Below are 134938 nucleotides of genomic sequence, written 5' to 3' on the forward strand. Positions count from 1 at the left end.
CAGAGCCCCATAGTCCACACCAGTGACATCTCTTAAATATCCTCCAAACTACCAGTCAAACTGTTGCAGTTTTTATCCATGGTTTATCTGTAAGCCAATATAACTCTTACGTAACGTGCTATAGGCAACTAGCAATACACACCCTAAACTGAGATTATAACTTATTAAATGTTGTCCAAAGAGCCGAAAACTAAACCATTGCTTATTTTTGTGCTTGACTGTGACCAAACGTTATAATAATGTAAAAATCGGCAAATTACTCCACCAGGTGACAATTGCCGCAAGGGCGGCGCCACGGTCGCCCTTTACACCGCTTGGCTAAAACCGAATTTGCGTTGTTCCTCGACTTATTTTAGTAAAAACAGCTAGGAACTGGCTGTTTTCGCATTTCTGTGCTAGAATTTTAGTTTGCCCGCCACGGGAGGGAAACCCCCGAGATTTGCTTCTTATGTATCTGGCGCGTGTCGGTTGGCAGCAATGTTGTTATTTCTCGAGCTGCCACCATTATTGTTAATACTTTCGTGAAAAAATGTTAGTTTGATTTTTAATTCCAGCAAATCGATGTAAATTTCTTTAAAAATGTAATATACTAAAGTCTGGATCGTTTTAACTATTAATTAAGTTGTTGGGTATAATTTGGCTGTAAATGTGATTAATTTTGAGGACGCCGGCGTTTGTTAAAGCTAGTGTAGAAGTGTGGTGTATTTAATTATTTGCGGATTGTTTAAATAGTAAACAACCGTGTTAGTTTAAGTTTCTTCCCCTTTGGTTTTTAAGTCGTTTTTAATCATGAACGTCAGTGTAAGTGCACGAGGGGGTGGCTAACTCTGTGGCTAATCTCTTGGTTGTAGGACATTTTTGAGGAGATTGTCCCGAAATGTAGCGAGGAGGCAGAGCCGCCAGCTGACCCGGAAATTGTTGATTCCACTCAGACTAATCCAAGTGATGATAACTCCAAAGAAACCCCAGACGATGCACCTACAAACCCAGAACTCTTTGACACCCTTATGGACACTTCTGATCAAACTCCGGTTGAGAAAGACGATAATAATGACAAATTGGACTCAACGTCAGCTCCGCTCAGTTGTCAAACTCCTGAAGATAATACTATACCTGAAGTCATTGAATCGGATAATTTAGATAGCTGTGATAAGTTGGAAGACGAAGCGAATAAAATCGGAGAAATGACAGCGGACGTGATCAAAGAAATTGAAAAAATTAACGAAAAAATGGATATCGATAACCCAGACGAAAGCACTGTTATTGAAGAAGAGAATAAAGACGCCAATACGAGTGAAGAGAGCGAGAAGACGTTTGAAGAAGAGGAGCCCAAAGACGACACAGTTCACGAGGAATCTCAAGACAAGCAAAGTGAAGACGAGGCTGACAAAACTGTAGAAAATGAGGAGCCGCGCGAAGAATACGAGTATGTGGGACTGGATGAGCAGCCAGTCCTTGACAAAAGCAACACTGAAGACAAAGGCACGGTATCACCCAAATCGTAGTTATGTTATCACATTGAACTCATTTCAGACAATGAAAACGCGGAAGGAAACACCGAAAATGAAGACGACGAGCAGAGAGACAACCCCTTATTCGTCAACATTGATAAAGAAGACAACGATAAAGAGACAAACAACAAGGATGAGTTGCTGGAGGAAGACCCCATCGCGTCCGATGGCTTCATTCCAGAAAATCAGGAAGGGGCCGATGAGGAGCTGTGCATAATCCCCGACACTGAACGAGTCATATCACAGGTAAATACTACCCCGTGTCAAAAATTGTCTCATTTGGGCAAAACAGGAGGAGAAAGAAGCAGCTTTCTCGATCCCGCCCTTAAGAGACATATCAGAAGCGAGCTCTTCTAACGAAGTTCCCGAGGATGGCGCCACTCCTGAGCCGCCGGCAGCATCCACCGACGCGTCTTCCTCCACCAATAAGTTTAAAATATCAAAGTGCAGCAATGAGGAGCTCCAGACTTGTCTTCAATGTGTTTTGGTAAGTGAAAAATAATAATGTCAGGCGGTAAACCAGTTTTGTAGAAACGCAAAGTCAAATACACCGTTACTAAAGACGACGACGTCCAGTATATTTGCCACGACACTTGCTTAGACAATTTCAAAGTAGACAACGCGAATAATTACGTGTTGACATGGGAGGGCGAGATCCGCGTGAAAGACTTGGCGACTAATCGAGAGCCTCCTAAGTTGTCCTTTGAGCGCAAGTGCGTCGTTTGTAAAAAGAAAACCGACGATGAGGAGAACAATTTGACTTGGGAAATCATGGATTTTTGTAACGAGTTTTGTCTATGTATGTCTGTGCCAGCGTTGTGTTTTGTGTTGACGGTGTTTTTCCGCAGCTAAGTACCAAAAGGAAATCGGGTCGAGTTGCGCGAGTTGTAACGCCGAAGTTCGGCCGAATTCTCTCGGGAAATATTGCGTTCGTTTCGGCAATGACATTAGGCAGTTTTGCTCAAGTCACTGCCTTGAGGAGTATAAAAAGGGCCTGAAGGTCTGCTCCTACTGCCAGCAAGACATGTCGACGGAAACGGACGGCTTTCTAGCCCCCGTGGGCGACAAAGGCCAGTTTAAAGATTTCTGTTCGCAAAAATGTATGGAAAAGTACGACATTATGACCAATAATAGGCCACCCACAGTCGACGAGGGCACCAAGTGTTCGGTCTGCAAAACTGACAATCCGATCACGATTGAATATGAGACTGATGGAGCGCCGAATTATTTTTGTAGCGATAGGTGTTTTGTCGCTTTCAGTTTCGTTAACAATATCGCGCCGGGGAAATGTTCCATGTGCCGCAGATACTTCCCTAATGAAATTCTAGAAAAAAATACCATGTTTTATGATAATGTTCAGTATAGTTTTTGCTCGAATAGCTGTCAGAATATTTACATAATAGCACATCGGAAAATAGTCCCCTGTGCGTGGTGCAAAGTCAAAAAATATAATTTTGATATGATTCGGAGGTACTTCAAGACAGGGCCTGTACTAAACATGTGCAGCATAAATTGTCTCAGCTTGTTCCAAGTGTCCGTAAACGCTGTACATTCGAAAAAGTAAGCGCATAGATATTTCGTTATCATTTTGTTTACGATGAAATTTTAGAACCCTTTGTAATTTTTGTAACAAGCGGCATCAACCGATGTATCACCTTACAATGTCGGATGCCACAATTCGAAATTTCTGTTCGTATTCGTGTGTCATGTCGTTCCAAAACAAGTTTAAAAAATCGCCCATTACCCTAAACACTGAGGATTTGTCGTACCCTGTGCCTGCTGGTGAGCCCAAAAAAAATCGAAAATTTTCCACCGAACTTGGTTCGTACTTACGTAAATAAAAAATATCAATGACTAATTTTTTGACAGCAAAACCAGTCTCACCGCCCTTACCGGTGATCAGTAGCGTACAGAGTTTGGCTGCGAGTTTGGCCACCAAAAATGGGAATTACACAGGCAACCGAGATAACAAAAGGGCAAAAACAAACTCGAACCAGCAACATATATTAAACTCAAATGTTGAGCCCCCCGTTAAAGTGAAACATCATATTATTATCAAATCATCGCCGACACCTGATCAGCGTAATGTTGCCACGATGTGCAAGTTGAGACAGCACCACAAAAGCACCAGCATTAAGCCGAACATGACGGACAAGGCAATGCAGACAGGTAACTGTTCCAAAAACTGTGCTTTTTCCCCAATTTTGTGATTCCAGACCAACGCGAGGCCGAAAAAGTCCTAATCCCTGTCCCAATCCCCGTGTATATACCATCCCCCCTCCCGATGTATTCAGTCCCCGCGCCTTACCCGCTCCCATTCCCGCTCCCCATCCCAGTCCCGATTTTCATCCCAACCACCCGGAACTCAGCAAAGGGCATCATGAAAGAAATCAAGAAAATCCAAGTCAAAATACCGACCGATCCATACGAGGCTGAACTTCTCATGATGGCCGAAATGGTCGCCGGTGACAAAAAGGAAGAAAACACCGACTCAGAAAGCGACGTTGACGAGGCCGGCCCTGGAGACGAGGGCACCTTCAGCCCCGAGCCGGTGGATGCTAGTAACACTTTCGGAGACGATATGCTACAAATGGCGCTCAAAATGGCCACCGAGCTTGAAGAGCCCGCGGTGGACCTGGAGGGGGCCCTCACGGCCAACACCATAACAGCCCCCCAAGGCAGCGAAACCACCACCGAGGAAACAGTCGACGATGCCCAACCCATCTTGCAAATTAACGAGAGACAGTCGTTCAGGGGGCGCAAACGGGGCGGCCGAGGCGGGAAGGGGGGCTCGGGCGCCAAACGTCGGAGGATGTCTCAGCCGGCCGAAATCCCGGTCATTCCCCCACAACCGGTGGCGCCCCCCGAGCCCGCCGAGAAACCCGACGCGCATCTGTGCCTCAAAGTGAGTATCAATTCATACGTCATAAAAAATTAAAAAATGAACAGTATAAAGAATTTAATACAAGGGTGAGGCGAATTCTAGCTTACTTATTCTGAGTCTTAGAATCTATCAAATTCACCCGAACCTACCAAGAGTGATGCTTGGGCCTTTGGAAAAATCATCTATACTACCCTGGAGGGAAACCTCATTTTCTCCTTCACATGTTTACTGCCCTTCGCTTCGCGTCGGGAATTAAACTTTCCCTTGATATAGAAATAGCTTAAGTTTTGTTTTGTGATGGGCGCTCCATGGGTTAATTTGTTGTTCTAGTACACGTTTGGGGTTAATGCGTGGAAGCAGTGGGTGACCACGAAAAACACCGAACTGGAGAAATCTACAAAGTACGCGAAACCTTTCAAAACGGAAATTTTGCAATTAACTGCTGATGAATTAAACTACTCGTTGTGTCTCTTCGTTAAGGAGGTGCGGAAGCCCAACGGGGCTGAATACGCCCCTGATACGATTTATTACTTGTGCTTAGGTAACCAGCGCTGGTGTCACTTCCCCGTAGTATAGTACTTTTCAGGGATTCAACAATACTTATTTGAGAATGGACGCATCGATAACATTTTTTGTGATCCTTATTACGAACAGTTCACTGATAGCTTGGACGAGGTGGCTCGAAAATTTTCAGTACTCTACAACGACTCGCACTACATCGTTACAAGAGTCGAGGAGGAGCACCTGTGGGAGAGTAAACAGCTAGGTGCCCATTCCCCGCATGTCTTACTGAGCACTTTGATGTTTTTCAACACGAAACATTTCAATCTCACTGTATGTCAAGCAAATTTGGCGATTCTTTCCTAATTCAGTGTTTCACAGAGTGTGCAAGAACACATGCAGTTGTCGTTTTCCCACATCATGAAACATTGGAAGAGGAATCCGAACCAACCAGGCGTGACTCGAGTCCCAGGTTCGCGTAATGTCCTTTTACGGTTTTATCCGCCCCAAACGGCAATACGTAAGTCCTTGTAGACGTGTTTATTAACCCGTAATTTTTTGTTCGTAGAAAACAACACGCGCAAGAAAAAGGTGTACGAGCAGCAGGAAAACGACGAGAATCCCTTGCGGTGCCCGGTCAAGTTGTACGAATTCTACTTGTCGAAATGGTGAGTTGTTTATTTTCCATGATTGTGCCATTATTTTTTCGCTTCCAGTCCCGAAAGTGTCAAAACTCGCAATGATGTGTTTTATTTGCAACCGGAAAGATCGTGTGTACCTGATAGTCCTGTTTGGTATTCAACTACGGCTCTGCCGCAAGAAGCGCTGGAGAAAATGCTGCACCGGGTTAAGATGGTCAAGGAGATTAATGTCGCACTTTTAACTAGTTAAGCAGTTCATATTAGTTTGGCTTATTAATTTGAAGGATCAATAAATGTAGATTAAAATGGAATAAAACTATTTTGTCTTTGTATTAAAAAGTCTGTTTATTTACCCGCTATAAAAACGATTGTGAATGAGCAAAACACAAATATTTAAACGGGGTCATCCTTGGTCTCGTTCTTGCCCTGTGTTTGTACTGAGTCGTAAATTATTTCATCTTTTTCGTTCGGAATGAGCGTTTCAATTTCCGTCTCCGACGGGCTGTTCGCTTTCCCGTCTGAATAAATCTGGAAAAAAATAGTTACGTCCCACTCCAAGTTTTCATTTAACAAAAAACAAAATATGAATCACGTAATAGAGGTAATCGATATTAATAATTTTAATTACCTTTCCGGCACTATTAGCCGCTTGCCGGTTCAAGTAATTGTTCGAAATTCTCATTTGACTAGAGCTTTTGTGGTGATTAACTTCAATAGCAGATTTGAGCAAATCAACTTTTGAGTTGCTGCTGCCTCTCGGCCCTTTATTAAACATTCCGCTGGAGTAGCTTCCCCTCCTTATGCTGTTACTCCTCGTCCTGATAATGGAGCCGGGTTCTCGATGTCTCCCCAAGGAAGACAACGACCCAATTTGGTTGTACTCAATCACAAGACTTAGTCTTTCAAAACTGACCATCGTGCTCTGGTCTTTAAATTTCGGTTCGCCGTCTTTTAGCTCAGGTTCTTCTTCTGAAAACTTGACTGTAAAGCTGCAAAAAATAAATAACCAACCTTCGTCATCCTTGTCAATATTTCGCAGCCATGAGAAGTGCAGTAGGGCATAGGCCAGGCCGGAAATGACGGCCACCAAGCCCATTAGGCGAAAGCCCTGCCGTATTCCAAACTTTGCAATCACGTGCCCCCCCACAAAACTGCCGCTGCCTCTACCTTCAAACACGCAATTATGACAAAATTAAGAAAAATGTGCGCACCTATGCTGAAATGCGCCATGCCTATAACGCCAATCAAAGTGGCAAGTAGGCCCTTCGGTGCCAAAATGGCACAATAGGTGGCTGCAGCCACCCACATCATGTGCACCGAGAGCGACTCCAGGGCCTCAAAGGGGAAGCACCACCAAGCGCTCCTTCAAAAAACAATCAGTTAATGAGCTTGCTAAATATAAACATACTCAATGAGCGAATAGCCGACAAGTCGGGCCGCGTGTGCGAAAAATGCCACGATAATGACAGTAATATGGCCCACTTTCTGGGTGATGTTATCAGCCCCGTACAAGAAGGGCATGCTGCTAATGGTCCCGACCGTCACAGTGATGCCCAACAGGTAATTCGGGGCCCCCAGGTCCTTCAAGTAGAAAAAGAGGTAACTCTCGATAAAGCCCCACAAGTTGCCCAAAATGTACAAAAATATGATGAAAACCACCACGTGCGGCATTTGGAAGATGTTTTTCAAGTCGCGGAAGATGTTATCGGCGGGTAGCTTCGTTCCCAGCGGCATCAAATACACAGCGAGTGCCGCCACGATGAGCAATACGTCGTAGGTGTAGAATGCCGCGGAATAATCGGTGTAACCCAACCGGCGGCTGTTCCAGTCGATAAGCGCGCCGGTTATCGGCGAGAACATTGCCATTCCCAGGCTTGAGAACAGCTTTTCCTTGCCGAAGTCGCCGCCGTATTTCTCAATCATGGTCAGGGCGATGGGGTCCATGATGGTCATCCCAGCCGTCTGCATGATGCTGGCCACGAAGCGCACCACGAAATAGATCCAGAAAATCCGATCGGTGCTCTTCTCGTACTCGGGGGGGCACACCTCCGGGCCCCCCGAGATGAAATGGCACTTTTGCAAGATGCAGTCGGTGGAGTAGTTGCGGAGACGCTGCTGGGTGCTCATGTCATTCGCCGAGGAGACGACGCCACCACACCTCAGATCGTTCTCCTCCAGCTCGGAGACGTTGACGCCCGATCGGCGCAAAAGCTTCTCGCGGAAGCGCTTCTTGAAGTCGATCACATTGTCGTCTTCTTCGGCCGACTCCAAATCAATGCCGCCCTGTTCGATGGGCTCGCCTAAATTCGGGTGCATGTCGAGGGTGAACAACTGGGTCGAGTTCTCCCGCAACGTATCGTTCTTCTTTTTCCTCAAATGAAAAAAGAGGTCGTCCGTATTGCCGGGGTCTACTATGCTCCCGTTGTTTAGCTTCAGGTGCGTTTTTTTGAGTAAGCAATGGTCGACGCACATGTCCAGCGCGACGTCCAGCTCCTCGTCCTCGGGACACTCCCGACTGGGGCAGGGGCTCCACCACACTTCCACGTAGCCCTTTTTGGGGTGCGTTATGATGTAACCCGAGGGGACCACCCCCGCTATCTCGTGGTGCGGGAGTAAGAGGAGACAGTGATGCAACGCAGCTGTTAGGACAAACGATATGATAACAACAGGTTTGTATTTCCCGAACTTGTCGACGAGAAATCCGGTAACCGGAGGAGCCACGAACGTTGTGAAAGGAAGGGCTAGGTAAATCATCGCGATTTCTTCCATCGTCAGGCCGATGCTTTGCATGTGGATTGTCAAATACGGGACCAAAGACGACGTTGCTGGAAAATTCTTATTATGATTACGTTGTTGCGGATTAAGTTTACCTCCGTAAAGGAAAAACAACGTCACTTTGAGCATAATCAGGTTTTTGTTTATCGACCATTTCTTTTTCTTCCTGGGTATGGGCGGTTTTTGGTCCATGGTTGTTGACGTATCTGTACCCATTGTCAAGACTGCACGCGCCAAAGAATACAATTACAACTGGCAGAATAAGTTTTTTATTGTTTAAATGTGAGATAATGTCAAGTACATTTGAATAAGTTTCGTACTATTTGTTCAATTCACCTGCATATCAAATAATTTATTAAATAAATGATAAAATCTTAATCGCGAAGTCCTACGTGGCGTGCAGCATTTTTAGAAGATTGTTTCTGCCTGATTAACTGCACCACATCCTCTTGAGCAATTATAGGCCAATCGCTACATTTTTGGCTAAACCCAGATGAATCACACCGTCACTAATTCATTAGTTTGATTAATCAATTTTCGGGATTTTAATTAATAAATACCACAGAACGAACGAAAATAACCGCGGTTGCGTAAGCTAAAATAAATATCAACTAATTTATGAGTTAACAAATAATACGTATTTTATTTAAACTCTTATTTATCTTTCACCTTGTTGGCTTTCCTATTTGGTGGCATATTTATTACTTTGGGTGTAAGGTGATTTGCGTTTATCTCGTGTCTGTAAACTCTAACTCTAATTTTAACTGCTTTATTTCGAAAGATTCGTTCATTTTTGAGATAATGGGACAGCCCCCCCGCACGCTGTGTAGTTTCCCTTTCGCAATTCTTGGAGCAATTGCCCATTTTTGACCGAAATGTTGAAGCAAGACTAGGGTTTTTGCTCGCCGATGAAATTCAAATTAAAAGGGATTTATTTGAAGAAAATAAAAAAAATCAACTGGGGGGAGATAAAATTTGAAATGCAGCGTTGGGGCGCTTGCGCGCGCGCTGTCACGCAGTTGGTCGCCGCTGGTGGCGCAATGTGCTATGTCTTCTTGTGTCTTGTCAGTTTTTCTGTCAGTAATGTAGTGATGGTGTTGGTGCTCAATTTTTGCGTCAAGTAGGACCGTTTGGGCACAAGGTTCGGGTTTTGTTTTGAGTTCAAATCGCGCCTGTTTTTGCCCGAATCTCTGCATCAACTTCCATTTTTGATTTCTGTCATTTCTTATGCGCCCGCTAGTAACCCCCTGAAGTAACAAATAACCATGTCCACCAAACATAAACACGAGAAGAAGACCAACGTAATCAACCGAACAACCAGCGAGACCCTCCGCCTTGGGGAAGTCCAGCCGGTGCCCAGCCTGCCCCAGGTCTCCCGCAAGAAGATCCAGAACTCGTCGAGCTCGTTCCAGATCACGGCGGTGACGAGGACCGATGGGGACGACTCGGCGGACGACCTGGACACGGACGACATCTCCAGAGTGACCGACAACGAGACCCCCAGCTTCTCCGAGGACTCCCGAGACACGGACGACCACCACTCGGAGCCGGCCGCCGTGGAGCCCATGCAGGTGGACTTCAAGCCCAAGCCGGCGCCGGCGGAGCCCATGCAAGTGGACGTCAAGCCCAAGCCGGCGACCGAAGAGCCGATGCAGGTGGACGTCAAGCCGAAACCGCCGGATGAGAGGTTCAAGATTGTCAAAGTGCCGAGCACTTTGCCCCTCTCCAGGGGCCGCTGGGTCTGCGTTGACTACTTCGACGAGGCCGCCGAAACGGGGCTCAAGCCCGAACACTCCTCCACATCACATCCAGGCGATGGTAGAGTGAGTTCGGGTTTTGACCGGTGGTTTAGTTCGTTTTTACAGCTTATTCATCCCATTTTGCGATGCAACCGAATTTAAACGTTGCTACGAAACCTGCCGGGACAATGAAGGGTTTTCCTCAGGGCTTTTCTTCTACTTTGGCCAGCAATGGTGCAGATACCGCCAGTTTCACCGACCAGGAAATGGCTCAAGCTCAACCTCAAGCTGCCAATCAACCATCCACTGGGCAAAAGGTAAGAATATTCGGAAATGCTCATTATTCAGGACTGTTCCTTCCTAGCGGTAGCAAACTGCGTGTCCATCACTAAAAATCGGTCTTTGTTTATATTTTAGCAGTAAACTATTTAGCAATATATTAAAAAGTTTCCTAGAAACACAATCAAATAAGTAGAGTTTATGTTAGATGTTTACAAAACAGGGTTTGTCGGCAACAATTGGCATTATAGTTTACACGTAGCATCTATTGACAGTATTCCTAGAATTAATCTAAGAATTCGCTTCGTCCTTTGCCTCAATTCTGTTGTCCAGTTCCATTTTTGTTTGCATAATCTTTTACCAAATAAAGTCGTCCTAGTTGGGTGCCAAAAATTAAGAGGAATAACGGAAAAAAATTCTTGAAACATGATTTTAGTTTAGGCACATCACGCTTGGTTCCATACTTGTTCTGTTTGTTTGTTTTTTGGTAATTGAAAAAAATAATTTTAGATGTATTGCAAATAAAATTCATATAGTAGGGCGGCTTTTCACGCAGGTGGCCCATAACTCATAACACTTACCTTCAAAGAGGTGAAAAAAAAATTATAGCCATTTGTCATAGTGGAAAATTTTATCCAACAAAAAAATTCATAACTCAAAAACTGAAAGTCGTAGAGCAATGCGGTTTGTTCTATTGGATTCAGCGGCTTTTTTTCTTTATTATACTAATTTTTCACGCAATTTAAAATTTTCATTTTTTTTGCTCAAATTTCCTGAGTAATACACACTTACCTTCAAAGAGATGAAAAAAAAATTTTTTTTTAAACTTACTCCAGTAAATTTTTATGGACTTCTACATGTCTTAACAACCCACAAAAGTTGTTAAAAGTCCACAAAAAGTCCATATGTTCAATTTTTTGATGTTTGATTTTTTCAATTTTCGTCGCAGTTTTTGTCGGTTTTGGGTACCCGGAACATTTCTCGAGCAATAGCTCCGGAACTATTAAAGGTAACCCCATGAAGTGTATTATCGTTGGAAAGCTCTTTAAATTATCTATTTTTTTCAAAAAAGATTATTGTTCTCCGACTAATAGTTCTCGAGCAAATTGCTGCTAAATGCAAAAATTGGTAAAATTTTAAAAAATTCATAACTAAAAAACTATTGGGAATTTGGCAATTTTCTCGATGCCAATCGATTCCCCGGATCATTTTGCATAGGTATGGATCAAAACAGTTCCACTTTTTACAATAGTTTAGCCGTAAATGAGAAAATAAAAAAAATTAAAAAAAAGTTAACACCCCCCCCTTAAAATCGGTCAATTTTTAAAGTGTCTCAAAATCAAATGAAACCTATTCTATCTTATAGATTTTGATGTGCTCTTTACGATCGAACAAACCGTTTTCTTCTAGCTCTTTTAGTTTGGCCGTAATCGGCGTTTGAAAATTGAAAAATTTTTTGCGAGATATCGCCTTGAGTCCCATGCCATTTTGTAGAGTTTTTTATTCCGGTTGTCCTCCATTTTTCCGTTTCTCGATAACTCTAATAGTTTCGCCGTAATTAGCGATTGAAAATTGAAAAAAAGTGAAAATGGAAACCTTTTTTTGCGTTTTTCTCGGAAACTGTAAGACTTAGAGCAACGAACAAAATACCATCTGATAGCGCTTAATTTTCTCTATTTTTTCGTTTGAACCCGGAGCCGCTCCGGGCAACGGTTCCGGCTACAGAGGCGATCAAAGTTTTTCACTAAAAAAATTCATAAAAAAAAAACTAAAAGTCGTAGAGCATTGCGGTTTGTTCGATTGAATTCTACGGCTCATTTTACATATTATATCGATTTTTCACAAGAATTAAAAATTTAAAAATTTTTGCCTAAATTTAGGGTAGCCATTTGTCATAGTGAAAAATTTTATTCAATAAAAAAATTCATAACTCGAAAACTAAAAGTCGTAGAGCAGTGCGGTTTGTTCTATTGGATTCAGCGGCTTTTTTTTCTTTATTATACTAATTTTTCACGCAATTTAAAATTTTCATTTTTTTTGCTCAAATTTCCTGAGTAATACACACTTACCTTCAAAGAGATGAAAAAAAAAATTTTTTTAAAACTTACTCCAGTAAATTTTTATGGACTTCTACATGTCTTAACAACCCACAAAAGTTGTTAAAAGTCCACAAAAAGTCCATATGTTCAATTTTTTGATGTTTGATTTTTTCAATTTTCGTCGCAGTTTTTGTCGGTTTTGGGTACCCGGAACATTTCTCGAGCAATAGCTCCGGAACTATTAGAGGTAACCCCATGAAGTGTATTATCGTTGGAAAGCTCTTTAAATTATCTATTTTTTTCAAAAAAGATTATTGTTCTCCGACTAATAGTTCTCGAGCAAATTGCTGCTAAATGCAAAAATTGGTAAAATTTTAAAAAATTCATAACTAAAAAACTATTGGGAATTTGGCAATTTTCTCGATGCCAATCGATTCCCCGGATCATTTTGCATAGGTATGGATCAAAACAGTTCCACTTTTTACAATAGTTTAGCCGTAAATGAGAAAATAAAAAAAATTAAAAAAAAGTTAACACCCCCCCCTTAAAATCGGTCAATTTTTAAAGTGTCTCAAAATCAAATGAAACCTATTCTATCTTATAGATTTTGATGTGCTCTTTACGATCGAACAAACCGTTTTCTTCTAGCTCTTTTAGTTTGGCCGTAATCGGCGTTTGAAAATTGAAAAATTTTTTGCGAGATATCGCCTTGAGTCCTATGCCATTTTGTAGAGTTTTTTATTCCGGTTGTCCTCCATTTTTCCGTTTCTCGATAACTCTAATAGTTTCGCCGTAATTAGCGATTGAAAATTGAAAAAAAGTGAAAATGGAAACCTTTTTTTGCGTTTTTCTCGGAAACTGTAAGACTTAGAGCAACGAACAAAATACCATCTGATAGCGCTTAATTTTCTCTATTTTTTCGATTAAACCCGGAGCCGCTCCGGGCAACGGTTCCGGCTACAGAGTCGATCAAAGTTTTTCACTAAAAAAATTCATAAAAAAAAAACTAAAAGTCGTAGAGCATTGCGGTTTGTTCGATTGAATTCTACGGCTCATTTTACATGTTATATCGATTTTTCACAAGAATTAAAAATTTAAAAATTTTTGCCTAAATTTAGGGTAGCCATTTGTCATAGTGAAAAATTTTATTCAATAAAAAAATTCATAACTCGAAAACTAAAAGTCGTAGAGCAGTGCGGTTTGTTCTATTGGATTCAGCGGCTTTTTTTCTTTATTATACTAATTTTTCACGCAATTTAAAATTTTCATTTTTTTTGCTCAAATTTCCTGAGTAATACACACTTACCTTCAAAGAGATGGAAAAAAAAATTTTTTTAAACTTACTCCAGTAAATTTTTATGGACTTCTACATGTCTTAACAACCCACAAAAGTTGTTAAAAGTCCACAAAAAGTCCATATGTTCAATTTTTTGATGTTTGATTTTTTCAATTTTCGTCGCAGTTTTTGTCGGTTTTGGGTACCCGGAACATTTCTCGAGCAATAGCTCCGGAACTATTAGAGGTAACCCCATGAAGTGTATTATCGTTGGAAAGCTCTTTAAATTATCTATTTTTTTCAAAAAAGATTATTGTTCTCCGACTAATAGTTCTCGAGCAAATTGCTGCTAAATGCAAAAATTGGTAAAATTTTAAAAAATTCATAACTAAAAAACTATTGGGAATTTGGCAATTTTCTCGATGCCAATCGATTCCCCGGATCATTTTGCATAGGTATGGATCAAAACAGTTCCACTTTTTACAATAGTTTAGCCGTAAATGAGAAAATAAAAAAAATTAAAAAAAAGTTAACACCCCCCCCTTAAAATCGGTCAATTTTTAAAGTGTCTCAAAATCAAATGAAACCTATTCTATCTTATAGATTTTGATGTGCTCTTTACGATCGAACAAACCGTTTTCTTCTAGCTCTTTTAGTTTGGCCGTAATCGGCGTTTGAAAATTGAAAAATTTTTTGCGAGATATCGCCTTGAGTCCTATGCCATTTTGTAGAGTTTTTTATTCCGGTTGTCCTCCATTTTTCCGTTTCTCGATAACTCTAATAGTTTCGCCGTAATTAGCGATTGAAAATTGAAAAAAAGTGAAAATGGAAACCTTTTTTTGCGTTTTTCTCGGAAACTGTAAGACTTAGAGCAACGAACAAAATACCATCTGATAGCGCTTAATTTTCTCTATTTTTTCGTTTGAACCCGGAGCCGCTCCGGGCAACGGTTCCGGCTACAGAGGCGATCAAAGTTTTTCACTAAAAAAAATTCATAAAAAAAAACTAAAAGTCGTAGAGCATTGCGGTTTGTTCGATTGAATTCTACGGCTCATTTTACATATTATATCGATTTTTCACAAGAATTAAAAATTTAAAAATTTTTGCCTAAATTTAGGGTAGCCATTTGTCATAGTGAAAAATTTTATTCAATAAAAAAATTCATAACTCGAAAACTAAAAGTCGTAGAGCAGTGCGGTTTGTTCTATTGGATTCAGCGGCTTTTTTTCTTTATTATACTAATTTTTCACGCAATTTAAAATTTTCATTTTTTTTGCTCAAATTTCCTGAGTAATACACACTTACCTTCAAAGAGATAGAAAAAAAAATTTTTTTAAACTTACTCCAGTAAATTTTTATGGACTTCTACATGTCTTAACAACCCACAAAAGTTGTTAAAAGTCCACAAAAAGTCCATATGTTCAATTTTTTGATGTTTGATTTTTTCAATTTTCGTCGCAGTTTTTGTCGGTTTTGGGTACCCGGAACATTTCTCGAGCAATAGCTCCGGAACTATTAGAGGTAACCCCATGAAGTGTATTATCGTTGGAAAGCTCTTTAAATTATCTATTTTTTTCAAAAAAGATTATTGTTCTCCGACTAATAGTTCTCGAGCAAATTGCTGCTAAATGCAAAAATTGGTAAAATTTTAAAAAATTCATAACTAAAAAACTATTGGGAATTTGGCAATTTTCTCGATGCCAATCGATTCCCCGGATCATTTTGCATAGGTATGGATCAAAACAGTTCCACTTTTTACAATAGTTTAGCCGTAAATGAGAAAATAAAAAAAATTAAAAAAAAGTTAACACCCCCCCCTTAAAATCGGTCAATTTTTAAAGTGTCTCAAAATCAAATGAAACCTATTCTATCTTATAGATTTTGATGTGCTCTTTACGATCGAACAAACCGTTTTCTTCTAGCTCTTTTAGTTTGGCCGTAATCGGCGTTTGAAAATTGAAAAATTTTTTGCGAGATATCGCCTTGAGTCCTATGCCATTTTGTAGAGTTTTTTATTCCGGTTGTCCTCCATTTTTCCGTTTCTCGATAACTCTAATAGTTTCGCCGTAATTAGCGATTGAAAATTGAAAAAAAGTGAAAATGGAAACCTTTTTTTGCGTTTTTCTCGGAAACTGTAAGACTTAGAGCAACGAACAAAATACCATCTGATAGCGCTTAATTTTCTCTATTTTTTCGTTTGAACCCGGAGCCGCTCCGGGCAACGGTTCCGGCTACAGAGGCGATCAAAGTTTTTCACTAAAAAAATTCATAAAAAAAAACTAAAAGTCGTAGAGCATTGCGGTTTGTTCGATTGAATTCTACGGCTCATTTTACATGTTATATCGATTTTTCACAAGAATTAAAAATTTAAAAATTTTTGCCTAAATTTAGGGTAGCCATTTGTCATAGTGAAAAATTTTATTCAATAAAAAAATTCATAACTCGAAAACTAAAAGTCGTAGAGCAGTGCGGTTTGTTCTATTGGATTCAGCGGCTTTTTTTCTTTATTATACTAATTTTTCACGCAATTTAAAATTTTCATTTTTTTTGCTCAAATTTCCTGAGTAATACACACTTACCTTCAAAGAGATGGAAAAAAAAATTTTTTTAAACTTACTCCAGTAAATTTTTATGGACTTCTACATGTCTTAACAACCCACAAAAGTTGTTAAAAGTCCACAAAAAGTCCATATGTTCAATTTTTTGATGTTTGATTTTTTCAATTTTCGTCGCAGTTTTTGTCGGTTTTGGGTACCCGGAACATTTCTCGAGCAATAGCTCCGGAACTATTAGAGGTAACCCCATGAAGTGTATTATCGTTGGAAAGCTCTTTAAATTATCTATTTTTTTCAAAAAAGATTATTGTTCTCCGACTAATAGTTCTCGAGCAAATTGCTGCTAAATGCAAAAATTGGTAAAATTTTAAAAAATTCATAACTAAAAAACTATTGGGAATTTGGCAATTTTCTCGATGCCAATCGATTCCCCGGATCATTTTGCATAGGTATGGATCAAAACAGTTCCACTTTTTACAATAGTTTAGCCGTAAATGAGAAAATAAAAAAAATTAAAAAAAAGTTAACACCCCCCCCTTAAAATCGGTCAATTTTTAAAGTGTCTCAAAATCAAATGAAACCTATTCTATCTTATAGATTTTGATGTGCTCTTTACGATCGAACAAACCGTTTTCTTCTAGCTCTTTTAGTTTGGCCGTAATCGGCGTTTGAAAATTGAAAAATTTTTTGCGAGATATCGCCTTGAGTCCTATGCCATTTTGTAGAGTTTTTTATTCCGGTTGTCCTCCATTTTTCCGTTTCTCGATAACTCTAATAGTTTCGCCGTAATTAGCGATTGAAAATTGAAAAAAAGTGAAAATGGAAACCTTTTTTTGCGTTTTTCTCGGAAACTGTAAGACTTAGAGCAACGAACAAAATACCATCTGATAGCGCTTAATTTTCTCTATTTTTTCGTTTGAACCCGGAGCCGCTCCGGGCAACGGTTCCGGCTACAGAGGCGATCAAAGTTTTTCACTAAAAAAATTCATAAAAAAAAAACTAAAAGTCGTAGAGCATTGCGGTTTGTTCGATTGAATTCTACGGCTCATTTTACATATTATATCGATTTTTCACAAGAATTAAAAATTTAAAAATTTTTGCCTAAATTTAGGGTAGCCATTTGTCATAGTGAAAAATTTTATTCAATAAAAAAATTCATAACTCGAAAACTAAAAGTCGTAGAGCAGTGCGGTTTGTTCTATTGGATTCAGCGGCTTTTTTTCTTTATTATACTAATTTTTCACGCAATTTAAAATTTTCATTTTTTTTGCTCAAATTTCCTGAGTAATACACACTTACCTTCAAAGAGATGAAAAAAAAATTTTTTTTTAAACTTACTCCAGTAAATTTTTATGGACTTCTACATGTCTTAACAACCCACAAAAGTTGTTAAAAGTCCACAAAAAGTCCATATGTTCAATTTTTTGATGTTTGATTTTTTCAATTTTCGTCGCAGTTTTTGTCGGTTTTGGGTACCCGGAACATTTCTCGAGCAATAGCTCCGGAACTATTAGAGGTAACCCCATGAAGTGTATTATCGTTGGAAAGCTCTTTAAATTATCTATTTTTTTCAAAAAAGATTATTGTTCTCCGACTAATAGTTCTCGAGCAAATTGCTGCTAAATGCAAAAATTGGTAAAATTTTAAAAAATTCATAACTAAAAAACTATTGGGAATTTGGCAATTTTCTCGATGCCAATCGATTCCCCGGATCATTTTGCATAGGTATGGATCAAAGCAGTTCCACTTTTTACAATAGTTTAGCCGTAAATGAGAAAATAAAAAAAATTTAAAAAAAGTTAACACTTAAAATCGGTCAATTTTTAAAGTGTCTCAAAATCAAATGAAACCTATTCTATCTTATAGATTTTGATGTGCTCTTTACGATCGAACAAACCGTTTTCTTCTAGCTCTTTTAGTTTGGCCGTAATCGGCGTTTGAAAATTGAAAAATTTTTTGCGAGATATCGCCTTGAGTCCTATGCCATTTTGTAGAGTTTTTTATTCCGGTTGTCCTCCATTTTTCCGTTTCTCGATAACTCTAATAGTTTCGCCGTAATTAGCGATTGAAAATTGAAAAAAAGTGAAAATGGAAACCTTTTTTTGCGTTTTTCTCGGAAACTGTAAGACTTAGAGCAACGAACAAAATACCATCTGATAGCGCTTAATTTTCTCTATTTTTTCGATTAAACCCGGAGCCGCTCCGGGCAACGGTTCCGGCTACAGAGTCGATCAAAGTTTTTCACTAAAAAAATTCATAAAAAAAAAACTAAAAGTCGTAGAGCATTGCGGTTTGTTCGATTGAATTCTACGGCTCATTTTACATGTTATATCGATTTTTCACAAGAATTAAAAATTTAAAAATTTTTGCCTAAATTTAGGGTAGCCATTTGTCATAGTGAAAAATTTTATTCAATAAAAAAATTCATAACTCGAAAACTAAAAGTCGTAGAGCAGTGCGGTTTGTTCTATTGGATTCAGCGGCTTTTTTTCTTTATTATACTAATTTTTCACGCAATTTAAAATTTTCATTTTTTTTGCTCAAATTTCCTGAGTAATACACACTTACCTTCAAAGAGATGGAAAAAAAAATTTTTTTAAACTTACTCCAGTAAATTTTTATGGACTTCTACATGTCTTAACAACCCACAAAAGTTGTTAAAAGTCCACAAAAAGTCCATATGTTCAATTTTTTGATGTTTGATTTTTTCAATTTTCGTCGCAGTTTTTGTCGGTTTTGGGTACCCGGAACATTTCTCGAGCAATAGCTCCGGAACTATTAGAGGTAACCCCATGAAGTGTATTATCGTTGGAAAGCTCTTTAAATTATCTATTTTTTTCAAAAAAGATTATTGTTCTCCGACTAATAGTTCTCGAGCAAATTGCTGCTAAATGCAAAAATTGGTAAAATTTTAAAAAATTCATAACTAAAAAACTATTGGGAATTTGGCAATTTTCTCGATGCCAATCGATTCCCCGGATCATTTTGCATAGGTATGGATCAAAACAGTTCCACTTTTTACAATAGTTTAGCCGTAAATGAGAAAATAAAAAAAATTAAAAAAAAGTTAACACCCCCCCCTTAAAATCGGTCAATTTTTAAAGTGTCTCAAAATCAAATGAAACCTATTCTATCTTATAGATTTTGATGTGCTCTTTACGATCGAACAAACCGTTTTCTTCTAGCTCTTTTAGTTTGGCCGTAATCGGCGTTTGAAAATTGAAAAATTTTTTGCGAGATATCGCCTTGAGTCCTATGCCATTTTGTAGAGTTTTTTATTCCGGTTGTCCTCCATTTTTCCGTTTCTCGATAACTCTAATAGTTTCGCCGTAATTAGCGATTGAAAATTGAAAAAAAGTGAAAATGGAAACCTTTTTTTGCGTTTTTCTCGGAAACTGTAAGACTTAGAGCAACGAACAAAATACCATCTGATAGCGCTTAATTTTCTCTATTTTTTCGTTTGAACCCGGAGCCGCTCCGGGCAACGGTTCCGGCTACAGAGGCGATCAAAGTTTTTCACTAAAAAAATTCATAAAAAAAAACTAAAAGTCGTAGAGCATTGCGGTTTGTTCGATTGAATTCTACGGCTCATTTTACATATTATATCGATTTTTCACAAGAATTAAAAATTTAAAAATTTTTGCCTAAATTTAGGGTAGCCATTTGTCATAGTGAAAAATTTTATTCAATAAAAAAATTCATAACTCGAAAACTAAAAGTCGTAGAGCAGTGCGGTTTGTTCTATTGGATTCAGCGGCTTTTTTTCTTTATTATACTAATTTTTCACGCAATTTAAAATTTTCATTTTTTTTGCTCAAATTTCCTGAGTAATACACACTTACCTTCAAAGAGATGGAAAAAAAAATTTTTTTAAACTTACTCCAGTAAATTTTTATGGACTTCTACATGTCTTAACAACCCACAAAAGTTGTTAAAAGTCCACAAAAAGTCCATATGTTCAATTTTTTGATGTTTGATTTTTTCAATTTTCGTCGCAGTTTTTGTCGGTTTTGGGTACCCGGAACATTTCTCGAGCAATAGCTCCGGAACTATTAGAGGTAACCCCATGAAGTGTATTATCGTTGGAAAGCTCTTTAAATTATCTATTTTTTTCAAAAAAGATTATTGTTCTCCGACTAATAGTTCTCGAGCAAATTGCTGCTAAATGCAAAAATTGGTAAAATTTTAAAAAATTCATAACTAAAAAACTATTGGGAATTTGGCAATTTTCTCGATGCCAATCGATTCCCCGGATCATTTTGCATAGGTATGGATCAAAACAGTTCCACTTTTTACAATAGTTTAGCCGTAAATGAGAAAATAAAAAAAATTTAAAAAAAGTTAACACCCCCCCCTTAAAATCGGTCAATTTTTAAAGTGTCTCAAAATCAAATGAAACCTATTCTATCTTATAGATTTTGATGTGCTCTTTACGATCGAACAAACCGTTTTCTTCTAGCTCTTTTAGTTTGGCCGTAATCGGCGTTTGAAAATTGAAAAATTTTTTGCGAGATATCGCCTTGAGTCCTATGCCATTTTGTAGAGTTTTTTATTCCGGTTGTCCTCCATTTTTCCGTTTCTCGATAACTCTAATAGTTTCGCCGTAATTAGCGATTGAAAATTGAAAAAAAGTGAAAATGGAAACCTTTTTTTGCGTTTTTCTCGGAAACTGTAAGACTTAGAGCAACGAACAAAATACCATCTGATAGCGCTTAATTTTCTCTATTTTTTCGTTTGAACCCGGAGCCGCTCCGGGCAACGGTTCCGGCTACAGAGGCGATCAAAGTTTTTCACTAAAAAAATTCATAAAAAAAAAACTAAAAGTCGTAGAGCATTGCGGTTTGTTCGATTGAATTCTACGGCTCATTTTACATATTATATCGATTTTTCACAAGAATTAAAAATTTAAAAATTTTTGCCTAAATTTAGGGTAGCCATTTGTCATAGTGAAAAATTTTATTCAATAAAAAAATTCATAACTCGAAAACTAAAAGTCGTAGAGCAGTGCGGTTTGTTCTATTGGATTCAGCGGCTTTTTTTCTTTATTATACTAATTTTTCACGCAATTTAAAATTTTCATTTTTTTTGCTCAAATTTCCTGAGTAATACACACTTACCTTCAAAGAGATGAAAAAAAAATTTTTTTTTAAACTTACTCCAGTAAATTTTTATGGACTTCTACATGTCTTAACAACCCACAAAAGTTGTTAAAAGTCCACAAAAAGTCCATATGTTCAATTTTTTGATGTTTGATTTTTTCAATTTTCGTCGCAGTTTTTGTCGGTTTTGGGTACCCGGAACATTTCTCGAGCAATAGCTCCGGAACTATTAGAGGTAACCCCATGAAGTGTATTATCGTTGGAAAGCTCTTTAAATTATCTATTTTTTTCAAAAAAGATTATTGTTCTCCGACTAATAGTTCTCGAGCAAATTGCTGCTAAATGCAAAAATTGGTAAAATTTTAAAAAATTCATAACTAAAAAACTATTGGGAATTTGGCAATTTTCTCGATGCCAATCGATTCCCCGGATCATTTTGCATAGGTATGGATCAAAGCAGTTCCACTTTTTACAATAGTTTAGCCGTAAATGAGAAAATAAAAAAAATTTAAAAAAAGTTAACACTTAAAATCGGTCAATTTTTAAAGTGTCTCAAAATCAAATGAAACCTATTCTATCTTATAGATTTTGATGTGCTCTTTACGATCGAACAAACCGTTTTCTTCTAGCTCTTTTAGTTTGGCCGTAATCGGCGTTTGAAAATTGAAAAATTTTTTGCGAGATATCGCCTTGAGTCCTATGCCATTTTGTAGAGTTTTTTATTCCGGTTGTCCTCCATTTTTCCGTTTTTCGATAACTCTAATAGTTTCGCCGTAATTAGCGATTGAAAATTGAAAAAAAGTGAAAATGGAAACCTTTTTTTGCGTTTTTCTCGGAAACTGTAAGACTTAGAGCAACGAACGAAAAACCATCTGATAGCGCTTAATTTTCTCTATTTTTTCGACCAAACCCGGAGCCGCTCCGGGCAACGGTTCCGGCTACAGAGGCGATCAAAGTTTTTCACTAAAAAAATTCATAAAAAAAAAACTAAAAGTCGTAGAGCATTGCGGTTTGTTCGATTGAATTCTACGGCTCATTTTACATATTATATCGATTTTTCACAAGAATTAAAAATTTAAAATATTTTGCCTAAATTTAGGGTAGCCATTTGTCATAGTGGAAAATTTTATCCAACAAAAAAATTCATAACTCAAAAACTAAAAGTCGTAGAGCAATGCGGTTTGTTCCATTGAATTCAGCGGAACATTTTCTGTATTTCACGAACTTTTCATGAGATTTAAAAAAAAATTTTTTTTGCTAAAATTTCCTGAGTAATGAGCATAACCTAGGCCTGGGAAAATTATTATCAGTTCTCAAAGGATGTTATTCATTTGCAAGACGATATTTAATAACACGAAGAAATCTTACACGAGATTTCATCAGTTTGCCGATAACAGACGCGATGTATTTTAAAATTCCGTATTATGAAGCAATTTCGGTTTTTATATTTCCCTTTGTAGCGAAAATGTCAATGTAAATATTGTTGAACTTGAAAGTTTTTCGGGCGAAAAACAGCGATTAAACAAACGTTCCGCAAAAAATTATCAGGTGTTGACTTGACAAATGCCATTCATTAATTTTCAACGCGAGATTCATTAATATCTATTTATTCGTGCCAAAAACTACGATGTTACTGTTCATAAAATTGTATTTAAAAATTTGTAATTTATGTAATAAAAATAAATAATTATGAAAAGACATTTTAAGAAAAAATAATTTTATTATTAGGCGGATTATTATTGTTTCTCAAACTGTGAAGCGCACCAAGAAAATAAAAATAAGTATTTAATTTTTGTTTTTAATTTTTTAATGATCTAATGATCTTAGAAAGGAGATCTTAATTGTTACGTTGAAGTAAAATATAATTTTCGCCGATGTTTCGGAAGTTTTTATTTTCTTAATCATGGCTAAACAATTTGTGTGCTAGGTGATGTTTGTTTATTTTTCGATGTATTGGTTTTATCTGGTAATATGCACAGTGCAAGTAAAAATAAGAACATTCTTTCCAGAAACTCAAACAACTCTTTTGGTTAAAATAATTTATTATATTTCATTTTGTACCGAAAATATCAATGAAAACGATTTGTAAATAGCGTTGAACTTGAAAGTTTTTGGTCGAAAAACACCGATTAAACAAACGTTCCGCAAAAAATTATCAGGTGTTGACACTATTTACTTGACAAATGCCATTCATTAATTTTCAATGCGATTCATTTAATACCAAAAACTACGATGTTACTGTTCGTAAAATTGTATTAAAAACATTTAATTAGTGATTAACGTAATAAAAATAATTATGTAAAAAAATTTTAAGAAAAAATAATTTTATTATTAGGCGGGATTATTATGGGGATACGTAGAGCACCTCTTAAATTGTGAGGCGCAACAAATAAGTGTTTAATTTTTGTTATTAATTTTTTAATGATCTTAGAAAGGAAATTTTAATTGTTGTTACGTTGAAGTAAAATATAATTTTCGCCGATGTTCCGAAAGTTTTTATTTTTTTAATCATGGCTAAACAATTTTCGTGCTGTTTATTTTTCAATGTATTGGTTTCACCTCATAATATGCACAGTGTAAATAACAATAAGATAATCCTTCCGGAAACTCAAACAACTTTTTCGGTTAAATTAAATTTATTATATTTCCTTTTGTAGTAAGTAAGTAAATATGCCTTTATCTTCATTCTTTTTATCAGATTCGAATGCACGGGAAGGGATAGAATTTGTTTCATGTTAACATAATTAAATTTGTTTAGCTTCTGAGCAGTTTATTAATAAATTTAAAATATTTTTCATTTTGTAAATAATGTTTTTGCAGTGATTAAACTAATTCTTCAAAAAATTATCAAACCTTGACGTGACGATGCCCATTCATTAATACTTGTTTTAATGCAAAATAAATTATTGCTAATTAATTTAATAATCACATTTTTGGGAGTTGCAAAAATGCATATTATTTAAAAAAAAAATGTAAGTTCAAATTGCATGAAAAAAAAAACTAATTTTCGGGGCTTTGCAAGAATATATTTATATGTATAATTAAAAAAAAATCCGTGTCATTTAAAAATAAAATAAAACTTCATCTTTTGGTCATTTTATTTTTTATTAAAAATGGTACGTAATTTTTTGATACGATTTATTAGGGGTTTTGTTTTTTTAAGTATTTTTTAAATTATTTTGCCATCGAAAAGTGAACTTGGCTTAATTAGGTATTGATACTTCCCCTCGAAAGAATGGTCATAAAATATTTGTTTTGGTCCAAATTACATAGAAATAATTCGAATATCACAGTCAGAACTGTATTTTATTGTGTGATTTAATATTTCTTTATGTAACGTTATCCAACGCGAAAATCGCATTTTTTGACCGAAAGCTTTTTCTAATGCAGAGGTCCTTTTTCCAGGGCGATATTCTGTCCGATATTAAAGTTGCCTTAACGTCTGCGCCAGCTACCAACTCGAGGTATGTAGAAATTTTGGTTTTGCATGTAGTACTTTGCATGTTGATCATTAATTCCCCGATTGTTAGAAATCGACGGTAGTTTACACGTTATTCCGTATAGTTACATGGTCTTGGTTTATTTCAGGTTACATGCTGAGCCTATGGCTGAAGCATAATATGGTGGAGGCGTTTATTTTTGCCTGGTTTTTTTTTGAGTTTCAAAAATTATTTTTTTTGCATAATTTTCTGTTCAAAGAGTTACCTTTCTGTTACGTTTTTTTAGTTTTAAGTTTTTTTAGTCGACTTATAAGACTGTTTCGATATTTTGTTTTTGCTTGTATGCATGCATTTATTATAAAAGCCGACTTTTTCAAGTCGATTTGTGATTCACGTATGTGATAACCTTTGTAACCTGTATAAGTATTACAAGACCAAGCCAGGATAATGTAACTTGAGATTTTTTGACAAGTATGCTCTCTGTAACCTGGCCGCGTCTGGTGGTTGTAAGACTTATGTATTTTGATAGATTATAAATCGTTTTTGTACTGTTTTGAGTTCAAATAAATTTTTTACCGCTTGTTTTTGATTAATTGGTTGCGAGTCTGCCGTTTAATAAGGTGTTGGTTGATACACGGCAAAAACGCGCACGTTTTAATTGTGGTTGATAATAAAGGCCTTAAGAAAGTCAGAACGCCGGCGTCGAAAGTGAATCGATATCATTGTAAAGTAGACGCAGTACCGCAACATGCATTTTTCTGGTTAGTCTAATGACGGAACCTCACGAACTGGAGAGCCCTTTAAAGGGCTCCGATGAAGAACTCCCGTTGATTCTTCCAAATCACGATTTTAACGAAGCGACTGTTTTTGCCGTTTATTGTTTTATTAAAAAATTCGTCGGGTAAGTGGAGTTTAGGTTTTGCGGTTGCTGTTAGTTAACTGGGCATGGAATACTTTATAAGATTGTTGGCTCATTGGGGTCTAAATGGTGTCTCCTTATTTAGGTCAGCTCCCAATAACAACAACATTGATAGGAAGATCGAAGAAGCTTTGGTGAGTGAATTTCGTTATTTTGCAGCAAACACTTGACATAACTGTTGTGTAACGCGTAGTTTTTGTCGATTTGAATTGGAGATGTGTTACAGTTATGTAAAGTGTTTGCCGGGTGCGAAAAATACTGATTTAATTGTTCCAAGGACGCCGTGAAGACACATTTGATGCTGGCGGTGCATAAGGAGGTCGATTTTTTGAAGACTCGGGTTAGTACACTGGAGGGGCGCGTCAACGAGCTAGAAATTGAAAATTCGATTTTAAGAGTTAACTACCTATTGTTTAAGTCTTAAAGGAGGTATTTTGCGTTTGCATGATCTCATTTTCAATTGTTATTCCTGTTTAAAGGATACATTTTACTGTTAATTTGTACCTCGACAATACTTGGATTTCATGTATAGGTGAATCATCGATGTTCAGTGCGATCGTTTGATGTTTTTAGGAGTGATCGCATTGAAATGTTTCAGAATTTTTATCGTACTTTGTATTTTTTTATCCATCTTCCTGGCATCGGCTAGGAGTTCACTGCTTGAGACAAATCAACATTTCCTTGCACATCATTATTTACCGTTCATGCTGTGCCAGTAAGATGGACTCGAACTTCTGTCCAAAAGTGAAACAAGGAATGAATTTAAAAGGGGTGATATGGAATGTGATGTTATGTTAGATTTTTTAACGTAGATGGGTATGACAATACCGGTGGACTGGTTTTTGTGTAACTGCATGAAATGGTTTCTAACTTGATAAAAGGGGTGTGCGTATATAAAGCTTTATGGTAGAGTATACCAATAATGGCTGTGCTAGGAATTTAGAATACTCTCAAGAGTAAGTCAAACCTACTTTATTTCGGAAATTTTCTATTTTAACAGTATTACAACCCTCAACATTTTATGTATCCACCGTGAAAGCACCATTTAGGCGCTAATGGCTCTTTCACTACAATTTTTCCTAACAGGGACACCTCTCATTTGACATATTAGTGAGATTTTTTGTTATTTTTCATATTGATTTTATTTTATTCGTTATGTACGTTAACGCAGATGCTCGGTCATCTTTTGTGCCATATTCTTTCATCAGCAATCGAAAAGAATGACCATTTTTTATTTGTGTTCTCTTTAATAAATACTTTAAAATGTACTGGCTTTTTCTTTTCTGTCCCGACCCTCCCCAAATAAAAAGCGAGGCTTTTACTAGAAAGCTGTTTATTTCAAAGGCAAAGACATAATTTAATGTTAAATAAAACTCGTTACTGAATAAAACACTCGTCTATAAAATCGCTGATATAAATCCACAACCGATACTTAGATATTGCTTTTATGATAATAGCGGTAGATAAGGGAAGTACGAATTTACAAATTTATGTATAAAATTGCTTAAAAGTGAAAAATTAACTATAATCTAAGTTGGTAAGGTAATTTAGCCTTTGTTTTCCACAATTATTGTAGAGAGGCCTTTTCCTGGTACAACGGTGGTCTTGTATTGTTCAGGAATTGGATATTCAGTCTGGAAAAAAATAATTAAAAAAAATGGAACTAAACGACAAACGTAATTACATAATCGCCGTTTCCTTTCGGGACAAGAACGTTCATTTCTGACGACTTGGAGCTGACGATTTCGACATCTAACGACTCGGGACTCAAGTACATTTGGCAACCATCTGTCTTATCTATTGATATTGTTGGAACCTTCCCAAGTACCTAGAAATTCGCGTTAGGTCACTCCCACTTTCGCCCCCAAAACACAAACCTGCATTTGGACCGACTGACAGTTGATAAATTCCATCGCCGAGACAAGACTATCAAAAACAATGGAAGTCTTCTTACAGGAATCTAGCGTGATCGAATTCAGTTTCCCTTTAACCACGACCGTTGAATCCGTACATTTGAACAAATAAACAACGTTGTTCATCTCGACGTTCTCCACAACCAGGTTATGGTTGCCCTTTTGGTACTCAATCAGCCACTTTTTGCCATCTCTCGCGAAACTCGGGGGCTTGTCCACGACAGGCGCCGGGGCCCCTTGTGCCCCCCTCGCCGGGGTCTTGAAAGGCGCCGGTCCCTCGCGCAGGGTCGGGTTCTTGTGGGTCTGCATATCCGCCGTCACCTTCTTCAAACCTGCAAAAAATCGTAGAAAAATTTCGAGAACAACGCTATCGTACTTCTGGTGATATTCTCCCCTTGGTTGATTTGAGCAAAGAGCGCCGACCGGTCAGCGTCGCCGCCCGCGACTTCGGCGGCGGCGAAGTCCAGCACCGGCGGCGGAGGCGGGCATCCCGGGGGCGGCGGCGGCGGCGCGGCCGAGCCCTTCCCGGCCCAGACCAAGCCCGTGGTGTGTTGCTGCTTGACGAAGGCTTGCAGGTCCACCAAGGTCTGGATCCAGGCTTTGACCCAGTCCACGTGCCTCTTGTCCTTCTCCTTCCAGTCCTTCAGGACTCGGTTCGTGTAGAACTGGCCGGCGTCGTTCATTTCCTTGACGTAGGGCGCGGGGGCGGGGCTCACTGTGACCCATCCGAGGGCCGGTATGCTCTCGCTGATGGCGGAGAGGTGGTTGAAAAACTGCGAAGTGCGGTGCTTCTCGCGGAAGTCCTGTATTGCACTGATTTGATCACTGGTGGGCTTGAGGAGGCTGATGATTTCGTTCTGACTCGGCTGTTTGCTCTGACTAGCAAGAACTAAGTATTGCAACTGCATTTGAAAGGCGTTGTGGACGAGTTGGCTGTGCTGGCCAACGTCGCCCCCGATTTGTTGCGAGATCTGGAGGTATTGTGTCAGTGGTCCCTGAATGATGTCGCTGAAGCCTTGGACACTCATGTTTGGTTCTTCTGGTGAACTGATTTTCTTAAGATTACTGCAAACGCCGGCTTTGGTCAAGAACTCGCCACTTCCGGCAATACTCACAGCAATTGTTCTATTGGAAGGCAGACTTTTTCTAGACGAGTCGTTACAGTTTCTAATCTAAATATGAGGTCTTCCAAGTCGGATCGGAGGCAATTATCGTCGGATCCTGGAAGTGAAGTCAGCTCAAATTATACTTTTATGTAATTTGATGATTCATTTGTTGACTAACACTAATACACCCAAAATACAGAGCCCTGCTTTATCCGCAACTTATCTCGCTGATAAAGCAATCGACCTCTTCAAATTAATTAAACCACCTTGAAATTACACGTCTTACACACAACGAGATAATTGCTACTTAATTATACAACACGCTAAAACGGTTGAAATTTTTTCCATAAATACATAAATTTACAAGACCTACTCACAATCGAAAAACACGTCGCTTCAATTTCGTCTATTATGCGAAACTGAAAATATTTCGGAAAGATGAGCAAACGGGTATTTTTGGAATGCGTTGGCAAATGTTTTCGACCACACACTCAGCGAGGTTTAGATTTCCAATCAAAAATAATTTTGCACAAACAGAGGAAACAAATCGTTATCAAAATATTTGGGTTTCCCCACTCACACAACCACTAAATCGCGAAAAATATCGATTCCAAACAAAGGGAAAAAAGGACCAGGAAATATATAAAGCCAGATTAATATTTTTCACACCAAACCCAGACTAGCATTTTTTTGACGTAGAACTTGACCTGATTTAAACAAATTGTTTTGTTCTCTTTAATATTACTCAAGTCAGTTTTGACAAGCTGAATTAAATGCCTTTACGAGTGACGTCAAGAACTGGAGCAAAGAGTTGCCATTTCCTTGTGACAGAATGTTATAAAGTCGCGAAGTTCCCTTCACTGTTTACAGTGAATCAAGTCGAATAATTTCACAATTAATTCGCTTGGATGAAGGGTTTATCATCGACACCGGCACAAAGGTGTAGCGGAACTAGCGAGTGAATAAGTTGGAATTAATGCCGTGGATTTAATCGTCCTGGCAATGAACTTTGCCGGAATTTGATTTTAGTGGTGTCAACGCGTAGTCATATATCATGCGGGTGACAGTCGAAGATGTATTGGAGTTTTTTGTGGGATTTGTCTCACCTCCGGCAACAACGGGCCCGAAAGGGTCGAATTTGACCTTATGCTCGGCCGCATGTTGTGTGAGATCTATAATTTCGGAGAAGAGCCGATGCCGTCTGAGGGCAAGCTCGTCCTTGCCCACGGGGGTCGCGGGAGGCGTAGCCGGCGCTTCCGAATCAACAGTTTCGCCCTCCGACGACTCCCTGAACCACCTGGGGAGCGGCGTGTGCCCTTTGCACGTCCCTAGATTCTCGGCCAGCTTGGCCGTCGGCCCTACACCCTCACAGAACACCTCATCGTCGTTGTCCGAGCCCGGCTCGGGCCTGCTCTCCGAGCTGTTCGAGTTTGGTTTGATTTCGTTGCTTATCACGTTATCGAGAATCGGGAGTTCGTTCGCGGCTTTGGCTTTCTCACTCTTATCAGCATCGGTGGGCATTTGATCGGTGCTCGATTTACTCCTACACCAGCAACACTTCGAGAACATTGGTGGAGGATCTGTTACATCGCGATTGTGCGTTATCACTCATACTGTACGGTTTGCATCACACGCGAGATCAACATCCTGATCCTGGAGGGGATCTGGAGGAAACAGGGGTTACTCCTTTCTAGGACACGACAGTTCCTGCGCCTTACTAACCGCGCCCTGGCCGACCAACGCAAAACGAATGCCACACTTTTACTTCAAAATTCCCAATTTTCAAAAACTACACCACGCATCCTCGCATCGATCCGGCACAAGATGCACCCCACGCGAACGCCAAAGGGGAAAAATCATGCATTCATCATTCCATTACTTCTAAGCTCGCACTTCGCAAAACTAAAATAATTCCACTAATCAATTCCGCATAGCGCCAACAAACGACAGATGGCATTACAGGATTAAACCGCTCGTTTACTACATTTTAATTATTAAACGAAACTGCGTAAAGTAAACAGCTCGCTTTACCTCACCCTGCACATTAATTCCGAACCACTGAGCAAATATAAAGATATGCAAAACAAAGCACTATTGACCGGTAGTGGACGAAAGGGTCAACTGCTGATGCGAAAAATACAACTCAATCGTTCGATTTTCGTTTTTTGTTTTTAAAACACATTCAACATTGAATTTTAATATCAAATATTCGTCAAGTGGTGCCTATCGACATCAGGCGCTTTTTAGCTTAGATCCCTGGTTTGTATGTCAATGCAAAATGTCAGTAAGGCAGCACAGGTGTTAGCACCTAAAGTTCAAAACTAAAATGTGTGCCTACTGCAGCGCATGCCTTCCTGGAGCCCCAGCACAAATTTACTTTGGAAAATAGACAGAATTGCAATCAACTTTTGTAAGGAATTTCATTAGTGTTGTTTGCAGTGTTGCAAATCCGCAAATATCGAGTCAATTGTTTCGATCTAGAATCTTCCCTCGAGACTGTAGACTTAATCGTTCAAATATTGGCTCGTGGTCTTAGTTTACTGTCGAATTAATTTACTTGGAAAATTGGTTTCGTAAAGATTCAGTTACTCAAGCGAGGATCTGAATGAGTCTGAGCGTTGCGGAAAGTTTTCAAATATATTTTACTTTGTTTATCACGGTTTCAACGCCCACTGAATTTTGGCACACGATTATACAAAACTGCACTGCTCTAAATCCGTGTCAATTATCTGTTTTGCCCCAATTTTAAACATTCTCGGTGATTTAATCCCGGGCTTAGCGCAATGTGCGAATTTGCAATCAATGCGATTTGATGATTAAATCTGAAAGTCAGTCAACTGTTCTAATTTATCTAAAAAAGGTAATGCGCGAATTTATTGCTTTCTTGTGCAATAAATCTCCAGCGATCATTGAAACCAAATTTTAATAAAAATAGTGTCAGGGACTGAATTCGGATGAATCAGTGTTTACGTGATGTCAGGCTTTAGCAAAACAGTTGAACATCTTGACATTTAACCGCAATTGTTGCAGAAAATGTGCAAAATTCCAAAAGTTCAAGTGCAACTAACGTTTCCATTTCCATGATTTGACGATCTGTTAGTTAATCAGATCGGGAAAACTGCAAAAGCCGGCTTAATTTAATAACCAAAACAATGGAATAGCCGGTGGTAACAAACGGTGAGGTTAGTAGACTGCAAGGACTCACCTTTGATCGCTTCTGGGGGGTTTGCCGATAGAAAAACTACAATTTGATTGAACTGTATTGGAACCTTAACCAAAACTTTGCAGCTGACAAACTCTGGGCGGCTGCCACTGATATTACCTCGCGACCATTCAGTAACCTCTCCAATTGTCCATAAATCGCACACATCAGATTTATCTATCTCTCTCCACCTCTAACAAGAGGTATGTCCCATCCTTCTCGCTTTATCGCGAGTGTATCCGAAAAAACGACGATGAGTCATCGTGAGTCACTTTGCTGCCGCATGGGGGCACCACACGCCGGGCAAACGTAAACTTTAAGTTTTTTTAAAATAGGGTGAAAATAATACACGACCGTACGTTTTGTATGGTTTATTACAAAATAATGTGTAGGTCTCTAAGAGAAATTATAAAAATATTATCAGACTGCTGTATCAAATAAGTCGCCTATAAAATTTGGAAAGTACAAACATGCAGTGATTTCGATGCTTCTTGCTATGTAAACTGTTAATAAAATACATTTCGTAGTGCCGATCGAAGGCATTCCACTAAAGCTACTCCTACCGTAACAATAAAATAATACAACTCACAGCCAAGATACGTGACAGGTCCTTGTGCTTTTGATAATGACGTGTAACATGTGAACATTGAATTTGTACTATGAAGCATTTGATATCTTAACTGTGCTATTCCATTTTAAGTAGATTAGGATAATTCTCCGATTGGGGCGTTTTCAAGCCACAAGTCGTGAAGGAAAGTGTAGAGCGCGTCACTGACCGCAACCTGGAACAGATAGTGAAGCCTCTGCAGCCCAACCAAGCAACAAACCTTGAAAGGAGTAGGATTAAGGTTTCTCTTAATGTCGGGTCTTAAGGTCCTTAGAGATGCCTGCACTCTTTCTTTTATTTGCTGAAGATTGGGTAAAGGCTGACAAATGGCGCCGTTTTTCCAGTGAAGAGTTAGAAGTTTTTCGACGTGTGATGGTATAACGTATGCCCGTTTGGACTCGATGAACGGATGGCGGCATAAGACTTTTTCGTTGATGGCTGGGGGCGGTTCCGTTGATCTTTGTAGCAGATCAACGAGGGCATGCCCACTTTCGCTGTATAGGCGATAGGCGTCTTTGCGTCCAGGCATTGTGACTTTCCCGACGTCCTGGCTAAGTTTTATTCTGGGTTGGCCGTTCAGCTCGACCAGCTTGTAGACACAGCCCAGGGCTGGTTGTCTCTGACAAGTCACTAGATGGGTGCCTATCCCGAAACAATTGATTTTGTGCCCTTGCTCGTTCAGACTCAGGATTGTCTCCTCGTTGATGTCGTTGGAAGCCATTATCATCAAGTCCTCAAACCAGGGAATGTTAAACTTGTCACTAATCTCGCAGAAAAACTGGCGAGCGACATTCGATAGATAAGCCAAGTCCCCACTATCTAAACGGATACCCACAGCCCGATATCCCAAATCGTTTAGAGCTAGCGCTACTGAGCAAAAGTTGAGAAGGCCACTCCTAGAAGAAAGGGAAAGAAGGGTCATTGGCAAGACACGAAGGGTTTGTTATCTACGCCATCATGCATCTATATTGAGTTACCTTCAAATGATACGTGAAGACGTACGAGTGATATTATCGACCGATTACGGTGTTAGAAAGCTAAGAGTGCACCTTTAGTGCGAGTGAGTACATACCCCGCATACCCAGCACAGGTTTCATATTTTTGCTGGTTCAATTTTGGCCCCTTAGCAACACATTCAACCGTCATAGTTATAGTTTATGGTTAATACAAGCATGTAATGTTACTGTTTGTGGTCCATGGCGTATGACGCGTCGATTTGTTGCTGGGAGCGGCTGAAATGACTAGCCCCTTGGTGGCATGCACCCAAAATCGGTCCAAGTGGTTACCTGTACTCGTTATGCGATTGGGTGTTGGGCAGAGTGACAGACCACACGGAGGTGGTATTCATGTGAGAGGGATACCTCTTAACGTCATACGTGTCAACTAAGGCCATAAATCCGTCAGGGAAGGCAATAGCGAACGAAATAAGGGCGGCCAGTTCGCCGTCGCTCGCTTCGGAAGCCACAACCTTGAAGATCGGAACCAGCTTGGTCCTCCAGGAGAGGGCCAGCTGGAGGAGGTCCCGCGGCTCGGCGCCGTCTTTGGGCTCCAGCATGGTGTTCCGCAAGTCGGTGAAGCCGTTAAAAGACGTGATGTAGGCATGGGCGTGGGTTCCCTTCACCGGGATGTTGAACAGTTTCCCGGCTAATACGTTGCTGGTGCCGTCGAAGCCCCCTGGAACCAGGGCCGTATTAACCGAAGGCTAACTATTGAAAAGGATTAAAAATATAGCCTGGAACACAAGGTCGCCCAAATGAATCGGACACAATTCGTGTGTATCGCACATTAAATGGTGCCAGGCAATTCAGATGGCACGGAGGGTTAATAAGTTGCCAGATATCCTGTTAAAGTTGACGGTTATCTGCAATTCGGTATTGATTTTGGCTAGCTCTATTAGTTCACACCGCCTGGTACCAACAACATAAAGTAATTCCTGATACTTATTTATACCTAATAAATCGTACCTATGTAAGAATATTTTGACGCTGAAAGCCCACCATCGGGGCCCTGCGCCCGGCGCAGTCCAAACTCGAACAACTTCATGTTTCCTGCCGCCATCCGGTACCTAGCAGCATTTGTCGCCATCAGACTAAAAAAAATGCATCGATTTCGAAATTGATCGAGGGGAAAAAACTCTTCAAATATAGATTACCTTGCATAATTAACCAAAGTCAGCAGTGTCGTTTCAAGCAATTGCACTATGATTAAAGGACCTTCAACTCGCATAAGTGGCACTCTGCAAGCCTTACATGTTAAAAACTCGTTTGCATCATTTTCACTTGTTACCTAGGAAATGCGACTGATCCTTCCGCAATAGCATACAAAGTGACATCCTTCGCGGACACCGAACTCAAGAACTCGTAAAACTCTTCTTCAATATTCGGCGGAAGAGTCTGTTTCAAATACTCAATATCTAAAATGATCATAACAGACACGCCACACATTGCGAAACGACATACCGCTGATCGAGTAGTGAAACTTTTCCAAAAATTTCAAACATTCCTCCAAACCCGCGAAAATCGTGAACTCCCCTTGAAAAGGGTTTTTGCGGAAGAACAAGTCAAACACGGCGTAATCCTTTGTCTTCCCCGACTTCCAGTATGCATAAGCCATTGTTATCTGATAAAGGTCTAATAAAAGAAATAAAAAACATGTCACGTTGCACCGATAAATCGGGGAATTACTCATTTATCCAGTCATTACGACAGAAATTAAAACGAATTTGTAAAGTTATAATAAAACTGTTGTCGCGTCTGGCGACTAATTTTGTAAATTTTCCTTATTATGCTTATTTTAACGCGTTATCTGAAATTAAATTAAAATATCCTTGAAAAAATGTGTAAACAATAAGCCGTCCCAGTTTTGCTGTCGCAATGACACGACGAAAAAATTTCAAAAAAAGACTATGCCGCCAAAAAATTTAACAATTTTGGCGCGCTCTCCCGTCGCACCTTTTCCACAATTAAAAAAGCGCGACTTGGTGCAAGGTTGAAAGTTGAATGTTGTTTACAATAAATACGCGTAAAATTGTTCAAGTGTTAATTTAAATTTGTAATTACCTGTAAGTAGCGGCTGTACGATTCCATTTTGCCCTAACCTTCTTTCTGTCATTTTGGATGGTTGTTGCTTGTCAGCCATTTCGTGAAAGAACCCTCGCACACTTCCGAATGATTTTTGAAATTCGCATCTGTACAAGTTGAGTTCGTGTGCGCTACTAAAATTGTAAACCGCTCAAATCTTACACTCGTCGATCAAATATTATTTAGTTTTAGTGTACAAGCGTGTTGAGTAGCAATATTGATCAATGCGGAGGTCAATGCAAGGGCATCATAGCATTAAACTCCTGTAGATTGGCGTTTTACTACAAAAATTATCATTTGCAATGCGAAAACTAATTTAAATTGTACACAAATCGGACTTGTTTTGCACCGACTGACTTGCCACTGCTATCTTTTGTTAGCTCGATGGACACTCAGCTCTTATCTTATCTAGCTTTATTTTTACGCCAATTTGGGAAAACTTAATTAGAGCTTTAAACTAGGCGCAAAACGCGCCTTTTATTTCCATTTTTTCCGCCAATGACCAGACACTCTCCCTCCCTCCAGTGGTCATTACAAGTGTTACCATTTGTTCCTTAGATGTGTCCAAATGATAAACGCTGATGACACCCAGTGAGTCGCTCATGTCCATAAATAACTGATTTACCGTTAATTTTTAGTTGCGGTTTAAAGATATCATAATTATGTTTTGACCACAAGTACAATAAAAATAATTGTTCCGGATGAGCGTTAAATTGATACGCAAATAACATACCTCGAATATTCCATCAAGTAAACAAAATATAAATAAAGTGTTTACATCAACACAAAGAGACGCTTTTCTCCATTGGCTTGCCATAATTTGGCGATTTTTGACCTTGTCGGGAAATTAATTTTCTGATAAGTTTTCTATTGGTGGGCGATGTTACAGGTCGAGTGGAGTAAAAGTGCAAATCATTTTAAAATCCTTTATTCAACAACTTTATTTACACGTTTATCTAATATTAATATAATACTGTAGTATCAGCCATTGGTTACTATAACTAAAATTGTTCCTTGTCACTTTATTTTGTCAGTACTGTGACTCCCAAAAGAAATAATTATTGCTCTAAATAATGACATTAATTTTCTACCATACACCTTGAGACATCCATATTTTGTCTAGATATAATTTTCAGTAAAAATCAAAAATCGTATACAAAATTCATCACAGTTGATCTACTATAATACGAAACGTAAAAACGTACCAAGTGGGGTTATATCCAAAATAATACTATTTTCCGTGATACTTATACCTAGACCTACACAAAATTGTAAAAGGCTTTAGAGTCGTCCCACTTCCATACGGTCACCCCCGGTCAGGTCAGGTCACCAGGGAGCGTCCATATAGAGTGGGACACTTTTGCAACCAAAACTAAACTCGAAATGAGTCGACACGAAAGTAGAGCTCTATAATTTTGAATATGACACCCGGTTATCTATACACACATATATAATTACACCAGAACATAGAACATAACCTCACTTGTTGACCTCATCAGGCGGACATGTTGGTTCTAAAGAAAATCAACCGAAATTATCGCATAATTTTCGCTGCCCGTTCCCTATCCCGCTCAACCTCAATCGGATGCATCCGTTTCCGGTGCGAGAAGCAGTTGCCAGAACTAGCGAAAGCCTTGGGACAGTAGGGACATTGATACGGCCTAGCACCAGTATGTTGGTTTATATGAAACTACAAAACATTTGCCAAATCATTCCCACCCAACGACCCTTACCTTCAAATCCTGGTTCCTTTTGAACGTCTTGTCGCACAAGGGGCATTTGTGGGGCCTGAGGTCGCTGTGAGTGATAGAATGGGCCCTTAAAGTGCTATTTGTGGGGTACACCCGGCCGCATACCCCGCAGGGGTACTGAATCCCGCCGTGGTACTCCTTGTGTCGGTACAAGTTGCACTGGGTCTTGAATCTGAACCAAGAGAGTGGAAGTCAATCACGCATTGCTACTTACATTCGTCCGCAAATATCGCAGCCGTATTTCCCCTTGGGTCTGTGCGTCTCGAGGTGAACCTTGAGGTTGCCTTTGGTCGAAATCTCCTTGCCGCAGATGGGGCACGAGAAGCGCGACATGGCGAACTCCTCCATGTTGTCCTCGTCGTCGTTGTTTGTGGAAGCATCGTTTTCTTCAGTCTCTTTTTCTTCGGTTTCCAGCCAGTTGTCGTGGCTGTTGAGGATACGTTTGATGGGCGGGGAGTGGTTCCAGGTGTGGTTCTGGAGGGCTAGCTCCGACGTGAAACTCCTCGGACACGAGGGGCAAAGATATGGTTTACGATATTTGTCACAGTTTTCGCTCTCTGAGAGGTTCTCTCTCTGGACGTGGCTTTCGCCGTCTGAGACTTCCTCGCTCTGGTTGTCTTCCTCGTCGTCTTCGGTCTCGAGGGAGCACTGGAGGATGATCATGGGGTCCACGCGGACCTCCATCTCGGTTATTTCTGATTCTGGCTGGGTTTCTTTCTCTTTGATCCCCTGGAATTTGGCATAAAAAGGGCCGTTCTTTAACCAAATGACTTACTTTAGTGAGATAGGTATGGAGGAGTGACTTGTTTTCTAAATTTTTTTGCTCGTGGTTGTTATTGGTGGTTGTGCAGACGAATTTGGTCATTTTGTCTTGGTTTCTAAGTGCCATCGTGGCGAATCTGTGAAAGCCGTCGAGCTTCTTGTAGCAGTCTTCGCAAATCATTTTTGGTAGTTTGTCCTCAACTGATATCTGTAAAACGGTTCGGTGGTGTTTGTCAGAGTGTGCGGTGACTTACCGTGAGTGCTAGATATCTTCTAATTTTAGCATGGAGAAACAGCCTTCTAGCCTCTTCCCCGAAGAGGAAAATCCCGGTATTAAATTCAGAAGAACAAATCCGACACCATTTTGAAAGTACATTTGTTTCCATTTTGACACATTGGATAAGATTCGCGAGAAAAATGCCACCCGATCAATTAAATATTTCTTGCACGTAAGATCGGCAATACATAGCGTCTCGTAAAAAAGTACTGTGCTTAAACAGGGCTCATTGCGCACACACTCTAAAGGTACAATTCATACAATTCCTGTTGCGTGCTTTTTAAAAAACCTAATGCATGCATCCCGCCCAAGCCAGTGGTAAAAAACGGCTTTACATCACTCAAAACCGTCCAGAATCGTCACTTACAGCCATCGACCGGTATTTCTGATCCCTTGGTCACCATTTCAGAGGCGTTTGGTGCGCGGAAAACGCACACATTTCGCTAAAATTTCGTCTTTCTGATTGACATACGTCAAAATACACGTGCGGGATGTTCCCGCCATCTCGCAATAAGAGTCGGCGAGAGTCGACCGCCCCCATCGGCGCTCACAAATACTGCTTAAAATCAATACCAGCTACCCCAATTGTAATGACGCAAGTGCTTTCTAATTATTCTTTTTCGTTTTTTTAATCAATAGATGCATAAACTAGCGCGGAAAGAATCCGGACAATTAATCGAGCAATTAAACATGCGTGAGCCGCGTACTCATGTCCACGTCTAAATTTAGCCGCAGTCACGCTAATAATATTTTCATTCATTTTGTCCATTATCGGTTATTCACATTTAATGAAAATTTCGATCGGCTCAAGACAATGACCTTTCTTGTTAACATGTAAAACACTCGAGACACGAATTTATATGCACACGACATAACTTACTCCATGTTATTGCTTTTATATCAGGTCGTTACAAATCTACACCTGGGCTTGGACAAATCCGCTTTTCATTGCCAATTCCTCCAACAAATTTATTTCGACTCTGGCGTGCGATAACAATCGATAAAAAAAATTCCATGTAAACAAGAGCGTTTTTTGGCTAATTTTGACCTTATTTCCTCACTGTCGCGTGACGGATTTGAAATTCTTGACCCTGCACTTGGTGTCGTAAAACGGATCCAAACAGGAGGAAGAGTTGAATTTTTGACTTTTGACATCGCGTGTCGAAACGCGTAAATTATGTAATTGTATTTCGTCAAAATATCCCATGTGGTTATTTAATTATTTCTAAAACCAGGCAAATCCGACACCTTTTCGTCATTTTTTTGGTTATTTTTGACAAAATTTATATAATAATAATAATAATAATAATAATAATAATAATAATAATAATAATAATAATAATAATAATAATAATTTTAGAGAAGACGACTCCATGAAATAAAAACTTTGAAATATTTTAAGGATCAGTGTTTTTTTAAGGGAGTAACAGCTTTTTACTCTAAGGAAGGCGAGCAGTAGCCAGTTGAGATAAATTAAATTTACAAAAAATATATTCGGAATATTTTTTGCGTTTTATCCATCTGTAGGTCCTTTCAAAAGTTGTTTTGTTCAATTCGGTCAATCTGACTCGGAAAAATTAACTTTGTTTTAGATTTCATTAATTAATGCAACAAATGCTGCTTTGTTATCTATTTTGTACGTTTTAGCTCTTCTAAAATATAAATTCCCAATTTAGAGAAATTTATTTAATAAGCAATCAGTTTGGGCGACTGGAAATCCCTCCCATCATTGGCGTCAATTTTGCTTTATAAAATGGTGCAACTACTCAATAAAAACCGGTAATCTTAGGCCGCAAAAAAGGGTCAACCAATACAATTGTAGAAAAGACAGATAGGTAATGTGAGTTCTGTCTCAACTAAACAAATCGGAATTAAGGTGGGCGGGACTGAAGACCGGTTGGCAAAACCCAAAAAAAATTGTAAAGAAAACAGGGTAGGATAGAGACGAGAGACTTTAACAACAAAGGGATTCTAAAGCAATTAGTTGTCTTCAAATCGGTTTCTAGTAAAGTCACGATAGTTAGGACCTTAACATTTTTTTTGTTTTCTCTAAATACCTACGAGTGTTTTTATAATACTTCCAAATTTTATTTTTTTCTCAAATGTCATCCCGAGTCGCAATTTTCCTGGTTTTTGCTAAAAACAATGCTTGTAGAAGGAATCTTCGACTTTAAAAAAATTATGCCCCGACGGTCACTAGTTAGGACCTTGACGTTTTTTTTTCTCAAAAAATAAAAAAAATCTCAAATGTCATTGCGTGTCGCGATTTTGCTGATTTTTGCTGAAAACAAAGCTTATAGAAGGAGTCTTCGACTGTAAAAAATAATGCACCGACAGTCACTAGTTAGGACCTTGACGATTTTTTTTTGTTTTCTCAAAAAATAAAAAAATTTTTTGAAATGTCATCGTGTGTCGAGATTTTGCTGATTTTTGCAGAAGACAAAGCTTATCGAAAGAGTCTACGACTATAAAAAAATAATGCACCGACGGTCAATAGTTAGGACCTTAACTAATTTTTTTGTTCTCTCAAAAAATCGAAAAAAAAATTTTTCTCAATTGTCATCCCGTGTCGCGATTTTCCTGATCTTTGCTGAAAACAAAGCTTATCGAAAGAGTCTTCGACTGTAAAAAAATAATGCACCGACGGATACTAGTTATGATCTTAACAATTTTTTTTGTTCTCTCAAAAAAATATTTTTTTTCTCAAGTTAGAGTTATCTCGTGTAGCGATTTACGTAATTTTTTGCTGAAAACAAAGCTTGTAGAAGGAGTTTTCGACTGTAAAAAATAATGCACCGACAGTCACTAGTTAGGACCTTAACGAATTTTTTTGTTCTCTCAAAAAATTAAAAAAAATTTTGTTTTCAAGTGTCATCAAGTGTAGCCATTTTTCTGATTTTTGCTGAAAACAAAGCTTATAGAAAGAGTCTTCGACTGTAAAAAATAATGCCCGGCAGTCACTAGTTAGGACCTTAAAAAATTTTTTTGTTCTCTCAAAAATCTTCAAAATACAAATTTTTTTTTTTAGTGTTATCCCGTGTAGCAATTTTCCTGATTTTTGCTGAAAACAAAGCTTGGCAAAGGAGCCTTTGTCTGTAAAAAATATTAAACCGGCGGTCACTAGTTAGGACCTTAACGAATTTTTTTGTTCTCTACAAAAATCAAAAAAATAATTTTCTCAAATGTCATCCCCTGTAGAGATTTTCCTGATTTTTGCTGAAAACAAAGCTTATAGAAGGAGTCTTCGACTGTAAAAAAATAATGCCCGGCAGTCACTAGTTAGGACCTTAAAAAATTTTTTTGTTCTCTCAAAAATCTTCAAAATACAAATTTTATTTTTTTTAGTGTTATCCCGTGTAGCAATTTTTCTGATTTTTGCTGAAAACAAAGCTTGGCAAAGGAGCCTTTGTCTGTAAAAAATATTAAACCGGCGGTCACTAATTAGGGCTTTTGCAATTTTTTTATTTTTTCAACATATGTTCAAGACCAACCAATAAAAAAATTAAAAAAATTCTGAAGAAGGAAGAAGTCGCTCTTAAACTCAGTAACCTAAATTTTCGGCTAATGAGTGGATTCCGTCAAGCGAAGCTCAATAAAACCACAATTTTATAAAAAAGTTTTATTAAAATACAAGTATCACAAACCCAATGCACATAAAATTACTTCAGTTCTTTAAGATATGGCTCAACTCGCTTGGAGATTTGTACAGGATTTCGCTTTGGTCGACCTGTAACCACACCCTGAGCCCACCTCCCGAAAATCCCGCCATATACTTACAAAGATTTCGCTTTGTTCCTTCGGCAGACGTGCAAGGCAATCGGCCCGTTCTTGACACTTTTGAACAAAAGAACAGCATCCGCGTGCGAAATATCATGGCAGACTTGTCCATTAACGGCCAAAATTTCGTCACCTCGAACGCGAGATAAGTTTTTTCAACGTGCCAACAAAACAACTTACCTGCTTTCAACCTCCCGTCCTCTGCCGCCTGTCCATTGGCCAGGATCGTCTTCACGAAAATCCCCAACGCACCTTTGGGGGAATCCCTACCGCCCACGATAGTGAATCCTAGGGACTTCCTCCCGGGCCCTTTTTCAAGTATCACCGTGTGGAAGGTGCAAATCGTCGAGCGGGGCCGTCGAGGGAGGGTACAGAAGTTCGTTTCGGTTTGAGGACTAGAAGGGAATGGCGATTCCGTGTTTTTCGTGGTCGAGGCCACAGCTCGACGGAGGACTTTGTTGTAGCTGCCATGGCTGGAGCTGTTCTTTTGGAAGTAGTGGTGGCGTTTGTAGAGCGGGCTTGGGGTCGAGTCCACGAAACTCTCCTTCATGGCCTTGCGGCAGACCAGGAGGTCCACCTGCAGGTTGGAGGTGCACAGCGATTGCTTCGCTTCCGACATGTTCAAGGCGGAGATGTCGCGCCCGTTGATGCTGATCACCTCATCGCCCGGCATAAGGCTGGACTGTCTGGACAAACAAAAACACAGCTTAAAAAATGTTTTGTTAATCATTCCCACGCCAAGAAAATCCAACAAGAAGTAGAAAACATTTACAATCTTATTTTACATCGTTAGACAAAATAATACAGTTATAACAATAATAAAGTTTTTAAGGTAAAAAACTCTTATCAATATTTTTAAACCGAATTGCCCATACTCACAAATAAAATAATAATAATAATAATAATAATAATAATAATAACACGTTATTTGCAAGCTGTTGTTCTCTACTCTTCCACTCAAACCTCACGAAAAAGAGAAAAATGTATCAAATGAATAAAAGAGAAAATATAAAAAACAAATAAACATAATAAAAATGTACAAAATAAACCTTTTCCAGGCATGAGACATGACGATCATTTTTAATACGTCTTGCTTTTAAGGAAATCTGATAGATCGTTCAGGTATATTAAGAAAAGAAGAGGCCCCAAGATCGAGCCTTGTGGGACTCCTCTTATTATTACAATTGAATTTGAGTAACAAAATTTGACTTTTTTCACTATAAGTTAAGCAAACACGTTGCGTCTAGAGATCGACACAATATCGAGATATACTTACCCCATTTTTTTTTAAATTAATTGATTATATTTTTAATTTTCGCCGTATTTTTGAATTCGAAAGTTCTTAAATATTTGATTTTTAAAAGTTTTAGAAAGTTTTTAATAGTCTCAATTCATATTTTAATAAATTTACGATGCGTAATGGTAGATAAAGTCCGAGTAATACACAATATAAAAAATGTCTTTGAAAAAAGTCAGCGAAAACGTAATAATGTAGAAATAAGTGTAAAAGTGGCTACGTTTTTGAAAAGCAAAAACATCTTAAATAAACACTATGCGATTTTTTAATACAGTCAACCTCCCTTAATGGACAGCTCCGAATAACGGACACCTCTCCACAACGGACAATTAAAAATTCCCCATCAATGTCCGTTATTGAGAGGTTTTACTCTTGATATCTTATGAAATAAAAATCTAGTCCACATTTGGAGACATTACAAAGACTTTTTTCAGGTTTTTTTATTTAATTTGGAGAACGTGTGCTCGAACTGGGTTTGCTATTTCATTCAAATAGACTGAAAAAAAGTTAACGATATTACTGAATTTTAGAGAAGACTGATCTGTTTTACTTAGTTTTTTATAAATTGGAACAATTTTTGCTCCGGAAAGCAACCAAAATCACACATGTATTTGCAATTTCTGCAAAAAGTGCCAAAAAGTGATTACCTGGCCGCGACTCCGTCCGGCACAATGTGCGCGACGACGAATCCGTGGAAAACCTCTCGACTTTTCGTGAGGAAAATGCCGAGTTCTTCGTCCGGCGAGCGTTTGACGAGTCGGACCAAAGTCGTGGTTTTCTTCTCGGAAAAGTTTCGGAAGATCTCGCGCCGGTCCAAAGACAGCGCTCTCTGCGGGTGGTTCCGGCGTGTGGATTCGCTGTTCCCGCTGAAAGTGTCGGAGAGTCCCGAATCGTTGACTATGATCCCACTGTCGGAGTCTTCATGGTCGACGAGCAGCAGCCGCTCGTCTTCGTCATCCAAAATCTCGGGCTCCTGCGCTTGGAACTCCTCAAGGCCCGGAAGCGCGCCGTAGGAGAAGCTCCGCAGCTTCGCCCGGAGGTTCTTCTTGCGTCTTGGATTTTTGACCGGAGTGGACTCGGCCAGAGGCCCCGGACTCTTGTAAAGTTTGTTTAGGAACTTGCTGGTGGAAGACTGGAGATACCGCTCGGACATTGCGCGCAACTTGGCCGTGAAACACGAAGCACGGTTCAAACTGTCATATTTATCACTAACACCCAACAGTTCCAAGTCGAGGCTTTGGCTGTCACTTGTGTTTTGGTCCGAACTGCACGAGGGCACGTCGGTTAGGGTCGAAGCGGTTGAGTTCGACCGAAAGCAGGACAGACGCGTGTGCTTCACCCGGTCCAAAAGGGGGTTGCGTTTCTCCCGGTCGGAGACACTCCGCGGTTGCGACTTGTACCGTCTCCGCGATTTTTCTACAATAATGACGCTGTCCTCAACGTTGTAAAAGTTCGTGTCGTTCTTGTTATTTTGCCTTCGGGCCCATACAGCTGGGGACATTTCTATAAAGAGGAAAAAGGACAATTACGCTACAAGGATAAATAAAAGTTGTTTACCAAGACGCGATCTCCGTTTGACGTGCTTGGGGGGCGACAGTATCTCAACATTGGGGTTTTGGTCGCTTTCGGCGGAGCGAAGCGGCGAAAGGCTCAAAAGTCGGGGCGCTTCGCCCTGCTTGCGAAACCACTTCATCTGCTGCAACAGAAAAATGTATCAGCCATCTGGAGGTTGCAACTTGTTACCTTTAAACCAACTTTTCTTTTTGCAAAAGACGTCACAGGACAAGTTCGTACGTTCTATGAATTCTGAAATTACCGCAGCCTTGAAATAACTCGCTTTCAGCCACAATCGAAGAATATTTAGATGCAAGGAATGCTCAAATTTACGAATTTGAATTTCACTTCCAGTGTCATTGTTCCTATTCTACTTTACACAAAAACTGGTTGTGAGAACCGCAACATCAATTTATTAACTTAAATGTTATATCACGTGAATTAACCATGTGAAACTTAACATTCCAGCCAATTAATTATTGTTAATTGCATTTTATCGACTTTTTCTCATAACGAAGCAATAAATAAATAAAAGTACGCCAATAGTACTTCGAAAAAGCGTAGGCAACCAACCATACAGGGATTATCCTAAAATTTCTCCACGAGAGCTAATTGTTTGTACCGTAACGTGTGGGTGAAATTCGATAAAAATAACAATATATTCAACTCAGCTTATCGGAGTGGCATTTAAGAAAGCTAAATTGCTACTTTATACATGTTTTTGAGCCAAAACCCAAAAACGGAAATGTTAGAAATTGTTCCGTCCAAAAACGCGAAATTTTGCCAAAATTTACGAAATATTGCGATTAAAAACGCTGAATTCAGTTCAGCTTATCGGAGTGGCATTTATGGGACCGAAATTGCCACTTTAGTGGTTTAAAATAGTAATAACTAATAAATAATCGCAGTTTGGTGTTTTAATTTTTCCTTTTGTTTGAACATTTTATCACAAAGCAAGTTGGAACAAAGGTTGCGCAAGATAATAGCCTTTGTTTGCTTTTCAAACAGCATCTAGTACGTTTTTTAAAACACACACGGCGGGAAATGGTATCAATTTTCGGGAAAATCACGTCTGGGGAAAACGTTCTTATCTGGGTAGATTGAGGTTGTCATTGACCAGTTTAAAGTAAAAGCCGTGTTCCAAATTTGAAGGTAATTGAATCCATAAAAAGCGTCAACTGTTTTTCTCGCCTAGACTTGCGTAATTTTGCAGTCTGAAATTGACACAGAAATTTCCTGAAGCGGTCAGTTTTTTGTAATTAGAGATATAGCACAATTAGCGTGATTTCGTTTAGTCATTCGGGTTGATTCAGCACTGACAGGACCTGAAATATTTCTTGGAAGAGTGAGCCGACTTAACGCAAGCATAAACAAAAATGAACACCTCGGGTTACAACGCAGGTGTAATTTGTAATAATTAAGTGCATTTGTTATTAATTACAATGTAGCTGCGCATTCCTGCATTTTAAAATCGCAGCGGTGGAAACCACAAATATTTGCTGGAAACTGCTAAAAATAATGATGAGTTCTGTGAATTGATCCAGGTATAAATGTTCACACGGAGCGAACGCTGAACTGACATTAAATTACAACTTGGCCATAGCATTTGTTGTGTAATATTTTCTCAATGTAGAAAGTACCCTGGAATTTCAATTATGCAATATAATATAATTAATCATTGAGAAACGTGTATGATCGCTTCATATTTTCGAACGATCGCTCGTAAATCAGTCATCAGGAATTGTTACAATTTCCGCAAAAATCGATTTTTGAACGGCAGTCCAGCACTTGACTTAGCGAGGTAATTAAAATGTTGCAGGTGTGGCCTTTGCACGGTTCGTGCGTTCAAATTGCCGATCTCGGGGATCGAATTTGTGTAAATTAAATCGAATTTAATTGAATCAGATGCCGACAATGACCTAATTGATTAATTCGGCGTGACAAATTCTTATCAAAGGGGCACATTGATGCTAGTAAAATGTAAATGATTCATGAAATTTCATCGGAATTACTATGATAAAACGCGTTGAAATATGTGGCACAGGCTATAACTACATTCCATCGATAATCGCCTCAAGATACGAAAGCGAAATTTTCAACATTCATGTAATGCAATCTGTAGACAAATTATGCTTTCAGAACGCATCGTTCTTAATTTTCGGGAAAAATCAACACGGAACTGTGGAGCTGTGATGCAACGAATGTGACAGTCGGAAATATGCGTGGGCTCAAATCAACTATATAAACATTTTTAGTAACAAACAGAGATAAGTTCGAGCCTCGACGCCTGGAGTACCTGCCTCCTCAGCTTTGTGTCACCAAGACATGTCCATGCTCATTATGTCCCAACAATTAACTAGTTTTCTGTGAAAGCTAGATTTTGTTAAGATCGATTGTATTTAAATGAAAATATGTGTGTAATTTTTAGCGTATGCTAATATTGCCCACACCTTGATCCAGTGGCAGCGCTCGGGCACGGTATCTCCCGGCTCACGTCGAAAAACGAATTAAGAGCAACTCTATTGCGACAATTTTTAAGTTTTATTAAAATCACCTAAACCAAATCAATAAATCATTTTATTTTTTACACAACTGGAAAGTCAGCTCAATATATCACCACACAGAAAAGAATCAGAATGAGGACATTAACAATAAAAACTATAGATTTAATCTCTAATTCAGAACATATTATTCTGTGTTAATTTAAATTGTTAAGTGCATATTTGTTCCTTGTATGAATAATTAATTTCTTTGGTCCTGAAAAATCTAGACAAATGAAAAAATTAATTTGTTTATTGTTAACAGGGCCGCACTAAGTTCTTACGACTCTTAGGTGCATTAACATTTTACCGCTCCCTTGTGCCCATTTTTTAAATCTTGAGTTACATTTAGTTTTATTGGCAATATTTTGGGTTTCTTTGTACCATAATCGGCACAAATCGGGGACCTAAAATTTTCTTGTTTTTGTTAAATTTTCAGCCTTGCAGTCTGCAATAAAGAATTTATAGATTATGCGAGTTTCAATAAACCATGACTTTGAAGCGGTTATCTACCAATAAAACGTTTTTATGTTTTTCAAATAAATGACGCTTTAAATATGCAGAACCACGTTGTTTTTTCGTTTGAAAGTTTATTACCAAAAAATTGTTTTATATTTGAAAGGGTAGGAAATTCTCGGCGCTTTTGAGTCGATCGCTGGACACGGTCCAGAGAGCGTGGACTCACAATGTACTTTTACTGTAAATTCCTGTGCATTTTTACAAAAGCTTCAGCAAACAGTTTTAATTTGTGTTTTGCTTTTTCCTTGCGTGATTAACTGATCAAATTCATGTTTGAGTCACAGTTATAAAAGGTTCTTCGTCCAGTCGCGTCTCTTCAAAATCGCTTTCTATTTTAAACGATTACATAATTCGTTTTTTGCAATTTGGTCAAGATCGCTGAATAAGTTTTCGCGAATTGTTTGGGCAAACAAATCGTTAATGGTTGGCTGTTATTTTCCCGGACGAGCCGCCCGTGTGTCTATTAGACTAAAAACTCATATTTATTACCCGCTAGCAAGGTCCAGCTACCGGAATTTTACCTGGCAATTATAGCGGTGAAAATTTAAAATGAGCTAGGATCAAATAGGAAGGTGAACATGTAGCATCATCGTAATGCTGATCCAGGCGCAACCATTGCAACCTTGACGAGATTCGCATTTTTGACCCCTCAGAAACCTTCACCTTTTTTCGATTTGCGAAAAATTGCCGATGTTAGAACCGGAAACTGGAAAAAAGTTGATGGACGCTTTCGCGCATTTTTCAGCACGGCTATTTAAGTCTGGCCTTTTATATGACCACAATGACGGTCATCTTTGTATCATGTCCGCATCATTGCCTGTCCCAACTGTCCTCAGTACCATGACCAGTGAACGCTGAAGAGTACACGTTTCTAACTACGAACCTGTGAAATCGGACAGAACCTTCGCTATGAACTATGGCGACATTTTTCCGTCGATAATTAATCGCTCACATCGCTACCGTTACGCGCTGTTCAACCATAGACCGTCCACAAATATTTCAGCTCGACAATTGATCGATGACGATCGCAAAACCACCAAAAAATTTGCATACTTTCGAAGAATCCGCGGAAGCGGATGACTAATCTAGATTCAAAAATCCAAACAAATAAATCAAAACGCAAATGTACCGAGACAGGTTATTACCATGATAGGTTTTTAATACAGCATCCTGGATATGTATTATAATCAACAATAAATTAAAACACAATTTTGTACTTAAATACATTTACAACTAGTCTGACAAATGAAGAACGGTGCTACCACACAAAAACCATAATTATAGCAGACGCGATTATATTAATACAGTAATAGTGTCTTTGTATATTTTTGAATACTCGTCCCAGCTGAATTTCTCAGCTATTGTGCTATAAACGACAATTTAAATTAAACGCCACTTGTGTACAGAAGCCACAGATTTCGTTTTCTCAGGACCACATTTCAAAAATACCCCAAATAACTCTTATGCAATTATTGGATAACACAAGGCATTTCCGCATTTTTTTGACCTTCTGCCTTATTATTATTACCGAGGTGCCAATAACCAGTGACGCTCTTTATTTGCAAAACTCACCTCAATTGGCCTTAATCCCAATTTTCGCCAAACTTGATTTGAGCCACATTTTTTCTCACGAGAGCGCGACTAGAAATGTAACTGAGCAGCTTAGTGACTTCGCTATCGCCACAGCTTGACGAGTACTGATCATACCATGCGATGGTACTCTACTCGACCATACAATAGTACTAGCGCTGGATGTGGTAGCCGTTTCTAGTTAGAGAACCACTTCTTTTATCAATGTTGCTATTAATTCATCGCTTGATTGATGAATCGATCGGGCACTCAACCCGGCCACTGGCACGACTTTTCCTCCACTCGGGGCCCATCACTGTGTGATAAAACGACCAAATAGGAAAATCACTCAAATTTCGTCAACTTTTGAATTGCGAGCCGAGCAGTGGCTGGCGACGGTGGGGACACCTCCTCGCCGACGCTCAAAGCTGTGCAGGTTTCTACCGTCGGTTTTTTGTAATTCCGGGTTGGGAAAAAATGTTTTTTGGTGAAAATTTGATTTATCCGGGTGTTTGCGCCCGTGGTCCGGTTTGGCGAAGGGCCGTGGCGCTGTTTTGAATTTCTGGAATGGTTTCATGGAGTCGTTTGCGGTTTGACATTTGACAATATCTCCATTTGCTGGCTATTTTTGTGCTGTGACCGTAGTTTGCCATAAAAGCAAAAATTGAATTGTGGCTGAAATACCTGGTGGGAAGTGGTGGTTTAACCATGAGTGTGTCGGGTTCTCTTGAGTATCTCATGATAAAGCAGACTTGTCGGTTCTTCGCTTACAAGTTTGAAATGGGCTCAAGTCAATCGCCCCAAGACGCATCGGACATCTACTCATTCGAGTTTTTAAAGGCCTTATACGACCGCCCGAGGGACAACATTAATAGGATAATTAAGGCGAGCTTCGGGGGCGAGAATGTGCGACCACAGCTCGGGAATTAACCCCACTGACTGTGTTTCTTGCAGGGCGACAGCGAAGCTGTCAAGGCAAACGACGAAAACTATACCCTAATCGAAAAGAGGGTGCTGTTAGACTTCTTCAAGAAAGTGGTCGATATGAAGTCACAACCGGCCAAGCAGTGGACAGATTTGCAGCACTACTTGTGCTTCATTTATAGGTATTGCATGACCACGGACCCGGACCCGGTGCAGGAGGCGCTCTCGCCCTATTTCATAGCCGACATGAGGAGCATCGTTTGCAGGTGCCACGCCACCCCGTCCAGCAACCGCCCCTAATCGTTTTCTTTCAGTCTGATGGAGGAAGACCAGATCCAACTTTGCCTTAGATTATTTTCCCTTGTGCGAGAATACACCGTTTTTGCTCACAAGCAACACCAAAAAATCGCAAGCGTGGAGGCTTCCATTGAAAGTAAGCCCACGCCGTTGTACCCACATTTACAAAATCAATTTTTAGGCTTGTTCTACTACTACGAGGCGTTTCTGTCCGCAACTAAAAACCTGTGCAAGATTTTCCCCGAGTTGGAGCAACTCCTAATCAACACCTACAAGTTGGGCTGGCTTGACTTTAACACCTCGATTTTTATGTACTATTTTTACGAAACGCCCTACGTCCAAGACATGGTGCGCAAATTCGAAATGATCAAAGACAACGTCTCGATTAAAGCGGCCGGGATTTACACCGTTTTAACCGAACTGCGCAAGCTGTGGAGGTCGCAAATGTTGGGAATTAAGTAAGTTGGGTTCGTTTGGTTGATTCGAGACTCACTTGCTTTGTAGCAGCGTTATTGCCAACAAACTTGGCGCTAGGTTTAAAGGCCTGGATGATAAGATGATGGCGAGTCATAAACGCGTCTTAGCGAAGAACTTTTGGATAGATCGGACGGCAAAAGAGTACGATTTTTTACTGTTTTAAGGCCTGATTTTTACGTCCATTTGTAGGAAAGCAATGCAGGACGTGAGACTCTTCGACTGCCAATTGTTCACACTTGTGGGGAACAAAAACCTGCCTATGCCCGACCCGACTTTGGACGAGTCAGGCCAATGCATCTGCGAGGACTGCTTAATAATCAAATACAAGTCACTGCTTGAAAATACTCAGAACAAAATCGCCTCCGAGTGCATGAAAGTCTCTTGCAGATTCTGCCGCCAACAAGTCGATTTAGAGCACTTCCAACAGCACGTCAACGGTAACCCAGTCGATTCAATCACTGTCCCTTGACTGCGTTTTTCAGGCCGTGCTGTGGCGGAACTCGACGGCAACAACTGTAAAAATCTCTCGCGGATCATCTCCGACAACATCGATATCGTCAAACTCGGAATATCAGGCTCGCGGAAAAACGGGGCGCACCAAAACGACTCACTCATATCAAAGTCTCTCAAACGACACGAAAACACCAACGGAGAAATTTCCAAAGATCCGTGCCCCAAACTCGCCAACGAACCCCCACTCTTCAAACACAACATTTTCGAAGACGAGGACGAAGATATCGATGTTACGGAGTTAGCGTTCCCGGGACTAGAAATCACGAAAATGTCGCGTAAAACGTTTTACAATTTTCTGAAACACAGGTTTGCCTTGCCTCGTAATGGCAAGGAGAACAAAGCTGAGACTAGTCCGAAAGTCGCGGAAAAAGCACCAGTTGTGCAAAATGCGTAAGTGATTTAACAATTATTGTTAAATTGTTAATTGTTTATTGAAGGGTCAAAAATACGCCGCCGAAACCCGAAGAAACGAAGGGGTCTGAGGTGGTCAAAAACTCGAAGTACGTATAGTATTGTTTTTTGTCTCCAACTCTAGTAGAATTTGCAGGAATACGAACAAAACTAACGGTAACACCTTCCCGTGCGGTCACAGTTGCAAACTTGAGGAGGAATTAAAATCAGGTGATTGTTTCAAGTCGCGAGCGACGTGTTGATAATTTTTTCTTCCAGAGTTTAAAAAAGCTTATCAGGACCAGTGCGACCACCACAAGGAGTCGAAGAAATGCGATTGCACTTTTTGCGAAGTGTTCGGGACAACGGTAAAAGTGTGAATAGTCCAATCGGTGGTTAAAATGAAGCATTTTCAGACTTCTCACGTTCACAAAACGAACGAAACCCGGAACAGGTTACGAATCAGATTGAACCAGAGGAATGAAAGCGGTAGCGCGAAGAACAAGAAAACCGCTCCGAAAGCGAGCGCGACCAAGGTGGAATCACCGGCTGGGCCTTCGAAACAAAACCAATCGAGCGAAGGGACGACTCCGACCAATGAAGAAACGAACTCCAATCCGTTAATGAACGACATTCACGGACTCCTCAACTATATCGAGGGCAACACGAATGTGGACAAAGTGGCTTTGGCGGAGAAGAAAGCGGCGAAGAAGGCCAGGCAAAGGCACAAAAAAGAGGAGGAACGGTTGAAGCTTGAGGAGGAGGAACGGAAGCGAGTTGAGGAGGAAAAACGCAAAGCTGAGGAGCGACTCCGGAATGAGGAGTTAGCAAGACAGCTTGCAGAAAAAGCGGCCAAAAGTAAGCACGTGTTGGTGACTCCTGACTCTATATTATTACATGTTTCAGACTCGAAGAAAGAAAATAAGAAGAAGAAACAGAAGAACAAAGGCAAGGACGGCAGTCCTGAGTTGGTCGAAGAGACAATTCCGGCCATGGTCACTATAAAACGTGTCGTCGAAAATGATAATGCACTGCCAACTGTTACTATCACCCTAAAGGGTTCGACGCCCGATCAAGACAAACTTTTATACACGCTAGTGAACGGCCATGATGGCAATAATGCTCAGTTAGAAGAGAACAAGAAGATTAAAAAGAACAAAGAACTCGTGGCGAAGACTGTTAATTTAGAAGTTGCAGCTAATCAGAAGAAGAAAAAGAACAAAAATGAAAAAAACAACCAGCCCGCTAATGCAGTTGTTACAAAAGAATTGCGAGTGACACTAGCCGTAGACCCTCCAAGTGATAAAAAGAACAAACAAACGAAGAAAACCGAAAATAAGAAAGACAAAATCAATAACAAGAACGGCGATATTAATATTCCCATGCTGAAACTGCCACCAGGTAGATAATAATTTTAAAACCTTCCCCTACATATACTATTTTATTTTCTTAATTACTGTGCCACTTTATTTCATGTTATCATTTTTTCTTAACGAATTTTTAAAACCAAATGCAGACTATTATTATCTAAATGGGTAATTAGACTATTCGCCATCGAAAATCGAGTAAGCAAGAGATGATTTACAACCCCACATAAAAAGTAACCACAAACAATTAAACCTAAACGTCAATATAATTTATTACTTTCTCTGACGATACTAACAGTTGTTTTATGTATTTTTTAGATTTGGAAAAAAGATTTTAGATATTTTAAATTTTCTTTACCTTCAAAACACAGTTTTAAGTCAATTTATCTGTTTAAATTTAGAAACAGAGCGCAATCAGTTACATAAACGGCTCTCTGTTCAACATACGACAATCACTTTTTTTGGTGAATTTAATAGTTTAACAGTTTAATATTTGTGTTTATTTATAATTATTATTATAATTATAAAAAAATTTCTGCGAAAGCAATGATTTGTTAAAGTTCACTGCTCATTAGGTGCCTAATAAATTAAATAAATAAAGAATAGACGTCATTAAAACTGTTCCAACGTTCTTAGGTGTTTTTTTTTTTGTAAACACAATAGCTATAACGCTAACTATTACATTTTTTTATTTATTTATTTTCATGATAGTGACTGTACATACAACGATTGTACGGGTGTACATAATTATTGAATATATAATCATTGAATCCATTAAAATTAAACCATTATTTATTATTCGTGTAACAAAAAAATCCAAGTAAGGTTACGAAATATTTAAAATCTGGGCTGTAAGCCATAAGCCATAAATATTGATAGCTGAACTAGAGTAGTAAAAATCTCAAGGAACTATTAGCATTGGCATAACGCCATCTGAGTTATTTTGACTTTTTTGGGCTTTACTACCGCTCCTTAAATATTTGCTCATCAATTCACTCTGTGTTTTATTAATTTTTTCAGGAATTACAATAACGAAGGTCGACGGCCCAATGACCGACCGGAATTACAAGGCCACGAACATCGAGAGCCCGCCTTACAGTTCGAACATCCCGGTGAGCAAATCGGGAGTGATAGTCGTAGACACGGAAAAACTAATAAAGCAATCAAACGTGACAACAAACGGCACCACAACCGCTAGCAAGAAAAACCGGCGAAAGCGCAACAAAAAACAACAGTTGCAGACCGCCCCCCAGACAGCCCCGAGCAAGCCGTCGATGGTGACTTTGAAAAACCCGATTTTCCAAAACATGCAGCCCCGCCACGAGCCGGAAATAATGCCGGACATGAGCGGCGGCCAGTGCCAACAAGCCTCGATTTTCAAAAACGAGAACGGGATGGTCACCATTCGGAGCTCCAGACTGCAACAAAGCCTCAACAGTGGGGCCCCCATGCCCAGCCTTTTGCCAGATCTGAAGCCGGTCCTGGGGCCCGAAGTCCCCACTAGCTACATGTCGTCGTGCAACTTCCCGGAGTTCTCCCGGATTTCGCCGTTCAACGCTCAAGAAATTCTGTCAGGCTTGCCGGGCATCGAGATCACGAAGGTGGACAAAAACGCGACACGGAGCGATCTAGACAGCAAGAAGGCGTGCCACACGGCGGAGGTCTCGATCATTCCGGCGAACAATTCCGACAAATTTAATTTTGATAAAGATGACTTGCATTATGGTAGGTTGTAATACATCGTTTTGAGGGTTTTATTGTTTGCGTTCGGTTTAGATAACGTTTTCACGCCGAAGGATATTCTGGAGGACGATATGGACGCCGACGAGCGGGAGCTGGAGGCCTTCAAGCGGTTCTGCCAGCAGTCCGTGCCGCCCAAGCGCAAGGAAAAAGTTGCTCATCTCAATGTTAAAGATATTGTTTTAAAGAAGAAAAACGAGAAAATAACGGCTTAGATTTAGGTTTTTTATCGGAAGCGCGGAGGACAATTTTATTTGGTTTACGTTTTATTGCTTCCTTTATTTATATCACTTTAAGAAATTCCCATGTGCAGATCTAATCTGAATGTTATTATTAGGAAAATGTGATTAATTTTTTCACCAAATTTTGATGTTTCTTTATTGCCAGACCAGTAAACTTTTAAAAAGAGCTCGGTTTTTAATTACACCATTGATTAACTGTTTCCAGATGTGTATTGCCATGAATGTCGTTCGAAAAATAATTTAGAAAATATCCTGCAGGTGGCGCAGTATTGGGGCAAAACGTTTCTAGTGGAAAATAGAGGGCGCACTCAATGAAACACGCTTTCAATTCAATCGTATAATTTATTTTAGAAATATAAAAAGACAATTTAGTCATAGAAAATTAGAGAGCTAATTATCATACGCTTGTACATAAATAAATAACAAATACTCTTGAGTTAATGTAACTTAAACTAAATCACAGCCTCTAGTTAAATGATCAAAAACGCAACTATGAGGTAACATAAACAATGTTAAATGCAAGTGAAACACTCTCCTCGCTAGGAGTATTAGGCATGCAACTAATCTAAAAAAATACTCTTTGTCAAGACACTTGTTTGCGCGAGACGGTTACAACCTTAACCGTCCCGATTTTTTGGTAAGCATATTCGTAAGCACTTTGCGAATCCATGACGGTGAAATCAACGTCATCGAAACTGAGTATTTTGTCCCCTGGAAACAACTTCTGATATGCAACGCCGGCCGGATGGACCTCATCGACATAAACACCCTAAAATTATCCGAATCAGAGTTAGAAAACCAGGCAAGAAACCTACATCAGCGTTCGCAACAACGTGAAAATCGCCCAAAACGCGATACCCCACCAGTTCCACCTCAATCACCTTGCAAATCTGGTGCGCTCCAAAAGGCCACTTCGGTTTCTTACCCTCGTCGTAAAACTCCTGCATTTGCTCCCGGTTTTTGGCCAACTTGGGCGTCGGATGGTGGATATTCGCCGGCTGTTGTTGGCTGAACTGCTTGGGTTGGTCGTGCGGGCTGGGCGGGCAAATCTGCGCGAACAAGTGGGCGTTCTTCGAATACGCGGCTGCAATGTGATACGGCGGCGGTTGCTTCGGAAGCTCCTCCTCCTTCGCCGCCTTATAAACCACCGCGGTTTCGCTATTCTCCGGCTCTTTGTCCAATAAACTGGACTGGGACACGGACAAATCGCCCGAAATGTGCGTCACTTTGGCCTCCTTGATCTCCGAGATGTTCGGGGGCTGGCTTTCGGGGGCCTCGCCCCCGCGCAGGATGTTGCGCAAACGGCGCAGTTCCTTGTGGTGGGGCGTGGGGGTGCGGCTTAGGGAGGCCTCGGTGGGGATGTTGTCCATGTTGAAGGTGATGTGGTAGCTCTGGGTGCTGATAGGGAGGTGCACCGGGGGCGGGGCCTCCGGGAGGGGCACTTGCGGGAACAGGACTGAGGTCAGGACGACTTGGCCGTCGGGGAGTTGCTCGTTTTGTAAATGGATCTAAAATAATGGATTAAAATTTAAAAATCGCAAAGTGGGCGGGTACCAAAGGCTGCGTCTGGTTGGGTGTCAGCCAAAGTGCTTTCAAATTCGTTAGTTTTGATACTGTTATCGGTAAATATTCCAATTTGTTGCCGATGAGGCCCAAAGTTGTGAGCTTTTGTAAATGACCCACTTCGTCCGGTAGGCGGTGTAAGTAGTTGTTGTGGACGTTTAAAATCGTGAGGGAGCAGCAACTTCCGATTTCTGCAAAACGGTGGAAAATACAGTGGAGTCCGGGTATAACGAACCAAATTTGCAATTTCGTTTTTACGTTAAAACGAACTTTTAACCCAATTTTGTGGAATATATTGGAGCGGATAATGATAAAGCAACAAGACAGTGTTAATTGATAAACAAATTATTGAATTACTATTTTTTTTAACCAGAAAAACCGTGTTTTTAACTTATTGTGCAAAATAATACTTTATGATTTCTTATAGTTTTCGAAATAATCCCCAAAAAACGGATTTTACTTTGTAATTTTCATCGTTAATCAAGTAGGTCTTGCAAATTAGTCAAACTACAATATTTTATTTAGTTATTAGCTGATTCATTATTAAATAAGCAGTAAAAAATATTTAATTAAGGTTTATTATACCTTAGTGAATTATGTAAAATAACTCAGTCACTCTGCCATCAAGTATTGAACTTCTTGAATAAAAATGGTAAACAAATCGAATATTTCTTTTAATTAATAGCGCTATTTTATCGTATTTTTCGAAATTTTAATAAAGAAATGAAAATAATGAGCTAAAATTCCCTTTTTTGAGATAATTTCAAAAACTATAAGACATAGATATAATTGATAAGTCTATAAAAATTGACGTTCTTTTGTTTCCAAAAAAAACAGGGTCATATTCAAAAAATTATAATAGCGTTGCAATTTGTCAGTTGACAACCCTGAAGGTTTTAAAGGACCCTTCAAACCTTTGTCTATTACACTTAAAAAGAATTTTTCACTTATTGTAAACGGTTCAAGAGCTGTGATATTTTAAATGAACCTCTGCAAGAAAAGTGACATACGTAAAAAATCGTGACAGATATGTACTAGCAACCAGGATATATTTTACTCAGTTTGAAAAGGAGAATTCAAAATTGTAAAGTTTCAAATGTAAACCCCAAGAAGTTCGTTATAAGCGGTGATTGATTTATCACCTGGTGGTAACTGTTCCAGCTTGTTATCCGAAAGTATGAGAGTTGCCAATTTGCGCAAATGCCCGATTCCAGACGGAAGTTTAATGATGAAGTTATTCTGCAAGTTGAGTTCTTCCAGATTTGTGAGTTTGCTAATCGTGTTTGGCAGTTCCTCTAAATTATTCGATTCGAGTTTTAATACTTGTAGATTGCGTAAATTTCCTATAGCTTTTGGCAACACAGAGATTTGATTAAAGCTTAAAATTAAGTTCGTTATTTTAGTCCATTGACCTATTTCTTTTGGTATGGTTTGTAGATTATTGTAGGAAGCATCGAAGTCGTTCATTTTTTTCAAATGCGTGATTGACGGTGACAGTTTCGTGATATTGTTACCGTTGATCCACAACTCAGTCAAGTTACCGTGAGATTCACAAACTTCAGTCTAAAAACACAAAATGAGTTACGTAACGTGATCCTCTATTAATTACCAATTGGGACAAGTTATTGTCGCTAACGTCAAGTCTTTGTAAATTGGTTAGTCTCCTGATAGACTTAGGCAATTCTCGCAAGCTATTATCCCTTAACTCTAGGATTCTAAGGTTGGAAAGACGTCCAATATTGGCAGGCACATAATCAATTCCTGTATCGTTCAAGCACAGCTGTTGCAAATTAATCAGGCTCATTATGGCTTCGGGCACCTTCCCCAAGTCATTCATGCTCAAGTCGAGTATCGTCAGCTTGTTCAGTTTGTCAATGTTCGGCGAAACTCCCTCCAAAACCAGCGCTGGAAAAACGCCTGATTTGACGCCTCACGCGGCCCAACTTACCATTTTTACTGAAAATTAGGACTTGCAGGCTGTTCAGCTTCGAAATGAGCGGCGGAATGGACCTGATTTCGTTGTCGCTGACGTTTAGATACCTCAGATCTATGCATTGGAACAGCTGAGGCGAAAGATCCTTCAACTGCAAGGGAAGAAGCTTGTGAAACCCCGACTGCCAGGCGACTCACCCACTTTATTCCCCTCAAGATGCAGCACTTCTAGAGTCGGGGAGTTGTTGTAGACATCGACAGGCACTTCGGAAATCCCACAACGAGAATAGTCTAACTCTACTATCTTTTCCTGGTTAGTGCTACATTTATAACAAAGGAAGAAACTCATTTTATAGCCACACTGGTCATACTTTTCATCTCCAATTCATCTTTCCGAATTTATGAGGTTACATTTTTAAAAATAAAACATTTCTGATCATTTGGACCAGGCCCATGGCACGGACTGTTTAGCCAGGCTGGCAAACGTGAGAATTAGTGACTCGCCGTACCAACCGCCGTCACCGGCGCGCTATTCGGATGACTGAGACTCTGAATCATTTGATTTGATTTAAAAGAATCGGGAATGAATGCCAGCTGCAATTTTGTTTTGCCTCTAAAAATACCGACTTATATTTATCGAGCGAACGCGGGGCGTCGTAAATTCAAACGCGGAAATTTCGGCTAATTATAACAATAAATAATGCAAGTGCAAGACGTGAAAACCCTGACGCGGCCGTTTCCGGGAAGGAATTTGGCCAAAAACTATGAATAGCACCGGCTTGATGCTTCTCTATTTTGGGGCTAAATATAGGCACTTGGGCTAATTTTAAACCACAGTTCTATGTTTTGATTATCTCAACTGGAACAACAATAATAGGGGATCCCAGAGTCAAAGTCCCTATTATTGTTATTATTTTGTAGCGCACTTTTATTAAATCGAGAGAATAAAACAAAGTCCACGTCCGCAGATACTTATCGGTTTTCGAGAATCTGACTTTGAACATGTCTGGTGATGTGAGCTAACTTTTAATCGAGCGCTTGGTGCATTTAAAAATTTGGTCCACATAACTTTTTTAAATTAATTATGCCTAATTACGATTTAATTAGTGTTTGGCAAGTCGATTGTGAGATTAGATAAGAGGAACAAAAAGTAATGTTTATTTATAAGTGATACAAATGATAATGACTTGAACCCGGTTCCTATTAAAAAAATAAATAAAATTTCCGATCATTTCGATGGGCGTGCGATTCAGCTGATAATAGAGTGACTTATCGAACAATATTTGTGTAGACTTTGAGTCTGAAGGTGTGTGACAATGAAATTTGAAATTGCTTTTAGGTCATTGGAAAGTTGAAAATTTGTAACGGACTTGCTATTCATCATCACTTTCTCGTTTTGAGCATTTCTCTAGTATTTGTTTACTGCTAAACATTATCCAAAGTTGCGTCCTCATTTAAAATTCGGGTCGTTATCTTCGTGATTTTTCCACACTGGTAATTGCACCAGCTGAAGAAGTGACGGAAAACTACAGCTGGAATTTCGTGTTCGTAATTACTTTAGCTTTATTCTAGAAAACTATAACTTTTCCAAAATTCTTTCAGAAAATACAGATTGAACGAATCAAAATATAATTTCTTATTTTTGCGTATTTTTTTATTAAGGGCCGCAGTCCTTGTTAAGTACTAAAAATACAAAATTAGGGCTTGTTTTGGGATTTTCTGAAACAATCTTTGAAATAAGAAGGTTTTTCTTTAACAAACTGACCTATCAAATTTCCTAGTAAAAAACAAGATTGTTGTAAAAGTAACAATCTTTTTTTAAATATCTAACACCCATTGAGAAATAAGCTGAAACAATTTGAATATAAGAAATAATTTTATTATTGTGAATATGGAATATAGGTAAACAATTTTACTAACTAAGTCTGCAACTTTTTGCATAAATTGTCATTTTTTATAAAACGGTGTTTCGTTAAATCGGAGGAAATCAGCCAAAAAATGTATTTTTTTAAGTCGGCGCCCATGCCGGCAATTACCTTCACGTGCATCGCAGAAATCGCGCACCTGCCCCGGTTTTCTTTCGCGGAATTTGCTTGTTTATAATTGGAAAAATACCATTTTTTGAGCGACCGCATAAATCTCGCATAAACACTTGCAAATGAATTTGTTTATAATAAACAGCGCACTTTTCCAGTATTGATTTCCATTGATCTGGTTCTGGAATTTATCAGGCTTCGGGCGGGTTTTTACCATTAACCATTATTAGGAAAAAACCCGCAACCCGACACCAGTTGAATGCACCCAAAAATGATTTTTTCGGTTTTAATTGCAAGACATGTTGCGATTTTTTGCAATTAACCATGCTCGAGATACAAGTCTGCATTTGTAACCCGTTTGTTACGTTAAAAATCCCGTACCTGCTGATTTAGACGAGCAAAATTGCGTCCTTCAACTTTTAGGATCGGGCAAGTGTCTTATGAAGTCCTTCGCGCAAGGTTACAGAAAGGGGAGTTTAATAATTTCGTCTGGTTTTTGGAAAAAATGATCAAGTGGAGGACGGACAAGGCGGTTTTTTGCACGTTTGGCGATGGTTTTTGCCAAATTTGACGCTAATTACGTGGGTATGGTAATAGTGTCAGAAGTCAAGGCATCAATACAATGCGTGACGTCTAAACAAACCAGCGGAAATCCAATCGAAAATTTCCCAACTTTGATTTGTTTTGTGCGATTATGCTAATCGGGCACAAAACCAGCGACTACAGTTATTGCGGGCACGGGGAAGTAAAACTGCTCAAGTTTACTATCAGTAATGGATTGTTTTTATTGCATATTTTTAAACAAATTAAGTCTGACCCCTGCAAGTTCGTGATTATGTAAAAGTGTCATTATGGTGGAAAATTAATAATTCTTATCAAGCCAAACAATGGTTGGATGGTACGTATGTATGGTAATGATACATTTCCATCCATTGTTCCCTTCTTTATGCATATTAAAATTTTATTGGAATGTGGACGATATCCGTTCTAATTAAATTAAGCCGCTCTTGTTGAATTAATCAATCGACACTGACTGTTTTCCCAGAAATTATCGGACGATTCTGATGAAATAGATGTTATTGTGCTATTTTGCAATTTACAAAATCGAAAAATGCGCCTAAATCTGGCCGTCCAATCAGGGCGCAGCAATGTGGAAACCACCAATGGTACACCGGCATTATGGTCTGACTCTTGGGGCTCTAGATCAGGCGATTGCGGGCGATTTGTCCCCAATTCCCAAACAGCCGAAAAAACAAACCCGGGGCTGTTCCCGCCCCGCGGGTCCCTCCCGTGGGTGCAAACGCACCAAAGGTGAACTCCTCGCAGCTATCGTTTGTGTTTGAATAGTTTTTTGAATAAAATCAGAGATCACGACCTCTGTACGTCGATACTACCGTCACGCCTTCTCCAGAGCCCCACTCCTGTCATCAGTCATCCTCATATAAAACTCTAATGTGAGTGTGGAGTGCCGTAGTAAAGCGCGAGGACTAACTCAAATTCTCAATTCGAAGAATTGAGCAGTTTGTTGTTGTGTTTTGTGAATTTTGGTTTGGTTTTGTGACAGTTGGGCTAACAATACTCGAAATGAATTCCTATGCAGATAATATCACAGCAAGCTTGGAAAACAGCAGGTAGGTTGATTGCGCCAATTGGGGTAGTTGCCCATTTTTCCGACCCCCACAAATGTTCAGTTTGGTGGGTGAAAGCTACCATTAGTTCATTTCAAATTCCACCTGCCACTGCTTCAGATATTATGCAATGGTTAAGTGTGTCACACTTCATAAACAACTCGATTTTTGACGAAATTTTGTATCCTTTACGTGGAAAAATCATGCAACACTATCACCGGTTTGTCATTCTTTCACTAGCATTGCAACAATTTCTTAATAACTAAAGGAAAGAAAGTATTTTTAAACCTACTACTCAATTGAAATCGTTCCAGAACTCGAAAGTCGAGGCGCTCCTCATTCAATTGTTCGGCAGGCTGATTCAATTCCAAAAAATAAATTGCTCATTGTTATTTAGGGCTCAATTGACTAAATCCTTCCTTGGAACACTTTTGATAAGATAACGGAATTATCAAGTGAGCAAAATTTTAAATCCCGTCGTGACATTTCGACAATTGGTGAATTTGGGTTTGTAAGGTTGGACGCAGTGCTAGTTTTTTGAGAAAAAAGAAACTCGTGAATTTGGAGAGAAAAACGTTCAAGCCGTTTGAGTTCCTTTTGCCATTTGTTTTTCGGCCTAAATCTGCATATATTGCATGAAGAGCGCGCCCCGGAGTCGGCCAAACGCTGGCGCTTTTTGCAGTTTGAGTTTGTTTGCAGAAACAGCCTTCGGCGCATCGCCCGCAACGACGACACGGAATTCTCGCACCAGAGCATTTTGAACCTGATGGAGAAGTTCGTGAAGACGGTGAACGCGATGGACGAGACAATCCTAGTGCCTTGCCGCCTGATGGACCTGAAGGTGGGGGACGAGAACGACCCGACGTGTCCCAAAAAGCATAACCAAAAGTCAAAACACGGTGTCCAAGAGCTGCTGAGTTCCGCCGATCTGTTCCAAATCTACAACATGCTGAACAGCGTGAAGGCCGATTTGCTGTGGGGACAAGGACAGGCGGCCGAGGAGGCTCCGGCTCCGGCCCCGGCGGCGACAGTGGTCAAGGGACACGTGCGAAGACCGTCGACTGTCAGCGTAGCCTCGACGAATTCGTCGGCGTCGACGATCAGCGACTCCGAGTCGGACGCCGGGAACGAGAACGACTCCGGAATCGAGGAATCGCAGGAGTGTTTCGGGGATCGGACGGAACAAGTCGCGCAAAACTTCAGGAGGCATCTGGTGGGACTCACCCGGTCGCTGAAACAGATGACCGAAGCTGCCCAGTACCTCACTTCGCGTTATCAGCACGATATCGGAGGGCCAGTGTGACAAAGACCTCTTCGAAGCTCGAGGGGGAGGGTGTGCGTGGGGGATGCGTGAGTGGATGCATGGATGCGTGGACTGTATTTAAAAGAGTGATATTCTCAACGTTTGTGTTGCTCCTTGATTGTTATTAATTATTATATTTATTTTAGTGAGAGTTACTTGTATACCTCTGGATAAGTAAAGGAAATTAAATACATTATTTAATTTAAAAATGATTTTATTCACGGTCCTTATTACATCATCAGCTGATCCTTCCACGAAAAAGAGCATACATTATTCCATTATTCCTTTGTTTTCAAATTGTTACATAACAGGAAGTTCACTCGCATTGACAACATATTTACATTTTACAAACGAAATTGCAAACAATTGGTTCCAAAACATTAATTCAAAATTAAGCGAATTAAAGATTCTTTATTAAACAAATACGTACATAATTGGAAAATCAAATTAATTAACTATGCATGTACATCAAAACGTTGTCTTATTGACTTGACTTATTCTCACCCGAGGATGACCACTCATGTGTCATGTGACTTTTGGAAATGGGAAGGTGGATTTTGCAGTAAACAAGAAGACGATATTCTTTCTAAAAGTCTCAGTTTTCTGTTCGGAATTAAATATAATCTGGAAGAACTTCCTTGTTTTGCTTTTAAATGGTTTTTGTTTGTTTTGTAGAAAAAATACGCAATTATTTATTCCAGGTAAGTAATACAAAGTGTAAGAAAATATTTACGAATATGTAATTATATCGAAATAAAATACCTAGGACAGGTTTACTGAATATTTAATTACAATCAATTTTTAGTTTGCTTTTTTAAACTGGCCCTTACACAATAATAGCGATTTATACACCAAGAGAATTATAAGGGTTTTAATACACGTGGACAAAGGGCCGCTCGGCCCGAGGGCAAAGTATATTCCCAACACCCAACAATTCCCGTGATACATAAATAATTTTATTTCTTACTAAAATAAATTTCAAAATGAAAATTAAGTCGGTGACATAATTAAATTTTCAGTTGAAAAAGTACAATTTGCTCAAAAATGCAAAAATAATGTCATATTAGATCATATTTGTGGTTTTTCGGTTTGGTTTAACAACCTTTTGCACAGAGAACTTAGTTTTAATTTTGCAATTTTTGGGCAGATTTTGAAAGGTGTTAATAAATGATAAATCTTTGGTTCAAAAATGAACTGATTGAGCAAAACAATCTAAAATATCATCAGTTTCGATCTCGTTTGGTGTGTTTTCAGTTAGTTTTACTGTAGTTTCTTTAAAAATATGCTTAAATATTGCCAAAAACGCCAAAATAAAATTTTATTTTTCGCATTTTCGAAATATGTAGATTTTTTTTGGAAAATAATTTGGGTTGTCACTGTTTGTTTTATATTTTTCATTTGGGATTGAAGCACTCGTGACCCACTTGGTGGGCCCGAGACAGGTCACAGCCTCTATCAAGAAAGAATTGACAAAGATTAATATTAGATGCGTCTCGAATCTCGATGCATTTAAATGTTGGAAAATTCCCACACGCGGCTCAATCCATAAAAGCTTAAGATAACAATGAACATATTTTAATTACATCTATCTTTGAAGTAGGCACTCAAACTAATTAACTTGAGAAGTGCGTTAAAATATTGGCTCTGACGCGTGAACAAATGTTTTTCAGGGATGACCTTACCTGTAAGGCTGTGGTAGATTAAGAAAATGCGTACTTTGTTGTTCTGTGTGTAAAGGGTGTAACTTCGGTGTTTTTGATTAGAGTCGTGACGTTAGTTTTCGATTAGGGAAAACAAACAGGAATGATAGTTTCGTGAAAATAAATATTTCGTGAGTGGTACACTTTCTCGCTGATAAGTTGATTACCCTGACGGGAAAAACGAACGAACTTTAAACTTTTCATTGATCGAATTTAATGTAAACAAATACATAACTTGTAAATATTTTCACGTTTGTACCTGCTTTAATAAATGAGTTTAACCTTTCTTGTGACTCTCTAATGTGATACATTTTCACGTCACGTAAACCCGAAACTGAAATAATCGTATTATCGTGCTTTCATAAGTTTTTATGAAAGCATGTAATTTCCGTTATTGCACTGAAAACTTGTATTTTTCAAGGATGGTTGGTAGCTAGTCATTAAATTCCGTCTGGCGTCTCTAGCAAAAATTTTCAAGGATCTGGTTATAATTTTTATTATAGTGGTAAACGCGTAGTTAGTCCCGATTTTACTATTTACTATTAAACGGCAACATTTGTGAGAAAACCGCTGGATCATTGTTGTGTGAAGGCAAAACGCGATTTAACAAACTTTCAGTTTATTTGAATGTTCCGGGTTTTGGGGTGGAAGAGGAAGTAGCCATTACGTGGAAACTCTTACGTAACAGCAGAAAAAACGCTTTTTTTCCAGTCTGGAACCTAATGATGATTCTAGAAGAAACAACAATCAATTGCATTTGTAAGAATTCCTCTTTCGGATTCAATTAATTATTCTATTGACGTAAAAACCTTGAGCACGCAGAACTTGTAATAACGTAATTTCACCAAGAAATTCCATGCCCCAGACATAATGCTCACCTGTTTGTTTACCAACAAACTGCCATTTTCGCCAAATGCGCGAACTATTCGCCCATCGCAGATACAGCCACAAGGTGAACCACCTGTGCTTGTTTACCGGAGATTTTGGAAAATTTTGCACCAGCTTCTAGAATCTCGAGCCAAAGACTGGACTTTGCCCTCCAGGAGGCAGAAAAGACTAATTTTAGTGAAATCAGAAACGGCCAAAGAGCTCGAGGAATTAGCATTGAATTTGGCAATGAGGCAAGAACCTTGCCTTCAACTAGTTAAAATGTAAACATTGCAAGCACAGCAGCGAAGTGGTACAGAAAGGTATCATTTCGTACCGTTAGCTAATTATATAATGCCACAATTCGATGGCTATATTGCATAATTGGCTCATGCGGCTTTCCAATAAATGGAGTATGACCGGAAGCTGAACGCGTCCATTTCCTGCCGAAATCACGGGATTATTTCGGAAGAAAGTGCTTCCGTATTGAGACCAAGGCTAATTGAAGTCCGCCAGACGCGAACTTTAGATTTTTGAATCATTTCGCCAGCCAAGGCATGAACTTTGGCCATTCTTCGCCGCGAGAAAAATCAACCTTCTATCAAATGCACCAAGCGTGATCTGTTTCACAAGTGTCATCAACCAACTCAGCTCAAAATATTATTTTCGACTAATCTAATTCTAATAAAACCCATTTATTTATTTATCAATACATAAAAAACCGATAACATAATTATTTCGTTTGCTTAATTAGAAGCACGTTTGAGTGGATTTTTGACATGACGCGGCAAATTATTTTTACCCACTCGTGTTCAAACCAGTATTTATTTATAAATATTCATAATTTTGCAACTGAATGTTATCAAAAACCAGAAAATTAAATTCGCCAAACAATTCGTGGTGGGATTTCAAAAACCATTTGGATGGGCCCACAGCAAAAACAGTCTGGATTTGAAATGTAAAAACGGCTGTAATAAACTTGACGTACGATATTGTACGCAAATTTCCTGTTTATACATTGAAATAATAGATAATCGGCGAATATGTTTAAAAAAATCGACTTATGTTGGGGTCGTGACTTTACAAGAAACGCAACCGCTAGAAAATGCAACTAAATAATAATTTGTTTCATAATTATTCCGCTAAATTGTTAAGAAATGCGTCTTATAAGCAAAAAGTATTATTACATCATGCACTGCTGTTACGTGTATCTCGCTTTGTTTATTTTTTGGTTTTCTTGCAATAAATTAGACTATCGAAAAATTTGTAATTAGCTTGATTAAATTTAACCGCCGATATATAATAGTGTAAATATGCAAATATTAAAGCTCAAACTGCGCCATAAAAAGTAATGTTCTGATAAAAATGCTTTTAACTATCTGTCGCTTGTGGCTAATTATTGAAAAACGTAAAACAAAAATAAAAAATATATACTTTTCACATAATTGGCACCGTGGCAATAAAACTAAGTATATAAAGGAGTTAACGATTAGACAGTATTTATTTCTCATTACTTATTTTAGCTCAAATCGGTAATATATCTGTAACACTTAATTTCGCTCATTACTCGATTAGCTACTTAATGAAGGGATTTGATTAAAATTTAGAAAAGTAAAAGTTGACCTACTTCACTCTCTTTGAACATCATTGTGGGTTATACTACTAGAACAGTAACTAGGCAAAAACTTATAGAAACATGAATGACGCACAATTTGGGATTTCTTTAACATTTCAAAATTCGGTGGTTATTTAATACAATGTGGAAATAGACAGACCTTTAAACTTTTGATGCAATACGCACTTGCAAGCATAATAATAATAATAATAACGTTGTAACCTTACGATTTTATTTTTTCAAAAGCTTTGAAAACACGCTTATTATTTTTTTAAAAGCCGCTCGCTTGAATTTTGCTGGTGGCGTCATCTAGCGCTCGGAGTTACGAAAGGTTACATAATAGTTGTTATAGGGGCGTCATCTGCTAGATGTTACGTAAACTGCAATACAGGAACCTGAATTATTTTTGTAGTTTCGTCTTTTAAATATGTTTGTTAGCGAATTAAGGGTTTTTTAAGTGTAGTTATGTGGGTTTAAGAATTTTGAGACTCGGTACAAGTGTCAGAAGTAAGATTCGTTTTTTTTTTTCTTATTATGTGGTGTATGGTCGTAGATGTCGCTTCAGTGGCCGATTAAATGGCTTCTGTGTGTATATTACTGCGTCAGTATGTTGCAAATTTAACGATTTTAATAAATTAAACAACGCCCCGGTTGTAACCGACGAAATAATAGTGCAGTGAGATGTTGAAAAACGTTAATTCCATAAAAATGTTGCCGAAATGTATTAAAATATACAAATTTCGGTCAAACTACTATGGATAATTGAGTGTTTTTTCAAAATGGTGGGTGTTTGTTATTTGGCTACGATCATTATTTACATCATTAGTTCGGCAAGTTGTACGAAAAGCAAAGATTGTCCAGAAATTTGCACTTGTTTGGGTTCTTACGTCGACTGTTCGTCGAAAAGATTGCAAGTAATTCCATCGAATCTTCCAAAATGGACCACTCACCTGTAAGTCATCTTTGTTTACATTGCTGTTACTTCATGCCTCTGATCCAAACAAAATAAATAAATCTCGGCGGTTTTCAGCGATTTACGTAATAACACCATTAAAAAACTTAACGACGTTACTTGGAGAAACCTGACTATCTTAACTGAACTCATATTGAACAAAAACGAAATTTCTGTTATTCCCAACGACGCGTTCAGTAACCAGAAGCAGCTAAAAATTCTGTAAGTTTTTGACTACAAACCTAGGCCCATCACGCCACGTTTCCGATTTTTTAGTGAACTTAACCGAAATCAGCTGAAGTCCATTGAAGCTTTAACTTTCAAGTCATTAGAACGTCTATATGTATTAAAATTGAAACGAAACCAAATAACGCAACTCAAAGATGGGGCCTTCTACGGATTGTTGTCTATTGACAAATTGTGAGTAATTACTCTTTGCCAGCTGATTCAGTCATGATTTTCTTGAAGGATTTTGGATTACAATCACATATTAGTCATTTCGAAAGGATGGCTTTATGGTTTACAGTCTCTAAAAGAATTGTCTTTGAACCACAATTACATCAATTTTGTCGAACCTGAGGCTTGGGAGTTTTGTAAAAAACTGGCCCTCTTGTAAGATTTTTGCAGAATTAATGGCCAGAACTAATGATTTTTTCCAGAGACTTGTCTAATAACAGGCTAGAATCGGTCGCAGCTAATACGTTCAAACATCTTAACGATCTCCAAAAACTAGTATTAAGTAACAATAAGATAACATTTATTGAAGAAAGAGCTTTTAGCCACTTGCCAAATCTGAAATACTTGTAAGTCTTTGGTGGTGCAAGTGTTTTTTTCTGTGACGATTGTTTAAGGCATTTAAATAACAATAAAATCTCGTGGACGATTGAGGATGCGAACGGCGTGTTCCAAGGACTGGGCAATTTGATTAAGTTTTACCTGGCCGATAATAACATTAAATCGATAAGTAAAAACGCCTTTATTGGATTGAAGAACGTAACGTATTTAAATTTGAACGACAATAACATTACCTCAATCCAAATGAACGCCTTCTCTGAAGTGCCTTTGCTTTCGGTATTGAATTAAATTGTGAGAGGGAACAAACAATTGAACGGTGTTTTCCAGGATCTCGTTATTAACACCACTTATTTACTTTGCGACTGTAACATTCGTTGGTTTTACGAATGGTTGGACACAAAACAGTTCAAAATCCGTGCGATTTGTGCCTATCCCGAATGGTTGCGAGGCCAGTCATTGGTCGAAATACCAACATCGAATTTTACATGTGGTACTTGAATAATTTTTTTAAACAACACCGGGTGTAAAATAAAATTTCTAGACGAACTACCTAAACCGAGATTAACCGAAGAACCGGAACCAGAAATAATGGCTTTAAAAGGAGAAAATATTACGTTAAGTTGCACAGCGATGTCAAGTTCAAACAGCCCTATGACTTTCCAGTGGAAAAAAGACAACGTCGATATAATTAACATGAACATTAACGAAAATTCCAGTTCCGATGGTAAAACTACAGAAGCAGTATCCAAACTCAACATTTACAGAGTGCAGCATTCCAATGCTGGGAAGTACCAGTGTGTTGTGTCGAACATTTTTGGCACCACGTACTCGCAAAAGTCGAGCATTTCGGTTCTAAGTAAGACCTTGTTATGACCTATGCTGGGGATCGTGGCTTGCATATGAAAAATTGGTCCTTTGAAATGCAAGCGACAATTCCCAGTTAGTCGTGTTACGACTTTGCACGTGGTAATTTGCAGTTTTCCCGACGTTTCTCAAGCGACCTGATAACGTAACGGTAAAAGCCGGCGACGTCGCCAAATTAGTCTGCGCGGCTCACGGCGAGCCACAACCGGAAATCGCCTGGCAGAAAGATGGCGGAAATGATTTTCCGGCGGCCAGAGAAAGACGCATGCATGTGTTGCCAGCCGATGATAGTTTTTTCATCTCAAATGTCAAACCAACGGACATGGGAATATACAGTTGCACTGCACACAACGCCGCTGGTACTATAGTCACAAACGCCTCGTTGACGGTTTATGGTAAAAAGGTATTTTTTTTAAGCGATTTTTTTATTTTGCCTTTTAGAAAAACCTTCTTTTGTCAAATCGATGGAGAATAAGGAAGTGACCGCTGGCGAATTGGTGGTGCTTCAATGTATGGCCAGTGGGACCCCAAAGCCCACGATCACGTGGTACAAAAATGGGGAGCCCATTCGGGCAACTGAGCGTCATTTTTTCACCGCGGAGGAACAACTGATGATAATTGTGGACACTGTCCAATCGGATTCCGGCAAATACGAGTGTCATTTGAATAATTCTTTGGGCGAGAAGACCGGATATAGTCTACTTAGAGTCAAGCCTGGTAGGTTTTCCCACCAATGCCTGCTACAGCATCAAGCGCTGTCCTGTTTTCCTGTCTTTTTAAGACTGCAAAATTTTCTGTGCCCCACTTGTACGAATTCATGAAATAGTTTTTTACTTTTTGTCGCAAATGTTTTATCGTCCAAGTAAAACAAATTGTTGTGATTTTTTTGATTAATTCAAAGGCTATTACGCAAAAATATTGGTTTCTTCTTATAAACGAATTATACCTAAAGCAGTACCGTTATATTTGACCTTTGTTGGAAATGTTTTAACTTTTTTTTCAAAAATTTTTCTGCCCTTTTTTAACAAAATTTAATGGAAAAGTGATTTCTCGCTCATACATTGAGCTAAAAATCATTCTAAAGAGGCCAAACGAACAAGAAAACTAAATTTAAGGAAAAATACGTCGTCTTCGAGCGTCACATGTGATTTTTTGGCCTTTTCTACGAAATTTATACGAAATAAAGAATACGGCAAGAATTACGTAATTTTTTATTAAAAATATGTGTAGACTGAACCAAAAGTAACGCAAAAAATTTATACAAAAACTTTGATATTATGACGAAATCCTAAAAGAAGGACGTTATTTGTGAACTTTTTTTCCGCTGTTCGTAGTGTTCGTTTATGGTCAAGTTTCGTGGTAGTTTTCGGTTTAAAGTGATTTTTATAATTCCGTGTTCAATAAAGTTCTAGCGTTTTCGGTTTTTAAAATTCCATTGGTTAAGTGATTTCTGGAAAACTGAATTCCCATTGGTGAACTGTGAAACAACTAAGAATCGCACGGATATAAATAGCGTGAGAAGTCCAGTTCAAAAGAGACAGAAAGTGAAGAAAGGGAAGTGAACTGAAAGTAGAAGTTAACTTGAAATTCGTTGGCGTGATTGGCAAGTCCGTCGGTGTAAGTCCAAAGGTTTACGCAGTGGCTATTGTGACAATATCGTAAAATAGAAAATAACCTTTGAACCCTTCAACTCTCCACTTATATTTAAACCCCTGAATCCCCTTGTCGTGCCGATCGAAAAAATATGTTCCAAATATCCGATTTTTATTGCTTGATGGCTTAGCAGGCTTCATTCCCGCTCGTTTCCTGCAGTAAAACAATTACGTAGGCTTCGTTATAGGCAACTTCACGACGACTGACATGATGGGTATTATAATAATAACGGTGGTATGTTGCGCCGTCGCCACTTCCATCATCTGGGTGGTGATCATTTACCAAACGCGTCGGCGGATGCCGCCGCCGGCCGCGCCGCCCCTCGAGGGCCCCCTGGAGCTGGACCGCGGCGTGCAATTCACCGACAACGCCTCCGACCGGTCATCGTGCCGCGACAGCGGAACGGGCGATTCCGCCCGTCGCAGCAACGACGACCTGGCGCACGAAGACTACAAACTGATAATTAACGAGGAGCCGCAACCTGGCTGGAATGTGATGCGAATCGCCAGTCTGACTTACATCCCCGCCGACCCCAACAGCTCGCATGCGCCGCTCCTTCCAGGCACGCCGTACGTCCGCTCCACGAACCACGACCGACCTGAAACGCCAGACAAGGGGGCGCCGCCAGCAGAACAAAGCGAAACCACGGATTGAACGCTGCTGGAAGTCAATTTCCTACTCAATGGTACAATTAAGTGTATATACTGTATTTTTTAGTTCCTGTCTTAGATTAATCGCGTTTATTTAATGTTTTTCGACTGTTGCCGAGTTATTTATTAAGTTATTTATGTTCGGAGTTACATAACGACGTCGAACTGATTTCACACGAGTCGTCGTGACAATAACCTAAGTTAGGTGAGATTTAGGCCAGGTTTCACGGAGGCACACTCAACGGTTTTGGCCGTTGGCTGTGTCTAAGTGGAGTTTGGCCGAGATTTATACCAAAGCAAGTTGTGATGCGGTAAATGACCGGAGGCCTTATCTATAAATAAAAATATTTTTCTAGCGATATAATTATATTAAAGCGCGTATTAGAAACGATACCAGTTATACAAATTCCATTAAACACCAATTGTGGCGTCGTATGTAACTTTGGATGACTTGTCCCAGTTTTATTACTTCAAATTCCCGTGATATTATGTTGATAAGTGGACATAATTTTTGTATATTTACAAAGTTTTATTAGTATACTGCCCATTAAAAGTATAATTCCTGTAGATATTACTATGTTAGTGCAGTTGTAAAGTATTGAAACGTGTTTGTGTTGACTGTGTTTATTTATTAATGTGTGTAAGCCGTGCGAGTGTCGTCGATATTGTTTTTATTGTGTTATAAGCAATCTATATTAACACTATTTTGTTAATACGTTTTAAATTTATGGTATTTTTTTCGATAATTTTTAAGTTCTGTAATCCCACTTTATAGTATTACTAAGTATACCTCATTGTGATTTATAATTTTTGTCTAAAATAAAATAATGCCTATATTATATAAAGTGGTTCTTAGGCTTGCAACAAAACTCACTCCAAGCTGCCGGCTAGGCCAAAAGTGGGCAGCTTGGCGTGCCTTTTGGTTAGTCCCTCCCTTGAAATACGCTTTTGTAACAAATGTGCAACTCGGAAGTATTGGGCATGCTAATAGCCTTATGGCACGTTTTGATTAAAAGTTTAGTCCTATTCAAACACTGTTTCATTTAAAACCCAAAATGATCATTTCAGTTTTATGCACAGTTTGCTCTTCCACTATTTTTCGAATTGATAGTAAAAATAATAGAATAAGATACAAAAACAGTCGGTTAAAAATGTGAAACAATACATACAGAGATTTTTTTTATTATTGTACAAGGATATAAAACATTTGTTAATGAAGGCGATTAATAATAATAATTAGTACTGTTTTAAGCACAAACGGTCGATAGCGAGTAAGTGTATTATTTAATAGTTAGATTACTTATCGCCCATTAGTAAACGACAACATTTAAAATCAAAATTAATTGCATCTTTTCAACATTGTCTTCGGTACAATTTATGCACACTTGTTGACTTAAAACGAGGCAGATGATGAATTTTAAAACGTTTTTAAGGACTCAGAAGCACCATAAAGTAGGAATTAAATTTTTAAACATCATAATCTTAAAGGGAAAAATGGTCAACGAAATGGTAACTTACAAACCGAGTGCAGGATGACGAGAGGGCAACTGAACGCGGAAACAAATATTTTACTGCGTGTGTCGTAAATTAAAAACTGCTCTATTTGTAACAACCCTTTATTAAATAAATAATCAAACAATTAGTGGTTAATCCGTTTCAATGCACGCGCTCGGATGTTCTCCATAGTTCTGATCACCAGCCACCTGGAGAGTCGCGGTGACACCGCTTCCAGGGTATGGATAACCCCCACGAGCAGCGTATGGGGGTAATACCCAGTCGTGCGCTCCAAAACCCCGATTGTTTTCATGGCTTCTTTGACGAATTTCAGCGGCGAGGGGGCCATCCACGTCGAGCTGCGTATTTTGGACATATTTGTGGCGACATACCCCGGGAGAATGCACTGGATGGTAATCCCAAACTTGGAGTATTCGGAGTTCAAGTCCTGGGAGAATTTTTCAACGTAGGCTTTCGTCGCGGCGTAAACCGTCAAGAGGGGGCTCGGGATTTGGGCCGCAGTGGAGGATAAATTAACCACAACACCCCGACGTCGCTCGACCATTCCAGGTAAGACGATTTTGCACATATTTGTGACCGAATAAATGTTGCAATTGATTATGTTATTGTAAACTTCGTCTTTGTTTTTCAAATCTAAGAAATACTCGGGGTGGGGGTAGCTCATACCCACGTTGTTTATTAAAACCCCGATTTCTAAGCCAGTCAATTGCTTATCAATGTGGGTGTAAATCGGGTCGGTTTGGGTGAAGTCGGCTTCGATTATTTTGGTCTCCACGTGATATTTTGAAGCTACGAGGAATTTATTACAAAAATATTGTTTTAATATGCAGGGTGACACAGGGGTGTGTAATCGGTCTATAACTTTTTTGCTGTTTTTATTAAAAAAAACATCCCCGTCGTTATAAAAGATACACATTTGAAACAAAGATGTTATACAGACTTTTTGTTACGATGAATTTAATTACGTTGTCAATGGTTACAAAGTTGAATTTTTATAAATAAAATTCATAGGTGGCTGTGACATTTTTGAAAGTTTATTTTTTTCTTATTTGATGTCTATTTGTGTAATACATTATTAAAAAAAAACATATTTTTGTTTTTCTAATTAAAATTACGAAAAATATATAACCCAACAAATATTTATAATTTAATAATGTTTTAAACACTAATTAATCCAAAAACGGCATAATAAATTATTGGATCAGCTTTTTTGCAATTAATAAAAATTATTTATTTTTAGATTTAAGATGACAAGCTTGCTTTATATTTTCTAATTAAACATGAAATGTCAGAAAAAGAAAAATCTTATTAATTGTATGATTGCTTGTCAATAAAATTTTACAAAAGTTTACAAAAAATTGCAGTTCAATAAATTATAAAAAAGAAAAAAAGAACCAATTTTCTGCACATTTTTTATATATAGTGTTTATAACGATCTCGTCTTTTAACGAACAAAATTGAAGCTTTTAAAATCCAATATTATAGCAACAAATTCCTTCGGTCCCCTGGGTGTGCGTTATAACCGAGTTCCACTGTAATTAAAATCGTATATTTGTTCAATTAATTCAAATAACTGTAACATAGGTTATTTTTATAATTTCACATTTTTTACTTTAATAAGCGTTCGCAAAACATCTACATTATTCACACGTTTTATGTAAAATCATTTTTCCTGTAAATCATTCGAAAGCAAATGAAAAGTGCTATCGATAGGCGTAAACAAATACAAAGTATTCTAAGTTTTTCTATTGCAAATTTGAAAATATTCATAGGCGATTTCGTAGTAATTTTTCAAAAGTTTGTTATTTATAACGAAAAGTTGAATAATTCGTAGAAAATAAATATGCACAAATATGTAACGCGTTCCATTAAAAAAAATATAACTTTGGTTCGCCAGTCTGTGTGTAATAAAAATATTTTTACTTTGTGGATTTTAAGTAGATTTATCAGATAATGAAAACGGCATGGCAATATTTCAAATAACAAAAAGTTATGACCCCTGGGTCACTCTGTATTTTGATTCTTACCAATTTCATTTGCGACTTTTTCAAGTTTTTCGCGCGTCCGGCTGATTAGGACTATGTTAAGGCCCTTTTTGGCCAAAAGCTCGGCATAGGCTTTGCCAATTCCATCAGTAGCGCCGGTAACGACTGAAAAAAATGTTGTGTTTATTTTGTTATCTTAGGTAAATAAAACTTAGTCTTATCAATCTTTCGCAGATTTGTACCATCATACGACTAGAATCGGATGAGGTCCAAAGTTTGGAAAGCGCGAAATTTGACAAAATCCACAAAAAAATTGCCAAAATTGGGCCAACGTTGATTACGCCACGACTTTTTGCATAATTAACAAATTCCCATTGTGTCGCCGACATTTAAATTTTCAATAGCTTGGTAGGTGACTCGATTATTTTTCGTTTCAGGGTTACAAAATGTGTTAGTGATAGTGTTATCAAAGAAACGCCAACTAGGCGTAATTAATTAAAAAATGCAACGTATGAAAATCAGTGCCTACCTGCCCAACTTCCTGTCTCTTTGACATCGACTGCGTTTATTTTCAACGCCACAGCCAAAAAATTATTGTAAAGGGTTCGGAATAAAAATCGGAAAATTTGAAACCCTACGACCGAAATGCACACCAAACCGAATTTTTCTAAATTAGTGAACATTTTAATGTGCGAGCACTGTAAACACCTAATTATTTCAAATCGCGAGTACAATATGAAGCACTATAGTTACTCTGATAACATTGCGGCGTTAAAATGTGGGTATCGATTGACGCATGCGTTTTTCGACTTTCTCAACCCCTTTCTATCATTTTTTATGCCAATTTGGTATTGTAAATACTTTCGTCGACCTCCTTTTCCGCGCGAAATTTCTATTCTTCATCGAGTAACAAGTACCGTTGAGAGGCGCGCAATAAGAGACGGTATCAAGAGCAAAGATTTATTTCATTCATTGGTACAAAATGATTAAAAAGCGGATATTCCCGTGACGGTGCGTCCCAAAATCAAGGCATGGATGTCGTGGGTACCTGGACAAAAAATTAAACGGGGCCCAACCCGGTTATATTAATTCGCACCTTCGTACGTGTTGACCGACTCCAAATTCATTACATGTCGGATGATGTGGTACTCGTCGTGAATTCCGTTTCCGCCCAACATGTCCCTTGCGACCCTCGCGATTACCAAAGCTTTCCCCGCGTTGTTTCTCTTCAGGAGCGAAATCATCTCAGGCGTGTGTCTGTAACGCAGTTGTTTAAATCGTGTCAAAGCCGCAAAACGTACAATTTTTTATCCATCAAGCGCCCGACTTGGAGGCACCCTTGCAGCCCGAGCGAAATGTCGGTAATCATGTCCGCGAATTTTTTTTGCATGAGTTGGTTGGCGGCCAGGGGGCGCCCGAACTGCTTCCTTTCGAGGGTGTAGTTCCGGGCGATGTGGAGACACGACTCGGCGGCCCCCAGGGCCCCCCAGGCAATGCCGTAGCGGGCGTTGTTCAGGCACGAGAACGGCCCTTTGAGCCCCTCAACGTTCGGCAAAATGTTGCTTTCGGGGATTTCCACCCCGTCCATTAGGATCATGCCCGTGGTGGAGGCGCGGAGCGAGAACTTCCCCTGGATTTTAGGGGTGTCTAACCCCTTCCCGTGCTTTTTCCTGTCGATTAGAAAACCGCGGATTTTCCCGTCGTCGTTTTTGCCCCAAATAATTAAAACGTCGGCAAGTGGCGCGTTCGTAATCCTGGAATTTGGGTTAGTGGGGGCGCTTAAGGGTTGCAACCCTTACCAGGTTTTGCTACCGTTCAGGGTGTACGTCTTCGAGGATGAGTTGAACTTAGCGCGCGTTTCCATCGAACTTGGGTCGCTACCATGGTTGGGTTCCGTCAGCCCGAAACAACCGATGATTTCTCCTTTCGCTGTTTGTAAAATGTGAACATTAAAGAAAGCGGTTTTTATGTAACGGGTCATGAACAAGGTCTGCCAAGTTCAGGGTAAAACTAACCGAGTTTGGGCAAATACTCTTCTTTCTGTTCTTTTGACCCGAAGTAATAGATTGCGCCCATTACGAGTGATGACTGGACGCTGACTGCTGATCTGTAGGCACTGTCAACCCTTTCGACCTCTCGAGTGAGGAGGCCGTAGCCTACATTTGAAATTCCCGCACAGCCGTATTCTTTTATCGTGCATCCGAGCACACCCAAGGCGCCCATTTCCGCCATAATTTCGCGGTCAAAGGCTAAAATTTAAACTTAAACCCATGATGGGTGACTTAACCGAACCGATTTACTTTCATTTCGATTGGCTTGGATTATGCGTGGTTGCAGTTTTTCCTGGCAATACGCCCGAAAAGAATCCCTCACACTTTTTTCCTCATCGGTTAATTGTGATTCTAAATTAAGAGGATCTTCCCAATTGAATAACACTACAAGAAGTAAACAATGATAAGTTATCACGTAATCTTACGAAACTTTCTCGTAAACAAGATGAAATAACTATTAATTACCTTTACTCGAGGATTTGTCAGAGAAAAGTCCTGATTTTAGTTAAGGATAATTAAAGCGTTTTGAGTAATTTAAATGTGCAGGAAAAAAGGATACTTTTGGCGGCATTGAAGATACACCGGGACGAATTTAATTTACGTAGCGACATCTCTCTGTAACAAACCGTACACAACTGACAAGAGTTAAGCCATCTCTTGTTATCGCATCTTATCGCCGACTTGACCTTTGCAAAATCGATTGTTAGTGTTACAGGCCGAAAAAGTTACTTAAAATAAAACTGTGGCGTGCGAAATTACATGCAAAATGCGGTAATTATACTCACCAAAATTCTCGCAATGGAATTAGTTGGTTTTACAGTCGGCCAACATTCAATTGACGAAGTTACTATTTTTATACCCGTCGAGGCTACTTGCTTAATGCTAATGATAAATAACACACAAGGTTTTCTGCTATTAATCAAATTCAACAAAAAAAAACGGGGCTAAAACTTCGCTTAGGTTTTGGAGCAGGATTTCAGTTTGCGCTAGTAATAGACTGAACACAGGAACAATAAAAAAAATTACAGATTCAAGAATTCTCGCAAAATTTACTCCCAACTTACATTAGTTTGATTTGCTAAATAAAAATTAAGCGTTCACAAAATTTACGTTCAGGGCAAGTTTTTCGCGTGTTTTTTTTGTTCGAATTTATTTCCATTTTTCAGAATTTCTAATATTTGTTTTGGGTTTATTTGCCCACTAACTGACTGAACTCTTCCGCACATTTTTATTTTTTTATTATTGTATTTTTTTTATGCATGTAATTTTGTGAGAAATTTTATGCATTTCCTTGTTAATTAATTAATTAAAACTGTTACTAGTACAGTTTGTCCTTGATATTTTATTTTGTCAATGTGTAATAACATTTTTTTCAAAATAATAAATCAAAAACTGGAGTTGGGAACATCTTAAAATTACCACGAGACCCTCTAATATTTAATATACAGGTGGTCCAGCTCAGCTCGTCTTCTGTAGCTCAGTTATTATTATTAAAGTTAGAGCTTTGATATTTTGTAGATGTTATTTATACTTTAGGACACATTTCAGGAAAATATTTTTAATTATACAGAGTGTCGTAAAAAGTATGACGTTATAATAATATTTTTTAATGGGCGTGTTATTATTTCTTGTGCTCATTAGGATACCTTTTTGGCTTCTCACGTTTCCAAAGTTTTTTTTCAGATCATTTTGGAGATTTTTGTTTGAAAAAAGTTTCAAAAATTAATAAAAAATAGAAACAGCCTTTATAACATTTGTACAAGGATCATTCTGTATTCAACAAAATATGCTACTTGACTTTTTTTGTATAAAAAATATGAATTTCTTGTCACTAATCGAACGTTGACCGAATGCTAATTCGAACAATTCAGGTTACGGTATTGATCAAAATATTGCGTGATTTGCAAAGGTGACCGTAAAAGTTAATGCCCTGTTATGGCAATACTTAGGTGAAAAAATCCGGGTATAAAAAATAAAGACAAATTTATCTTCAATATATTTAAGCTGGAAAACAATTGTACAAATTGGAAGTGAAAATACAAAATTGTTCGTTTCGCTCAAACCACTAAAACGTCTTTCTTTTCCTCATTAACATCGGGGGAAATTGCTTGCGTTTTGACTTTAATTTCCGACCAATAATAGCCGCACGCGCTGGTACAAGGGATGATAACAGCATGGGCGAAAGCCGTCACAAAATTCCTCGTGGCAGCGCAGGAAATTTTCCAAATTCGTAAACATGGCGTCAGGCACCATATATGCTAAAATAGTCAGTTGCGCTTTCGGGTAAAATGTGACACTGCTACCAACCTCGAAAGACAAACAAGCGAACGTGATCCCGAGGCAGAAAGCGGCAACTGGGGCACAAATAACTGAAAGACAGACGTAGCAGAAGTTTTTTGATAAGCGGAAACACTGGTTGCTGACAGCCCAGGCGCATTCTGGGCTTCTGATAGCTTCCGGTTCTCCAAAAACGTCTTCCCATGACACCTGAAAGAGTTGATTGGAGTTACACTCGGCAAAGATGAAATTGTGGTGTCAAAAAATTGGTGCAAAAAAAAATATAGGCACATTTTCGTCTTTTGCGAGTGTACCTGCAAGTGGCGGCTGAGGTTGTTCGGGTCGCGGTCTTCCAACTCCATTGTGTCACTTTCTTTCGCCATTGGAGAGCTGGAAGAATTTGAAGTTCGAGGGAAAATGGAAGCCAGGGTTTTAAATCGCATTTACGCTACCAAGGGGTGGGAACTACTGGTCATAAACACCAGTGTTAACAATCAACAAGTTTCTTATACGCCGGCGTTGGTCACTCCCGGAAAAATATCGATCACCTGGGGCTTATTTTCGGCAATTGACACACACTTTAAAAATTTAGAAAAAATTTACCCCCGAAACCCCATGTTTCACGCTTGAATAAAACGAAGCAAAAAAGTAATGACAAAAGCGCGTGTTTTACTTCACACCGCATTTTGTTTTAGACAATTTTGCTAATTGCGATGTCCGGCTCTATTATTGATATGTCCTTCCGGCCCCAACAAAAAGTATAAATTCAAGCGGTATTTAAATCAGATTTTAATTTATCACATACAATGTAAAGCATATTTTTTACATTAATTTACTGTAATTGCCGCGGTTGCGTGAGAATTCCCTGTAATTTGTTCTTTAACACTGGAAAATATAGATTAGTGCGTAAATGTCCCCGCCTTTTAAAATTTTCAGTTGAAGTCAACGCCAGAAAACGTTTTCTTTTGTATTCTTTTTGTTTTTAATTGATTTTTCTTTGTTGTTTTAACACGAATCGATTTTTTTTGACAAATTTTTCCCTATTCTTCGGCATATTTCGTTCGACCAGACAAGTCTGTTCAATTTATGCAAAATTATGCTTTGAAATGCGTATTTTCGCTCGTTTCGTTCAATGAATTGTTCACATTTTGTTTGTTATCGTTCTTGAGATCAATTCTTTTCAGACTGACTTTGATTTAGCTTTTTTGAATGAGAATAGCGGGGGAAATTATTTGAATCATGTGGGTAGTTGTAGTTAAGGTTGTAGCATCCGGTTTAGTTTAGTTTCAAACCGAAACGCCTTGGCCAAGTTTGGCTACTGTCTGCTAGACGGCGCTTGTCATGCCTGTGCTAAATTGTGAATCGGTTGTTTGAACAGTAATGATAAGGTAAACAAAATGTAAAAGTGTTTTTAGTTAAATAATTAATACCTAAATTAAAACATGAATAGTGGATTTTTATTGAGTAACATGAGACAACATGTAATAATAATAATTGTTTGTGCAATGAAAATTTGTAAACATATTTACCATTTTAAGAGACATTTACGTCTTTAATAAATAAATGAGATTAAATAATTGAGTTAAATTCTATGAAATAACGTGTTTTGGAAGGATAATGATCTAGAACGAAGTAAAGCGTACTTTTCGGAAATTGGGTAATAACAAAGAAACGTTTTTCCCGTGAATAATTTGAAGGTGTTAGTCATGAAAACAAATGCGTTCGTAATTCGTGTAATAATTAGGAGTCATCAGTGGAAATTCGACGTGCGGAATAAAATGTCGCAGTTGTTACATAATTGTGATAAATTTATTTTTAGGAATTGAGATGGGGATATGGTCCAGTGTTGACTGAACAGAGAGAATAAATTTACACGTAATAGTGCGTTTTTGTGGATATTTATTTATTTGGCACGTTCTGACGGTATTTCCCGGAAATGTCATAGATTACATTTTGGCATAATTTCATAACGCTTGTAACAAAACCCGAATTTCTCCAAAAAGTTGCTTCTAGCCTCGACAGACATAATCAATACAAATAATAAAGCAAGCATCGCTTGCTCAATTTTTAGTCGCGCAGAAAAGCGAAGGACCACGCTATGGTCAACGAACCGGCTAACTCATCCCACTTGCTCTTTTTTCTATAAATTTTACCATCAAATCGTTATTTTCATAATCGGTACAAGGTCCTTTCAGCGAATAATCGTAAACAATGTCACTCAACCTCGAAAATATTTTGTTTATTCCTCCGTCGTTAAAAAATTTCAACAATCTGTTTACCTACCATTCAAAAAGAACCAGTTCCTCTCTAACTGTTGTTTTGTTTTAATTTTTGCCCAAATCATCACTTACTGAAGGCGCGTTGCGCAAACATTTTATGCCGTCCAAGTAAAAACGCGGCCCTGCATATGCAAACTTGAGGCAATTGTATAATCCCATTGTGCAACGAACATTACAATGTTACATCATCATCAAAAAAATGATTTAACATCGAACGACGAGAGTAACGACCTTTAATTACTGATAAAATAACAAACCAAACACACTTATCGACGATTTCGGACCAAAACAAAGCTCAAAACGGGCAAGGACGCAACTAAATGGCATTTACTGGCGTATTATTTTTTGGGCTGGCGTTTAATTCGTTCCCAAAATAAATCGCAAACTGATCAATCGCCCACGAATATGCCGAAAGTGTTTTTTGTCCGATGGTTAATTTTGCGAGCGAGTCATCAACCGTTTGGCATTGACCAGGGTCGCGACTTATTTGTTTGTCAGTTATGGATTCTTTCCCTTGATGCGGTTTTCTTTGTTTAAGTCCAGACAAGGTTAACAAAAAGCGAAAAATCCGTTTTAAGCCGAAATTGCGTAACTGGCACGTGGTGCTTGAGCATCACGTGGAGTCGCCAACACGGGGCGAAAACTCGCACGCGGGCGCTCATTCCTCGTGAATATAATATTCCAGAGCGATTTATATAATTTAACATAAATTACATCAGCAGCTCATTGCGGGAAACAGCAGACTCATTCAGCCGCTTTTTGACAACGAATTTGTTATTTAAAAACAACGAACGCAGCAGGTGTGTGCGCTAAACAAAAACAAGATAATATAATTATTACATGTCTATTTTTATAATTAGAGTTTTACCAGGAATGAGGCGAACAAAGCGGTATATAAAGATACTGAGATAACAGGTCGATCACATTCAAACAAAGTAAATCGAATTGACGCAATTATTTAGCGTGAGTCCGAATTTCTGTCACGAGGTGACGAATTTGGCCACGTGTCAAAGCAAAATTGCCGTCATTTCCGGAGAATCTGAATGATTAACGAAAAATTACCCATTAGTCGGACAAAGAGGCCGACATATACAGGGTGGCGGTTCATTGGCCCTGATAATTGATACGAAGGTGGTGTGATTCACTATTGCGTTTCGTAACGTGGCGTAAGAGCGCAGTTTCAAAATTTATTTGCGGGCTTTTTCACAAACATATTTACGTTGCGGATTAATAACAAAAATAACTCATTAAGCTACGACGTAATCGTGCAAAAAATCACTGGACAGTGGAATATTTTCTTAGGTTAAATTCTGTTATTAGTGTTATTGTCCTTTAATTTGTTCGTCGTTGTCTGCCCGATGTCGGTAACCTCAAGTTATTTGCAAGTAAAATCCTGAGCAAATACAAACTACACTGTTTTGCATTTTTTATTACAATTTCTTCGCGTTTATGATTTATTGTCCTCTTGATTGTCTCGAGTGATCATCACCACTAACGGTAATTCTTACGTCAACTGTCGTTTTTAGCTAATTATTCAGAAAAGTAGCAATATGGTTATCGGCGTTTTTTAAGATTTCTGAAAAACCACGTATAAATATTTTCTTAAGGACAGTGAGCTTATTGAATAATTTGTTTGAAGGCTACATTTTTGGAGGAGTTCACGTTTCCGCTATTCATATACAGGGTTGCTCAAACAGTTGCTCAATTTGGGTGTGAAATGTAGCATAGAAACCCCTACAAAATGGTTGCCACCGACATAATGAATGAAGTAAATGTAATATGTAATTAATTTTATTGGCTAGCGCAATGCCCTGGAAGTTTAAAAACCGCGAAGGTCGTTAATAGATTTCATAAGTATTGAATAACTTGTTCTATATCGATGCCATTGTACATTAGAATAAAGTCTCTCAATGTTGCAACAAGTAACATGTTAAAGTTTTTCTCCCAATTGCAAAACATATCAAACGAAATTTTTAAGGGTCAAAACAAAAGCTGCGATAATGACACGAACGTAACCTCATTGCGGTTGAGAGAAGGTTAGTACAGGATAAATCTAGTTCCTTATTATCCTTCACTCAAAGACACCTACTTTATCTCAGTTTGAGAAAAAATCTACAAGTCGCTAATCTTCAATTTATGCGCATCCGGATCCGGCCTTTTACCAGCTTGACAGCTGTCATAATTGACTTTGATCGGCCAAATCTTACGCAACACCGAGATGCTCTTAATCAAAGAACATAGTTCATGTATCGGATCGTGATGCAATTCGGTTGCCTTGAAAACAACATTATGTAAAGTGGCAACAGTTGGTTATTACAGCCCAAGGGACGGAATGTGCGCCCTTATGCAGGTGGGCGCCGAGACGTAATAGTTGCGTCAGGTCACGGCCGGCGGGAAATTCAAATCCGGCGCGTTTTGCATATCAGCACGTGGCTCAAACTTGTCGACATTTTCGCTTGGGTCACGTTTGTGCCACAGCTTCACATGTTCGCAGCGTACGTTGCTGATTGCGTAATGAATCCAACGTGGGTGAATTATTTTAATTACTCTTACAAATATTTACGTAATACTGTATCATATAGGTGAAATATTATTTACCGTTATTGGCTTCCGCTACTTCAAAATACCGCCACGTGCTCTTTTACGTAATAGCGTTTTTTCATATTTCACGAGTTATTTTTGAATTTAGCACATTCGAACGGTTATCGATGATACTCTTATCGGCTACTCTTTTCCTTGTTAGATTGCTTGACCTCTTTGCCAAATTTTTATGATATTTCGCTATTCAAGCACTCGATAGCTTGTGACACCACATAAATAAACCTGAATTGCATAATTAGATTGAATCAGCTAAACTTACAGGAAACCATCAAACATTATTGCGTTTCCTCTTTCCGAACATTTTTACGCAAACGTATCACTCGTAATTAAGCGAAAATCCCCAACCATATCCCAGCAATCAGGAAAATTTTTATTCGCACTAAAATGACAAACAATCTTATGAAATATCGCTCTGTTTAAAGTTAAATACCGGCTGCGGGGTTGGCAGCGGTGTCAATGACCCGCAAGCGTCATTATTGTGCGGATGCCATATTTTTTAAGCTACCGGACAATAGAAATAAAAAAATGGTTTTGGACACACGAAAAACTGCCGATTTTTTGTTTTTTTGTTTATTTCATTAAATTCTACATACACTTGATAAGTATAAATAGTAAAGTCTAGATAAAAAACGTATGCAAAAATTGTAAACGATATTTGAAAACAGTGAGTATTACTAAATATAAATGGCTGGTAAATACCTATAGCCTCTTATAAGCATTTTTTCTACATATAGCAAATCTAGCATTTTACTTTTATCTAGCATTTACAATAAATACCTAGCATTACTATCTTGCATTTATTAGCCTATTTTGTCATGTTTCAAACTGTAATTTTATTAAGATGTAATACAACGGAATTTTTACGAAATATAAATAAATAATTTTATTGCTTAATTTTGTATGGGTTGTAATAGTTTGAACAATACTTAATTCATTATGGAGATTGCAATAACAGTCAATAAAATTGTAAAAGTAGGTTTATCTCTAAAATTTGATAAGTAAAAATGGGCTTTTGAACTACGCGGCCATTTATTGCTAACTGAAATTTAGTTAGGAATTGCCAATTAAACTGAATCTCTGAGGAAAATTAGGTATAGTTTCCTACAGTGCTACAAAACTTCCGATTAAAGGCTTAGTTTTCAATGCGTTTTTTTGAAAAAAATATATCAAATTTGTTTCATTTGCTGCTAATTTGTGTTTTTTAATAATGAAGTAGAGGGGATTTGTTACAAATGGTATGAGAGATGTCATAGGTTTATGACCACAATTTCTTTTTTGGAGTATTTTTCTCTATATGTTTTTGTTTTTAGTTTGCACCGATTTTGTTTTAGTCAGAAATATGGTCGTGGCGTTGGTTTTTCAAACTAAGCATGAATCACAAAATTGATCGATTTTGTCGCATCGAGCTTTGCAAAACCGCACGATTTTTTTCCTTCCTGTTCTAAAAATGGCAAGCTGTTATTTTACCACACGATGTATTATCTTGATTTTTTCCAACTTTTTTGTGGTTTTTACCACTGCTTTCGGAATTACCTTCATATGCGGGCCTTGATCCGCGCAAACCTCAGCGAAGACAATAAAGAGGACTTCTGTAGAACTGACGTCACCAAAGTCATGGATGTCGTAATTTTTATTTTGTAATTTTCTCAGTGTTATCGGGAGGTGGATACGTCACCTGATTTAGAAACGAGATAAAAATATTTGTCGGGAGTCGGATTTCCTTGTCGATGTCCATAAGCAGTTTGCGATTTTTACTCCAGATGCCGTATGTCGGATACGTGATCATTGCAGTCACCATCAGGGCCAGGCGTGGACGTGGTGCAGTTCCTTATTGCTATGCGTAATACAGCCTTGTCGATCGAGGTCTTGCAATTCTCGCCGTAATAACATTTAACTTATTATGTTTTATGTCTACGTCCTCGATTTGCATCTCGCGAGATGTGCGTGCACCCCCTGATAAGGGCGCGCCTCTAACCTTCCGTAGATAACGCCAAAAGGCGACGGTTCGTCTACACCCAAAGAATTAGGCGAATTGCCCGCATTCCTATTTCCAATCTTATCACAAACACCGATATCCTCCAATACGTAAAAAATACGTAAACAACCTCGCTGTTTATCATATTTTCACCTTGGCCAAAACTTCCTTCATCTTCACGTGCAATTCTGCTGCTGCATTTCCTTGTTGCGTCACTCGGTACATATTCTCCTTGCGCATTACTATTTGTCCACATTCTCTCGCCTTTTTCGGACCACGCTTTGTCTCGAACCTCACTACGGCCCTGTTTTCGGGTCGAGCACAAAGAACGGTTTTTCTTACGTCAGGCCTTTGTTATCCAAATATCTGACAAAAGCCGATTCGGAGATAACAGTTTTTTTATTTTCAAAAACAAATATGCTGCAACAATCGCTTTGATTCGATAAGAGATAACGCGTTACGTATCAAGTCCTTTTTGAGCCCCTCTGTTGCTCTGTTAAAAAATACTTTTTTCAAAAAATATTCTTGGTTTGTAAATGAAATTAATGCAGTAAAACCTCTACGGACTATGGATTTTTCGATCAAAATAAATAAATAATTACAAGTATACATAAAAAGCATGTTCGGACTTGTTTTTCGAGTTGCAAAAGGTTTTGCTGATCGTTTATTATTTTCGCCGATCATTTATTAATTGTATTGGAACTTAAAATAAATACGAAAATAGGCGTTTAATTGAGGCGAAGGGAAAAGTAGGAATCCGTGGTACGCGGGTCTTTTATTTTTATTTAGATTAGTTGGAGGAAATTAGCAATGACGTGCGTATTTAAAATTGGGTTAATGAATAATGAGCGTTAATTGAATCGATAATTATTCTGGGTCGAGTTGGAGCGTCTAAGCGCTTATTTGTGGGGTTAATAAAATAGTTCCAGGATGTCGCATTGTAAGTTATCTGGCACGTGTGGTAATGATTGTGAAATTTGGTTATTAGTGGATGAGAAAACGGCGTTGGTGATTGGTTTAGTGGTGAGTGGGAGTCGCGAAAAGTTGAATCAAATTTAAAGTAAAGCTGGGATCACGCAATAGAAAGTGGGTTACATAAACGTCAAAGATAAGCCAGTTTGGTCGAAATCCGCAATCTGTGAAATGGGACAAGGTTGGATCACGGATTTAGCGTCTCCAAAACCGGCGGTCAAGAACTTGACCTAGACCTTAACGCTCATTAAATGTTATAAAATAAAGCGAGCGACGGGATTATAAATATTAGATAGTAAATGTGCCCACGGCTAAGTGAAATCTTCGTTAGCGAATTGTCCCATTGGCCTAGAAATGCGGGTCACGGTGAAAATCAAGTCTTGATGCGAGGGATGTGATTCACCAAAGTTTTCGTACCCTTTTTGCTAATTCATTCGGTTTATGACACAGTAAATCATGACCGGAACATAACGCATTTCGTTTGAATTATGTAAAGCGCAACCAAAATATCAGATGACCACGTGACACGAAATTCGAGAACAATGGAAGATCGAGATTAGAATCTTGGTGACACAACGTAGTATTTTTGTCCGGGGTTTTCTGAAAGGGAAAATTTTACTTGCTTGCTGGCAATCAATAATCATTATGACGTCGATTGTGTTTGTCAAACTGTACTCTATAATTACATTGTAAATCTCTCAATGTCCAAATCAAGCGCCTACCAGGATAATTACGGCAGAAAATGGTTTAACCACATTTTTCTCAGGATGGTCACTTATTGGAACTGTTTTTTCCTTTGTTCTATCGGCAATTAAGGAATTTCCGAACAAAAAATTATGCGTTTTGTTGGGAAATTACGTGCCCTTGTTTAATAAATAAAGTAAACACGGCGATAACACGATATAAAGATAGTCATACTTTAGGAAATTATGCAATCGTGGAGCGCTCCAATAAAGTTTTTCGTGTCAATGTTGGTTAGGGCCGGTTATTGATCAGCAATTTTTCCCGGTCTAGTGGACGTTTTGTCGGTTAAGGTCACTTCACACTTTTATTGTGCATTTTGGAAGCCTCACCTTGACAAAAACGGAAGTAAAGTCGATATTAATAAGGTGAACCAGTTCTCGGCCGGAAGTCGCTGATAAATAAATGAAAATGTCTCGGTTTTTCGTATGCAGATTCTGACCTTGATTGCAGTGAAAAATTCGAAGGTTAGTTCCTAATCACCGGAAAATTCACTAAATGGAACAATTTCTTTTCGCTTTCCTGTTGAAAGTGCATAATGCAATGTGTACCCAAGACACGTTTGTGCATGGATTTTTCTTGTGGAAAGAGAAATTGGCGAGAGATCTTCCAATTTGCACGCTTTTTATATAATTATGCTAATTGCCAGCAAGTCGAGCTAATTTCGGGTGAAGGCTTGCAGATCGGTAATGAGGCCAATACTGTTACGTCACTTCGGCGCACACAGCAAACAATGAAAGAAAGATTCCCAAAGAATGAGGAAGAGCCGAGATTTGACCGCTAAACTTGGCCCTGACTTTTGGTCATAACTTTCATAATACACAATTATACAATCGACTTCAGCTGACCCAAATTCTATCCGCGCAATTTACATAAAAGCACACTTTCAATTGACTTCCTCTGACACCGCGGATCGGCGATTTTTCCACCAAATCCGGATTCAAATTCGGAAAGTAGAGAGTTAGGCAGCCTTTACGTGACTTCACTTCGACATAACCGTTAACGTGGAATAAAAGTAACAGAATCGAGATTATCCGGGGAAAGTTTAATAATATTGCATTCATTATTTCTTCGTAACCTTGTTACGCTAGCTATTAGCAAAAGAGAAACTCCAACACTGAAAAAACACGGGAGTGGGAACTGCTTTTTGATATTGACATTGTTTGGTTTCTTTTGTTGCATGGAAATTATAGTATCTTTTACGCGAAACTGGAACACAACATGTTATTCTCTTTTTACACAGAAAAATAATTAAACCTCATCACCAGTGACATTTTTACACACTTTCCAATTTTATTTTAAAAGTGACGCGTGCCCCAAATCTATATTAATCATTAGGCGCACACGTCGCTTGGAAAAATATTTAAATAACCTGAATTCGGATTCTAAGCAATTACTCCCGGTTATGAAATCATTAAATCATTATCTGATTCACTGCGATGACTTCATTTAGTTTGTTTTCGCTTATCAGAACAATTAAATTATTGTCCGTGGATGTAAGAATAAACTCAAGGAACTATTAGGTAATTCTACTTTTGTCTAGTTTATTTATCGATGGTGAAGGTTGGAAACGAGGAATTTTCTACAAAAATCCAATCTCCAATAAAACCGTTGTTTATTTGACGATAAGAGAGTAGACTTTTTTAAATAATGCTAATAGAGTAACAGGAAATGTTTGTGACGTGGGTAGCCTGACAAGGCTTGTAATGTTAAATATTGAACGTTCAAAGAATATCGCACACAAAGAGATGTAATGACGTCCGCCGAGTAAATAATCTCGATTTCGGCTTCTAATTACTTCTTTCAGTTATAGCAACCCACTCAAAAATATAATTTCTACCAGTTTGTCAAATAGTTCCATCCTTTTTCTCCACCTTGCGCTTGTGCCCCGTTCTAAATTTGGAGAACTTTCACGCGCAAAATGACTTAATCCCAGTAACACACAAAAATGAAATAACAAAACGTAATAAATCTCGATGGATGGTTTATTTTCACTTAATCAAATCCTCAAAGTGTGGTTCTGCCATTGTTTAGTTTCTCCCGAAACTAGGCCAAAGAAAGAGGAGAGAGAAGGAGCACCATATTGCAAAGTCGCGCGATGACAGAGATAACAAAGTGAAATGTGTGTCAGAAATTGCGGTCGCACTTTCTCGACTCCCTCCTCCTCTTTCACCGTCCAATGTTAAAACACAAATAACACGATTTTCGGCGTTAGTATTACCGAATCTGGGTCAAAGCGAACAAAAAACAAATTTCGCCGTCTTATCACAACTCGCCTCATTTATGTATTATGCGACTTTTCCGGACAATGCGTGGAAATTTGAAAAGAGCGAATTCGATTTTCTGGGACAGATCTGCGGCGAATAGTGACCTGAATAGGAAAACTGGGTCACAGTCACACAGATAGAGATAGATGCATTTCTCTCGGTGCGGCTGGCAAATCAACTAAGCGTTCATTGTCACAGACAGAATACCTAACTGTCTATTCCTGACCTAAGCTACAACCACACGAAATTCGTCTCATTTCGAAATAAGGCGACCAAAATAGCCCAAATTTGATTAACCCGTTCATTCAGCATCAGCAATCGCTAATCGGTGATCTCGGCTGACCTGCGTTTTATTCCGAATTAATTTTAGATTATTGAAAACTGTAACTTGGCAAAAATACCGGATCGAAAAAAGCAAAACAAGCCAATTATAATAAAACCGAAGGTTTGCTCAATTTACATGTTGCGTAATGAATTTTAATAATTGACCCTCGGATCAATTGTGCTGGCAACAGTGCGCCGTTGAAGAGGAGAGATAAAAGAGAAAACGACACTGATATAAAAATAAAATCTATTAGAAAGCTGCGTTTACGATGACTGGAACATCACATTAGAAACTCCGTTAAAATAAGTTTGTAATATTTGAAACATAACAATTAAGTCATTATTGAATATTTTATAGTGTGTTAAATAGCAATCACCGTTAAATTATTCGCATACATATTAATGGTTTCATTTAAAAGTGCGCTACGGCGATGATATAATCTCGCATTTGCAATTATTCACAGATTTAAAAATGACGCCAAAACCAAAATCGTGACGATCAATAATTTAATCATTTAATTGTAGTGTGACTAAAGTTGCATCCTTGAAGTAACAATATTGTAGAGAAAGGTCGATTTATAAATAAGTTTGCTTATGATAAGCTTCCGGTATGATTAATCCGACTGGCGGCAAATTTGAATCAAGCCCCAAGTCGATAAGTTTTTTGTTTATGGTGTCGTCTGCAGGTCGTTGGACGTATGTTGTTTACGTGTGGCATTATTTAATAGTGTTAGTGAATTAGCTTTTGTGCTTGCAAATTATAAACAGAAAGTATGCATATGACCGGCGTCGCTGAAAAAATACGAGGCCATTAAACTTGCACAAAGAAATTGCAAACGCTGCTGTATTTTTAGATCACCGAAAACGTTGCACTGTTCCCTGGAACGTAACCAAATATACCCGAATGCAGTTTTGAAAACCCCTTTCCCTTACATGCAATTGCCTGAATTATGCGTCTGACCTTCATTTAGCGAAAGTGCATCTCTAAAAATAAAGTTCACAGCTTGTTTGCTACTTTCCTAGAATAATCATTAAGCAAACACGCCAAAATATCAACAGTCGCTTTACGACAAAACGCTCTGACGAAAAATCAGGCCAATATTCGCGCATTAATTGCGCCATTGTTTTTCGAGGCGTTTTCCATACTGATGCCTTTCTAATTGTCTCAAATATAATTGCGAAACTAAATAGCAACTTAAATGTAACAAGTCGCAAGTTTTTCTCCCGACTGTCAATTAGCAAATACCGGTCAAGTTTAACAAAGAAATGACAACGTAATTGCGTGGAGGATTTATTTTTGAAAATAATGTTTACAAAAATAAGAGTATATTTAGATATATATTATAGAACAAGTGCATGTAGGCAAGGTTAGTATACGCAGTCGCAGAGGGCGCAGCGCAGTTGTCTGCTATAAGCGGCAATAACAGGGTCAACGGCTGATTGACAAATAGTTATTTCGTCAAGGTCGGCGATGACGTCACACAGACTGCACTTCTCGCCTACTTGATGCATATAACTATGCAAGTCTGCACCGTTAAATTTCGCTTTTTGTTGTTTTTAATTACTCGCATGGAAATCTGCACCAAATCAAACCGACGAAAATATTTACTGACCTTGCAAGCCGACAAAAAAACACAAATACTGTGATAGCATTCCAAGAAATTCGGCCCATTTTCAAACGCCGATAAAACGTTACGCAAACTCGACTTTACGTCATCCACTCTGTATATGCATTGTTGTCAAAATTTCATTATGTAAGAACAGTAAACTACAGTTATCTGCAAATTTGGCCGGTTTGCATTGGCTTAATTAAGTGATGCGACTCCTTGATGCCTCAACAATGGTTAAATGGATAAAGAGGTAATAATTGAGATATTTGCAGTGGAGTCACCTTGGACGTTATTTCGGTCCCAGTGCAATAATTCGCGAATCTGTCCAATGATTCAGCATGTGGCAAAGACCAAAAACCGAAATTTTCGTCTGTGGCACTTCCTCCAAGTTCGGCAAATCGCGATGGCGTCGCTCTGCGACGACGTTCGATTGTTTTATTCAGGCTCAGGGCCAGTGCAAGGCCCAAGGCTGCAGGCTGCATCTAGCGGGCCGTGCTTTGCCCTCCCCTGAGTCGCGATGTCCGTCAAGGTTAACTAGGTGCATCGCTATAGGCCGTCTGGCCAGGCGTTACCAGTGCCTTACCATCATTATTACCATTACCTAATCACAATCAAAATACGGCCATCTTCAAACGCACTATTTTTAGACTTGAATCAGCCACTCAAATAATTAAATCTCCATTATTTGTTTTACAATAATCAGACATCATTACCGACCAATCAAACGTCGAGCACGGAGCCGCCATGTTCAATTAGTATTCAAAAATGACATAGAACTGTGCAAAAATCCAGTTGCCATGGCGTAACATACGAAGATCAACCCCTCCCTGGCAACTGGCATTTTTTGCGCAACGTTACTCTTGCCCCCATTGTACACAACGACAATCAACATCAAAGAGAGAGAAAATATGGTGGAGGCGCCGGAAAAATTCTATTGAACTAGTCTGAAATACTTTTACTTAATTAGATCAGTTTGCTTTAGTGTACATACGTTTGTGTGATTATCAATTTTGATAAAACCACGTCATAAACGCGTTTCTAAAGCTATGCCAGGTCAGGTCAGGTTAAAAGTCCCCAAACTTCAACGAACTTATAGGTAATTACAAGAGCTTATTTCCGCAGTCCAAGAAAGCTGACTTTTAGGTAATGATATTTTAGGTAATATCTATAAGACAGGGTGTTTCGTCCAAACCCCACATGAGTCATAATAATGGTCACTACAAAGTATGGATATAGTTAAATAATCATCTAAACTTATTGCTTTCAGATCTTTATCAAATTTGTTTTTTTATTTGTTTTATTTTTTATTTGTTCTGAGTATACAAGGCTAAGTTGATTTTTTCCTGAGTTCTATGGTGTACCACATGCATACCTTATTTTAATCAAAACTAAAAAGAATATATTGAACAGAAACCAAAAAATAAGTAAAAGTTAACTTTTATTTTTTTGACACTTTCTAATAAAATAAAGGTGGGTGTATGTTACATCACTGAATTCAGAAAAAAATTCTTTATTCCTTCTAAAAAACTGAGTTATGGGTAACTCCAGACGTAACCCCAGGGTTTGTTAACTTTTTCAAAATTTGTAAACGATAAAGAAAAGATCTAAGCTTTCTCTTTCAATTGTCCACATACGATTTCAAAATAAACTATGCACAAATAAAAGTTTAACTTTTAGTTTAAACTAAGGTTTTGTTTGTTGTTCAAATAATAAAATATTAAAGGAAGTGTAATAACGTACAAAATAATTATAAATTTCTCGAATACAACGTTTTTTAGCAGTGTCCTTTTTCATTTGAGCGTTGTTTATGTACAATTGATAAGGTTACCAATTTTTCAAGGGAAATATTGTAATATAATGAATTAGATACTGTTCAGTTCATTTTTATTACAACCAATTATTATATGTTTTAACGAGTTGTTTACGTGCTTGAATAAGACCTCTTTGCATACAAATTCGCAAATAATGAAGGATTTCCAATGTTTAAGTCTTTGTACATGTTTTTGAAGTATTGTTTAGACTTTAGAGTATTTGAAACTAAAAATATAGATGGCCACTTAGCAAATGTCACGGCCTACAAGAATAACTAGAATAAGTTGGTTGTTTTCGCTGAAACAGGAGCGAGATTTGCGGTTTGGAGAAAATCTAATTTGGCTTGCGGCATTCTGAGAAAGTTGTGTGCACCAAAAACTATTGATACCAGTGGATTCGACTGTAAAATGCAAAATAAACCTGGGTATGGCGAACTAACAACGACAAAACAAAATAAAACACAAAGTAAATGAAAATAATGAGGAACAAATAACAACAACTCAAGAAATAAGTATCTATTTTCGACATAAAAATGATGGTCATTATGATAAAAATGTTAAAGTTCGTGGTAAAACATCGTCGCAGTATTCTCGGCCATTTTTGTCAATTTTCCGTCTGATTTCCTGCCGTGGAAGGGCAGTTTGTCGTGGCAATGCATATTTCCGAAAAAATTTGGGGGTGTGTTTGTTTGCAGTGTCGGTTTGGTGTCGGTCGATTGTGCGCGGGTCGCCGGCTTTACAGACTACAGACTACAGGCCGACTGGCCGACTGCCTTGAATAGTCCATTGGCCCTAGGTTTTGCACATGCACTTCGTCTGCATCGTCTAATGTCTGTGACCCCAAATTCGGGTATTTGGCCTTCTAAAACCGCCCAACGCTTTATTTCCACACACCTGCACGACTTGATATTTTCGCTTTTGCGATTTTTCGGGGCCTGGGGGCACACTCAACATCCGCCCTTGTGTAATTTTATCAGTCTGTCATAATGAAAAAAGCGGCACAAAGCGATGCCACTGTTCCTCATTATTACCGTCAAGCTCAACGCCAACGGTAACGGTAAACATGCATTCGTATTATTGGCCGATAAGTGGTTTAGACAAAGGACAAATGGGGAAATAATCAGATATAATTAGAGATAGGGGCCGCTCAGGGGTAAAAATCAATTCGACACATAACATCTTTTGTGCATGTGTATTTAAACAAAGATGGCTGAAAATCGAATAGAAAGAGAAGCAGACCCTGGACCCGTGCGATGCACTTTCGCGAAGGTCGAACATCAAATGAACAAACATGTATCGTCTGGCGACTTATTGTACACACAACACACGTATATAACAAAAAAGTACAATACTTATTTCAATAATAAAAAATTTCGTAACATTACGTCAATCGCTTAATCTTATTATTGTCGAAATATCTGAATGGAAAGTCCAATCAATGCGATTTGACGAATTTATTGGGGGTTTACGTCGGTGCAAGTGCGCTAAGTGGGTTACTTATCTGTCCGTGTTGTTTTCCTGTTGTATCGGGTCGGGGTATAAAATGGGGCAAATAATTTGCATAATACAATAATAAATTACTGCATTTGCTTGCATAAAAAATAAAACAAAGCAAGATAACGTATCAGAGAAAACAAAAAAATCCTGTTTTGCTTAAGAAAATATTATGCGCAGGAGAGTTCGATAATCTGAAATGAAATTATTTTTAGTTGGTGTATTTTTTTGGTCCGTGCAGTTTTAAATCTTGCGAAAACAAGTGCATCGTCCTGCAACCGTTGCAGGGGCCCCGGTCGGGGGTCGCATCAAACTCCAATATACCACTAGTCTGACTCATGTTATTTAATACTGATAAGAGATAACTGCTATTGCATTCACTATTTCCAACGGATTACGTGATTATTGGAACGCAAAGATTTTCGAAAAAGCGACACTTTTCGATAACCTTCACCGGGTCTCAATTGATTATTTTTGTGCAATGCCTGCCAATTTTTAAGCTACTAACGGATGTTATGATGTCTGCACGCCGGTGATGTTTTGTTATTTGCGAACCACCCACATTTACATTCCGGAGTTTCACTAACCCCAAAATTAGACGAAATGATTACCTTATTTCAAGGCAAACCAACAGATCAGGATTAATTATGTCCCAGGACAACGGCCAGACGTACACACCTTTTTTCCTCACTCCGGACAGCAAAAAATCATTGCATTGGCTAAATATTTATCCAACCTAGATTATATCTACCCAGACAAAAACCAATAAAATCATAAATCTTCCTGATGCCTCGTATTTTACAATCCTGCATTTTTTACCCACTATTACTGGCTTCTTTGTTCCGGCGGTTTGGCGTGGCATCATCGCAAAACAATGCAAAAATGCCTAAACGTCTGCCTTATCGACACTGACCTACGACAACCCAACCAAACACGAGATAATACTTACAGTCAAATCAGGTGTCAGTCACTAGGGCCCTACGATAATAAAACTATAACACCATCACTGGCCAACGCAAAATTTTATGCTTTATTTCATTATTTCATTCAACGCTAACTACACGTGCTAAGTATTAGGCAAGTCAAATAAGCCTTTAAATCGAAATGTGGAAAAGCTTGCATTTTTTGTTGCGTTTTGCTTTAAAAATTATTAAAAATCGGTAAGAGCTAGAAAAAAGTTTCAAATAAAAATTGTAAAGCATAACATGTTACATAAAAATGTTCTCTTGATTTTTTTGATTTAATACAAATTATCAGAGGTTGATTAAATGTAAAGGATGGAATAATGTACAATTTAAAAAAAAAATCTTGTTATGTAAAATTTTCTGCTGAATTCTATGATAGTTTTTCGATTTAAAATTGTTTTCATTATGAAAAAGACGTTTTAGCGAGAATTTTACAAAAATCCAAAATTGGACAAATTTTGAAAATTTTGAAACAAGCATTTTTAAGAGGGTTCTTATGGCCATTACCAAATTGGAAGCTATTTCATGAAGACCTTTTCCAAATACAAATTTTAGAATGTTCTACACATGTATTTTGTTCAAAAGGCACTTCAAACATTCGTAAATAAAAGTAAATAAAATTAAAGTTTTATTTTTTTCTACTAAAGAGTCTTCAACACGACTGTCAGCATCTTTGGTTTCTTCTAAATTAAATTTGATAAAAAAGGGACCTAAAGCCTTAATTCTACTTTTTCATCGTGTATTATTTAAAGGTTTTAATGTTAACGAACTGCTATGTTTTTTAAAATTCTCCATCGATACGTAGAAGAAGAAAAATAATTGTAGAGTTGCTGAATTATAGAAAAAAAAAATTATTTCATTTGTAGCTGAAAAAAGGAATAAAAAATGCACGAGAATTAAGATCTAAAATTTTTCTTTGTACTCCATTAATTTTTCTGCGCATGTTTGCTCCAGTTTCATATTCTTGTCCTTTTAATATCTTTTAAACTTATTTCTATTTTTTGTGCATACTTGTATTTTTATATAAAATTTAAGAATGGAAATGAAACACCATTTTTAATTTAGAAATTAAAAATCCTTTTTGGCCGTTCGTGTGCATTGCACCCTTTGCACATAGCCCAGGATCGCCCCCGGCTAGGTCTTTAAAAATACATAATCACTTAGTATTTATTTATATTTTTCTTAGAAAATGACTATGATGTATCTTGCCCTTTATTAGTATCCTTATTGTTTATAACGTCTAATAGGCGCAAAAGCGGTCTATAACGTACACACGTGCACATTGTGCTACGTTCCAGGAAATTTTTTTTTTGCTACAATGCAGCAAAAGTTGCCGACAGGCACCGGGACACACAAAATAATCGGAAATCTTTAAAGGCCACAATATAAAAAATTTACGATTTGTTGGAAAACTAGATACAGGGAATGTTACAGTCTAGAACAGCTGCAAAAAAATCTTTTTTGTAGAGTAAAACAAAATTAAAAAAATATTCATGGATAATTTATTTTAAGAAGTTATATTAAAATTTTGGGGTTGTTATTGTTTTTGTAACTTGAAAACAGCAAATATTTGCATTTTACTCATTAGGTCCTAACTATTTTTTAGTGTCGCGATGGCATGTCAAATTGAGAGGCAGATATGGACCAATAATGAAAATCTTGGTACTAAAGTTTAGTAGTGACTAGAAAATTTTCATCCCCTAAATAAATATTTGCCTGTATTTACAAAAAATAACGAAAACTATTGTTTGTATTTTGTCTCTGAATCACAAACAAGGAAAAAAACGAATTGTGTAAAATTGCACCGTCTCTGATAAGATTGTTGAATTCGTTTCGGGTGCAATGCAGGTGAGTTTTCCAAACTCTTCGTCCAAAACCAGCTGCCGCGCGCACCAAAATTTCCCGTCAATTAATTTAACGTCGGGATAATTATCAAATTAATTACGTTAGTGATGTTAGAATTTTACGATGGCATTAAAAAGTGTCGTCTGGATGTGCGATAAGCACAATGTTGCGTTCGATTTTTCGAAAACCAAGTCGGACATTTAATTTGTTTACGAGCAATTGAGGTGATTTATCTAGTTTTGCAGCAAAAACGTCGCAATCCAATTGCGAACAATTGAGTAAATTGACAGACAGACGTCCAATTTCTCGAAAATTGCGGGTTAGGTCAGGTCACTTATACCGGGCTGGGACGGTAAGTGTTCCCGGTATAGGCGGCCGTGCGTTGACACTCTCCCTGTAACGGGGAATGGGGCGGTCGAGATGGAAATTTTTTGCGCGACGCCGCCCGTCTCTGCTCGCCGACGTCGGTTAGGGGCGGCAGAACTGTTGACTGTGAAAAGGTCGACAGTTGAACGCCCGAGCGCGGCCAAAACCTTCGCGCTGCAAGGCCAGACGAATATAACTAATACGTATCTTATATCTTGCAGGACAGTATTTAAAAATTAATCACGCGACTGATTTTATCGGAAAAGCCACCCCGCGGCCAAACAGAACACAATCGCGCCAATTAAACAATATGTCACAGCTATTTGAATTTTTCCTTTGTTATCGCGTTTCATAAAGGTTACTCAATGCATCTACTGTAGTTCCCGGCCTTGCCTTTCGTCACTTTCGTGATAGTGATAAGGTCTCTGCTGTCGTCAGTCACCAGGGGTGACTTGACTGATGCGCGGATGGCTAGTCGGATCAGTGACATAGTTAGGGCATTAGCTAGGTGTTGACGTTTGTCCGGTTAATTTGCGTATGATGCAAGCAGCGGTAGGTCCGGTTCTGAGCCATGTCCACCATCAACAATGGCCTTGCATGACAGACAATGCATCATATTTGTTGGCTTTTTCGGTCATTCATCGTATAAAGAAGTGCATCGGCTTTTTATCAGACACCATTGCGATGGTGGCCTTGATTTTGTTTACTACACTGTTGTGCAAATAACTCGCAGTTCATGGCTTTTAAATAAAGTAATGCACTTGAAGTACTTGTTTCGTGTATTTTTTGTACGCGACGAATAACGCCAAATCACTCTTTCACCTAACTCCAGACACATTATCATTCGCGGTAGACGCGTAAACAAAATTGTTTAGTGTTGTTTATTCGCTGGTGATAACGTAATCGGTCACCACGAAGCACCCAACCCGAAAACCGCCCCTGGAAGCCGGGACGCGCCTTTGCCGAAGTGTGGATCAAGACTATTGCAAACGGACAAAGAGATCATCTAAATTCTCTTATCGATAGAGCCTTGACAAAACCTTGGACCCCAAAAGTCCAAAACAAATCGGGGAAATATTTCGCGAGGCGTTTCAACCGTGAAAAATTCAATGTTACGGCGACATCGATCAGCTATAATAATTAATATCAAATTAAAGATTCTGCTATTTTAATTACGTTGACTAATTTATTTTTTATTTGGCTTATGTAACCGGATTTACCTCGCAATTTAATCACTCTATTGGCATTTTTGTGTTGTTTCAAAAACCACGCTTGAACGATAAATAGAAATTTCGAAAAATTTTAATTTGCCACTAATCGAACCTTTATCAATTTCCATAATAATTAATGCTGAGTGCGTGTTCTGCTCCTTGCCAGATACGTACAGAATTTATAGCTGAGGCAATTTAATTTCATGATTTCAGTACACTTCAAATCAGATGACTAATTTCAGCTTCGCATTGTGGAATTTCAAGACCACAGGTTAAGGTAGCAGAATAAATACCAACTAAAGGAGCTAAATCCTTAGTCCAGTGGCACACAACACAGAAAATTTCTTTGAGAAAAAGTGAACGACAACGTGATATTGTAGAAAAATGTGCAATGGCTACGTTTTTTGAAAAACAAAAATTTTTAAATAAATACGGATCTCTCAGAAAATAAAGGACATATTTTAAAATCTAGTGTAGGTAACTTAACAAAGAACTTTTTCATGTTTTAATTTAATTTTTATAATTATCCTGCATTGTCAGAATTTTTTTTTTGTTTTTTTATTTTATTTATTAAAATCATCTTATTAATAATATTAAGAATATCTCTGAATTTCTGATAAAGATTTAATAAAAAAAATCGAAAGTTGGCGAAAAATATAAATTTCAAATGTTCCCTGCCCTAAACAACCAAAAATTTTTTTCCGATTGTATTTTCAAAGGCGTACATATCATTTTAAAATTTAAATACGAAGTTTTTTTTAATTTCTATTGTTTGATGAGCTGACGTCGTCACTGTGCAAAGAGTTCTTATTTTTATTTATTTTAATTTTTTGGGTTTTTGGGCCAAGCTTCATCAACTTGGGATAGTACGTCCCTGAGATAAAGAATCAAACTAAGGCTGACTGAAAGTCCCAACCTGGCCAAGTCAAGTCAGGTTTAGAATTATTTTGTATTATTGTTAGAGTATAAATTAGCAAACTGGGTTTGCTATTATAGAAAGATAAAAATGATATATGCGTTTTCTATTAAGCTGTTTATTTTATCGTCTGATAAAATAGTACCCTTAAAAACAAATAATCTGTGCAAATAATACCTTGGAATATATTAAAAAACCAATATCTCTGTTGAGGTATCATAAAAAAGCTCGTGCCATTTATACCGTTTTAATGCGTGGCAAAAGTAAGGAGATAAATGCTACAAATTTTCAAAATACAACAAAAATAAAAATTGACCTGTGGACGACCTAAATACGCCACTGCCGTAGTCCCATTTTTTTATTATTGATTGATACATTTTTCTGAGAGAAATTCCTTTTCTCTGACATTATTTACTTTGCTCAATTTTTCGACCAACTTTTGTAATGGCAATTTTCAAGCAATTATTTATATTCGATACCATTTCGTGAAATCTCAAATCACCATTTCAATAAACAATGGCCCAAACTTGTAACAAACAAGTAAAGAATTTGAGAGAAAAGAACCAAATAATGTCTTTTCCTTTTTTTTAATTAAACAGATCAATTTTTAAAATACACCAATGTTGTGTATTATACAATTTTTTTTCCCAAAAAATCTATTTAAATTGTTTCACTTTTTTCCTTTTATTTATTTATTTATTGGTTTGCACATCATTTAGCTAAAATTTGTTTTGTGTTTTTTTTTTAATGTTACGGTGCTACAACTCGGTAGAGTTATTATTATGATGAACAGATTTTTGACTTAAATGTTTTTTTAATTTCTATTGAATTTGAAAGAAAATGACCAAATAATGTCTTTTCCTTTTTTTTTAATTAAACAGATCAATTTGAATTTTAAGTTGCATCAAGGACCAAATTCCTTTTTTCAGTTCTTCGATAAATTTCTTTTTATTAGGGTTACAAACTAGACACGTAATTAATACACCAATGTTGTTTAGTATACAATAGTTTTTTCCCTAAAAATACATTTGAATTGTTTTTTATATAATGTATAATGTTAGTTAGTTAAAATTTGTCAAATCTATAACCAGATGGATAATGCAAGATCTTTGGGACTTAATAGTATGATAAGTGATAACAAATTTTTGTCTTAAAAAAAGTTTTTTAAATATCTATTGTTTGATGAGATCACCGTGTTAACAGTTTTTATTTTTATTTATATTAATTTTTTGTGCTTTCGGCTTAAATCAGGCTGATTAGTTTTTGATAAAAATATGATTGTGTTGGATGTCGGTGTGATGTAAACCGAATCACGTCGGATGTTTTAATAGGTATAATAGGAATTAGAGGCAACTCTCTCTGGTTAACCCTATTTAGCGTTTCTAAGCAGTTGATTTCATTTTTATCCGAGAATGCAGTACGGCCGAAAGTCGGTCTAAATTGAGGCCACAAACATATTATGTCGTGGTAATCTCACGTAACTACGTATTACTTGTAACGGCCGCATTTCCTTTTGGTGTCCCTTTCTCCGCTTTCTTCGTTTTGCCACTACTTCGCGGCCATGTAGGTCACTATCTCGTACTTTTACATCCTCGCGGACGGCTTGCACTTGCTGCAAAGCGCTATACGACTATACCCTACTCGACTTCTGATCGGTTAAGACGTGTGTGCTTCCAACTCTATGTGTGGTGTTGTGCTGGTTCTGGTTCTGATTCCGATTAGAAGGCCTCATCATTGCGTCACTCCACAGCGCCAGGCCGGCCGGCCCTGGTCCCTTCATGATGCCCACCCTGCCGCCGATGCACCCCGATAACGGATTAATTTTCACACCCCCAGGTAAACCGACTCGCAACGGGAACTTATAGAAAACTCAGGGAAAGTTCTCCGGCCCTCCTAACTCTTTCGCATTTTTGCCATAACCCAAACAATAAACCCGACTTATTTTGCGCTTATTAGGGCGACATTTCAGTCGAGCCTTGACTCGGCTTATTTTTATGCCGGTGCAAGACGAGCTGTAAATATTATTTTTAAAACTGCAACGCGATTTTTGAGAGTGGGGAAGACGAATGGGGTTAATGATTAAAATGCAAGATTTATTTATAAATTTATACCATTTTTTACCGCCTGGATATCGCTAATATGGAATGTACGCGGGAAGAAAACTTGGCCCACTTTTGATTGAGGCTACGTTAGTAACCGTATTGTCACGCATTGCCAATATTACTATTTAGCTCTTTTTTGACAAAACTTTCGAAAAAAGCTCCAACTTTCTATAATTATCGTGACACTGTGCACATTTTTCTGGGCTTGATAAGGTCACTTCATTCTAAATTTATTAAATGAAATGCACTTTCTGTTTAAGCGCTAACCTTAGATTTATTTGAGGTAATAACTGCAGGAAGGTTTTGATCTGAATGCTGACACTCAAGGATTTACAATAAGGCGAGGGAGAAAAACAAGCCTACCGGCTGGCAAAAATACCTCACCTCCAAACGTTTCCATCTATTGCCGATAAAAAATCACACTTACATGCATTTTATTGCACCCGATTTTCCACAAACAATATTTTAAAATATTACACCAATTATAAATCTGGCAATAGTAAAAAAGTGGTGCACTACGTTGATAAACAAGGATACACCAATACATTACACAGTAATTTTTTTCATTTGATGAAGATAAAGAACTAATCATTTTTCAGTCTTGATGGTAAAGGAGGACCTAATTATAGTGACAAAATAATATTCTGAAATTCTACTTTTCTATTACCAGTATCAAAGATTCTAATTAAAAAAAATTACACCGAACAATTTTTTGGAGTCGAGCACCGCAATTTGTTTAATAAATATGAAAATTGTGACATGAGTAAGCAAAAGCTTAATGTAATTCCGAATCCAGCAGTCGTGGAAACAATAGGAACAGCGTTTATTTTCGAATCAGACAGATTAATCGAACAATAGATTTATCGCGAGCGTCAGCATATTCCGAATTATAATAATTTTAGCAATTTTGTTTACCATCTTAATTTTATTGGGATGATTGCAAGCGAGATAAGGGAAAACTTGTTTTCGTCCTGTCATTTTTATCGGTCATAATTGTTTAGCTTTGTTTATCTGCGGGGGCCCGAGGGTGAAATTCGGATGATTTTGAGCCGAAAACCGATGACATAATTCGCGTTCTTGACTTTCTTGGAAGGTTGTCTTATTACATTATAAGGTAAAAGCGTCGGCAAATTCGTGAATTTCGTAATGGGTGGTTCACCGCTTCAAGGTCGCGATTTTTGTAGCTTATTTGCAGGGAAAAAACGTTACCGGAAAATGACTGAACTGACAAATAAGAGGTCATTTTGATGACCTTGTCTTCTCTTGTTCAGAGGTCAGCCTCTTACTACGTTTAATACGCACGGTGAGCTGTACGCGGAATTTTTCTCAATTACTCAGTTTTACCTGAAAACAGGAAATTTAGCGTGTGACGGGGAAAACTCGCTCTTCGTATTATTCTAACGTAATGTTATGAAATAACGCGAGTTTTGGTATTAGTTATTCGATTTGAGTTCTAGAATTGAGACAAAGTGATTATTTCTATAACTTCCTCTTGATAAGATTAACATCGCCTATTGTTTGTTGTTATGCAATTTTATTAATAAAGTGACAAAGGGGCGACCGCTTTGCCATTGTTTTAGAACGTCGGGCGAAAACCGCGCAAATGTTGTTTAAATGACAACTTGGTTTTGAAATAATAAAACTGCGGAGGGAGGATGTTGCTGTTATTTTTGTGTTTTGTAACGTAAATGGGTTGCTAAAGCGGTTAACTGTACTAAATTCGGGTATGTGGTTGGAGAAACGGTACAACAATTTGTAATGTAAATGCAAAAATTGTTGTAGCAAATAATTAGTGATAGTAATGGGAACTTTCCTATTGCTTTCTCCAAGACAAAACGTAGAAACATCTCAGATCAATAGAAAAAGTAGGTTCTTGGAGGTGGTGAACGCCGCGTAAAATATTTGTTGCGCAATTTCGGAATTCAGTTGAGTTAATTGAACAAACAATGGCGAGTTTAGTTAGGATATTAACCTTTTAAAATCGTCGTGTTTTTCAACAATAATCTTAACATTTTACTGCAGAGCTATCTGGGCAACCATGAACTTTACTTGTAAATATGATATTTATGCAGTTGCAATATCCCTAACCTATGTCAACGTAATCTCGTAGTTCTGTTATTTTTTGATGACATTGGCCGGTTCTACATAACTTTATTTTTCCGTGATAACTTGCTAAAAACATTTATTTGATAGTGATCCGAACGGGTAATTCGGATCGATACGTCTGGCGCTCATTTCAATTCATTACTCCGCATTAGATTAGCAATCACCACCGAATTATCCTTTGTCAGTACAATGACTAATAATGGTCATTGTCTTCGCCCCTCCACTTCGTCAAGGCTCACTCGAATCCTGCGAATCTCGTCAGGGGAATCACACGAATCATTAATTGCGAAAAGTTGCACCGGAATTGCGTAACGCCGGTATTAACCGAAATTCCCGGAGCACATGCGATGCGGTCCCAAATATTAAGATACGAGAGGGCACGAGCAGGTTACGTAACTTACGAAGGTGACCTGTCACTGCTCTGATTGGTGACTCACTGAGGGTGTTGTCCTCCGTAGCCCCCACCACCCCCTCCCAAGCCCGTCGCGACTGATCATGATCAGCACGCGGCCACTGTCAAAGTGTAGTCAGTTTCGGAACGCTGACTGTTCAGTTCTCGCCAGTTCCACTCAGAGTACAGACCTAGTTGAGTGTCGCTACTGTTTGTGTATTGTTATTGTTTGATAGTGATTTTTTAACAACGAAACTAAACAAATCCCGGGACTTTACACGTCAACAATTGATAGTTGGTGAGTGTGCGAGGGATTTTTTTTGTTTTTCATTGTTACGGTCGCGTGCATTTAGGTGACAGATACGGTCTAATAATATTCCAAGCATCGTGTATTGGCGCCGTCTTGGATACAGTTACTTGCTACTCTTGATCCATATTCGATTGATTTGCGAAATGGGATTTTTTTGTGTTTGGGCGGTTTGAACCGCGCGCCAAAAGCGCACGATGTTCGGATGTCTTCCCGCCAAGCTACCTCGCTTATTCAAAAGTGATGTAATTGACAACTCTAATGAATCACTTTGATGCAATCACCGTTGCTTTGTGTGTGTGTTTTTTTGAGATATGTTTTCTTGGACTCGATTAACACACAGAACTAAACAAAGAATTCATTTTTCGGGACAAAGAGTAATGAGCGAACAATCACCGACAAAGCCTCGTTTGATGCCATGTCTCGAATAATGATTTTGCAATTACATTATGTAATAAGAGATAAGTGTAGAGCTCGGCATTGCAGAGCATTCTTGAACTCGGGAGTTCCACTAGCCTACTTCTCTACTAAGAACGTTAGTTTGTTTCTAATAGAGCGTACGGATTTCGTTTGAGTCAATTTGGAAAAACCGGAGACATCGATCGATCGAAAATAATGCGCTCTAATTGTTGATGATTGTATGCAATGGCCGCAACCTTTTTGTTTCTCGATTATGCTCGCTGTAGCGGAACCATAATAAAATTGCGTAACGAAATTAAATACGTATCTTGCGGCTTATCACGGCCAATAAATAAGAACACCGTGTAGGTGTTTGTAATACGGTTAACAAATCGAAAAAACGAATATTTATTTTGACCGGTGCGGAGCGAAGTCCACGTGCGGTTAAAAATAAAACAATTGCTCGAACTTGTGCTACAATTTTATTTTTCTATAGATTTACAGTTAGTTATTAATGTGATACAACTCGTGACAGTGATTATTGATTTGGTTCGATAATGATCCGATTTACGTCTTTTTCGACGTACCTCCCTTTTTAATAAATAAGTCGGCCGATTATATTTAGAATAGTTTCGTAACAATTTGTTTTGGAAGATATTTGGCGACGTATTTGTAGCCACGTCATGAAATAACATCGATTTTGTATATTTAAAAGCCGCCGCATCATTTCGGTAAACCGATGCGTCATTTTTCTGAGTTGCCGGAACGCGTACTTCCCCGAATTTATTCAATAGGCGGCTGTTTCGTAAAGGGCCAATTGTTTAGAAATGTGGTTAATAACGTGTCTCCAAGGTCCACACGTGAAGTAGATCACGTTGTTCGATCAACTCCGTTCACTCCAGACACGAAAGCTCACGTTTCCGGACATCCATTGTATATTTAAACGTAGGTGGTATCACCGAACTTAATCACGTGGCTTATTGCCTATTACTTAATTTAGATTCGTCTTAGTCCGCTCTATATCAGCCAGATGGCTTCTGAATCATTTCCGTTCCGGAATTCCGAATGGCATACGTCGTATTTAGGCAACGACCTCTCCAAGGCTCTTGCGGTTAATTCTCCCGAACTAAAACTTAGTTCGGCACTTAGGGTTAAGTTATGCAGGTATATAGCCATCGACGGCAGGTGAATCGCGACGGCCTTGACTGCACTTGTGGCAAAAACCGGTCGGCATTTTTCCACTAATCCGATTAAAGGCTGAAGACATTTTCTTTTTTTCCAGATGTATTAAAGCAGCGTATAATGGTTGCCGAATTCGTGGGCCGAGGTCAAAGTGGATCTCCAGTAAATGGTGAAATCCCACAACTAAACTCAAACATGCCTGCCAGCCACGGACGGGAGCTCCTCTCATCGTCGACTTCTCCCGACGCCGACTCTTTCCCTCCCGGCTACAACATGAACTCCGTCAAACACAAAGAGCTCTTCTCCCAGCGAAAGCAGCGCGAGTTCACCCCCGACAGCAAGAAGGACGACAGCTATTGGGACCGCCGGCGCCGAAATAACGAAGCCGCCAAACGCTCCCGCGAAAAGCGCCGCTTCAACGACATGGTCCTCGAACAGCGCGTCGTCGAACTCACTAAAGAGAACGCCATCTTGAAGGCCCAGTTAGAGGCCATCAAGGAAGAGTACGGGATCTGTGGCGAAAACGTCGTTTGCGTCGAGAAAGTCCTCGCAAATCTCCCCACAAACGAGCAAGTACTTAGCCTCACCAAACGTCAGAAACTCACACATTCGGCAAATCCGCTCCTCTTCAACCCCCACAGTCCGATCCCGACCCCGGTGATCCACCAGCCGGTTTTGGGGTCGCCTCCGCCGCAGCCCCTCCCGCACGCCCACATCCTCCACCCGCCCGCGTCCCACCACGAGCCGCCCTACAGAGACCACCCCGAGGCCTACCCCTATCCCTACCCCAACTACCACCCCACAGTCCACTACGACTCCAACGATGCCCTCAATCTCTCCGCGCGGTCGCGGTCACGAGGCCAGAGTCCTTTCGAAGTCTCTAGTAATTCGGGGGATGAGAGCGCCCCCGTGGCTCTTACCTCTGAAGCCAACAACAGCCTCCCGTTGAAATTGCGCCACAAGTCCCACCTGGGGGACAAGGACGCCGCCAATACCCTCCTGTCGCTCCAGAATATTAAACAGGAGCCGGGACCGCGCGCTAGTCCTCCTTGGGACGCCGAAGGCTCGAGCGACGAGCGTGACTCTGGGATCTCTTTGGGGGCGGAATGGTCGACGCAGGCCGCGCAAGCCGCCGCCACTTTGCAAACTCTTAAACAGTCCCACCTCCAGGCCATGCAGGAGGCCGCTGGTGGCGACGCCGAGACCAAGCATAGAATCCACTCCGAAATTGTGAGGTTATCGTCCGAGGTTGAACATCTCAAGTCGATGATGATCGGCAAGGAGAAGGAACCGAGACATTAGTTTGATGGGGTCGGACCCTGAAAGGGTGCCCCAGTGCTCGTCGTGCGCGTACTTGTGATGGATCGGACATATCAACGCTCCGCCGGGAGCTATTTATTCTAGTGTTAAGTATTTATTCATTTTTGTAAGTTTGGAGATCTCTCCGCTTGCACAACTCTGTATCTTAGTGGACTTGCTTTCATTTTTTGCCAATATATTCCTACGAGTTTATTTAACATAATCTTATTGTAACGCATTGTTGGCGCTTTATCGCTCTGTACTATATTCTACCAATGGTTTTCATTTTCCTCATCTCATAGGGATTTATTGTACCTTTTTATTTTTTAACTGGAAATGTGTGATTTTTTTGTAGACTATTACTATTAAGAAAATACGATTATTTATGTATAAATATGTATGTATTTTTGTTACATCATCGGCCAAAACCGAAATTTACGTTATGTTATCTCATTATTGTATATTTATCAATAAGACTTCAGCCGGACCTTACCTCAACTGATGCAAAAAACTGATCTGTAATAACCGATTTCGTCCGGCACACTACAATATCACCTTAATAAAGAAAAGTAACGATATATTTTCATATTACCAAGCATGTATCCTCTTAACTATGTATTAAATAAATATTTGCATCGTTTTTCAATAAGATTTTTTTCTTCCCCATCCTCCCATCTCTGAGATCAGTGTGTTTATCTGTGACGGGCGCGTTCCACGCGCTCCGACCATGACCACGCTCAACGTTGCGCAATACTTAATTCTAGATTTGAGACTCAACATGGCTCCACTGCGTCATGGGTATTTACGATGCCAGTGCGATTCATGCGAATGGCCGCCGAAAGTCACCTCTCACGCGCAATCTTACTCATCCCAAAATCACCGAAATCAAACAACCCGAAGGGTGAACGCACTCGCTTTAGCACCTCGCGCGGAAATTGCAAAATCTGGCTTATGTAACTGAAAAGTGGGGCCACTCGTTATAAATTATTCCGAATCAATCTCAAAAAACACAATATGTGCAACCAACTCGCAATTGCAATAGCCGCCCTGGCAAGTTTCACTCAAATCACTGAGGCAGACCTGCCTTTGCCCCTAGTCAAAAAATTCCAAAAATCGCAACCCCCGAACTGCCAACAATACACGTAAGTCCTAAGTGGCATTTTCGGCCGAACGCGTTCGAATTTTGCGTTAGGGAGCAACTGGTCAGCCTCTTTACCCTAATGTGCAATAATGTGGCCTTAAACGACGAGGATAATTTGACGAGGGATGCGTGCGTTGGGTGCTTCCAGCAAGCTTCAATCTCCAATAACAATCAACCGTCTTTGCCCGCTTTAATGAACTGTGCGGAAAATTATCTAGCTGGGACGCGATACGAAGAGTGCTCCTCTCAAATAGACGTAAGTGCGATTAAAATGAGACAAATTATCAAATTTACTCAGCTCAATCTGCTTGTTTATTTAAACAATCAACGACCGCTATTTACGTAATTTAATGTGCATAATAACAATAACGAATTGTGTTGTAAACATTCAAGAATAAATAAACAGTGTTATCTGCTTCATTAATGAGCGATTCTAGGCGAATCCAGGCCCAGGCCCGTGCGTGGCGGGTTACTGCCGGTTCGTAACTTGCATCCGACGCATCAACTCGGATTTGCTGGTGAGCGGTTGGAGTAGGTAACCGGCGGTTAATTTTGGATAACTTCGCAGATAGCCCAGTGCTACGCAGAAGCGTCCGCTGATAACGACGCACTTTTCGAAGAAGATCAGATCATCCTAGTCAAAAACATAACGTCCTGTATTTTAGCGCGGACAAGATGCGCACCCATAAATCCGATAAGTGGGCAACAGCAGTCGAGCTTTGTCACCACAACCACTTACGATAAATGGGGAAAACCGAAAACCGCGACTATACCTTTGTATAATTCGCTCCAAATCACTCCCGAGGGTGATTTGCGCATTATTCAACTTCCAGGAACGACAAAGATTCAAAATTATTTCTGTACAGCTCAGCCGAATTTACGAGAATCGTCGTGGCTGGAATATTCCTGTTAACAAAGCAAATAACTTGTTTTGAATATATTATAAATAAATTAATGAAATATTACAAAAGCCTCTAATTTGTTTAACGATAACGCGAAAAAATCGATCCTGGTCCAGTTTTAACGAGAACAAAGACTTTTACGTAATGAATACATGTTTTTCTATTGAATCATCAAAAAAAGATAAGTTTTTAAACCTGGCGCAGCGATTTTGAAAAATTCGCTGCGAGCGGCATCTACTAGAGGGGTGCCAAACTATCGGGGACTTAGGAAGCTTGTCCCTACTACGTGGAAGGTGTCAGAGTTTTGTTGACAGTTAAAAGTATAACAGCTGTTAGCATGTGAAAAAGCCCGTCTTCCGTTAAAAATGACTGATTTCAACAAAAAAGTGAAAAACCCGCTATTCAACAACGCAGTTACTGGAGGTACCATTGAAGATTTTGCACAAAATGCTTTGTTACTTCCAGCTAAGGAAAAAACACCGCCGCCGCCACCCCCAGTCTTAAACCTTGAACCAGGTAAGCATGTTAATATTGAGACACTTTCCTGAATCAATTTTCTGTTAATTATCACGCAAAGGCGGTTTTCACTAATTTGATTTGCAGTTCCCTGCATTTCTAGTGGCACCATCTTTTGGTAATTAAATAAAACTCCCTTTGAAATATAAAAGTATATTGTAAAAAAATAGAAAACAAAAAAGAAATTAAGCTCGCCTGGAACTAAGGGGCCCTCTATATACTGGCAGGTCGTAGTTGCCTTTACTACGCCAAGCAATGCAGCATTTCCTGAACAGGAAGAACAATCCGATGATAATCAAAATAAGCAGTATGACCCCGAAAACAATCGCCGCTATAGCCCCCGGACTTAGAGTAGCCCCTGAAACCACAAATTGGAGTTTTTTGACGTGTTTATGGAAAACCATACAATATGCATTAATATGACGTGTCCTTCGGTTATTCTGTCTATCAAAAGCGATCAGTTCCAGGTCCGGGTTACAACAAGATTCGCTGAAAAACCCAGTCACTTCCTCCGTGGTTCCGCTTGTGAAACCATTGGGGAAGTAGATACCTTTCGGTCGAGATATGACTTGTAACAAACCAGAACCCGTATCTTTAGCTTTGACTTCAACCGTCCAAGTCGCATCCTCGCAACTCCCCAGCAGAACTCCAGTGCAATCACTGGTGAAGTGATAGTCAATGTGGGGGTCTCTCCGATCGTCGTTACTAATCCCAACATCGACTATCACTTTTTTACTGACGGTTTCCGTCCCAGCGGCTGTAAAAGTGATATGGTCTTGGTATTGACCTGATCTTGTCGTAAGGGTCACCCGAACGGTTGCCGTTTCTTGCGGATTAATCCATTTGCTATGACTCCCTTGTTACAACTGCCTAAAACTATTACTTGATACTTACTACCACGGGTCCATGGATAGTAATATGCCTTTGTCGTCTTGGCAAAAAAATCGGACTAAAGTTGGAGTGTTGCCATTGTTTGTTACTTCAAAAAAGAGTTGAGGTTGGCGGAATGGCTGGGTGATGAGTTCGGAACCCAAGCCCAGGTCAATGGTTATGGGTGGGAGGAAAAATATGTCTTTTTCGCTTCCGCGGACGTACGATAGGCGTCTGAAATTGTGGCCTTTGGAGTCGATTCCGTCAATCACGGCGTAGAATGACTCATTTGGGACTTTTTCGACGTTTATGTTCAAGGAATTGTTATTGTGGCTTTCCAGTTTGGCGTTACTGAGGATGGGGTTGCCGTCCCTAGTGACGAAACTGACGTTTGTTATGTTGCTTATCGAAGAAATGTTCCCCAATTTCACAATTTTTTTCTTGTTTCCTGTCTTATTTACGGCTGGAATTTTTAAAATTAGAAACTGAGTTAATTGACAACTAATAAATTTTGTTGATAAAAGTTCAAAAAGTCAAGGTTTGGAAGGGATATTCTGGTGAAAGTGTCATGATAGGTTTAAGTTCCGGCGTGATTTCGAGGGCGTCCAATCGAGTGCGTTATCAGGATTACGCAACGGCGGTCTGTGATGTCATCAAAATATTTTGCAGTTTAGGGGCGAGTTTTCTCGTGTTGGCATTACATTAAACATCTGATATGAATATTTGCATTTGTTTGTAAATACGTAAGGTCATGAGTTTTTTAAATGGTGCTTTTACGCAACAGATCCATGACGCATCCCAGCATCATGTACAAAGTCTATTCGAACGGACAGTAGCTATAAACGTGTAATTCTAACTACTCGAGTTAATATCTCGCCGATTATTGCACCGGTAAGTTGGTTTTACCTGTCCCAAAGTCGGTGATTTTGGTCGTATGTGCGAAAACTGTAACGTTGTAAAGTGCGCGCGCGTTGCCAACTTGGAGACGCCACACTCCGACGTCCCGCGTCGTCGCCGTCGTAGTATTTATGTGGATTTCGTGCCCTCCAGAGCCTCGTTTTATGAACGACCCGACGGAGTATCGCACCACATCGTCGCTCCTCAAAACGCCAATGTTGTAACCTGAAAATTCGTTGGCAATTGCAATCCCAACCGTGCCTAACTACCTCCAGGTGTTGTCAGTAGCCCTGTGGTGACCCCCGGAGCGATACTTATGTGGATACCTGTTACATCAGAATCGATCGGAAACATCAGGTTATTTTCTCCGCGGAGCTTCCTCCGCGATAAAATCATCGACTAAAAGCACCCAATCACCGAATTATCACCACCATCCCCCGCACTCACCACTGACGTGAATGCACCAATATTTTCCAAAAATTCCTCGAAGTACTCAGAGGACAAGTCCCGGTCCGGCTGAATCCAAAAACCGCCGCGCGAACGCTCAGCTAACTCCTCCAAATAACCCCCTTTCCGGTTCATTCCGCAAAACACAAAAACCTTAAATCAGTTAACAGTAATTAAAATCGTTGAGAACTGTCCAACTGACTTGCACCCGCTTTTTCTCGACTTCGATTGCCGCGTGCTGGGACAAATCTTCATCCTCCACGTCCCGTTTCATGAAAACCACCACCCCACTAGTCGGGGGCAGCAAATGGACGGCATTCAAAATCCCGAAAAAAACCGCACTTCGATTAGTTTCACGTCCGAGATAACTTGAAGGGCTCGAAGGGATTCTATCGCTTAGGATTTTTTCCATACGAAGTTTGCTGTTTCTCGTGGTCTCTAAAACGGGGCTAACGCCTAAAAATTTGGTAACAAACCCGCCCAAACCCCCTCACTTGTTTCATTAAACTGCATCAGCATGAAATTTATGTTCTGCACTCTTGGCTCCAATTTGTGCACCGATTTGAGGAAACTTAAAGCTGCGTCTTGACTCGCTTGGCTGTTTTCAACAAGGAGAATCACAGGGTTGAAAGAGTTGTAACGTTGCAAAAATTTTCGCGCGGTTTCTTCTTCTCGATTCATGTAGCTGGTGAAGTAATTTTCATCTTGTCTAGTAGTTATCGCGCTTATTGTTCGGATGAGTAGAGAGATTGCAATAATTTTGAACATTTTGGTGCCTTCGACCGCATAACACGACTAATATTCCCGAAAAAATCGTTAGCTTTTGTAGCACTTAGATGACAAATTGTGGGTAGGAGCGGATATTGTTCAACCTTAACAATTATCAGTTCTAGTTCTACGTAAATATTCGTAACACGTGTTATTACTTTTAATTCGTCCAAGTTTTTAATAATACAAGATGCATAATATATAAATAACGCTCGTAGATCGTTATCACGCAATAACAAATATTGTGATAACGGGATAACTCGTGCCTGGAATTTGCTAATTAGTAGACTTTTGTGCCACACTATAATTCAGTCGAAGGGTGTGGTCGTCTTCGCGAGTACCACAATTACTATATCTTCCTCAAATATTGACAATAAGTTTCCAAACTGTTTGATCCGCCTACCATAACAATTCCCCATATCCGCTTACTTAATCACCTCGGAATTATTTTCAGATCAACTTGCCCGTGCTGAAGCCCCGAGTTTCTTGGAACCGATCCCAACAAACCTCGCCACTTTCCAAAACCAAGACCATCCGCCCCAGCACCAAACCTCGAACCTATCCTCAGTCTTCTCCTCATTTTCCAACATTTTGAAACTGAAGGAGCCCCAGCCTGAAATCGCGCCACCTCCTGCTGGAATTGACAGCATCCTGAGCCAACCCCCGACAAATGTTGCACCGGTTCCACTGTTCCCTCCAAGTGGAATCACCAATACTCCCCCAAGCGCCCCTCCGCAAGCCCCGTCCAACACCTACCGTAGGCCGGGCCTCAAACGACCCGTCTACGCCCAAGTCCCCGGCTTGAGCAACAGCTCGCAACCGCCCCCTCAACCAAACCCCTTCCCGCCGCCACCGGCTCAGTTCAAACTTATTGCGCCCCAACCCACCACTTTCCTGAACCCGGTCCAGCCGAGTTTTTTCACCCCAGTTGCCTCAAATTTGCAAAGCCCGGTCATGGCTGCCATCCCAGCCAACGAGCTGCTGCAGACGCCCGACGCGAGCCAAGGGCTACCGGCGGGGGTCAACGGGGAGGCGCTCCCTGCAGCGAATGTAATTATTTTGTTGGCTTGAGTGGATGTTTTCGATTGTGCGATTTCAGGCCCCTAACCAGGTCTATCGGCCTGTGTACCACCACTGGTTTTTCAAGCGCGAGATTGAGGGGAAAACCGTATGGCAGCCGTTCTCCATGGTCGATTCCCTAGCCTTGGAGCAGGCTTTCACGTCCAGTAATACCCTCAATGGGTGCCCGAATTGCCGCTAACTGTCAGTTTTAGATGATTTGGATCCGGATAAAGTGGTGGCGACTGACGGTGGTCGCTACGATGTCAATATTTTGCGCCGTCAGCGAGACCCAGTCTATTGGAAGGGTTCCGCCAGTGAGGTCCGGAGATGTTCCTGGTTCCACAAAGGTAACTCTGACGGTAGGTATGTACCCTATGAGGAAAACGTCGCGACCAAGCTGGAGGAAGAGTTCAAAACTGCGTTTGAAACGAACCAATGGCACCGCAAGGTTGAGTTGGCGAATGGCGAAACTGTGGTTTTCCACGCTCCTGATGTCTTGGTTCTTTTCCCACCGACGCAGTCACCCGATGCTTGGGGGAATACACCGGTAGGTGTCCTCCAGCCGTACGTGCCAACACTTAAGAGATTTTCAGAACCAGCTAAGACCTCGTGTTGTCAAAAGAGGGATGGACGAGTTTGATATTGACGAAGGTGAGCCGGCGAAAGTCGATCATCTCCTGTTTCTAGTACACGGGATTGGGTCGGTTTGCGATTTGAAGTTCCGCACTGTTGAGGAAGTTGGTACGCGGGTACTCTGGTGTTTTGGTTTTTTGGCCTAATTTGCCTTTGTAGTCGATGAATTTCGCAGCATTTCCTTACAGCTGGTCCAATCACATTATAAATCGTCCTGTGAGAAGGGCATAGCCAATCGGATTGAAGTGCTTCCGATCAGTTGGCACGAAGAGCTACATTCGGAGGACACCGGGATTGACCGGAAATTGAAAAGTATCACACTTGACAGCATTCCGCGCTTGCGCGACTTCACAAACGACACACTTCTGGATATACTTTTCTACACAAGTCCTGTCTATTGCCAAACTATTATTTCCACAGTCGGGAATCAATTGAACAAGATTTTTGAGTTGTTCAAGCAGCGGAATCCCGATTTCAATGGTGGAATATCACTCGGAGGTCACAGTTTAGGTTCTTTGATTTTGTTTGATTTGCTATGCCACCAACATCCAGAACCCGACAAACCGTCACCTGCTGAAGGTTTGTACGTAAAAAAAGTGTAGACGTTTTCTTTACTCAATTCTAGACGAGGATACTATAGCACCATTAAACGACACCAAACCGCCCCCTTTGCTACGTCGCATGAGTCGAAGAATTAGCTACATGATGGGTGCCGTAGGCACCGGACAACCCCAAATACATTACCCCCACCTTATTTTCCAACCTAAGGCGTTTTTCGCCCTGGGCTCCCCCATTGGAATGTTTGTGACGGTCAGAGGGCTGGACACTCTCGGCGAACAGTTCGCCCTTCCGACCTGTCCAGCGTTCTTTAACATTTTCCACCCCTACGATCCTGTAGCTTACCGGATCGAATCCTTGATCAACCCCGAGTTATCCAAACTCAAACCAGTCCTAATCCCGCACCACAAAGGGCGGAAAAGAATGCATTTAGGTAAAATATTTGAAATAAGCGACCGGTTAGTCGCATTCTAGCAAAATTATTTAACAGAACTGAAGGAAACAATGGCGCGAGTCGGCGCCGACCTAAAGCAGCGCATAATCGACTCAATGAAAAGCACCTGGAACTCGTTCTACCAACTCGCCATGTTCCACCGCCAAGACGAAGCCTCGCTGGAGGCGGAGGTGGACAAGGCCCTCCAAGAGCAGCTCCGCAAGCAGGAGGAGATCGAGAGCGAAGAACCGGAACAACCAACAACGGACCTACCTTTAGGCATCTTGAACAACAACCGACGGATCGATTACGTGCTCCAGGAAGCACCGTTCGAGTTTTTCAACGAGTACATTTTTGCCTTAACTAGCCACGTGTGCTACTGGGAGTCGGAAGACACTATGTTACTGATCTTGAAAGAAATCTACTCCAGTATGAACATTTCGACCGACGATAAAATACCACAACAGACCATGACGATTGAGAGACCACCTCCGTCCCCGAAATCGCAAAGACCGGGGGCGGTGCAACCCGATGCGTTTGGCATGGACCCGACTGCCCCCATGCAACGCGCCGCCAATTTGGGGCCGCCCCCGATGACCGGATTTGTGAAAAAAACATAGTATATGCTGTTTGAGTGGGTGTATAGGCCGCTAGCGCGGAGGTACGCCCCGTATTTGCTCTACGGTTGTAATAAAAGGAAAAAAATTGCCGGCGGCGAGTGTAAATAATTATTGTGATTTTGTTAGGAAAATAAATATTTTTATACAACTGGTGTTTGATTCCCCAAAAAATATTCCTTATCCTTCCGTGAATTCTCAAACTTTTATGCACGTTGGTTGCTATAGTTTGGAAATGGCTTATTTTGCACGATTTTTTGCTTCGAGAACGAGTAAAGTTTTATAAAACAGACAGAAAACAAACGCGTTATTCTGACTCGATTAATACTCTGAGAAAATTACAAACGCAAAAATTATAAAAATATAACTTTAAAACTATTTCGAAAATTAGTAATTTTTTAACGGCAATCAGTTTCAAATTTTGTCAAAAAAGGTCACTGTTCTCCGATTAATAGTTTTCAAGAAAATATCACATAACTGCAAAACTTAAAAAAAAATATTTAACTTAAAAATCATCACGAAATTGGCGTTTTCCCCGACACTAATAAAATTTCCGGATTATTTTACATAATTTCACGTCAAAATACTTTTACTTTTTCAAATAGTTTTGTCGTAATCGACGTTTGATAAGTAAGTGTGTGATTATTTCAACATGTTGGTATTCATCTGGGCAATAACTCCTAAACTATTACACGTAACCCTATTAGATTTATCATCATTGAAAAGCTTTTGTGATAGTTTATTTTTTTCATAGAAGATCCATATAAAACATGCTTTTGGGTCAGAATAAAGCGTTTTCAGTTTGTTTTATAAAAGTTTTTTCGCTTCTAGGTAAAGACTCGTTCTAAATAAGCCGTATTCATCCAAACTGTGACATAAAATGTTGTTTTAAGACAAAATAAGGCGTTTCCTGACGGTTTTATAAAAGTTTTTTCGTTTCAGAACAAAAAATCGTCCGAAATTAGTCGTTTTCAGTCAATTCTCAGAAAGTTTTTTTTATTTATGGGTAAGAAATTGTCCAAACTCAATCGTTTTCTTTTCGTGCAAGCTAGTGCATAAACCGTCTTTTTGAATTAGAATAAGGCTATTTTTAATAATAATTTAATAATAATAATAATAATAATAATAATAATAATAATAATAATAATAATAATAATAATAATAATAATAATAATAATAATAATAATAATAATAATAATAATAATAATAATAATAATAATAATAATAATAATAATAATAATAATAATAATAATAATAATAATAATAATAATAATAATAATAATAATAATAATAATAATAATAATAATAATAATAATAATAATAATAATAATAATAATAATAATAATAATAATAATAATAATAATAATAATAATAATAATAATAATAATAATAATAATAATAATAATAATAATAATAATAATAATAATAATAATAATAATAATAATAATAATAATAATAATAATAATAATAATAATAATAATAATAATAATAATAATAATAATAATAATAATAATAATAATAATAATAATAATAATAATAATAATAATAATAATAATAATAATAATAATAATAATAATAATAATAATAATAATAATAATAATAATAATAATAATAATAATAATAATAATAATAATAATAATAATAATAATAATAATAATAATAATAATAATAAATCCAAATGCCGTTCTGATTTAGTCAGAATCAGAACGTTTGTCATTTGAGGTCAGATTTTTATAGGGAATTCTGACTTCGAGCCTAGAATAAAATTAATATATTTTTGGTGGGACACTTATGAAATAAATCCTTGGACACGTCGTTTATGTTTTTTAATTGCCTATGCTTCTCACATATTTTTTGTCTATGTTCAGTAGTACCCAAAATTGGGATCAAACACAAGGAGCCACTTCCATTAAAAAAATTATAGGAAAAACTTATAGGATAAATTTTTATTAATTTCTACTGCAGGGAAAATAAAAACAATGTTTACTGCAATAAATTTTATTACAAATACAAGGACAAACAAATGTATGGAAATATATTATTAGTACTAAAATTTCTTTATTTAATATCACTTTTATTTTTTTGTGTAATCTGTAACTAATTTTTTCTCACTCTTGAAGTACTTTGTACAAAAAATTACACTTCGCGAGTTGACTGACTTGGTTACTTAAACGCTAAACTAAAAAGCGACTAAAAAACTTAAAAAACTGAACTGAAAAAGAAAAACACATAAGAAACAGGAAGATTAAGATCTAGGAGGCTTACGTCCTTGGATTTGGATATGGCGCTCGGCATTATCTGCCAGTGCAGCCACTCGTAGTGTGCAGGGACTTCGGTGCGGCAATAGTGCCAATTTAACCAAGTTTTTCTCCAGCGGGTGGAGTCGTTTGTGACTGTTACAGCAACAAGTGTCAAAATAAAAGCGATTTTAAATATAATATGGGTTGTGCGGTCAGTACAACGGGCGATAAAGAAGCTACAGAACGGTCGAAGAAAATTGATAGAGACCTTCGAGCCGATGGCGAAAGGGCAGCAAGCGAAGTCAAGCTGTTGCTGCTTGGTGAGTGATCCTGAGAGAAAATTGGTGGAAATTTTGAATTCAAGCCCATTTCCCAGCCGGAAATAATCAGTAATGCGAACCCGGCGATTTTATTTATTTATCTCAACCATAAAGTCGTTACTCATCGTTGAAAAATCTCAGGTGGTGATTAATAATCACGCTTCAATTGTTTGTTGTTTCAAGGCGCCGGCGAATCAGGCAAGAGCACAATCGTCAAACAAATGAAGATCATACACGAGACGGGCTACTCGAAGGAGGAATGCGAACAGTACAGGCCCGTTGTTTACAGTAACACTATTCAGAGCCTAATGGCCATCATTCGGGCCATGGGTCAGTTGCGAATCGATTTCGCTGATCCTAGCCGAGCTGTAAGTATCTACAGTTTTTTTTCCAAATTTTCAACACTTGCGCGTGCAGGACATCGCGCGCCAGTTCTTCACATACGCTAGTGCAGCCGAGGAGGGCGAACTGACCCCCGAACTTGTGATGTTGATGAAGAAGCTGTGGCAGGACCCTGGAGTGCAGTTATGCTTCGCCCGCTCCCGGGAATACCAACTGAACGACTCCGCAGCTTATTATTTAAACGCTTTAGACCGAATTTCCCAACCCAATTACATTCCCTCCCAGCAGGACGTCCTGCGAACTAGAGTCAAAACGACGGGAATCGTGGAAACGCACTTTTCGTTCAAAGGCCTTCACTTCAAGTAAGCCAGTCGTGGGTTCGCGTCCCGTCGCGGTAACTTTTTTTTTCCAAATTTTAGGATGTTCGATGTCGGGGGCCAACGCTCGGAGCGCAAGAAATGGATACATTGTTTCGAGGGCGTGACTGCGATCATTTTTTGCGTGGCCTTGTCTGGGTACGACCTGGTTTTGGCCGAGGATGAGGAGATGAACAGAATGGTGGAGTCGATGAAACTGTTCGACTCGATTTGCAACAGCAAGTGGTTCGTGTCGACTTCGATCATCCTGTTTCTGAATAAGAAGGATTTGTTCGAGCAGAAGATAACGCGAAGTCCGTTGACGATATGCTTCTCCCGAATATACCGGGCCGAATACTTACGAAGACGCGTCGGCTTATATCCGGATGAAGTTCGAGAACTTGAACAAGCGGAAAGATCAGAAGGAGATTTATACTCATTTCACGTGTGCCACGGACACTACGAATATCCAGTTTGTGTTCGACGCGGTTACTGATGTTATTATTAATAATAATTTAAAAGATTGCGGCCTTTTGATGTAACGGCCTATTTGATAGGTTTATGCGAGGCATTTCAGTTTATGCAATGTATAAAACGGAAGGGAAGCTGCTTGAAGCGGCACTGATCTCGTTTCGTCTATTCCCTCCTCTTTCAGTGATAAAATTCATTCAGTATTGTGTTTTGTTTCACAAGCAGCTTCTCTTCTCGCGTTGTCTTATAAAGATATGTATTTATTTTTAACGTAAGTCATTACAAGTTATGCAATATTTTAACACACATTTACACACGACAAGTGGCGTAACGTAAAACTGCCAAACTGTTCTGTTGTTTTATATCGACAAATTTATAAGAGTAAGAGTTTACATGTTATATATCTGTATAAATTGCCAAAAGATGCTCACATGCCATATGTATAGTAAGATATTTTTATAACGATGTTGAATAACGTTTCCCGAATATTTTTTGACAGTTTTTCTACATACATCTGCCTTAACAGTGACAATTTCAAGTAAGAAAACAGTTTTTATTTCATTGTGTAGTAGATTGGCATCAAGTAGGTTTCTCGTGTAATTATGTCATTGGTTAGAACTGTACTTACTGTATCAAAGACTTATTTTTTATACTTTTGTATGTTCACAAAGTAACAAAAATAGTAATTAATTTTTGGAAAATATTTACGCGTTTTGGCGCCTTTTCCCCAAAATGCGTAAATAATGAGACGCACCACAGGTCAGGTCAAATAAACATTGTTTATTTTGTACCTAATGTTTTGTAAAGTAACAAATATATGACGCCATCCATGACAGATAAGTGTTTTATTTAATTCCACTTTCCTAAAAATGCGCGGTATTTTCCTCTTTTGCAACGACTGTGATAAGATAACAAGAAGTTTCCGGAATTGAGACACATCCAAGCACAAACTACTCTTAAGGCTCTTCGTCATTGAAATATTCAAAATAATTTTACTACGTAAAGTTTCTTTCAAAATACGTGATTCATTTCATATTTGATGCATTTTGCGACAAACGGTTTTTTTTTGTTGTGGATTTAAAATGGGAGATTTAAATTGAAGTAATTTATTGGTTTCTAAAATTCACATACGTTGCCTTGTCGGCAATTACACAAAATACTGACGTACTCGTATTATCTACACTATCGACAAATATTTTTATAATGTGAATTATTTTTTGTGTCCCGTCCGTCATCAGCTTGTATTTCTTTTCCTGCTCATATTTAAAATTTTGCAAATTTTAATAAATTGTAGACTGCAAATAGTTTGACTGATACTAAGTTTTTATAAAAAAAAATTGCAATTTTACAGATGCAAAATTTGCATCAGTAAAAACAGATACTTATCCAAATATCCAAATGTCCTGGTGTAAAATTTGTATTAATTCTACAACAAAATCGTATAAATTTTTTTGAGTGGTAATGATTTGTTTCAAACGATAAATGTACTTTTTTCGGTAAATGTGGTTTCTGTTTGTGTTTTTTTTAATAATAATAAGTAAAAGAATGCTATTTTTAATGTTGTGAATAAATATTGTTCATTTATGTTTGTTTATTATTGAAATACAAGTTCTCACTGTAGATTTAAAATATTGTAAAAAAATCGATTCAATTGTAATATTTACAAAATTGTTATTAAAGTTGATTTTTTAACGTCGGTTTAGACAAAAAATCAATAAGCTCAGATCAGCATAATTATTTTTACCTAGCATGTATTATCTAGACATGAAGATTATTTTAGAATATGTTATTTAGCAAATGACTACGATTTTTTAGCAGTTTATTAGCATGCATTTAATGGTAATAAGGTGAGTTATGTGATCAGGATTACAAATGATTTAAAGATTGAATTAAAATTTTCTTTCCATTCTACGTTTAAATTTAAGACATTATGCAATTAAAAATACTGGTGTCGTAAGATGTGTTGCATACATAACTCTGATGTTATTGCAATAATAATAGTTCATAGGTGACTCCAGGGAATAATACCATTTTCAAAATACATACACAAATCATTTTTTGCTATTTGAACGCTAAAAAACTATTATTTAAATTCCAGTAAGCTTTTATTTAACATTACGCAACTTTACATTTTTACGGTATGTGGTTTTTTAATCATATATTTAATTTACGTGGAAATACAAGGTGACCATCATATTTATTGTAGAGGAGATCCAAACAGTATCATTAGATTTTAATGATTTGGAACTATTAAGTGACGCAAGCTTTTTAAAATATAACAAAATTGGAGTATTTTAAAAAATGTTAAAAAATCATAGATTGACTTTTTGTCATCCTGTCAATTGTTTATTTGATTCTATTATTACAAGTGGAGTTGTTCCTCCAAGGGAGGAATAATTAATAATGAAATTAATTATTTTATGTGACTGGTTTAACGATATTTGCTAATCACAAGTAACGCAATAAGTCTTGTTTACTCAAAAAAAATTACAAGCGTCTTCTGACCCTTGATAAGATAGTAAGATACTCGGACCGTTCTTGAGAAAAAATTCAGTTGTCAGATAGCAGTGATTGATATTGTCGGGGAATGTGATGGAATGGAATAAAAGTCGCAATATTTGGGAAAGTTTTATTAGAAACATGAGTAAAACGAAGCGAGTTGTGACGAGTCCTCTTTGGAAATGATTATTGCCCGAAAGCCTTTCTAACACCCGGCTTTCTGAGCAACAATCAAAAGCAAAAGGAACTGCAGGCTCGTCGTCTCCTCCAGCGTTAAAGTCTTCAGAGGACGCTCGCGTCCAAATATGGACTAAATTCGGTTAAAATAGAATTTCCGGGCCACAGTCTGCCATTCGTGTGGATAATACGTCTGTTGACGTGCCAATCTTTAAATATTCACGAATGCAAATCGTGAATATGTAATAAGACAGACCGTTGTCACCTGTCCGTTCCGGTCCCAATTTGCGCGCGATAAATTCGAAATGTCGTCGCGTCTGCTCTGCTCAATTATACATAGCGTCTAATGCAAGCGCCGGAGTTTTCGAAAATTGCGAAACACGACACTTAGCTCCGATGCCAACTGGCAGAACACGGAAGTCACTTCGGCACTGTGCACTGTTGACCCGGCGAAGATCAGGTGAAGACTTCTCGGACGGTGTGCAGGAAGGTAATTGCGCTTTCGACACCGAGGCCGGATGTGCGCGACAAAAGGGCGGTAGTCTGGCTTTTAACCCTCCTGACTGGCCGTTCCCTCCATTTACCCGCTCAAGCTCCTCCCATTGACACCTACGCCAAAATGGAGACCTATGGCCATTAAATATTAATTAGCGAATCACACCCTTATCAAAATATTTACCCTTCCAAAGCCCCAGTCATTTTTAATTTGCTTCGTTTCTTGACATCTCGACGACTCTCTGACGCAGCCCTGCATTGCTATTTCCGGATATCTGCAATGCAACACTTGCATTATTTAGCCCGGATCTAAAATCATGCATTATTTTACCACATTAAAAATCGCTAACATCTCCCACCGGGAACGCAATTCGCGCTCGAACCAAAAAACCGTCCCACCAATCCCGCCCCCAATTACTTGACTTTTTTCCAAACCGTTTCAATAACTTGTTCAAAGCAAAATATTTATATAGAACAATGTTTATGTTGAATTTCAAATAGAGCTTTTTACGATTTTGCTAAATATTCTATTCAGATTATGGTTGTAACAATGTGTCAAATATCTGCGGAATTTTGGGCCACCTATGTATTATTTACTATTTCATGTTTTTTTGTAATTGAATTGTAAAAAGATAAAACACAAAATAAATTTTTTTTTTTTTAATTTTTAAATAAGGTGATCAGAGCGTTATTCCTAAAAAATGCAAATTATACGTCGTTTTACCTTACACTGCAAAAATTTAAAAAAATAGCTAATCAAAGTCCACCTACATCACAGTGGCTCATTTTCATAGTATATGCCTGACTTTTTCTATAAATACCAAGAACTAAATACCTATTTTTTTATTTCCTCATAAAATATATTTTTTAATTTTTGGAGCAGTAATACTGAAACTAAAATAATAGTGCTGTGTAAACTCGGTTTTTAATAACTACAACGCTTTGGTGTAGGGATGAACCATAGGTTAAGGATTAAAAATAAACTGACCCTTAATTTTTTTTTCAAAAAACTTTTTATTATGGAGTTATTGCCTCCAAAAATTATCCCAAAAATACAGATTTTTTTATCTTTAAATTTTTTTACAAAAATATAGTCATAGATAATCATTTAACTGTGCATTTGCACAAGGTTGGGGAACATTATTAAAGGGGGCTATGAGGGCGCCCTTGATATAAATTGTTTCGTAACTTCTAGCACAAATTAATTTGGCTTTTTTGTTACTAGTATTTGAAAGCCCATTCCATTTAAAAACTTTTTTGTCCCTTGTAATATTTTTGTAAAATGTACCGTTTTTGCGTAAAATAATAAAATGTGCAAATGGTATTGTTAAACATTTTCCAAGTTTATTACAATTTTTTACGTTATGAGCAACAAACGAGTCACCAATTAATTTTGAAAAAATACTGGTTTTATTGACGGAAGAATACATTTTATTTAGAATACAATAATATTTGCGTTTTTGACGTTTTGAACACCTTCGAATAACGGACACCTCTTTACAACGGACATTTTTGTAGGAACGTAGCGAAATCTATATTAAAATTTCCACCTCCCATTAGTGGACACCTTTCCACGACGGAGAATTCAAAATTCCCCATCGGTGTCCGTTGTTGAGAGGTTTTACTGTAATGTCAAAGCCAAACTAAGTTGTGCTACATAGTTATGAAACAATTTATATCAAGAGGGCTATGACAGCCCCTTTTAATAATGTTCCAAATTTTTATTATTATTATTATTATTATTATTATTATTATTATTATTATTATTATTATTATTATTATTATTATTATTATTATTATTATTGTTATTATTATTATTATTATTATTATTATTATTATTATTATTATTATTATTAATCTGTATTTTTGGGGCTACTTTTGGAGGCCAATAATTACATAATAAAACGTTTTAATAAAAAAATATGAGTCATTTTATTTTTAATGCCTAATCTTTGCTTAAAATACATGCTCTACCTCGCGAGACATTCTGTATATTTAATATTTTTTAATTTGTTTTTGGTTTGTAATATTTTTCTCTACCTAAATAAATCAAAGTGACGTAAACATATACATAAGTCATTCAATATTAAACAAATAATAATAACATATTAAAAAACAAAAATGAATCTCTCAGGATTTTTTAAAATTTGTTGAGAATAAAACATAAGTATTCAATTAAAAAAACATAAGTTTGTATTGGAACACATTTCCGAAACAGCCTGTATACTTGAAAATTTATTTATTGTTTTTGTTAAAATTAATGAACTTTTCATTAAAAGATCGCGATGATCTTTGCAAATTGTTGGACGAAAACAGAAAATTTGAGGCATTTTTCACGAATCATACTGTATGACGATAGAAGAAAAATTTTTAACAACCATCGATTATTATAGAATGCTGGAAGTCGTTACAATCAATTAACCGTAATGTGACTTATCTGAGTCCGCATATTTATTAAGAGATATCTTTATCAGCACGTAACTTTACGTACAGTGTGCGCCAAAATTGTGGCCCAAAGTACGAAACCGTGATGTAGTGAGTCATCAAGTCTCCAAACTTAGGGGGCAATGTCTGCCTCGCGTATTTCTAGCAAAGAACTGGTTTTAAATAAATCATTATTCATTTTATTACGCAATTTGTACCGGAGTCGTTCCATTATTCATTTTCACAACCATTATCACTTGGCATAAATTTGGGCAAAATTTTTGTGGAAACTATATCCAGTCGAAAGGAAACAATAAGTGACGTAGTTGCTGGCACCAAAATATTTGTAATAAAAGTATAGTGTTGTGTTGTGCAGAACTAGAAGTTTAAAGTGCAAGCTGTCAAGTTTAGACAATAAATCGGGTGTAGACACCGACTGTACTTTACATTCCTTTGCGGTGAGTTCTGGTCAGTCTGTGTTAAATGCGAGCAAGAATTGGCTCATCACTGTGCTAATTTTTTGCCAATTGTCCCAGTGGCCTGTGCCCCATTTGTGCCTCTTGTGAGTAAAACTTTTGATTAACTGACAATTACCCAATTTTTGGCACCCAATATCTCGGTGAAAATTTCAAAATTTCAAAATTTTGGCTAACGTACGAAGTGAAGGATAGATGGAATGCTCTAGAAGTGTCATGCTTGACTTACCCCACTTAGAATTTTAAAATTCGCACTGTTTCTTCGGAATCTGCAGCTGTTTTTTGGAACTTGTGATTATTTTGACATGTGTTGGGGTACATATTTCGGGCAGTAATTAGTCCCACATAAAAGAGCCAAGCCGGCGAGAGCCTATTTCCCGAATTTATGGGGTTGCAGTTAGGGGTTGTGTCCTAATTGTGCGAAAAGTCCTCGAAATTTGAATGTTCGCGGTCAAGTGTCCTACCTGATTGGCGGCCGGAGTCACGTGTCGGGGGCGTCACAGGTGCGTGGATGTCGCGTTCGCGGTGCGTGCGTGTCTTAACTTTTGGAGGCCCGATTTGAAACTGTGGTACTTGGGGCTCCAACCCATTGCCGTTGGCTGCTGATTGCGATCTTTGTTTGCAAGATCGCCGTGCATCAAATGCGTTCAATGTCGCACCTGGGCCTCACCCCTCTCACGCATCCGTTCCGTAAAAAACCGGCTCGAATAGGATATTTGGGGAGCCTTTGTCAATGGGGTAGAATAATGGAATCTGAGACGCGCCGACCTACCCCTAACTCACCCTTTTCATATGCGATGATGCTGCAATCAGCCTCTAACCGTCACCGGGACAGAATCCGCCGTCTGTCTATCGGTGCATCCCCCTTGCTCGCGAACTCACCTATGCACCCCGTGCACACGCTTTTTCACCAAAAACGCCAAATACAGCCGGCCTTCGTCCCAACTCCTTATATTACTATCACCTACATAATTAGTCAAGCTTCTGGTAGAACCCTTGACTATTACTTTAATAATGAAGTCAAGATAGTGACCATACAAAAATCTAGCTGTTCCCTCACTGAGCGACTTTTGGCAAAACTGATAAAATTTTGATTCAACTGGATACTGGATAGGTCTGGTTCACATGATAATGTGAATATAGGGCCTTTATTAGAAACTTTCAAACTTCCAACGACTTTGAAATTTTGTACACTGTACACAACCCAAATCGGCCATTCACCTAAAGTTCAACTAAATTTATTTTCAAAATGAATGAACTTTCGGAAGTACGTGAAATTGGGGCCAACTTTGAAATTTTAAATGGTAACTTAACCACCTATTTTTTGCATTCTTATTGCATTATTCTTTTGAATTCGTTTTCTTATACTGAGTAAAATTTATACAAGTTATTGTTACTTATCTGTCATAGTTTTGGACGTACAGGCTGTCCCAGCGATCCGCAAAGGTTCATAACTTGTATTATTAGCATTATTACTTATCATAGACACTAACTTCTTTTTTTAGATCGTAGCTGCGTCTCTGCTGCACATTTTAAATATTATATTGCGCTATATTTACAAGGTGTCTCAACGCTTAGTTTTTAAAAATAATTTGATTATTTTTACGAAAATACGTGATATCCAAAAATTTTCCTTTACAGAAGAAAGTTCGAACTTAAATCCAAAATTCTTTCAGTGTTCATCTTTTGATAAAATGCTGTTTTATTTATTTTGTTGTTATGCTTACCTTTCATAGGCAACTTTGTTAGAGATTTTAGAAAAACAATTTTCGTTAAAATATTCCTAGGTTTTCCAAGTTTTCCATTAAGGTTACAAAAAAATATCATGTTCAACTCATAAGAAAACCACCACTTTTCTTTAGTTGTTAAACAATCTACTCTTACTAATATTTTAAATAAAACAACTCCATAAGGTACGTAATTATAAAATTAAAAAAATGTGGCACGTTGAAACCTTTGGTTTGTATTTTAATTACTAAAGAACGAAACTTTATTAGATATTAAATTACCCTTGGAGTCATGTCGACTAGTGTTACTTTAATATGTCTTCAAGAAATAAATATAAGATTTGTTTATGGCGTTGGTTGTTTTTTTACATTTTATTCACATTTTCCTAAAATAACAAAATCAGAAATTAATTGTTTGTTCACACAGTATACCTGAGGTCATTTCTAAAGGTGAATGCCTTTTTGATATTCTCTACTCTACCCTCCGTGTTAAAAAAAAATCCATTACTGACCTTTAAATATTAGAAAATTAATGTGTATTTTTTTACACAAGAGCCTTAGATATTAACTTCCTGCATCACCTAAAATTATTTTCAAATATACAGAAGCTTTATTGTGAAATCGCTGGGACAGCCTGTAGTTCTAGACAAATTTTTAGGGACAGAATTAATTTTAGTTAACTAAATCGTTAAATTCAATTCAAACAGATTTTTTTAAGTATGGCTCCTCAGTAATTTCGGGCCCGAAACCCCCCCTTGTGACCATACAAAAATCTAGCTGTTCCCTCACTGAGCGACTTTTGGCAAAACTGATAAAATTTTGATTGAACTGGATACTGGATAGGTCTGGTTCACATGATAATGTGAATATAGGACCTTTATTAGAAACTTTCAAACTTCCAACGACTTTGAAATTTTGTACACTGTACACAACCCAAATCGGCCATTCACCTAAAGTTCAACTAAATTTATTTTCAAAATGAATGAACTTTCGGAAGTACGTGAAATTGGGGCCAACTTTGAAATTTTAAATGGTAACTTAACCACCTATTTTTTGCATTCTTATTGCATTATTCTTTTGAATTCGTTTTCTTATACTGAGTAAAATTTATACAAGTTATTGTTACTTATCTGTCATAGTTTTGGACGTACAGGCTGTCCCAGCGATCCGCAAAGGTCCATAACTTGTATTATTAGCATTATTACTTATCATAGACACTAACTTCTTTTTTTTAGATCGTAGCTGCGTCTCTGCTGCACATTTTAAATATTATATTGCGCTATATTTACAAGGTGTCTCAACGCTTAGTGTTTAAAATAATTTGATTATTTTTACGAAAATACGTGATATCCAAAAATTTTCCTTTACAGAAGAAAGTTCGAACTTAAATCTGTACCTACTGTAGAAAAACTAACAGCCAATTTTTTGTTTCTGTTCTCAAAGATTAATAAATTGTCTATCTAAAAACTTGAAATTTTAAATGCCTAGTTAATAACTAGAAAGATATTTGACTTTAAAAGTTAGCTTCAGCAAATTTGTAAGCATTGTCGTTATTACAGTAAACGCTACCACAAACCATAGCAACTCCACCTCAGATCCTTTGCTGGAGTTTATACGGGGTTTTAAAAATTCGCCATAAATGTGAAAATTTTTGTTATTTTACTGTAATAAATGAGGAATAATTTTAAGTGATACCGAGAGTGATTATCTAGGGCTTTTGTAAAAATGAAATACTTGATTTTTGGTCTAAAAACGTGTTTAAATCCTCAAAACTTGCAAAAATAATGGCATTTTTGGCTTGCATTTTAAGAGATTTTGCGCTATAATTGAATTTTTGCTGAATATACGCTTCAAGAAGGTAAATTTTCGGTCATTATCGACCAAATTTGGTAAGTTTTTCGTTCTAGTTTATTAAAAACTGTGGAAAAACGTTTAGATTTTTGGTCAAAAAAAATCATTTTTGACATAATTTTGTGATTTATTGGCTTACTCTTTTACGGAATTGAGCGCAACAATTAAGTTTTTGCTGAATAAATGCTTAGAAAAAGTAAATTTTTGGTCATTTTCGACCACATTTAGTGATTTTTTCATTGTAGGTTAATAAAAACAGAGGAATAAACTTTACTGGTCTAAAAACGTGTTTAAATCCTCAGAACTTGCAAAAATAATGTCATTTTTGACATAATTCTTTGAATTATTGGCTTATTTTTTAAGAGAATTTGCTCAATAATTGAGTTTTTGCTGAATAAACGCTTAGAAAAAGATAAATATTTAGTCATTTTGAACCAAATTTGTTGATTTTTTTTCGTTCTAGATAAGTAAAAACAGGAAAAAAAATTTTGTGCAAACGAGCCGCTCAATGTTTAATTATTAGAGTTCGGCACTTTTATTTTTGTACCTAAAAGCGGATACACGCTTCAATGTTATCTTTTACAAATTTTAAGTAAATTTGCGAAACTTTTATTGAAAAATTAGATACAGTTTTATTTTTTGAGTTATGTTACCTGTTAAAATTAACACACGTGTTTCTGATTCATTCTGTGTAGGAAAAAGCATTTTATATAGAAAAGGTCTAAGAAAGAGTGTAAGAATTATCTTTTTGTATTCCTAGTCGTAAATAGCAGCCATTTGATTGGGTAGAATTTAAAGAGGAAATGTTTATTTTTCTAATTAGCAACAGTAGTTAGCAACATAACATATTTTCACTGATTGTTTTCTTCGGGGTTTAACAGAATTGTTGAAAGATTTTATCATATTTTCCTTTTAACTTAGATGGGAGGCGCTTCTCTCGCGGCTTCCAAAATACCCTCATTTTTTTTCCAAAATTCTTTCAGTGTTCATCTTCTGATAAAATGCTGTTTTATTTATTTTGTTGTTATGCTTACCTTTCATAGGCAACTTTGTTAGAGATTTTAGAAAAACAATTTTCGTTAAAATATTCGTAGGTTTTCCAAGTTTTCCATTAAGGTTACGAAAAAATATCATGTTCAACTCATAAGAAAACCACCACTTTTCTTTAGTTGTTAAACAATCTACTCTTACTAATATTTTAAATAAAACAACTCCATAAGGTACGTAATTATAAAATTTAAAAAATGTGGCACGTTGAAACCATTGGTTTGTATTTTAATTACTAAAGAACGAAACTTTATTAGATATTATTAGATATTAGTGTTACTTTAATATGTCTTTAAGAAATAAATATAAGATTTGTTTATGGCGTTGGTTGTTTTTTTACATTTTATTCACATTTTCCTAAAATAACAAAATCAGAAATTAATTGTTTGTTCACACAGTATACCTGAGGTCATTTCTAAAGGTGAATGCCCTTTTGATATTCTCTACTCTACCCTCCGTGTTAAAAAAAAATCCATTACTGACCTTTAAATATTAGAAAATTAATGTGTATTTTTTTACACAAGAGCCTTAGATATTAACTTCCTGCATCACCTAAAATTATTTTCAAATATACAGAAGCTTTATTGTTAAATCGCTGGGACAGCCTGTAGTTCTAGACAAATTTTTAGGGACAGAATTAATTTTAGTTAACTAAATCGTTAAATTCAATTCAAAGAGATTTTTTTAAGTATGGCTCCTCAGTAATTTCGGGTCCGAAACCCCCCCTTGTGACCATACAAAAATCTAGCTGTTCCCTCACTGAGCGACTTTTGGCAAAACTGATAAAATTTTGATTGAACTGGATACTGGATAGGTCTGGTTCACATGATAATGTGAATATAGGGCCTTTATTAGAAACTTTCAAACTTCCAACGACTTTGAAATTTTGTACACTGTACACAACCCAAATCGGCCATTCACCTAAAGTTCAACTAAATTTATTTTCAAAATGAATGAACTTTCGGAAGTACGTGAAATTGGGGCCAACTTTGAAATTTTAAATGGTAACTTAACCACCTATTTTTTGCATTCTTATTGCATTATTCTTTTGAATTCGTTTTCTTATACTGAGTAAAATTTATACAAGTTATTGTTACTTATCTGTCATAGTTTTGGACGTACAGGCTGTCCCAGCGATCCGCAAAGGTCCATAACTTGTATTATTAGCATTATTACTTATCATAGACACTAACTTCTTTTTTTTAGATCGTAGCTGCGTCTCTGCTGCACATTTTAAATATTATATTGCGCTATATTTACAAGGTGTCTCAACGCTTAGTTTTTAAAATAATTTGATTATTTTTACGAAAATACGTGATATCCAAAAATTTTCCTTTACAGAAGAAAGTTCGAACTTAAATCCAAAATTCTTTCAGTGTTCATCTTTTGATAAAATGCTGTTTTATTTATTTTGTTGTTATGCTCACCTTTCATAGGCAACTTTGTTAGAGATTTTAGAAAAACAATTTTCGTTAAAATATTCCTAGGTTTTCTAAGTTTTCCATTAAGGTTACGAAAAAATATCATGTTCAACTCATAAGAAAACCACCACTTTTCT

General features: G+C 38.2%; 20 protein-coding genes and 1 non-coding gene across 42 annotated transcripts in view; 10 read left to right on the forward strand and 11 right to left on the reverse strand.

The window, feature by feature from the left end:
• Positions 1–290: 290 nt before the first annotated feature.
• woc (without children) lies at positions 291–5876 on the forward strand. 4 transcript variants are annotated; one of them, XM_008202038.3, is made up of 14 exons: positions 293–801; positions 852–1482; positions 1534–1757; positions 1804–1998; positions 2043–2310; positions 2360–3071; positions 3121–3332; positions 3381–3680; positions 3728–4416; positions 4726–4936; positions 4982–5229; positions 5278–5368; positions 5465–5564; positions 5613–5876. In XM_008202038.3, exons 1-14 carry the CDS (start codon positions 790–792, stop codon positions 5785–5787), a joined length of 4068 nt encoding a protein of 1355 aa, XP_008200260.1. In that variant the 5' UTR covers positions 293–789; the 3' UTR covers positions 5788–5876. The 4 variants fall into 4 exon arrangements, with proteins under 4 accessions (XP_008200262.1, XP_008200260.1, XP_008200257.1 ...); XM_008202035.3 differs by having other exon boundaries at positions 294–801; positions 5278–5416; XM_008202036.3 differs by having other exon boundaries at positions 294–801; positions 3121–3293; positions 5278–5416.
• On the reverse strand, positions 5857–8626 carry LOC660966 (uncharacterized protein). The gene is made up of 6 exons (XM_008202034.3): positions 8408–8626; positions 6946–8362; positions 6749–6900; positions 6549–6704; positions 6166–6506; positions 5857–6065 (listed from the first exon to the last, which is right to left on the reverse strand). Exons 1-6 carry the CDS (start codon positions 8526–8528, stop codon positions 5931–5933), a joined length of 2322 nt encoding a protein of 773 aa, XP_008200256.1. The 5' UTR covers positions 8529–8626; the 3' UTR covers positions 5857–5930.
• A 685-nt stretch (positions 8627–9311) lies between these two features.
• On the forward strand, positions 9312–26926 carry LOC660909 (protein bunched, class 2/F/G isoform). Of its 2 annotated transcripts, XM_008202032.3 has the most exons (6): positions 9312–9453; positions 9553–10130; positions 10178–10368; positions 24705–24763; positions 25744–25792; positions 25936–26926. In XM_008202032.3, the coding sequence occupies exons 2-6, from the start codon at positions 9578–9580 to the stop codon at positions 26080–26082; spliced, it is 999 nt and encodes a 332-aa protein (XP_008200254.1). In that variant the 5' UTR covers positions 9312–9453; positions 9553–9577; the 3' UTR covers positions 26083–26926. The 2 variants fall into 2 exon arrangements, with proteins under 2 accessions (XP_008200254.1, XP_008200255.1); XM_008202033.3 differs by lacking the exons at positions 25744–25792; positions 25936–26926 and adding an exon at positions 24888–25319 and having other exon boundaries at positions 9314–10130.
• A 48-nt stretch (positions 26927–26974) lies between these two features.
• On the reverse strand, positions 26975–32042 carry capt (capulet). Of its 3 annotated transcripts, none has more exons than XM_008202030.3 (6): positions 31883–32042; positions 28687–28792; positions 27948–28636; positions 27536–27903; positions 27343–27486; positions 26975–27292 (listed from the first exon to the last, which is right to left on the reverse strand). In XM_008202030.3, exons 3-6 carry the CDS (start codon positions 28597–28599, stop codon positions 27206–27208), a joined length of 1251 nt encoding a protein of 416 aa, XP_008200252.1. In that variant the 5' UTR covers positions 28600–28636; positions 28687–28792; positions 31883–32042; the 3' UTR covers positions 26975–27205. The 3 variants fall into 3 exon arrangements, with proteins under 3 accessions (XP_008200252.1, XP_008200251.1, XP_972149.1); XM_008202029.3 differs by lacking the exon at positions 31883–32042 and adding an exon at positions 29784–30521; XM_967056.5 differs by lacking the exon at positions 31883–32042 and adding an exon at positions 29055–29207.
• Positions 32043–32235: 193 nt separating this feature from the next.
• Naprt (Nicotinate phosphoribosyltransferase) lies at positions 32236–35860 on the reverse strand. 2 transcript variants are annotated; one of them, XM_001814934.4, is made up of 8 exons: positions 35546–35860; positions 34946–35116; positions 34773–34899; positions 34639–34722; positions 34451–34575; positions 33848–34160; positions 32707–33382; positions 32236–32661 (listed from the first exon to the last, which is right to left on the reverse strand). In XM_001814934.4, the coding sequence occupies exons 1-8, from the start codon at positions 35622–35624 to the stop codon at positions 32584–32586; spliced, it is 1653 nt and encodes a 550-aa protein (XP_001814986.1). In that variant the 5' UTR covers positions 35625–35860; the 3' UTR covers positions 32236–32583. The 2 variants fall into 2 exon arrangements, with proteins under 2 accessions (XP_001814986.1, XP_015833902.1); XM_015978416.2 differs by having other exon boundaries at positions 33773–34160.
• A 618-nt stretch (positions 35861–36478) lies between these two features.
• Positions 36479–39420, reverse strand: LOC660802 (zinc finger protein 771). The gene is made up of 5 exons (XM_967006.4): positions 38334–39420; positions 38093–38287; positions 37532–38046; positions 37300–37489; positions 36479–37256 (listed from the first exon to the last, which is right to left on the reverse strand). Exons 1-5 carry the CDS (start codon positions 38463–38465, stop codon positions 37101–37103), a joined length of 1188 nt encoding a protein of 395 aa, XP_972099.1. The 5' UTR covers positions 38466–39420; the 3' UTR covers positions 36479–37100.
• Positions 39421–41960: 2540 nt separating this feature from the next.
• LOC100142250 (pro-interleukin-16) lies at positions 41961–49800 on the reverse strand. 7 transcript variants are annotated; one of them, XM_008202026.3, is made up of 6 exons: positions 49616–49797; positions 44988–45126; positions 44078–44933; positions 42314–42819; positions 42134–42266; positions 41961–42083 (listed from the first exon to the last, which is right to left on the reverse strand). In XM_008202026.3, exons 2-6 carry the CDS (start codon positions 45121–45123, stop codon positions 42041–42043), a joined length of 1674 nt encoding a protein of 557 aa, XP_008200248.1. In that variant the 5' UTR covers positions 45124–45126; positions 49616–49797; the 3' UTR covers positions 41961–42040. The 7 variants fall into 7 exon arrangements, with proteins under 7 accessions (XP_008200248.1, XP_064215643.1, XP_064215642.1 ...); XM_064359573.1 differs by having other exon boundaries at positions 42134–42819; positions 44988–45123; positions 49616–49800; XM_064359572.1 differs by having other exon boundaries at positions 42134–42819; positions 49616–49799.
• A 277-nt stretch (positions 49801–50077) lies between these two features.
• On the forward strand, positions 50078–55728 carry LOC103314876 (uncharacterized). Of its 2 annotated transcripts, none has more exons than XM_015979646.2 (15): positions 50078–50202; positions 50258–50518; positions 50567–50802; positions 50851–50969; positions 51015–51291; positions 51338–51451; positions 51500–51747; positions 51793–52213; positions 52261–52323; positions 52362–52444; positions 52493–52581; positions 52630–53071; positions 53120–53614; positions 54601–55305; positions 55357–55728. In XM_015979646.2, exons 1-15 carry the CDS (start codon positions 50188–50190, stop codon positions 55533–55535), a joined length of 3747 nt encoding a protein of 1248 aa, XP_015835132.1. In that variant the 5' UTR covers positions 50078–50187; the 3' UTR covers positions 55536–55728. The 2 variants fall into 2 exon arrangements, with proteins under 2 accessions (XP_015835132.1, XP_015835135.1); XM_015979649.2 differs by having other exon boundaries at positions 52371–52444.
• A 156-nt stretch (positions 55729–55884) lies between these two features.
• Positions 55885–59567, reverse strand: Lap1. Its single transcript, XM_966847.4, has 7 exons — positions 59260–59567; positions 59074–59209; positions 58735–59030; positions 58268–58688; positions 57117–57316; positions 56378–57070; positions 55885–56331 (listed from the first exon to the last, which is right to left on the reverse strand). The coding sequence occupies exons 1-7, from the start codon at positions 59404–59406 to the stop codon at positions 56146–56148; spliced, it is 2079 nt and encodes a 692-aa protein (XP_971940.1). The 5' UTR covers positions 59407–59567; the 3' UTR covers positions 55885–56145.
• A 2947-nt stretch (positions 59568–62514) lies between these two features.
• On the forward strand, positions 62515–64233 carry LOC660513 (uncharacterized protein). The gene is made up of 2 exons (XM_966738.5): positions 62515–62724; positions 63421–64233. Exons 1-2 carry the CDS (start codon positions 62678–62680, stop codon positions 64022–64024), a joined length of 651 nt encoding a protein of 216 aa, XP_971831.1. The 5' UTR covers positions 62515–62677; the 3' UTR covers positions 64025–64233.
• Positions 64234–68748: 4515 nt separating this feature from the next.
• On the forward strand, positions 68749–74152 carry LOC660451 (leucine-rich repeats and immunoglobulin-like domains protein 2). 2 transcript variants are annotated; one of them, XM_008202023.3, is made up of 11 exons: positions 68749–69158; positions 69237–69380; positions 69435–69578; positions 69627–69770; positions 69818–69961; positions 70010–70229; positions 70281–70443; positions 70495–70809; positions 70931–71212; positions 71259–71534; positions 72646–74152. In XM_008202023.3, the coding sequence occupies exons 1-11, from the start codon at positions 68986–68988 to the stop codon at positions 73122–73124; spliced, it is 2484 nt and encodes an 827-aa protein (XP_008200245.1). In that variant the 5' UTR covers positions 68749–68985; the 3' UTR covers positions 73125–74152. The 2 variants fall into 2 exon arrangements, with proteins under 2 accessions (XP_008200245.1, XP_971774.3); XM_966681.5 differs by having other exon boundaries at positions 72658–74152.
• Positions 74153–74720: 568 nt separating this feature from the next.
• Positions 74721–77400, reverse strand: spidey. Its single transcript, XM_966627.5, has 3 exons — positions 77150–77400; positions 76663–76785; positions 74721–75424 (listed from the first exon to the last, which is right to left on the reverse strand). The coding sequence occupies exons 1-3, from the start codon at positions 77301–77303 to the stop codon at positions 74760–74762; spliced, it is 942 nt and encodes a 313-aa protein (XP_971720.1). The 5' UTR covers positions 77304–77400; the 3' UTR covers positions 74721–74759.
• A 166-nt stretch (positions 77401–77566) lies between these two features.
• On the reverse strand, positions 77567–79607 carry LOC660326 (uncharacterized protein). 3 transcript variants are annotated; one of them, XM_015979612.2, is made up of 9 exons: positions 79457–79607; positions 79231–79286; positions 79137–79166; positions 78921–79055; positions 78636–78869; positions 78420–78549; positions 77922–78374; positions 77717–77877; positions 77567–77668 (listed from the first exon to the last, which is right to left on the reverse strand). In XM_015979612.2, the coding sequence occupies exons 2-9, from the start codon at positions 79280–79282 to the stop codon at positions 77607–77609; spliced, it is 1257 nt and encodes a 418-aa protein (XP_015835098.1). In that variant the 5' UTR covers positions 79283–79286; positions 79457–79607; the 3' UTR covers positions 77567–77606. The 3 variants fall into 3 exon arrangements, with proteins under 3 accessions (XP_015835098.1, XP_015835095.1, XP_971662.1); XM_015979609.2 differs by having other exon boundaries at positions 79231–79306; positions 79457–79578; XM_966569.4 differs by having other exon boundaries at positions 79231–79357; positions 79457–79552.
• Positions 79608–80651: 1044 nt separating this feature from the next.
• On the reverse strand, positions 80652–86635 carry LOC660267 (caveolin-3). 3 transcript variants are annotated; one of them, XM_015979937.2, is made up of 4 exons: positions 81396–86635; positions 81263–81338; positions 80979–81158; positions 80652–80929 (listed from the first exon to the last, which is right to left on the reverse strand). In XM_015979937.2, the coding sequence occupies exons 1-4, from the start codon at positions 81422–81424 to the stop codon at positions 80729–80731; spliced, it is 486 nt and encodes a 161-aa protein (XP_015835423.1). In that variant the 5' UTR covers positions 81425–86635; the 3' UTR covers positions 80652–80728. The 3 variants fall into 3 exon arrangements, with proteins under 3 accessions (XP_015835423.1, XP_015835424.1, XP_971609.2); XM_015979938.2 differs by having other exon boundaries at positions 81401–86629; XM_966516.4 differs by having other exon boundaries at positions 81263–86495.
• Positions 86636–103897: 17262 nt separating this feature from the next.
• Positions 103898–110760, forward strand: vri (vrille). 2 transcript variants are annotated; one of them, XM_064359558.1, is made up of 2 exons: positions 103898–104161; positions 108913–110760. In XM_064359558.1, exons 1-2 carry the CDS (start codon positions 104104–104106, stop codon positions 110112–110114), a joined length of 1260 nt encoding a protein of 419 aa, XP_064215628.1. In that variant the 5' UTR covers positions 103898–104103; the 3' UTR covers positions 110115–110760. The 2 variants fall into 2 exon arrangements, with proteins under 2 accessions (XP_064215628.1, XP_064215629.1); XM_064359559.1 differs by lacking the exon at positions 103898–104161 and adding an exon at positions 107042–107222.
• A 138-nt stretch (positions 110761–110898) lies between these two features.
• LOC107397917 (uncharacterized) lies at positions 110899–112222 on the forward strand. Its single transcript, XM_064359560.1, has 4 exons — positions 110899–111253; positions 111304–111508; positions 111690–111770; positions 111821–112222. The coding sequence occupies exons 1-4, from the start codon at positions 111126–111128 to the stop codon at positions 112163–112165; spliced, it is 759 nt and encodes a 252-aa protein (XP_064215630.1). The 5' UTR covers positions 110899–111125; the 3' UTR covers positions 112166–112222.
• A 210-nt stretch (positions 112223–112432) lies between these two features.
• Positions 112433–119106, forward strand: PAPLA1 (Phosphatidic Acid Phospholipase A1). Its single transcript, XM_008202020.3, has 8 exons — positions 112433–112670; positions 116107–116702; positions 116752–116878; positions 116927–117261; positions 117308–117455; positions 117507–117926; positions 117973–118338; positions 118396–119106. Exons 1-8 carry the CDS (start codon positions 112520–112522, stop codon positions 118956–118958), a joined length of 2706 nt encoding a protein of 901 aa, XP_008200242.1. The 5' UTR covers positions 112433–112519; the 3' UTR covers positions 118959–119106.
• LOC103314874 (uncharacterized) lies at positions 112808–115726 on the reverse strand. Its single transcript, XM_015979921.2, has 8 exons — positions 115379–115726; positions 115087–115340; positions 114885–115037; positions 114707–114836; positions 114447–114662; positions 113565–114003; positions 113077–113516; positions 112808–113028 (listed from the first exon to the last, which is right to left on the reverse strand). The coding sequence occupies exons 1-8, from the start codon at positions 115650–115652 to the stop codon at positions 112856–112858; spliced, it is 2079 nt and encodes a 692-aa protein (XP_015835407.1). The 5' UTR covers positions 115653–115726; the 3' UTR covers positions 112808–112855.
• A 2174-nt stretch (positions 119107–121280) lies between the features above and the next one.
• Positions 121281–122891, forward strand: LOC103314873 (G protein alpha i subunit). The gene is given in 5 exon segments (XM_008202018.3): positions 121281–121515; positions 121699–121883; positions 121933–122219; positions 122277–122547; positions 122549–122891. Coding segments are annotated over 5 exon segments (1071 nt in total). The 5' UTR covers positions 121281–121394; the 3' UTR covers positions 122756–122891.
• Positions 122892–125352: 2461 nt separating this feature from the next.
• Positions 125353–125431, reverse strand: Mir315 (microRNA mir-315). Its single transcript, NR_036323.1, has one exon. It is a non-coding gene; the product is annotated as a microRNA mir-315 (primary transcript).
• A 3071-nt stretch (positions 125432–128502) lies between these two features.
• Cln3 overlaps positions 128503–134938 on the forward strand; it is an 11687-nt gene continuing 5251 nt past the window's right edge. Inside the window, exon 1 of one of the 2 annotated variants that reach the window (XM_064359459.1) lies at positions 128503–128841. The gene's annotated coding sequence lies outside the window, so the exon portion shown is untranslated. The remainder of the gene's footprint in view (positions 128842–134938) is intronic. The other variant, XM_064359460.1, reaches the window with a different exon arrangement.

This window comes from Tribolium castaneum, chromosome 10 (assembly GCF_031307605.1).
Source record: "Tribolium castaneum strain GA2 chromosome 10, icTriCast1.1, whole genome shotgun sequence".
NCBI lineage: Eukaryota > Metazoa > Arthropoda > Insecta > Coleoptera > Tenebrionidae > Tribolium > Tribolium castaneum.

Excerpts from the sequence above, each read along its gene's own strand:
- woc (XM_008202035.3), top strand. Across the intron at positions 3,072-3,120 it reads AACGCTGTACATTCGAAAAA|AACCCTTTGTAATTTTTGTA; the intron begins GTAAGCGCATAG and ends ATGAAATTTTAG. Across the intron at positions 5,230-5,277 it reads CGAAACATTTCAATCTCACT|AGTGTGCAAGAACACATGCA; the intron begins GTATGTCAAGCA and ends AGTGTTTCACAG.
- LOC660966 (XM_008202034.3), bottom strand. The coding sequence starts at position 8,528 with ATGGGTACAGATACGTCAACAACCATGGACCAAAAACCGCCCATACCC. Across the intron at positions 6,901-6,945 it reads GTCGGCTATTCGCTCATTGA|GAGCGCTTGGTGGTGCTTCC; the intron begins GTATGTTTATAT and ends TGTTTTTTGAAG. Across the intron at positions 6,705-6,748 it reads CATGGCGCATTTCAGCATAG|GTAGAGGCAGCGGCAGTTTT; the intron begins GTGCGCACATTT and ends GCGTGTTTGAAG.
- LOC660909 (XM_008202032.3), top strand. The coding sequence starts at position 9,578 with ATGTCCACCAAACATAAACACGAGAAGAAGACCAACGTAATCAACCGA. Across the intron at positions 10,131-10,177 it reads CACATCACATCCAGGCGATG|CTTATTCATCCCATTTTGCG; the intron begins GTAGAGTGAGTT and ends TCGTTTTTACAG. Across the intron at positions 25,793-25,935 it reads GGAAGATCGAAGAAGCTTTG|GACGCCGTGAAGACACATTT; the intron begins GTGAGTGAATTT and ends AATTGTTCCAAG.
- capt (XM_008202029.3), bottom strand. The coding sequence starts at position 30,246 with ATGTTCTCGAAGTGTTGCTGGTGTAGGAGTAAATCGAGCACCGATCAA. Across the intron at positions 27,904-27,947 it reads AGGGGAGAATATCACCAGAA|GTTTGAAGAAGGTGACGGCG; the intron begins GTACGATAGCGT and ends GATTTTTTGCAG. Across the intron at positions 27,293-27,342 it reads CGAAAGGAAACGGCGATTAT|ACTGAATATCCAATTCCTGA; the intron begins GTAATTACGTTT and ends ATTTTTTTCCAG.
- Naprt (XM_015978416.2), bottom strand. The coding sequence starts at position 35,624 with ATGGCTGACAAGCAACAACCATCCAAAATGACAGAAAGAAGGTTAGGG. Across the intron at positions 34,900-34,945 it reads GTTTCACTACTCGATCAGCG|ATATTGAGTATTTGAAACAG; the intron begins GTATGTCGTTTC and ends TGATCATTTTAG. Across the intron at positions 34,576-34,638 it reads ACTTTGGTTAATTATGCAAG|TCTGATGGCGACAAATGCTG; the intron begins GTAATCTATATT and ends CATTTTTTTTAG.
- LOC660802 (XM_967006.4), bottom strand. The coding sequence starts at position 38,465 with ATGGAAACAAATGTACTTTCAAAATGGTGTCGGATTTGTTCTTCTGAA. Across the intron at positions 38,047-38,092 it reads TCCATACCTATCTCACTAAA|GGGATCAAAGAGAAAGAAAC; the intron begins GTAAGTCATTTG and ends GCCAAATTCCAG. Across the intron at positions 37,490-37,531 it reads TGCGATATTTGCGGACGAAT|ATTCAAGACCCAGTGCAACT; the intron begins GTAAGTAGCAAT and ends CTCTTGGTTCAG.
- LOC100142250 (XM_064359573.1), bottom strand. The coding sequence starts at position 45,123 with ATGAAGTGGTTTCGCAAGCAGGGCGAAGCGCCCCGACTTTTGAGCCTT. Across the intron at positions 42,820-44,077 it reads CCGGACGGAGTCGCGGCCAG|ACAGTCCAGCCTTATGCCGG; the intron begins GTAATCACTTTT and ends TTGTTTGTCCAG. Across the intron at positions 42,084-42,133 it reads AGGAACAAAGCGAAATCTTT|GTCGACCAAAGCGAAATCCT; the intron begins GTAAGTATATGG and ends GTGTGGTTACAG.
- LOC103314876 (XM_015979646.2), top strand. Across the intron at positions 51,452-51,499 it reads ATAGATCGGACGGCAAAAGA|GAAAGCAATGCAGGACGTGA; the intron begins GTACGATTTTTT and ends GTCCATTTGTAG. Across the intron at positions 51,748-51,792 it reads CTTCCAACAGCACGTCAACG|GCCGTGCTGTGGCGGAACTC; the intron begins GTAACCCAGTCG and ends TGCGTTTTTCAG.
- Lap1 (XM_966847.4), bottom strand. The coding sequence starts at position 59,406 with ATGAGTTTCTTCCTTTGTTATAAATGTAGCACTAACCAGGAAAAGATA. Across the intron at positions 58,689-58,734 it reads ACAATAACTTGTCCCAATTG|ACTGAAGTTTGTGAATCTCA; the intron begins GTAATTAATAGA and ends TTGTGTTTTTAG. Across the intron at positions 57,317-58,267 it reads GCTGGAACAGTTACCACCAG|AAATCGGAAGTTGCTGCTCC; the intron begins GTGATAAATCAA and ends ACCGTTTTGCAG.
- LOC660513 (XM_966738.5), top strand. The coding sequence starts at position 62,678 with ATGAATTCCTATGCAGATAATATCACAGCAAGCTTGGAAAACAGCAG. Across the intron at positions 62,725-63,420 it reads GCAAGCTTGGAAAACAGCAG|AAACAGCCTTCGGCGCATCG; the intron begins GTAGGTTGATTG and ends GTTTGTTTGCAG.
- LOC660451 (XM_008202023.3), top strand. The coding sequence starts at position 68,986 with ATGGTGGGTGTTTGTTATTTGGCTACGATCATTATTTACATCATTAGT. Across the intron at positions 69,381-69,434 it reads CAGAAGCAGCTAAAAATTCT|TGAACTTAACCGAAATCAGC; the intron begins GTAAGTTTTTGA and ends CCGATTTTTTAG. Across the intron at positions 71,213-71,258 it reads CGCCTCGTTGACGGTTTATG|AAAAACCTTCTTTTGTCAAA; the intron begins GTAAAAAGGTAT and ends TTTGCCTTTTAG.
- spidey (XM_966627.5), bottom strand. The coding sequence starts at position 77,303 with ATGTTCACTAATTTAGAAAAATTCGGTTTGGTGTGCATTTCGGTCGTA. Across the intron at positions 76,786-77,149 it reads AGAGACAGGAAGTTGGGCAG|TCGTTACCGGCGCTACTGAT; the intron begins GTAGGCACTGAT and ends CATTTTTTTCAG. Across the intron at positions 75,425-76,662 it reads AAAAGTCGCAAATGAAATTG|CTTCAAAATATCACGTGGAG; the intron begins GTAAGAATCAAA and ends AATTCCTCGTAG.
- LOC660326 (XM_015979612.2), bottom strand. The coding sequence starts at position 79,282 with ATGTCGCTACGTAAATTAAATTCGTCCCGGTGTATCTTCAATGCCGCC. Across the intron at positions 78,870-78,920 it reads CCAAGCCAATCGAAATGAAA|CCTTTGACCGCGAAATTATG; the intron begins GTAAATCGGTTC and ends TTTAAATTTTAG. Across the intron at positions 77,878-77,921 it reads CGCTTGATGGATAAAAAATT|ACACACGCCTGAGATGATTT; the intron begins GTACGTTTTGCG and ends ACTGCGTTACAG.
- LOC660267 (XM_966516.4), bottom strand. The coding sequence starts at position 81,391 with ATGCGATTTAAAACCCTGGCTTCCATTTTCCCTCGAACTTCAAATTCT. Across the intron at positions 81,159-81,262 it reads ACCTCAGCCGCCACTTGCAG|GTGTCATGGGAAGACGTTTT; the intron begins GTACACTCGCAA and ends CAACTCTTTCAG. Across the intron at positions 80,930-80,978 it reads TCGCTTGTTTGTCTTTCGAG|CATATATGGTGCCTGACGCC; the intron begins GTTGGTAGCAGT and ends TGACTATTTTAG.
- vri (XM_064359558.1), top strand. The coding sequence starts at position 104,104 with ATGATGCCCACCCTGCCGCCGATGCACCCCGATAACGGATTAATTTTC. Across the intron at positions 104,162-108,912 it reads ATTAATTTTCACACCCCCAG|ATGTATTAAAGCAGCGTATA; the intron begins GTAAACCGACTC and ends CTTTTTTTCCAG.
- LOC107397917 (XM_064359560.1), top strand. The coding sequence starts at position 111,126 with ATGTGCAACCAACTCGCAATTGCAATAGCCGCCCTGGCAAGTTTCACT. Across the intron at positions 111,254-111,303 it reads CCGAACTGCCAACAATACAC|GGAGCAACTGGTCAGCCTCT; the intron begins GTAAGTCCTAAG and ends ATTTTGCGTTAG. Across the intron at positions 111,771-111,820 it reads GCATCAACTCGGATTTGCTG|ATAGCCCAGTGCTACGCAGA; the intron begins GTGAGCGGTTGG and ends ATAACTTCGCAG.
- PAPLA1 (XM_008202020.3), top strand. The coding sequence starts at position 112,520 with ATGACTGATTTCAACAAAAAAGTGAAAAACCCGCTATTCAACAACGCA. Across the intron at positions 112,671-116,106 it reads AGTCTTAAACCTTGAACCAG|ATCAACTTGCCCGTGCTGAA; the intron begins GTAAGCATGTTA and ends AATTATTTTCAG. Across the intron at positions 117,262-117,307 it reads ATGCTTGGGGGAATACACCG|AACCAGCTAAGACCTCGTGT; the intron begins GTAGGTGTCCTC and ends AGAGATTTTCAG.
- LOC103314874 (XM_015979921.2), bottom strand. The coding sequence starts at position 115,652 with ATGTTCAAAATTATTGCAATCTCTCTACTCATCCGAACAATAAGCGCG. Across the intron at positions 115,038-115,086 it reads TCGAGAAAAAGCGGGTGCAA|GTTTTTGTGTTTTGCGGAAT; the intron begins GTCAGTTGGACA and ends AACTGATTTAAG. Across the intron at positions 114,004-114,446 it reads AATCACCGACTTTGGGACAG|CCGTAAATAAGACAGGAAAC; the intron begins GTAAAACCAACT and ends TAAAAATTCCAG.